Genomic DNA, 144179 nt, shown 5'->3' with positions numbered 1-144179 from the left:
CTCCACTGCCCTTATTCGCCCTGTTCATCGGGCGGGACAGAGCGGCAGAACAGGGAGGTCAAGACCCTACTGGGCAAACTCTGTCAGGAAACACACCTCTCATGGCCAAAAGTACTGCCCATTGCCCTGTTTTACATCAGGACAAGGCCACGGCGAGATATAGGGATCTCTCCCTTTGAGATACTTTTTGGACGCCCGCCAGACACCCTGAAGGGCCTGGACCCACAATCACTGAGCTTAGATAGGGGGGTATATGGTTCTCTCTTCTTATCTTACAGCCCTGCATAAGAGACTACAAGTCCTGTGGACACAGAGTGCCCTGACCCAGACACTGCCGCTGGAGGAGAACCTACATCCCTTCGAACTGGGCGATTTGGTGTGGATAAAACTCTTTACAAGAACCTCACCACTGCAACCCAGATGGACAGGACCCTACCAAATCTTACTGACTACACAAACAGCCATTAAAGTTGCAGAAAAAGACTGCTGGATCCACTGGACTCACGCCAAACCAGCAGTCGTAGACCTCAGCCCTGAGACTAAAGAAGAACCCGGAAACTCAACAGTGGACTTTGGAAGCATTTTTAACACCAAAGAACCTTGAAATCTAACAAGAGATTATTATTTTTTCCTGATTGGACTCTTCTCCCAAAATTTTCCTGATTACCTTTCCCCCTCCCCATCTCCCTCTCTTCCCTTGTCCCATCCTTGCTTTCAAAAAAAAAAAAAAAAAGGGGGGGGGAGGGAAGGAGGGGACTTAACTACACTATGGGAGGAAAGAAACCCATTGTAAAACTTTTATGTAACCTTTGTTGTATATTGTTAACTATAACCCAGGTAACAGCATTCCTGGAACCAAATCTCATCCCAGAGAAGGGTAACATCTGGGAATACCTAGCAAAAGAGGTACTCAACACTACTGATTTCTGTTTAGAAGGTGGGAGATCAGTGAAAGACATTGTCAAGACATATTTAATGGGAGTAGCAGTAGGACCTCAAGCCATCCACAACCACACCAGGCTTAGACACTTCCCCATCACACCATCATATTCAACCATTTATGACTGGGGAAACATCTCTAGAACTAAAGCTCTAGATATGTACACCCTTCACATAGCTGCTGTCACTACTTCATCATGGTGTTTTAGAATCGAAGGATGCAAAGCACAGGACGGCGAAAAGTGCATCAACCTAAACAACACAGACCTTATATGCCAGTGATGGCGAACTTATGGCACGCGTGCCACAAGTGGCATGCGGAGCCATTTGTCAGGGCACACGAGGTGCTGCCCTGTCAGCTGGCCAGCGTGCATGCGCGCGCTGGCCACCTTAGTTCACCTTTTTAAAAGCTATTTTTCGCCCCTGGAGCCTGGGGAGGGCGAAAAAAGCATGTAAAATGGGGGGGGGGGTCGTGCGTTGTGCGCGCATGCGCACTGGGGGGGGGTCATGCATTGCATTATGGGTGCGGCACGCCCGCACTCGACCTCCCTGCGCTCCCCCCACTTGTGGCACGCGAGCCAAAAAAGGTTCGCCATCACTGTTATATGCAATCACACTGAGCACATTTCCTACTCCTATAGCTATATGAGGCTACCTCATGGCTGGTTCATGCTGTGTGGTCTGTAGGCCTACTCATACTTACCTGCTAATTCCACAGGGGGACCATGCACCCTGGGCAAATTAACCATGTTAATGCCCGCCCTACAGAGGCAACACAGAAGAGCCTTTCACTCCTTAGACTCAGACTGCGACTCCAAAGTGTCCCTGCTAACAAAAGCTGAATACGTTTCATTGGCTGTATCACTAGTGGGAGTGCCAGGACTAGCAGTGCGGAATTCCAGAAATTTGAATAGCCTGGCATGTACCCTAGCGAAAAGTTTAAATTCGACTTCCCATGCTCTGGATGCCTTAAACCGAGAGCTAAGGCAAGTTAGAGAAGCCACCCTGGAGAATCGTGCAGCAATAGATTTCTTACTATTAAAACATAACCATGGCTGTGAGGAATTCAGAGGGTTGTGCTGTTTCAATTTAGACCAAAGCTTGGAGGTTGTAGAAAAGGACATCCATCACCTGAAGGAGCTGGCCCAAAATATTGGCCATAACCAATCATCCCTAGATTTTTCCTGTCTCTTTTCCTGGCTGCCAGACTTCCATTGGCTCAAAATTCTACTGACAGGAATTGTCGCTGTTTGTGTCATAGGGGCCCTCATGTGTTGCCTTTGTCATTGCATTCCTCCCTGTTTGGCCTGTTTAAGGACTTGTCGACCCGCTCCTCCCCTACCAGATACCACCAGGCACCAGGCAGCCCTCATGATGATTCAGATTGACCATGTGTACCAAGTATACTCAGACACTACGCTAGAAACAGAAAAGGTGGAAGAACACATAGTTGCTGTCAACTCAAAAAAAAGAGAGAGAGAGAGAAAAAGAAAAGGTAGGATTGTGGGAAGGGAACTTCACCAAGACAGTGTTGTATTAGGAAGACCAGTACAGCCCATAGCCAAACTAGAAGTCACTAGAATAACAAAACCAACATACATTCTAAAAGAAACATCCTGAGAATAATTACCAGGATATCAGGACAATTAGAAATAGCTGCAGAGTACAAATAATACAAAAGACCTAGGAAGTGCAGGAAGAAGCTACCTTTAAGAGAAGGAAAAGGTCAGAGTGACAACAAAGACTGGTTAGCTCGGGGGCGAAGATGGAAAAATAGGAAATACAGTAGAAGACACTAGGGCTCATCCCTGTCCCATGGGAAGCACTTTAGGGCAGAGGAATAACAAAACTCAGGACAGGATTAGAAGCATTAGCAAAGGCACACACAAAAAGGGATAAAACAATAGTACAAAGAAAACAAAAGGACTTCAAAGAGGAAAATGGTATAAAAAATGTACACTTTCTGTATGTCGGGGTCAGCTCACCCAGGAACGCTGATCCACATCACTGTTGGTCTTGCTTTCCTGAAATAATAAAGTCAACTTGCTTTCAAACGCAGCGTGCTTCGATCCTAAATTCATTCTCCCAGCCGGGAAATCCGAACCCGCAGAGGAAACCTTTTTCCATTTAACAATGTCAGCCCAACTAATTGTGGCATGTTTCACATCTGATGGTCATAAAAATCCATGGTTTCTGCCTTATGCAACCTGCCCAATGACTGATGGTCTCTTCAGGTGTGTTTCTTGTTTTCCAGAATGGAGGTCACGTGTGGAGAGTTGTTGGTCTGCATCCGTGTTTTTCAAACTTTAAGATGAATGGACTTCAACCCCCAGAATTCCCCACCCAACAAACCAGGATAGTCTCAAGTCCCAAGGAATGAGGGGTGGTGGGAGCTGCCCCAGATCCCCTCCTCCTTCCTGGCCCCCTTGGCCTTTTCTATGGGTCTGGGCTTTGCTTTCCAGAGTGCCTTTTGCATGGAAAGAGGTGGCAGTGGAACATGGGACTTGGGCTCCTCCCAGGACTCAGAAGATGGAACTTGGAGGGGGCTTCTGTAGATCGGCTTCCGTCCCCCAACACGATGCTCCCCAACTTTCTTCTGCCAAGAGGGGCTCCCCACTCAGCTGGGCAGAGTCCTGTCGGGCATCCCTACAAGAGCCCCCTTGCCTAGCCTCTGCACAGGAAAGTGAGGCAGGGGAACATGGGATATGGGCTCCCACATTCCCTGGTCTCAGAAGATGTAAGTTGAAAGGAAGATTTTGCATATATGCTTTCCATCTGCAACACGAGGCTCCTGAGCTCCCCTTTCTCCCCCCCCTTTCATTCCTCCCTTGGGGTGAGAGGCAGCCTTGATTTCTCCACCTCTCTTCACTTGGTTTCTTCTGACTTCTCCCTCTCTCTGTTTATTTGTGGGTGTGATTTTTTTCAACTAGACAAAGTTCTGAGAACTACTTTTCCATTCAAGTTGATTTTATTCTTGCAGTCTGGCCACACTGTTGCATCAGCCCTTTTGTTGAGCATTGACTTTCAAAAGAAAGCAGATGTTGGCGTAGACTCAGCAGGCAGCTACTTCAGATCCATGACATGCTGGGGAATTAACTGTCTCCCAGGGTTTTCTCTCTAACCATGATGCCTATAAATGTCACATTTCGATTTAGCTTCAGCCGCAGGCACCGTTTATTCCCTCTGGGGCCACTTTCAAGGATGGAGCTCCCAAACCTCTCAATTCTAGATGACGGATTTAATCCAATCTCTCTGTTCCTGTTATCATGAACCACATGGGGATTATTTCCCTTTCATTTCCCTCCAGAGAAATGCCCAACAAACTCTGAGTGCAAGATCTAGGTGAATCCCCCAGGGATCCTTCCTGACGGGGAGAATGATGATCCTCCGAGTTTCGGCTCTGCTTTGTGGCCGAATCCTCCAGGAAGACTCTGGGCAGAGAGCCAGGGAGTAGGGTGGGGGGCAGCTTCTCTCTTCTCCCACACTGTTCCTGCTGGAGATCTTGGCTTCAGGCTAAAAGGGTCCCTGGATCATTTCAGGCTCTGGACTCCCCCCCCCCCACCACTGAAGATCGGGGCTGCCTGGATCCCTCCCCATCAAAGGGGGAAAGAAGGGCTGGGTGCAAAGGGAGCCCCCTCCCCAAAACTCCTTTTCCATCTCTGCTTCCTTGCAATTCCAGGGATCACCTCCCCCCACAAAGCTCCTTTCTGCACAGGAGGGCTGGGGGGGGGGTCCTGGGCTGTGTCTGCGTTTCTCCCTTCTGCCCCCCCACCCCCCATTGGGGCAAGGGCTGGGAAAGAACCTCTGGGGCTCCTGCAGATGTGGAAGAGAGACGTCCTTTCGCTGGGCTGGGCTGGGCTGGGCTGGGCTGGGCGTGTGTGTGTGTGTGTGTGTGTGTGTGTGTGTGTGTGTGTGTGTGTATGTGTTGAGAGAAAGAGAAACACCAGCAGAACCCGTAACCATTGTGCCTACCGTCCCCATTTATTTCTATCCATTTCATTCATACGCATCTTTATTCTTACACCGATTGTCTTGTAAACGATTGGGGGAAAAAGCCCCACCAGCACCAGCGGTTCAAGGGAGGGGAAAGAGGGGGGGGGGCACGTCCCCCTGGCGCCGCCTCACTGCAGGGGGGAGGGGCAAGAGCGAAGCCCGATGGCCTCGCGCGACAACCCACCCCCCCCCCAGCTCGAGGGAAGCCTCTGAGCCTCGCACGCATAACTCCCGGAAGAATACGACTCAGCAGCTTCAGAGGAGAGATGGAGCATGTGCGAGAGAACATTGCCCGCAGTTGCTCCTAGATGGCGGGGAGAGAATTCCGGGGAGGAGGGTCTGTGGCAAGGAAGCCGCTTCTCCTTTCCGCTCTAGGACTTAACTTAACTCTGACTTAACTCTGGCCGCCTCTCTCTTGTCTCTGATTCGCAAAGGGAGCTGCCGTGGCCGGTGGCAACCACCAGGGGGCTCGCTCCGCAATTGTTGGCGAAGCCCTGGCAGCCTTCGAGCTTCAGAAGGCAACTGAGCATGCGCGTCTGCCTTTTGCCCATTTCTGCTTCTTTGGCTCCCCAACCTGATGAAAAGTCACAGAATGGGGGGGATGCTTCCTCAGCTTCGTCCCCGTTTGCACCTACACAGTGACAACCCCCCGCCACGCACCCCAGAACCAAGAAGCTGCAAGAGGGTCCGGCAGGGAGGGAGGGGCCTGGAGGAGCATCCCCAGGAAAGGGGGCTCACCACAAGGCAGGCTGCAGTGGGGGTCTTGCGAGGGTTAGGGGGTCGCTGAGGGGGGCTTCCTGTCCCTTCTGAGCCACAATTGGAGCCAGTGCAGGAATTCCTTTCCTTTTAGGCTTCTTTCCCACGTGATGCCAGGAAAGTTTGGATGCTCTTTGTGAGCCCCAGGAAGGAATCCCGCCTTTAGAGGGTCTCCCCAGCATTGCTAAGGAAAGGGTGGGTGGCCACTGCCCCCCCCCACGTCTCTCCCACAGACAACCCAGGATTTCCCTGCAGGAGAGCAGCTGCTGGCAGCATTGCTGGGGGTTCCCTGCAGGGGGCTGGGAGGGGGACGTTTTGGGACCCCTCCTGGGAGGGAGAGGGATGCAAGGCTCCCCCCTCTCATTGTGTGTCTGTGTCTCCCTGGGGGATCTCATTTGAGACTGAAGAAAGGCTCTGTCTGAAGGCAGCAAAGTCCCAGGAGTTCCCACCTGCCTCCATTCATCCCCTTTGTGCGCAGTTGTGTGTCTTTGTGTTGAATGTTGCTTCAACATTGGGAAGGAGGCTGCCAAATAATTCTATACACAGTCCTCGACATATGACTGTTGGGATCTTTTGCAATGGTCAAATAACTTTGCTTCACATTAAATGAAAGTCAACCTGACAAGGTAGCCTAACGACATTGAATACCACATTCTTTGTTGCGCTTGAACACCTGCTGTTTATGCAAGAAATGCTAACCACAGAGCCTGTCCAGAGAACTCCGGACAGGAGAGAAAAAACCACATCCTATGGAAAGCTTTAACCAATTATATGGCTGTATGCTAACCTGTTTAGTTCTGCCCTGCAACAAGCAGGTAACCAATCATGTAATCACACGCTGTATAACAGAAACTTTTTGAACGCCTTCTGGCTTAATAAAAGCAGGCTCCAGAACACATTTGGGGCTCATATCATCTCAAGGAAACTTTGCTGTCATTCTTTTATTTCATCCCATGATTGAGCCCACCCTAATGCAGCTGGCGACGCTGCATATGACCACAATGGAGCCCAAAATTTCTGTTGCTAAATAAGATAGTCATTAAGTGAATTTTGGCCCATTTTACAACCTTGCCACAGTTGTTAAGCGAATCTGGCTTCCCCACTGACTTTGCTCACCAGAAGGTCCCAAAAGGCCATCCCATGAGTCCAGGACTCTACGACCGTCATAAACATGAGACAGTTGCCAAGTGGCTGACTTTTAATCACCTGACCATGGGGACACTGCAATAATTGTAAGCATGAAAAACGGTCGTAAGTCCCTTTTTTCAGTGCTGTTGTTAACTTTGAACTAAAAGAACTGTTGTAAGTGGAGGCCCACCTGTTCTTTGTCCAGGGCTGTTTAAACAGAGACACAACTGTCCTCACAGCTGCCTTCTGCCTCAGCCGGAGTCCCCGGATGCTCTCCAAGGGCAGCCCCACGGAGAGAGCCCTGTGGTAGTCCATCCTGGGGGCGAGCAGGGCCTGAGTGGCCGTGAAGGGGGCCATGTGGCCCAGAAAAGGGAGGGACTGGGGGGGGGGGGCAAAAGCCCCTCCTGACCACTGCTGTCCCCTTGCTCCTCAGGCAGGAGTTGTGGACCCAGAAGGACCCCCAGATCAGGCCCTGGGGGGGGATCTGGACTGCTGCCCCCCCTATCCATCCACCCTCAGAGGAGATAAAGTCCCAGAACCAAAAGGGGGAAAGAACTCAGGCCCCACATTCACTCCTGCCAGGTTCAGCTGAAGGTTTTGCCCCCCTTCCAAAGCTCTGCGACCCTAACCCTAACCCAACATGAGTGACGTTGAGCTGGCCACACCCACCTTGGCCACGCCCACCCCAGCTCCCCTGATGCAGCCCTTAATGAAATTGAGTTTGACACCCCTAGTCTAGACTTGCACCATATCAGGTAGGCTACCACTTTTTGAACCAATTGAAACTTCCAGACACTTTTCAAGTGCAGCCTCATGAAGAGCACATTGCAGTAGTCAAGAGAGGAGTTGAGTAGGGTGTGATGACTGTGGGCAGAGATTGTTGGTCCAAGAAAGGGCGTATCTGATGAACAACCCACAGTTGCGAAAAGGCTCTCAAGCTGCAGCTATGAGTCCAGAGAACCCCCAGATTACATACTGGGTCTGTCTGGGGCAGTGGCGATCCAATTCAAGGACAGGGATGGTAATTCTCCATGGACCAAAAAGCCCCAAATCCAGAGCCATTCGGAGAGTGCTGACCTGATGGAGCACCCCAGCTGGGTCATCGGATGAAGGAAGGCTGAGGACCGGGAGGACCAGGAGCAACTGCTGCCCATTAGCAATGAGGAGGATGTGGAGTCCACACCTCCTCCTGATCCAAGGACACGTAGAGCAGACGGGAGGCAGGCACACAAGGCCAGTCAGCTGGGCTACTTGTGAGGATGCCACCTTCCCTCTCGTAAAGGGCTGCACCGGCATTGCCTGCTTCATCCCGCTCTGAAGACTTGAGCATTACTAGAGCAAAGTGCCCAGTTCTAGACTCCTGCCATCTATCCTGACCTGTTAGACTCATGGATGGTTTCCCTGGACTTCATGGGTTCCCATTGGACTCACTTACCCAGGGAATCTTGCCATGCTGAGCCTGGAATCCAGACCCAAGATGGGTGCTTTCTTTTTATATATACTGTATATAATTTTTATTATTATGTTTCAATTACAAAATAAACATTCCATCTTTCCTTATGCTGTGTGTCGTCTGAGTACAAACATCTCTGTGCAACATTGTTCCTCATTTGCCACATCTTTCACATTCATATTAACATTAACATCCCTAAGCTTAGTATTATAATATATTGAACATTTAAACATTATAAAACTCTCCATTTTCCTTAATATCTTCTAGTGATGATACCATATTAATATTAAACATCATTATTCTCATCATACACATACTAACAATTTTCATCTTCTTTATGTCTCTATCTTAATATATTTTCTACTTGTTTTTTAGCCTTCTCCATTTCCAAACTCCTTTTTTATTCTCCAACCATTGGTAAAATACTTCCCAAATCATGTAATGTCCAGTTTGCTCTTTCTCCTTCATTGCGAATGTTAATCTGTTCATTTCTGCACATTCAGATATTTTCCTTATCACCTTCTCATCAGCAGGAATCTCTACACTTTTCCAATGTTGTGCAAATACAATTCTAGCTGCGGTTAATACATGAATGATTAAGTATACATTCTCTTTATTATCAACAGGGGAGCTTTCTGTGGGCCTTTTTGGGGAGTTTAAATAAACACGTGTAGACTCTGGCGCACGTGTGTGTGTGTGTGTGTGTGTAAGAGGGCAGCATAGTTTGCTCCACACTCTACCTTCCCCTCCCCCCAGCCCTGCTTGCTCTGTGGGAGCAGGGAACAACTTCTAGTGGTCAACGTGCAGTTGCCCAGCCAATGGCCCAGCTCTCCTCCCAGTTGGCCCAAATGCAGGCAGCTGCTTCAGCAGACCCTCGAAGGAAATGCCCAGCATCGCTGCCTGAGACCTTTGACGGAACTTTGGAGCAGTTCCGGCGTTTCTGGGACAATGCCAGCTTTTCACGTGTTTGAGGTGGGTTGATTTCCAGACAGACTATGAAAAGGAGGGACTCATCATCTGTCTTTTGATCAGCAGCCCATTGGGTGACTCCACCGCTCATGCAGGCCATCCCACCCCTGGATGGTTAGCTTCTGCACCCAGGTGCACGCGATGTTTGGAGACCCAGTGAAAGCCCAAATGGATTTGGGGTTCAAGAATTGCTGTTGTGGATGTCAATGGGGGGAAATAAGAAGGGGGAGAGGCAGGAATCCCTGGCTGAGCAAAGAAAGGGGAGGGTCCCTGTTAGATTCAGGCAACGAGAGAACAGACTCCAGACGATAGTGACAACAACAGCTCTTTATTTATTAGTAGTAGTGATCCAGCTTCGCTGGGGGTCTAGTAGCTCCCCTTTTATAGGGATCAGGTACACCTCCCGTCCAATCAGAACAACCCCTTGTTCCCGCCCTAGTGGTGGACATGAGTGGAGACTTACAGCAGTTTATGCTAATATCTAACACCCCTCCCCTCTTAGATGGAGTGTTTCGGTTAGTGACAAAGTCCTGTAAGTATGCCGGTTTCTGCCTTACTCGGGTGGACCGTCGAAGTTCGGGTTGAGTTGGAGCGGGCGTGAGATCGGCGTGTTCCTCTTGTTCCGTTTCGCTGGCAGGGGATGGTAGGTTCCCCTCGCTCGGAAGCTGTTCCGCTCTATCGTTGATCTCAGGATCCACCCCAGGCTCCGTGGTGCTGTAGTCCTCTGCGCTCGGATATTCGGGTTGTTGCATTGGCTGACTTTCCGACGGAATGAAGTCTTCATTTGCTGATCATAGGTTGGAGTGCGTTAGGCGACCTCGGAGTTGGTCTATGTGCCTCTTCCTACCGTCCTCTAGTTCCAACAAGTATGATCGAGGACCCATGATACCAATTACCTTTGCCGGAATCCACAACGTCCCCCCTGCATAGTTGTGGGCGTATACTGAATCCCCTATGCTAAAGTTCCGAATTTTGCTTGTGGAGTCTGGGGGCGATGTGGCAGAGTAGTTTGGGTGAAGCCGGTCCAGGTGAGACCGTAAGCGGCGACCCATGAGGAGTTCAGCGGGGCTCCTTCCGGTCGTGGCACTAGGGGTAATATGTTGGATTAGTAAGTAATGGTAGATTCGTGTTTGCCAATCAACTGGGCCCATCCTAGCGAGGGCCTCTTTTGCAGATCGCACCATTCTCTCCGCCTGTCCGTTCGATGCCGGATGGAATGGCGCGACGAGGGCATGCCAAATTCCCTGACTCGCTAAGTATGTTTCGAATTGCATGGCTGTGAATTGGGGCCCGTTGTCGGAGACCAGGAGGTCAGGCAGGCCGTGAGTGGCGAAAAGCCGCTGTAGTACCTTAATGACTGCCTCTGCCGTGATTGAAGCCATCAGGACTACTTCCAACCATTTGGAGTATGCATCCACAACTATTAGAAACGTTTGCCCTTGGACTGGTCCTGCGAAATCAATGTGTATTCGCGACCAGGGTGCTTTCGGTTTGTCCCATTCCGTGGCGGGCGCTTCAGGGGGGGCTGGTCTGGACTCTTGGCATGGATCACAAGTGGCTACCCATTCCTCTATCTCCTTGTCCATGTTTGGCCACCAAACGTAACTCCTAGCTAACGCTTTCATCCTTACGATCCCTGGGTGCCCAACATGTAAAGCCTCTAATACAATCCTCCGCAGTGCGTATGGTAAAACAACTTGATCCCCCCACAATAAACAACCTTGTAAAACCGACAGTTCATCGCGCTTAGACCAAAACAGTTTGAATTCGGGTCCCACATTCCCTTTAGGCCACCCCCTCCATACCCAAGTTTGTACTTGTCTGATTACGTTGTCCGTAGCAGAAAACCTAGCAACGTCCACAGAAGAAACTGGTCCTGAGTCCAAACAGTCAATCAAGAGAACCGGTATTTCGGGAGTGGGGTCTGTTAACAGTTCTGGTAGTGGGCAACGGCGGAGTCCGTCTGCGTGCCCTAATGTGGAACCCGGTCGATGTATCAACTTGTAGGAATACGCAGCCAGGAAAACAGTCCACCTGGTCATGTGCGGGGAGAGTGAGACCGGTGTGGGGCGGTTTCCCACCAAAAGACCCAGCAATGGTTTGTGGTCTGTGATAAGTTTGAAATCGCAGCCGTAGAGATACTCGTGGAAACGTTTGACTCCAGCCACAGCGGCTAACGCTTCCCTGTCCATTTGTCTGTAGTTTCGTTCCGCCGATGACAAAGTTCTTGAGTAGAATGCGATGGGGCTTCATTTCCGTTTGGCATTCTGTGGCTGAGTACTGCGCCGACGCCGAAAGGTGATGCATCGCAGGTCAATACCAGTGGTAGAGTTTGGCTGTATTGGATGAGTAGGGAGTCGGTCGTGAGCAGACGCTTGATTGCGGCAAAGGCGGCCTCCTCGGAACATCCCCAGGTCCATTTCGCGTTTTTGGCTAGGAGTCGGTGTAGCGGCTCAGCGACGGTAGCTTTCTGTCTTAGAAAAACGCTGTAGAAGTTAAGAAGTCCGAGGAATGCCTGCAACTCGGTCTGATTTCGTGGTGTGGGGGCGTCCTGGACCGCCTTAATTTTCTTCGATGTTGGGTGTATACTCAGTCCATCGATTTTATACCCCAGGAATTCTACGCTAGGCACGTTAATTTGGCATTTTTCCTTTTTCAGGCGGAGACCCTTTTCTCTGATTCTGGCCAAAACAGTTCTAACAAGTTTTAATAGTTGCTCCTCGTTTGCAGCCGACACCAAGATATCATCAAAATATGAGACGACTCCTGGTATGCCCTGCAAAAGCCGTTCCATGACACTTTGGAACAGACCTGGAGCGATGCTTACGCCGAATTGCAACCGGTTGCATTTGAAAGCACCCCTGTGCGTCACTATATTTTGGGCCTCCGCCGTGGCGCTATCCACAGGCAGCTGCTGATACGCTTGTGCCATGTCTAACTTCGCAAATATTTTTCCTGGCCCCAACAAGTGCAATAGGTGTTGGACTACGGGCACAGGATACGCGCTCTGTTGTAGGGCGACATTAATTGTGCATTTATAGTCCGCGCAGATGCGGACTGACCCATCTGGTTTAACTGGGGTCACGATGGAGGTTTCCCAGCGCGCGTGATCCACCGGTTCAAGGATCCCTTGCTCTACGAGCTTATCGATTTCTTTGTCAATCTTGGGACGGAGTGCAAAAGGCACTCTTCTAGGTTTGAGTCGGATTGGCGCCACTTTTGGATCTAGATTGAATGATATTGGCTTTCCCACATACTTACCAAGGCCGGGGCTGAACACATCCTCGAACTCCTTAAAAATTTCCTCAGTGCTGTTGTTCTCCATGGCGTTGATTCCGGTGACTTCTAGCCCCAGGGCTTCGAACCAATCCAGTCCCAGGAGGCTCTGTAAAGGTGCGCTGGCGACGGTCACGGGCAGCTGGGCTATGATGTCTTTGAACTGGACCCGAAACATGCCTTGACCCACGATGGGGACCCTGTTCCCCTGGTAGTCTCGTAGCAGGATGTCTCGTGTTCGCAGTTGGCGCTTCTTATGGCTCGGAATTGCCTTTTTCATGGTTGACCACGAGATGATCGTCAGGGATGATCCCGTGTCGACTTCAAGCTCGCAAGGGGAGTCCTCCAGGAGGTCAATGAGTTTCAGCTTTTTAGGCTGCTTTGTGCGGACCTGACCTGTTGTTGTGAGATAGGTTCTCATGGATTCTCTCTGGGGATACTCTCTCTCGTTTTCCTGGGAATACTCTCTCTCGGCTCTCTGTGAATACGCCCTTTCAGCTCTTTGGGGATACTCTCTCTCGGCTGACTCCCTCGGTTCTCTCTCTGGGCGCCCTCTGTTTTTTCGCCAAGCCCCTGGGTTGGGCTTCTGTCGGCGGTACATAGGAGGCTGCCATTGCGTGGCAGGGACTTCGCTTCGGCACACTCATGTGATGTGCCCAAGTTTGTCGCAATGCGAGCAAACAACGTTTCTGAAACTGCAGGTAGACCGGGGGTGGTTCCCTCCGCAGCTTGCACAGGGTGGCAAACGGAATTCGGGTTTCCCCGCCGGTCTTGTGTGACTGCTCCGCATTCGATGACTGTCTTCGTATTCGCTGTCCTCGATCTCTTGATCGGTGGCCTCATAATGTACTCTGGCTTGTCTGGCTCCCGGCTGGATCGCGCTGTACCCGCGTTGTATTGTTTCGGAAGATTTGTCTGCTGATTCAGAAGCTCTTGCCTCGTCTAGCGCAATTTGGAGGCTTAGGTTGGGTTTGGCCAACAATCGTTTTTGTAACGAATTGTCTTTTAACCCGCATATAAGGCGATCCAGGATTTGTTCGTCCAGATCCCTGAACCCGCAATGCGTGGCTGCTTTCCGTAGAGCTGCAACGTGCTGGTTGATGGATTCTCCCGCCTTCTGGTTCCTCGTGTTGAATCCCTGGCGGCAAACGTGGCGGGAAGATTTTGGCACGTAATATGTTTGCAACGTCTGTTGCAGTGCTGTCCATGTTCCACCTGGATGGGGGTTGGCTCCGAGAGATCCCTGGCCATCTCGAAAACCTCTCGACCGCAGTAGCTCAGGAACATATTCTTTTTTCGGGAGTCCGGTACTCCCGTGAGATCATTTGCCTCGAGGAAACACTCGAATCTCAGCATGTAGGATTCCCAATGCTCAGCGATTGGGTTGTATGGAGTTGGAGGAGCGTGCATGGACATCTTGTCTGTGTTTGAATTTGCCGCGCTGAGATGGCTGCCGGAATTTCTGCCGAATTCCGGGGCTGGACCGGGTCCGTGGATTCTGGAGGTAGCTTCTTCGTCCTATCTGTCTCTCGATCCCACCTTCGTCGCCAATGTTAGATTCGGGCAACGAGAGAACAGACTCCAGACGATAGTGACAACAACAGCTCTTTTTTTAGTATTAGTAGTGATCCAGCTTTGCTGGGGGTCTAGTAGCTCCCCTTTTATAGGGATCGGGTACACCTCCCGTCCAATCAGAACAACCCCTTGTTCCCGCCCTAGTGGCGGACCTGAGTGGAGACTTACAGCGGTTTATGCTAATATCTAACAGTCCCGTCTAGGGCTGCCATGAACCCCCCTTGAGCTGTAGCCTCCCCCCCAATATCGGATTCCCCTTCCAATTTCTCCCCTTGTCTCTGCCATGAATCCTCCTCTTCAGGTGAAGCCACAAAGTACTCTTCCTGGAGACCGATGACACTCAAGCAGGGAGAATTCCCATTGGTGCTGCCGCTGGTTCTGGCCCCTCACACCTCCAAAGTCAAAGATCAAATCTTCCTTCCCCCCAATTGGTAGTTGCTGAATATTACATTCCTCTGAATGACTTTCACAGAGTTCTCTTTAGCAAGATTTATTGGGTTGAATAGGGAGATACAAGAAGTACAGCCATTCAATCATTTCCAAATTCTGAAACAAGTAGATTTGATTTTCTTTGGCTCCTGCCTATTATCTAAGTGGAAAGAATATCTCCTTTCAAATAAAAGAAACATTAACAATTCTTCCTATATCATAATGGTGTTATATCTCATGTTTTTACATTTATTTACCTTCAAATAAAAGCCAAAGGGGTGACTTGGAGCGAATCACCAGGGGACTCGAGTTCTAATCCTCCCTTAGGCATGAAAACTTCCTGGGGGACTTTGGGCCAATCACCAGGAGACTCCTGAGTTCCAGTCCCACCTTAGTTCTTATTGAATGGGGCTGTGAAAGTTGGAAATATTTTCTCAGATTAATTTGGGATACCAGAATTGGGGATTCCTAGAGTGTGAGATGTCCGAGTGTCCAATATTGTGGTGCGTGATGGAAGAAAGTGAAATTGTGCAAAAATGTCTGTTCCATGTTGAGCAAAGCCATAAGTCTCTGCCTTATTCTGCTTGTGGGAGAACCAGAGGCCTCTGTGTGGTCCCTGTGAATCTTAGACTGACCTTCTTCTGGTCCATCAGATCTTTTCTTACCTCCTTAAAATGAAATTGCAAAGGGATCGTGTTCCCAATTAGGAGCCATTCATAGACCTAAACATTGATTACCAACTGATCAGCAATCTGTGTGATGGGGAGCAGAAGAGCTTCCATGGGTGCCTCGTCCTAGAAACCTCAAAGTCCCCTACCCCCTAATTCAGCCCCTTCTTGGACCTGGATGGATATTATGCAGCATTGAAGGTTTGTGACCTGGTCAATGATGCGGCTGCCTTTAGACAGGATCCCTCCAACCTCCTCCTGGGGAGAATCTCAACGTCCCCTTTCTCTGGGCATCCTCTCCAGCCCTTTACAGATAAGACAAGCTTGGAAGAGGAGCAGAGAAAATGCTTTAGGTAGAAATTGTAGAATGGGAAATTAAAGGGTGTGAAAACCGCTGTTTTAATTCTCTGGTTGATCATAGAAAAAAAATACAGTGGAAATTTTATACATTTTTTTATTTACTTTGTTTTTATTATTTTGGTGTGAAGTTCATACCAAAATAAAAACAATCCCAAACTGAAATCCCAGACAGCTGTTCTGCTGAACACTTTTTGCAAATGAGGTTTTATCAGGAAATCAAGAAAGAATTCTATATTCGATTTCCCTCCCCAGCTGACAGCCAGTCAAACATGGCATTTCACATCATTCTGGCATCCTCAGGGAGAGGATCAGCCAACCATGCTGGTTCTTGGTTCCCACAGCTTCCTCCTGAACTCTTTTCCTTCTCTCTCTCTGTCTCTGTCTCTCTGTCTCTGTCTCTCTCTGTCTCTCTGTCTCTCTGTCTCTCTGTCTCTCTCTCTCTCTCTCTCTCTCTCTCTCTCTCTCTCTCTCACACACACACACACACACACACACACACACACACACACACACACCTTTAGCTGTAGGAACAAGTGCCTGAATTATTTTTAAAGATGTCAAATTCAGTAGGTGTTCCTTAACAGCAAATTCCACTGAATGACTTTTAGTAAGGTTTATTAAGTTGAAAGGGAAGGGAGCTAGAACAATTCAATAATTTCCTATTTTGAAACATATAAATATTTTCTTTGACTCCTGCATGCTATCAAAATGGAAAGATCTCCTTTCAAATAAAATAAACTTTAACCATTCTTCCAATATCATAATGGTATTATATCTCATGCTTTTACATTTGTTCTGGTTGTGAGATGCTCCTTTGTGTTCAGGTCTGGCCTCAGAAGGATAATGTAGCACTTGGGGATGAAGATGCAGCCCAGCAGACCAGCACTGGAGGCCAGGATGGAGAAGACCTGAACAGCCACCATGTATTTCCCTTTGGTGCTCAGGTAGGTGGGCACAAAACTCACCCAGACACTGCAGAAGACCAGCATGCTGAAGGTGATCAGCTTGGCTTCGTTGAAGGCCCCAGGCAGATTCCTGGCCAGGAAAGCCACCGTGAAACAGATGGCAGCCAGGAAGCCCATGTAGCTGAGGGTGACGTAGAACATGACAACAGCCCCTTCGTTGCATTGCAGGATGATCTCTCCAGGCTGGGAGTGGAGGTCAGAGTCAGGGAAGGGGGGAGAAACTCCTAGCCAGATGGAGCAGATGACAATTTGGACGGCAGAAGAAGACAGGATGATGGAGTTGGCCAAGCTCTTCCCCAACCATCTCTTCATCCGATTTCCTGGTTTTGTGGCCAGGAAAGCCAGCACCACCGTGATGGTTTTGGCCAAGAGAGAAGAAACAGCAACTGAGAAGATGATGCTGAAAACCGTTTGTCGGAGAAGGCAGGTGGCTTTCCTTGGTTGACCAATGAAGAGAGAAGGAGACAAGAAGCAAAGCAGGAGGGAGACCAGGAGGATGTAGGAGAGGTCCCGGTTGTTGGCTTTGACAAGGGGAGTTTCTCCACATTTAATGAAGACAATTAAAACAAGGCCTGTAGTTAGGAACAAGAGCAGGGCAAAAGAGACCAGGATGATGCCCAGATATTCTTCATAAGACAGGAAGGTTATAACTTTGGGGATACATTGGACTCTGTCCTCATTTGGATATTTGTCATTTGGACACTTGGTGCATTTTTCTGCATCTGAGAAACCAAAAATCAATTTTTTTAATATTTCGTTCCTTTTATTTTTCATTAAAAATGGCATAAGAAGGATGTAATTTTTTAAAAGTAGCTAGGTATATGAAGTTGAGGAAAGCCCTAGGGTGTTAATTATTTCTGGTGTAACGTGTAATGTAATTCATAGGAAGCTACATTATTACAGGTTAATAATGAATCATATAATCTTTTTATACAAATATTTAGTTTCCTGACACATGGCAATTAATATACTGGACTTAGAGGATACCTACAGTATCTTGTAACATCTGGAAGCTATATGGAATTCAGGAGAAATTTCCTAACAGTGACAACAATTAACCAGTGGAACAGCTGGCCTCCAGAAGTTGTGGGTGCTTCAACATTGGATGTTTTTAAGAAGAGACTGGACAGTCACTTGTCTGAAATGGTATCAGGTCTCCTGCTTGAGCAGGGGGTAGCACTAGAAGACCTCCAAGGTCCTTTCCAGCTCTGCTCTGATTGATTGATTGATTGATTGATTGATTGATTGATCTATCTACATGATTGGCAAAATATTTGTGTAATGAGTTCCCCCCATAACTATCCACAGTAACACATTATGGGCCAGTGACACCTTCTCAGTGATCCTCAAGGGGAGGATCCAATATACAATGAATTGCAAGGTCTTTCAGAAGGTGGGCCTCAAATAATTCATCAAGTTTGAAAGAACTCAGATCTTCCTAGAAAAGTGAATTTAGCAGCACATATCCAAACTAAAAATCAGGAGAGATGTTTCCTCTGCTATTAGTAAAGCTTGCTCAGTCTGCCACCCCCTCCTCCCATCTCCTCCCAGCCCCTCCTTCAAAGACTTTTTGATTTACTTCCTTTTAGATGAGAAATTGTGCATGTTAAAAAATTTAAAAGGTGAGCTTGTGTCTTTTAACTTGCACTTACATGAAAATGTTCTGGATGGATCCAGTTCCACAAAGCCTCCCATTTTCCTCAGGGTGACCCACCTTCCTGAGTGGAGAAGGTCCCCTCCGGACAAGGAATGCAGTCATAGCAGCAAACTGAGTCTCCTTCTTGAGCCCTCTTGACAAATCCAGGATGACAATTTTCCGCACAGTTGGACTGAGGCAGGGACTGAGAAGAAAAATGAGAAATGCCAAAGAAAATGTGTTAGTAGTTAACATTCATGGAAAATAGAGATAGACACTGACATTAGCCAAATAGCCTCTGGCCTTCATGTAAGTAAATATGAAATACCTGACTACTACTAAGAAGATGCAGGAGGTATAACTAGCTACTGGCAGATTCTTCATGCAGTTCCTCCCTTTTGCTTTTGGCATTTAACGTTACAATAAAGTTGTTTTCTACTTAATAAAGTCAGCAGAGATGGAATTGAAAAAAGATTTACATACGATGATATATTCATATTAAAACTGAGAATAAAATTTATTGTAAAAGATTTAGGAAATTTCTATTCCATTAGGTTTTTCAATAAAGAATAAAACTGTGATGAAGAAAGAAACCTCTGACCAGTAAGATCTTGAAAGATTTCCATAAAACATGGCAAAGCCCCTTCACTTAGGTCCCGTCTGTTGAAGAACTACAATTAGATGACAACAACTGGCATGGAAGGCCAACCACCCTGGAGACTATAGGCTTTGCCCACTTGAAGTGGGACCTCAGGCTTTGGAAAACAGAGAAAAGACACCAAAATTTATCTCACCTTATTGAGCAACTTTAGCTGTGAAAGATCATCTTGGTTGATAGAAAGTCTCTCTTTTTGAAAATATGCCAGAATCTCTCTCCTGGGATCCTCCTTGGGGAGAACCAGGTATATGCCAATGGTCAGATCTGCTGTTATCTCTCCATTTTGGTCCAAGTACAGTTTAAAGTGGGAAATATTCCAAAATTCATTCTTCTCCAGAAAGGGATGAAACTAGAATGGGAACATCCAGGAATTTGAAAAGCAGAAAACTTTATTTCTTATCCCAGTTTGAATCTTTCTTCTACAATTGTCTAATCTCCAAATATGGTTAAATAGGATAAAAATAGTGCCATTATCTTCATAGGTGAATGAAAAAGTTTGAGAAAAATTTGTCAATCATTTAGTGACAAAATATAAAGAAAATATAATCGACACAATTGGTCAATTATAGGGAACATTCTAGAGCAAATGGCAAATAAAATGAACAGAGGAAAAAAAGATGATGCATACCAGAAAGCATGGGTTGATCAAGAAGAAAGTTGTCAGGCTAATCTTCTCCCTGGTCATCCTGATGGAAAACATCTCTAAATGTGCTAATTCTACTTGATTGCAATACGACATTTTCTTTCTTTTTTTTGCAGATCTGAAAAATCAAATCTCCCACCAGCTCTTTTTTCAAGTCTGAAAAGTTAGTGAGGATCCTGAGTTTCTTTCTCTCCCATTATGCAGCTGCAGGATTCTCCCCTCTTATCTGATCCTTCCCTAGGCAGCCTCTCTTCCCCTCATCCCAAAAGTCATTCTCACCCATCATTACACTTCCTAAATAAATTATGGGAACTCTGGTGATAGAACTGGATTTCAGTAAAGGACCCACAAAGAATTTTGCGATAGGATTAGAAACCTGAGGGGTGGATGGTATGATAATTAAGTGGATAAAAACTGTCTTCAACATGATACTCAAATAATTTTTAACCCTTTTAAATCTTTCTTATGAAACCTAAAAGTGAGGGATACAAATTTGCCTTTGGTCATCAATTATTCTATGTTGTCATAAATATGGTCATTAATATGATCTTAAAATAAGCTAATTTGATGTGATTTAAATAATGTAAAGTCTTTCAACTTAGAAGCCTTATTTGAAACTTCATTTTAAAAGTTTGGTAAAATAACAATGGTTTTAAATCAAAAACGAAGCAAGCAACAATTGTTGAATAGGATGGATTGGATGGATGGACTGGAACTTAATTTGCTGCTGGCATCCCTGAAGGAGGAGTCTGGTTTGAAGGCAGGCTGCTTGGAGATGGCTGGAGAGGCCATGGACCCTGAAGACTCAAAGTGGACCGAACGGATGACTGATGAAATGGATTCTTTCAAGAAGATTGAGGGAGATTGGGGAATGGACGTCATATTTAACTGGAAAACAAGTCTTAAGAGTTGTGTTTGCATTTACAGGACATCCTATAACTTTGGGGAATGGAAAGCAGTTGTTGGGAAAGATTCTAATTAAAATTTTAAGGAAATGTATTTTTATTATAAAAATCAAACAAAGATGTTTAACCCTGGACAGATTATGCATGGATCAGAGGTAATGATTGTGTTGGTCTGTGGTAGAAATTTTCTGTGAATTAAATACAATAGCAGATAACAGACAATTTTGAAGTTTTGAAATTTAACTTTATTGTTGGATTGCCTGTTAACTATGTTTTTATATACAGCAGATAGATGCCAAGTCCAGAAGATATATAGTTTATAATTGTGGGCCTATTTTGCGAGTGGGAGAAACTATTATTGCTGTATTGTATTCAATTGGGGAGACAATATGCATGTCTTTCTCTGTTTTTAATGTTTTATCTAGTTTTTTTTTTTTGCCTTTGTAATAGTTTTATTTTCCAAAACTTGTATTTTACCTTTTTGAATAAAATAAAATTTTATAAGAGGAATATCAAGTTTCCAGAAACAATATTTATGATTAGCACACAGAGAAGGGTTCATAAGTAAAAAGCAGTAGAAAAGTATCTGATTTTTATCTACTAGAACTTGACTAACAATAGTCTCATATAAGAACATGAATGATGGACTGGAAAAAAGATGAGGGATAACAAACTTGATATGTATGTTTGCGAAAATGATCTCAAAATAGTAGTTAACTGGAAACAGAATCTGAGTCAGCTGGGAGATGTCCATGGAAAGAAGGCAAATGCAGCCATAAGAATCTGAGGAAGTGAACGTTCTGGTTTGGGGAGACCCCAACTCAAGGACCAGGTCCCCTTGCAGGCATCACACATGGAGGAGAATTTGTACAAAATCTATGTGAACTTCAGGGAAGGACAAGGAAGCCAAGGAAGAGATCAAAGGAGCTGCTCTTAGCCTTGAGGAAAGACAACAAGGAGAAGAGCTGAAGATCAAGAGGAGTCTGGGAGCCCCCTTTCCAACTGAAACAATCTCTCGGTTGGGGAAGGGAGGATAGAGCCAGTGGTGGGATTCAGATGGTCTGGCTCAGTTCGAATGAACCGATAGTAAAAATTCTGCCTGGCCACGTCTCTCCCCACCACTACCTGCCTCGCACGCCTTGGCTGGGGCCTTAGAGTCATAGCTGCAGCTGCTCTTTGGCTCCCTTGCCTCAACCACGTGGCCACGCAGCCCAGCCTGTTTGCCTGTCTTTGCCATGGCCTCCTGCTCGTCTTGGTCTGCTCCCGAATGCCCACCTCAGGTTGCTCCCGACCACTCCAGCAGCGGCCATTCTTCACCTTTTCCCTCTTTCCTTTCCTTTCTCTTTTCCTTTTTCCTTCCCTTCCCATTCCCTCCATTTTTCATCCTTTCCTTTCCCTCCCCCTCCCCTCCCCTCCCTCCCATCCTTCCTTCCTCCCTCCCTCCCTCCCTCCCTCCCTCCCTTCCTTCCTTCCTTCCTTCCTTCCTTCCTTGGGGTCTGAGGGAGAGTCAGGGGACCCCTTTCCTCCTTGACCCCCTCCCCAACATCTGCTCTGATGGCAATTATGGCTAAAAGGCCTTTGGAAGCTGGGGCTACCCCCTCCCCCTCCCCATTGCAAAACTCCTCTTGCTGCAGAATTGGGATCTTTCAGACCTTCTTCTCCTGCCCCCCTTCCTCCCCCCTGCACAGTCTCAGTTGCTACTTGGAGGGGGGGAGATTTCTGGTTTTGCAGGGCTGAGAGGAAAAGGGGAAGGGTGAACAGGCCCTCCAAGGCTGCCCACCCATTTGCGTTTCTGCAACCAAATTCTACCCCCAACAGAGGACCCCACACACACACTCGAATACTGCAGGGAAGAGCAATCTGGACCCATAACTGGGCAGCGTGTTGGGGGAGAGGCTCCAGCAGGTGACCGGAGGGAGGGAGGAAAGTTTGGCCAGGTCCAACCAGGAGGGGGAGGGGATTGACCAGCTCAGCCAACAGATTTTAATCGTCCCTCCTGGCTCACCCGAGCCACTCCAATTTTCCCCCTGGCCAGAGGCGCCTCCGGCTAAAAGCCCCTCAGTGGACACCCCACGCACACGCCCCCAACGCGGAGTTCAGAATGACGCTTCTCCCAAAGAAGTTCTGGGGAACCCAACCCCCCCCCCCGCTGCCCCTTCCAGATCCCCGAAAACTCCCAGGCAAAGCAGCACCGCCTCGCTCTCAGGAGAGAGAGAAAGAGAGAGACTAAAAAAAAGGAAAAAGAAAGAAAAGGAAAAAAAAGGAAAGGAGAGAGAGAGAAAAAGAGGGAGTAATGGAAGGAAGGGAAAGAAAGAGAGGGAGGGAGGAGGAAGTGAATGAGATATAGTTGGATGGATGGGTCAATAGATACATGGAGGGAGGGAGGGAAAGAGAGAAAATGAGAGGAAGGAAGAACACAAACCATGGCTTCAGAAGAATCTTTCAAACAGCACAACAATGTTTGAAAGGGCTGGAAGGGATCTTGGAGGTCATTTTCTACTCCAACCCCTGCTCTAGTAGGGTCAGAAGGGACCTTGGAAGCCATCTAGTCCAACCCCCTGCTCCAGCTGGAGACGTTATATCCTCTGGATTATTTTGGTGCCTCCAACAGAGAGGAAAATTGCCAGAAAAGGGAAGGAGTTTACTAGGACAAGGCTGCCATGCAGAGAAAGGCAGAGACAGTCCTTTTTTCCCCTGACATCCTTGACTTATGACAATTGAGCCCAACAATTGGGTTGCTATGCCAGAGTGTTGTTAAGTGAGCTTTGCCACATTTTACTCAATCCATGACATCTCCTGGCTCTAACAGTCATGTGCAGGCTAGGGAAGAACATCTGAAGGCCTGTGTAATGTTCTAATGTGCAGAAGTGATAGTAAAATGTGTGACAGAAAGTGAACTCTGGGTGTGTTTTTCCAAACGCAATAAGTGAGGTTGAATGTGTATAGTTTTTGAAGAGCTGTGTGTGTGTATGTGTGTGTGTGTGTACATACACATACAGTGTATAAAGTAGATAATGTATCTTTTTGTGTGCCTATACACACACTATACCTTGTAATATGTATGTACACATATGGCATATATACATAGGATTAAATTGTGTATTTTGGATGTTCATTAGTAGTAAATAAATAGACAGGGAAATTGTATCTTGTTGACGCAAGGAGAGGCCAGGCAAGGTACCCCTTGTCGTGAGTGATGTCAAGTTGGCTACACCCACTCAATCACATGACCACCAAGCCACACCCACCCAGTCACATGACCACCAAACCACACCCACCCAGTCACAAGACCACCAAGCCATGCCCACAGAACCAGTAGTAAAAAAAAAACAATTCCCACCACTGGATACAACCCTGTTCCAATAACTGACTCCTATTACACACGAGTGTAAGATCCGCTCACTCTTATTCCAGAGTGTCAGACATGGAAAAAGTGAATTCAGTTACAAGAGAGGAGATTTAAACTGAATGATAGAAAAAATATGATAAAAGGATGAGCTGTTTTAGAGCTGCGCCAATAAAGCAGAGAAGTTCAGTCTCCTCTTCATGGATCATCTGAGAGCAAAGACTGAGCAGCCTTTAGTCAGAGAAGCTTGAACTGGGATTCCTGCAGAGAGGAGGGTTTGGGCTAGATGGTCTCAGGGTCTCCTCCTAAGTTAAAAAGGTTATCATGCCACAACATGTATTTTTCGGAGTATAAGATGCACCGGAGTATAAGACGCACCAAGGTTTTGAAGAGGCACTTTTTAAAAAAAATGTAGGTAGGTAGGTAGAGGGAGAGAAAGAGAGAGAAATACAGTAGGTAGTTAGGGAGAGAGAGAGTGAGTAGTTAGGTAGGGAGGTAGGGAGGTAGATAAAGGGATAAATAGAGAGAGAAATGGAGAGGGATATAGAGATAGAGAAATACATTAGGTAGGTAGGTAGGTAGGTAGGTAGGTAGGTAGGTAGGTAGGTAGGTAGAGGGAGAGAAACAGAGAGAAATACAGTAGGTAGGTAGGTAGGTAGAGAGAGAGAGTAGTTAGGTAGGGAGGTAGATAAAGGGATATATAGAGAGAGAAATAGAGAGAGATATAGAGATAGAGAAATACATTAGGTAGGTAGGTAGAGAGAGGGGGGGTAGGTAGGTAGGTAGAGAGAGGGGGGGTAGGTAGGTAGAGGGATAGAGAGAGAGAAACGAAAAGCGATAGAGAGAGAAATACAGTAGGGAGGGAGGGAGAGAAAGAGAGTAGGTAGGTAGGTAGATGTTTCCAGGTGTATTTATCCATGTGCTGGAGAAGGAAATCCCTGACAATCTGCAGCACCTAAGACTTTTTTTCTGCTGGCACAGCACTTGATCAATGTAATTCTCATCAACCAGTTAAAGAGCTTTCCAAGAGGGGGAAAAAAGTTTGTAAACTTTGCAAACCTCCCCAAAACAGCCTGTTTTTGTGAAAACGCCCCCCCTTTTAAAGTTATGAATAGCCTTGGGGGGGCTTGCAGAGTGCTGGGGGGGATGAGCAATAAATGGCCCGTTTTTCGCAAAAACAACCCTGTTTTTTGTCAAAAAAAATGTGCATGCCTAGCCTTATGGAGGCTTATAGAGTGCTGCTGGGGGTTGGGGCCCCCCAAAATGGTCCATTTTTTGCTCATTACTGCCCTCCCCCAGCCCCCAGGAGCTCTCTGAAAGCCTCCATGCATCGCCATTTTGGTGAAGGGGCGGGGCTTCAGGGGGCAAAAAATGCTGTATTCGATGTATAAGATGCACCCAGATTTTCAGCCTCTTTTTTGAGGGAAAAAGGTGCGTCTTATATTCCGAAAAATATGGTAACTGTTGTGCTGTTGTTCCTCTAGCCCCACCTAGTGGCCGGGGGCAGATAAGCCTCACTATAAGGTCTGAAGCCAGACTCCATTTTCTGTCAGCCTTTGGAGAAGACGGAAGCAGCCGTTTTGACCGAGACCCCTGGTCATCCGAAGACGCCTCCGTCCCTCACACGGAGCATCGCTGGGGAGGTTCCAGCTGCTTCTTTGCTGGCTGTTAGTGAATGCTGCCTATCTCGTCTTTCTATTTGATTCCCACTCTTTGCATCTCCTCAGTTTCACCTGCCCTCTTCTCCCAATAAAGCATCCAGATCCACACCAGGCTCCCTTTCATTGGAGGAGAATAGGGGGGCTTAGCTGCCTGTCCAGCTGCACACAGACCCACGTGCAATGGGGACGGAAGAAAGGTGGAATTCCACCAGGCTAATCACATACCCACAAATATTTATTTTAAAAAGAATACAGCATTTTCCAACTAGCCGTGCTTAATATAAAAATGCCATGGTATCTACTCTTTGGAACCATTAATTCCCTGAGTAAATAAATTGGCCAGATCTGTTGAGATGGTTCACCTCCTTCTCCTCTGGATTCCTTCTCCAAAGGATCTAAGATTAATGGATCCATATCGGGACCCCCATACCTGCCATGGCTGCAGCCTTGGAGACCCCAAGATCTTTTCATCTTCCTTCCTTCCCGTCCTCGATCTGGAGGAATATGCAGCATTCATGGCCTGGGCCAGAGTCTTCATGAGACTGTAATAGTGGTAGTCATTTGGGGCCCTTAATCTGTCCCATTTCCATTGGGTCTCCAGTGGGGCTTTTTGGGTGCATCTTCTGCGGCCTTTGACAGAAAAGACATTTTTTGAAAAAGAACAATGAAAATAATGTTCTTGAAACTTTTCTTCCACAAAGAAATGGGGTTGAATGGCAGAATCTTTTGGCCTTTCTTTCAAAGCAAAGTTCCAAATACTATGGATGTATCTGACAAGTCTGCACTTGTTCATTTTGTACCCTACAAAATTTGTGAGGATCCAGACTTTCCCCTCAATGGGTCCTGGGAGACGCCTAAATGTTAAATGGAAAGGAAGAATTCTGTCCAAAATGGAATCATATTCCATGAAGTGAACAAAGACGTTGACTTGTCTCCACTTAGAGAGGGAATCCCTGAGGGCTGCTGTATGTCCAGTTGTTGAGAATAGTTGTGATATAACCACACAAATTCCATTCCTGACAAGCACAGGAGTAAAAGTCCTCATGAAATTCTCTCCCTTTTCTGTGTCTGAAGCAAAGAGGCCAATCAGGGTCCATCTGAAGTGGAAGAGCAGCTGGACAATTGCTGGGTACTGGATTTCCTCTTTGGGGAGCATCTGGTGGAAAAAGGGGAATCGACTTTTATCACTCAGAGCCTCTGAAGCTGTTGCAAGATTGATCTGGAAAAGGAATTGAAAGGATTAGAGCCATGATGGGGAACCTGTGGCATGCAGAGTGTCCTCTCCTGGCACGCCAGCCGCCCCAGCCCAGCTCCACTAGCATCCACATGCAGGCGCACCTCCTGCCAGCTAGCTGGTTTTCGGGCCTTTGGGGAGGGCCAGGGCAGGGGACGCGTGAGTATGCAGTGGGGGGGCGGGGCTCACATTGTGCAGGAAACTTCGGAGGGCTGAAAGTGAGTGTGAATGACCTCCCCCCCACCAGTGCTTCCTGGCTCAGTTGGAGGCTTCCTTCAGCCTTCAAACAGTTGCAGGGTTTGGGGGGGGGGGTTGCTCCCAGGTTGGTGCAGGAGGCTTTCCAGGGCCAAAATGGGGCGTGGAAAGCGCAGGGTTCCCCCCCCCCATTATTCCCGAATTGTGAGCTCTTAAGAAAGAATCCCCTCCTTGTGGGTTGCTAACAGTGGTGGGTTTCAAAAATTTTTAGAACCTCTTCTGGAGGTGTGGCCTGCTTTGTGGGAGTGGCTTGGCAGTCATGTGACCGGGTGGAAGTGGCTTGGCAGTTCATGTGACCGGGAGGGAGTGGCCAAGACGATGTCAGCATTCCCACTCAAGATAGAGGTATAAATTATACAGAAAAGAAAGAGGCATCCATACATCTGAATTTAACTTCAAAGCAGTGGCAACAACTTAAATTCATTAAATAATAATGTTTGTTAGGGCTATGCACTGTTTTTGAATATATAGGAATGTAAAGCCCACAGCATCTACTTGGTACTTTTTAAAGCAGCGGCACCTTTTTCCTGGATTCATGAAATATCTACTTTAAAGAGTTGTGGGTGGGTACTATATTTACAGTCTTGTATTCTCTTCAGTACTTTGTTTGGAACAGAATCCAAAGTACCATGCAGTCCCAGCATTTGTACTAAAGCTAGGCAGGTTATTTTACAGGGCTCTGAGCACTCCTCCAGATCTGGTCAATGAAGCAGATGCTCCAAAGTCCTCCCACAACTTTCCAATGCTTTGAAATCCCACCAAATGATTTAGACAGGCCTATTTCACACTTTCTTCTATATGGCAATCAGGGTGGTTTTACAGATGGTTCACAGGTGGTCTATTTCCCAAGTACTTAGAGGGCCAAGAACTGCCTTTCCTAAATTGCAGCTTTAGCTTCCTTGAATGTTAACACACCTTCAGGCCATTCAAATATAGACTAGCTCTGATCCTGGAACCATATCACATGCTTTATATATTAATATCATATTCAATGTAATCATTATTGCTAAAAAAACCAGGCAGCAGTTAAAGTTGTTTGTAACAAAACAAGGGCAATAAACAAGAAATTGATTCTCCTCCACCACCCCTATTTTAGCTTGTTTCTGTCTTATCTAATATTTTCCTGCAATTCTTCCATAATCCAGACTACTAAAAAGAGTTCTACATAATTAGCCTTTTAAAATAAGCTTGATGTCCAACAGATTTCCTACTTATTAATATGAACAAGTTCTGGCCTGTTGCTTAAAAAAATAAATTCATATCACAATCTACAGGGAAATGCAGTCTGTGAGTATAATTTCTTTTGTGCTACTACTAACACCACTACACATAAGCACCATACAAAAGGCTAGTAAGATTATTTGCAGAACAGTGTGCTCTCTCACACTTGCCTTTGTTGTTTAAACCACTTTGTAGAGTATAATATACAATATACTGTGTATGTAGAGGGGAAACTACTTGGATTGGCCACCCTCTTAAAATCTTGGGCTTGGAATTATGTGCACCAGAAACAATACCTATTTGTTTTAGAGTAGTTTCAGATTGACAGGCTGTCACGTGCTGAACTACCTGTTCTTTGCTTTGTATACACAAACATAAAGTACAATCTGTTAGATCAGGCAATGAGAAAGCAGACACAGGCTTAATGCAACAACAGCTCTTTATTATAGTTAGACAAGTATGTACAATCCAGCAACTGTTTGGTCTGACAGCAGCCCTTTTATAGGGAGCTGTCAGACCCCTTAGCCAATAGGATTAAACCTCTGTTCCCGCCGGAACAGAGGACCAGAGTGGAAACTCTGGTAGCTAGTGCTAATATCTAACACCCCTCCCCTCTTGGTTGGGATGTTCCTATTGGTCACATAGTCTTTGAGGTAGGCGGGTCTTTGTTTTGCTCTATCAGACCTGCGCAGATCATTTGGAACCAGTTTTTCAGGCATGTCGGACGGACCTGTCTGCTCTCCAGTTTCTCTCTGTGGAACCTGCTGGAACTTACCCCAGGCCGCGGCTGGAGCTTCTTGGATTTGCTCGCTTGGAGCTCGCTGTGGGCCTGCAATAAACTCATATAAGTTCCCCGGTACCCTCGGGTTTGAGCTGGCTGTAGAAGGAGTGAGCGTTTGCTTCTTTTGGGTAGGGCTTTGGCTGATTTGTTCAGATTTTCATCTGGTGTTCTAAGATTGGAGTGGGAGAGGTGACCACGGAGTTGCCTCCTCCAATTTCTACCATCCTCTATCTCTAACAGATAAGAGCGAGGCCCGGTGATGCCTATCACCATGGCAGGAATCCACAGAGTCCCCCCGGCGTAGTTGTGGGTGTATACGAAGTCCCCTACACTAAAGTTTCAAATCTTGCTTATGGAGTCAGGGGGCGATGTGGCAGAATAGTTTGGGTGTAGCCGGTCTAAGTGGGACTTTAGTCGGCGACCCATGAGAAGCTCAGAGGGGCTTCTAGGGTTCTGGTTCCGGCTGTTGAACGCGACGGGTGTGCTTCGCTCGCCCCGCGCGCTCTTGGTGGGCTCCCTCCTGATCGGGGGGGCACAGGGAGCCTCGTAGGGGCCCCTGCCGAGGGGGTGGCTAGCTGGGGGTCCTCTGCGTTGGCGGCAGTCACGGGGGGACTACCTGCATTGCCCTAGGCACCAGGAGGCAAAAGGCGAGGCGCGGGGACTCCTTGCACTTTCGCGTCGAGACAGCTGGTCGAAAAAGATGATTTCAAGGCTGCAGCTGCAATGTGGTGAGGTGGAAATTCCCCCCGTTCCCTTTCTTGACTGAAAAAAAAAGGACTGCGAGCTTTTTAAAACGTTCAATCCGCTGCTGGGAAGTATGATTGGAGGGAGGGGGATTTCCCCCCCTTAGATAAGCGGCTCTAAACTGCTCTCTTCCCCCGGAGGAGGAGGAGGGGGGAGAGCTCTGGAATGAAATCACACTCATAGCAAGCAGCAGATGTACTCTACTGCAATTGTGAAAATGAGGTGATGATCTGACTTTTTGAAAACTTTGAAAACTTTTGGTTTGTTGCCTTCTGATCCCAGTGCTGGCAAGGCAAGATGGCACACTTCCGTTGTCTTCATGTACTCTGAAATTTGACTCCACCCACAGAAACTGCTGGCATTTTGTCTTTGTCTCCGTGACACTCAGAGATATCTCTTGATACACTATACTCTGGACTTGGAACAATGGATTTTATTGCCTGGATTTGAACTTTAGGAAAGGTCTTTATTTGTCTGGACTGCCCGCCTCATGATCTCTCTCGGCTATCCACTTTTACAATCACTTTCTTTCTGCATTGACACAGACATTTCTGAGCTCTTTTTACCAAAATGGCACCAAAAAGACCACCACCTGGGAAATCAGGTTTTGGTGGTTCCCAACATCTTCAACGTCCAGCCCCAGCAGGCAACAGACACTAACATCGCTGTTGCAGCCCAAGCCCCCGGAGGAGGACCTAACCCAACAGATGCTCCAAAAGATTTTAAAGGGGCAGGAGGAACTGAAGAACCAACTAAAAGAAATGAACGAACAGCTCAGAGAAAATCAGAATCGAACGGCTCAAAATACGCAAAGATTGGAAGTTTTGGAGGAGGGGACAGCTGAGATGAGGGGGGAGGTGAGGGGGGTCCAGAGAGGAAACCAAGAACTTGAGAACCATCAGATAAAAATGGAGTTTGAAAGGATGGCTTTTTTCCTTAGATTTCAGAATGTAATTGAGGCTGATGATTTAATTTAATTTAATTTAATTAGCACTTCTAGACCGCCCCCTCTCCCAAAAGGGACTCGGGGCGGTGATGATGAAGACTTGAGGGAAATTATGACAAAATTATTGGCTGAATATATTAAAAAAGACAGACAACAGCTGGGATGGGATATTGACCTGGTCTATAGAGTTAATTCAGCTTACGCCAGAACACATAATGTTCCAAGGGAGGTCCACATTAAATTTCTTAGAAAGACTACAAGAGATGAGATTCTGAGTGCACAAAGGGGGCAAGTGTTAAAATACAAGGATAGAGAGATAGCCATCTTGAAACAAATCCCAAAGAAAATTGGAGATAAAAGAAAAAAATATTCGCTCTTAGCGAAGAAATTATACCAGAAAGGGGTTTGGTTTAGATGGCTTCTGCCAGAAGGTATGCTGATATTCTGGGAGGACACTAGAGTTAGAATTAATACAACTATGGAGGCTGAGGCCTTCATGGAAAAAAACAAAGTCCTCCTAGATAAAACTGATGATACCACAGGGACACACAGGACATGGGAGGTGCCGGAGCCTTGCTGGTGGGGGGAGAAGAGGCAACACCAAGAAAACTTAGATCACAAAAGTGAACTAGAAAAACAATGCAATTGCTAATACCGAGTACTTTTTCTGTTTGATATAAAATAGATTGAAATTACTTAAAGACAAAAGGTTAAAATATGCTGTCAAAATATTGCTAAATAGTAACTACTTAATGTATTAATAAGTGAAAGTTATGAGAATTGGGGGGATTGCCATTTCCTGCATAATGTAGCTGTCAAAATTTGTAACCTTATCCATTATCCCCTTTCCTGAAATTTTTTGTAAAACCAATAAAAAACTTTGTTTGCAAAAAGAAGAAGAAGAAGAAGAAGAAGAAGAAGAAGAAGAAGAAGAAGAAGAAGAAGAAGAAGAAGAAGAAGAAGAAGAAGAAGAAGAAGAAGAAGAAGAAGAAGAAGCAGCAGCAGCAGCTCTGAGGGGCTTCTCCCAGTGGTGGCACTTGGCGTGATATGTTGGATTAACAAATAGTGATCAATCCGTGTTTGCCAATCACTCGGGCCCACTCTAGCGAGGGCCTCTTTAGTAGATCGCACCATTCTCTCCGCCTGACCATTGGAAGCTGGATGGAATGGTGCGACCAGGGCATGCCTGATTCCCTGACTTGCTAAATAGGTCTCAAATTGCATGGCCGTGAATTGGGGCCCATTGTCCGAGACCAAGAAGTCAGGCAGGCCGTGCGTGGAGAAAAATCTCTGTAGCACTTTGATGACTGCCTCTGCCGTGGTGGAGGTCATCAGGGCTACCTCTAACCATTTCGAATATGCGTCCACAACTATGAGGAACGTTTGGCCATGAACCGGGCCAGCAAAGTCAATGTGCACCCTACACCAGGGTGCTTGAGGTCGCTCCCACTCCTTAGCCGGCACCTCTGGAGGAGCTGATCTGGATTCCTGGCACGGAATGAAGGTAGCCACCCATTCTTCTATCTCCCTGTCCATGTTAGGCCACCAAACATAGCTACTAGCCAAAGATTTCATCCTGACAATTCCAGGATGCCCCACATGTAATGCTTCCAATACTGCCCTGTGCAGTTTGTTTGGAACAACCACCATGTCCCCCCACAGTAAACAGCCTTTGATTACCAACAACTCATCGCGTTTAGTAAAAAACATTTTAAATTCGGCCCCAACAGGCCCCTTAGGCCACCCCCTCCACACCCAGTTCAAAATTTGCTTGATGGTGGAGTCCTTTGCAAAATGATGGGCAACGTCATTGGACGAGACCGGTCTAGTATCCAGGCAGTCAATAAGTAGGACTGATGTCTCGGGAGTGGGGTCAGTGAGCAGTTCAGGTAGGGGACAGCGGCTCAAAGTGTCTGCATGTCCCAACGTGGAACCAGTGTGGTGAATCAGTTTGTAGGAGTACGCAGCCAGGAAACAGTCCACCTGGTCATGCGAGGTGACAACGACACCAGGGTAGGTCGGTCCCCAGCCAGTAGCCCCAACAACGGCTTGTGGTCCATCACAAGTTCGAAATCAAGGCCATAAAGGTACTCATGGAACCTTTTAACTCCCGCTACTGCAGCCAAAGCCTCTCGGTCCATTTGGCTATAATTTCTTTCCGTGGAAGACAAGGTTCTCGAGTAGAAAGCAATAGGGGCTTCTGTGCCATTGGGCATGCAGTGGCTGAGGACAGCTCTGACGCCAAAAGGGGATGCGTCGCAGGTTAACACCAACGGCAGGGTCTGGCTGTACTGGACCAGCAGGGAGTTGGCAGTCAGAAGGCGCTTGACCGCGGCAAATGCAGTGGCCTTGACTCAGCCCCAGGACCACCTGGCATTCTTGGACAGGAGGCAATGCAAAGGCTCAGCGATGGTAGCTTTCTGTTTGAGAAAGATGCTGTAGAAATTAAGGAGCCCGAGGAATGCCTGCAGCTCGGCCTGCGTGAGGGGTGTGGGGGCTTCCTGGATAGCTTTTATTTTTTGTGATGTCTGCTGAATCCCAGAGCCATCGATCATATACCCCAGGAATTCTACCCTTGGTACATTTATTTTGCATTTTTCTTTTTTAAGCCGGAGGCCTTTTTCGCGAATTCTGGTCAAAACCATTCTTACTCTTTTAAAAGTTGTGCCTCATTTGCAGCTGATACCAAGATGTCGTTGAAATAGGGTATGACTCCTGGTATCCCCTGCAAAAGCCGTTCCACGACACTTTGGAACAGTCCAGGGGCGAAACTAACTCCGAATTGCAGGCAGTGGCATTTGAATGCACCCCTGTGCGTCACGATGGTTTGAGCCTCCGCTGTAGCGCCATCTACAGGCAACTGTTGGTATGCCTGCACCATGTCTAATTTTGCAAAAAAAATTCCTGGGCCTAGCGAATGTAGTAGGTGCTGTACAATGGGTACAGGATAGGCGCTTTGTTGTAGCATGTTGTTTATTGTGCATTTATAGTCTGCGCAGATGCGGACTGACCCATCTGGGTTAACCGGGGTCACTATGGGGGTCTCCCAGCGTGCATGGTCGACTGGCTCTAGGATCCCCTGGCTCACAAGGTTATCAATTTCCCTATCGATTTTAGGGCGGAGAGCGAAAGGTACTCTCCTGGGTTTAAGCCTGATATGCGCTATGTTGGGGTCCAAGCTAAAAGAAATTGGTGTCTCCACATACTTACCGAGACCGGAGCCGAAGACGTCCTCGAACTCCTTAAAAATTGCCTCGCCGCTGCTGTCCTTCACGGAGTTGATTCCGGTCACTTCCAACCCCAGGGCTTCAAACCAATCGAGCCCCAGGAGGTTCTGTAGGGGTGCGCTGGCCACGGTCACGGGAAGCTTGGCACTGATGTCCTTGAAACGCACCCGGAAAGTGCCTTGGCCCACGATGGGGTCTCAGTTCCCCTGGTAGTCATGCAAGCTGATGTCTGGGGTGCGAAGGTGCCGTTTTTTCAGGCTCGGGATGGCTTACTTCAGGGTCGAACAGGAGATGATTGTTAGAGATGATCCAGTGTCGATTTCTAGCTCACAGGGAGCATCCTCAATGAGGACTGTGACCTTCAGCTTCTTTGGCCGCCTAGTGCAGACTTGTCCTATCGTGGTTTGATAAGTCACCTTTGGTTCTCTCTCTGGGCGCCCTTGTGGTTTCTGCCAGGCCCCTGGGTTGGGCCTCTGTTGGCAGTTTGGAGTGGTTTTTGGCTGCCAAGCGGTGGCAGGGAATTCACTTCAGCACATTTTGGCAATGTGCCCCTTCTTATCGCAAGGCTGACAGGTCGCGTCTCGGAAACAACAGGTAGACCGGGCATGGTCTACTCTGCAGCTAGTGCAAGGTGGCAAATGTGAGTTGAATTTTTGCGCCAGTTTCATGCAGTTACTGCGCATGCGATAGCTGTCATCTTCTTCGCTGTCAGAGGGTTCTTGTTCTGCGGCCTCGTGATGTATGCACGTTTGCTTCTGCACGGTTTGTGGCACGTTATGTTGGCGCTGTAAGGCTTCCGTGGACTTGTCTGCAGATTCGGATGCCCTGGCCTCATCAAGTGCGATCTGCAGAATTCTAGAGAAATCCTTGGCCATTCCACTACTAGAAGTTATGAATGAAGTAATGATTGAAAGCAAAATACCTAACTCATGGTTGGAGGCATATATTGCATTGCTACCCAAAGAGGAGGCAGACCATACGCAAATTAAGAATTATAGACCTATCTCTTTGTTGAATTCAGACTACAAGCTATTTGCTTCTATACTGGCGGAGAGACTGAAAAAATACTTAAATGGGTTCATTCACCCGGACCAAAATGGCTTTTTACCAAAGAGGCAAATTAGAGACAACATAAGGACAATTTTGGATACCTTGGAATATTATCAGGTCCACTCTGGGAAGCAAATGGCTTTGATGTTTCTGGATGCGCAGAAAGCCTTCGATAATGTGAATTGAATGTTTATGATACAACAAATGGAACAAATGAACTTTGGTAAGAACTTTATTCAAGCCATACAAACGATTTACCACAAGCAAACAGCCAAGATAATGATAAATGGAGAACTGACGGATCCAATCGAAATTAAAAGAGGCACGAGACAAGGCTGTCCACTATCACCACTGCTTTTTGTTTTAACATTGGAAGTACTAAATAGAAAGATTAGAGAAGAGGAAGAAATATTAAAAAGGAAGAATACAAGCTGCAAGCTTTTGCTGATGATCTAGCCTTCATTCTTGAGGAGCCATTTCAATCTGCACCTAAATTGATAGGAGAAATTGAGGCGTATGGAGAAGTTGCAGGTTTGAAAATAAACAAAGACAAAACAAAGATCTTGACAAAAAATATACCCTGAAAACAAAAAGAAGAATTGGCGGAAATTTTGGAAATGCAAATTACAAATAAAGTTAAATATTTGGGGATTCACCTAACAGCCAAATGCAGCACTCTTAAAGAAGATAATTATCTTAGATTGAAGCAACGAATTGCAACAGATTTGGCAAAATGGGAAAATCTTCAATTATCAATGATTGGTAGAATCGCAACAATCAAAATGAATATCCTACCTAGACTGCTATATTTGTTCCAGACTATTCTAATTAAGCTGGGGAAAGGCTATTTTGAAGAATTAAATAAAATGGTGTTGAAATTCATATGGCAAGGGAAAAAAGCAAGAATAAAACGTAAATTGTTACAAGATGCCAAATCAAGGGGAGTGTGGGGCGATTGGGAGTTATATTACCAGGCAGCTAGTCTGATGTGGATTAAGGAATGGATAATGCTAAGAAATGCTAGGCTTTTGAATCTAGAGGGTCATGACCTGTTGTTGGGATGGCATGCATATTTATGGTATAAGGGAACTAAAACGCATGGTTATTTCAGAAGTCATTTTATAAGAGAGGCTCTGTTATCAAATTGGGAGAAGGTTAAGAGGTTGCACTACTTGAAAATTCCAGTCTGGATATCAACTATTGAAGCTTTTTCATATCCAATAGTCAGTGACGTGGGGTGAGGTTTATGACTGGTGAGGCACTGACACAGTGCTGGGTTTCAAATATTTTTAGACTTGTGGACTTCAACTCCCAGAATTCCACAGCCAGGCATGCTCAGTTCCAATTTAAAGTGACAGCATTTGTTTTTCTCCTTTGCTCCTTCTTTCTTTTTCTTTTTCTTCTCCTTCCCCTCCTTCCTCCCTCTCTCCCTTCCTCCCCCTCTCTCAAACACACACACACACACACAGAGAAGTTGGATTGGACTATCTCTCCTACCCCTTCCCTCTCTCTCTCACTCTCAAACAAACCCCCACACACACAAAAGTTGGATTGGATATCTTTTCCAGTGGCTTGAAAGCTGCTCCTCTGCCATCCCCCCCATTCCCCTGCTGCCTTTCCCAAACACCTCCACCATTGCAAATGCAGCCTTCTGTCTGGGTGGGAAATGCCTGCAAAACAATAAAGCCCACCCACCACCTCCTGCTGGCAGGCTGGGGTGAGAGGAGAGGCAGAGAAGCCGGAGGGGAGCCGATCCGAGCCTTCCAAAAGAAAGAGGCTGGGGAGGGGGAGTGTGTGTACTACAGCATGGCTCTTTGCCTGGCTTCCTGCCTCCTCCTGTGGTCTCCTCAGTGCTCGCTTGTGCTCTCCCTCCCCAAGTGTAGTTTGATTGCAGGTGGAGCCACGTTGCCTTTTCAAACTTGTAATCAGTGAAGCAGGGCTAGATTTTTATATAGTTTTATCCAGCTGTGTGTGTGAGAGAGAGAAATGAATGGGGGCCTGGGGAGGAAGTCATTACACTTGGGGAGGGAGAGCACCAGTGAGACCACCACAGGAGGAGGCAGGAAGCCAGGCAAAGAGCCATGCTGTAGCACACACACCGGCCCCACAACGTGGCTCTGCCTGCAATCAAACTACTCTTGGGGGGGGGGAGAGCACAAGCGAACCAGGGTCCTTCCCTCCAGCCTTTGCCCAAAGCCCTGCACAGCACCAGGAGGATGAAGTTTGAATTCCTCTCCCTTCCTCCAACCCACACATACTTTTTCCAGCTTTTTTTAACAGTTAAGCAGAGTCATCCACGGTGAGGCAGTAACTAGCTCAGCTTTTCCTTTTACTTTTTTTTTCCATGATGAGAGTGGTGAGGCTGTGCCTCACTTGCCTCACCTGACTGCACGTCACTGCCAATAGTATATAAAAGGGAAGAAACAGTTAGATATGCTGAATTATTGAATACAGAGGGTGAACTCAAATCCATACAAGAATTGAAACAGGAAGGTATTGAACTCAATTGATATTCATATGTGCAAATACATTCTAGATATAATGAAGATCGAAAAAATGAGGGCTTTTATGATAAAATGACTGAATTAGATAAAATCTTAACAGGTAATGATGAAAAAGTAATTCAAACATTTTATGCCTATCTATTAGAGGTGAAATTATATGAAGAACAAGTGAAAGGAACTATGTTAGCTTGGGGAAAAAACTTTGGACATGGGATTGACTTAGAAAAATGGCAAAAACTGTGGACTCAAAATTATAAAATGACAATGTCAACTGCATATAAAGAGAACTTGTATAAGATGTTTTATAGGTGGCACTTATCCCCATCGAGAATTGCAAGAATGTCCAAGAATAAGTCTGAAAAATGCTGGAAATGTCGACATACGCCGGGCACATTCTATCACATGTTCAGACTTGTTCTGAAGCTAAAAGATACTGGACTAAAATACACATGTGGTTGGAGAAAATGATACATAAACATATAGACTTGAAACCAGAACTTTTTTTATTGGGAATAATACCAGAAATATACAATAAGGACTTGAAATATTTGATCATAAATCTGTTAACAGCTGCTAGAATTGTATTTGCTAAAAACTGGAAAAATGAGAAATTACCAACAGAGGAAGAAATTGTTCAGAAAATAATGGACTGTGCTGAAATGAATAAACTTACATTTGAAATTAGAGAACTAGAGGATGAGCAATTCTATAAAGTATGGGATTTGTTTTATCAATGGCTGCATAAAAAAACCTGGAAATGAATCTTTTTTTCCCCTTTATCTTATCTTATATGTAATAATAATAGAAAGCTATACTTAATGTTTTGAAAAAATCTCTTTTTCTTTTTTCCCTTTCTATATATGTTAAGCGTTTACTATGAAACAGACTATTTACTTATACGATATAAGAATAATAATGCATTTAATGTATAAGAGTGAGATGATTTAAATTGTTAGGTATGATTGTAGCTGGTGACTATTTTATAATATAAAATAACGATGATATAATGAATAATGGATATAAATATAGATTGAAATATCACATGGATTGACAATTAATAATGGAAAATTATATTTGGAGTTGTGGATGACCGGAAATTCTATGGTTAACGGAAAGTAGAAATGTGCAATATGAATTAATGGGAATTCTTTCACTTAATCCTTATTCTTATCTCTTAGAGATTGGTGACACAATTTTATAAAGACTTATTGTTACCTAGTAGATAATTATGTATGTAAGGAAACAAGGGTTGTCACAAATGAAAGAATATTAATGGTAACTTGAACACACAATGCTTGATGAAATATTTAATTATGTTTAATGGATAATCAGTGACTTTATTCTTCATTGTAAAAACCGTTGCACAAAAACTTGTAACCAAACGACATGCTTGATGAAATTGTGTTTTTTTTCTTTTTCCTCCTTGCTCTTGTTCTGTATGTGTTGTTTTGTCCTTTTTAAAGAAAAATAAAATAAAATTTATTTTTTAAAAAAGTGTGATCTGCAGAGACATATTTGATCTGGCTAGCAAACGTCTCTGCAGATTAATGTCCCGCACACCGCAGATTATGCGGTCCAATATTAGGTTGTCCAGGTCACGGAATTCACAATACGTTGCTGCCTTTCGCAGGGCTGCTACATATTGGTTGTTGGATTCTCCCTCCTTTTGATTTCTCACATTGAATTCGTGGCGCCGAAGGTGCCTCGATGGTTTGGGCGCATAGTGGGTCTTCAGGGTCTGTTGTAATGCTGCCCAAGGAACCGCTTGGAGCGGAGTTGGCTCTGATAAGTCCTTTGCGGTTTCAAAGACCTCTCTGCCACAGTACCCCAGTACACCTTTTTTCGGGTGTCTGGGACACCCATAAGGTGCTTTGCCTCGAGGAAGCATTTGAATCATAACATGTATGATTCCCAGTGTTTGGCCACCAGGTCATACGGAGTTGGCGGGGTGTGCATGGCCATTCTTGGCTGAGGCGATTCGAGTTTGCCGCTCAAAATGGTAGCTTGATGCCGCACTGAACTCCGGGCTGGATTTACTTGCTGGATGTCTCGTTGTTCGTTCTTCGCCTATCTGCCTCTCAATCCCATCCTCGTGTTAGATCGGGCAATGAGAAGGCAGACACAGGCTTAACGCAACAACAGCTCTTTATTATAGTTAGACAAGTATGTACAATCCAGCAACTGTTTGGTCTGACAGCAGCCCTTTTATAGGGAGCTGTCAGACCTCTTAGCCAATAGCATTAAACCTCTGTTCCCACCGGAACAGAGGACCAGAGTGGAAACTCTGGTAGCTAGTGTTAATATCTAACAAAATTGGTGCAATTGTTAACACTTTATGCTGTATATAATCTCTGAAAATGTAAAAGAGAGAAAACAAAGGACATCTGAATTAGACCATAGCAGCGTCCCTACGGAAGAGCTCTTTAAGGATCATTATGTATTCATAGGAAAGCAACTAACTTAGCTCTGTTCTTAAATGCTAAAGCTGTTGCACATAAAAAACAGAGGAGCTGTGATCAACTACCAGAGCCATCATTTTGACAGTTTTGCTGTACTGTAGTCTGTCCCCATGAAATGCAAGCATGGAATAAACTGAGCCTAGTTTGTTCTCAGTCTTTTCAGTGGCCACAAACTACTAGCAAAAGTGGCATTTGATCATAAGGCAAGGAATGTTTCCCCTTTTGAATTGGAGCATCCAAGAATGGACAAGAAAGACCAAGAAAAAGAAAGAAAGAGTAGAAGAGAACAAGGCAGCAAAAAGAAGGAAAGAGGGGAAGGAAGAATGAAGAGGGAAGGAAAAAGAAGGGAAGGAAGGAGATTATGATGAGAGAGAGAGTGAGGATGTGAAGTAAATCCTGCCTTAGCACTTGATCATCAGCAGCCCTGCTGCCTTTTACCATCCTCTTGTCCCCTCCTCCTGACCTCTCCTGGTGGTCTCCCATCCTATCATTGAGGATGCTTTGGTTACAAAGCTAGGTCTCGTAAGGAGAGGGAGTGGGCCTCCCTCTGACCTACATACTTTGCCCTCTTGCACACACCATGGGCAACCAAGGAGAGTGAGCAAAGCAGCAGTGGAAGCTGGCCATGCCCACCATGGCCTCCAAAGTCAACCACAATGGGGCCCTCATTGAAATTGAGTTTGACACCCCTGGACTAACAGATGATCTGAGTGCTGTTTGTGTTGCTCTCAAACTTACAAAGTATGAGTCAAGGTTAGAACAATTATCAGTGTGCATGCAACAGCAAAAGTCACATTAATCAAAAGCCTGCCAAATGCAAATGTTTACCTTTCAATAAAAAGGTGTTTGTATCATTGAAAGTGCTTTTAGGGCTAGGGTTAGGGTTAAGGTTAACTCGGGCTAAGTGGCACATAGAGCCATGTCGCCTGGCACACGCAGCCTTCCCCTTTGCTCTTCCGGGTTTCTTATCTGCATGTGTGCATGCCGATCAGCTGGTCTTTGTGCACATGGCAGTGCCAGAAACTGGAAGAGCTGATCTTCAGGTTTGGGTGTGCTCATGCATGCCAGCCAGCTGATGGTCACATGCGTGCCAGAAACCAGAAGAGGAGCTGCCTGGTGTACATGTGCACACCAACATGCACACTGGGCAACTCCTCTTCCAGATCGCATCCCTGACAAGATCACTCGGTGCTGAAAAGTTTTGTCATCAATGCCCTATTCCAAGGGTGGTTTTACCAAGGCATTAGAAAGCGGTACCAATACTTCACATGATTTGGATTCTATCCTTCTGTTCATGCAGCCTAGGATTGCAATGGCTTTGTTTGGCTGCTGCCACACATTGCTGGCTCACTTTGAGAGATTGTCCACTAAGATTCCAAGATCCCTCCCACAGTTGCTGCTATTGAACCAGGTTTCACCTAATATGTACCTGTACATTTGGTTTTTCTAGCCTCAGTGTAAGACTTTACTTTTCTCTAGATTGAATTTCCTTTTGTTAGATAGGCCCAGGGTTCTTGTCTATCTAAATCCATCTGGATCTTGAGCCTATCTTCTGGGATGTTGGCTATTCCTGCCAGTTTAGTGTCATCTGTAAATGTTATGAGTTGCCCATCTATCCCTTATCCAAATCCTTCATGAAGATGTTGAAGAGTACTGGGCCTAAAATGGAACATTGGGATTCCCCACTGCTTGTTTCCCTCCATGTAGATCAGGGGTGGGTTTCTGCCGGATCGCACCAGATCGCGTGATCCGGTTGGTCAATGAACCCGGAAGTAATTTCCTGCCTTGCCCCCTTGGCGTTTTTTGCATCGGGGCTTGCTGCAAGAGAGAGGGAGTAAAGACCTTTCCGGATTGTTGGTGATGGAGGTGCGGGCCCATGCTCACTGAAGCAAGTCCGGGGAAGTCCTTTGCGCCAGCTGGAAAAGGTCTTCACTCCCCCAACCCCTGCAGCATGCCCCTGATGCAAAAAATGGCAAGATCGGCGCACTTGGGGCTGCTGCTGCGATGTCCAAGACGCGCGCCTCTCCCAGCCACTTTCGTAGCTTCCCGGAGCGCCAAGAACCTTCACGCTCTTCTCCGCGCTCCTCAGCTCCTCGCAATGGCGATCTGAGCAACCCACGATTCACCTCACTCACTGTCTCTCTGGTGATGGGACGGCGCTTGCCTGCGCTCCACCAGCTTGGGCGCGACCGGAGAAGTTTCTCTTCAAAGAAATATCTTCAGTGGAGTGGTGGCAGCCTGCGTCCCTTTCAGGAGCTCCAGTGAGGAAACTTCTCAGGTCGCGCCCGAGCTGGTGGAGCGCAGGCAAGCGCCGTCCCGTCGCCAGGGAGACAGTGAGTGAGGTGAATCGTGTGTTGCTCAGATCACACGGGCGCAGTCCGGTCGAGCACCGGGCAATGGGCAGTAGTTTGTTAGGGCAGCACAGAACGAAAGTAGATAGCCTAGCCGAAGGCAAAGGATCCTGCAACCTCCTTTATTCTTTCCTTCCCTCAGCGCCCCCCAAAGCGTTCCCCCTGCTCGGCTGCTGTTGTTACCGCCAGGCCGCCTCTGCGTGCCCACCCGTGCTCCGGCCTGAGTGGTAGTGAGCAATGGCACAGGGCAGCTACTGCTCCTGGGCTAGCTCTGGGTCGCGCTGCTCAGCGGGCAGCGTCCTGTCTCCACTCCACCACCGCTGCACTACCTCATGTTCCTTGTCTTCTGGCCGCGGCCCCACTCCGTGGAAAACATAGGCGCAATTACAGCCCGGAGCAGGACCAAAGCCCCTTTCCCAACTGGCCCTTCCTCCCTCAGAAGGCTTTGGAGGGAAGCTTCTGCAGAAGCCCTGGCGAGTGACAGCAAGTTCCCACCATTACGAAGTCCCGGAGGCTGTAATTTTACGAGCTGTGCATGCATGCCTATGTTTTCCACGGCGTGGAGCAGCAGCGAGGCTCTACGCGGCCAGCGATGATTCCGGAGGCCATCGGTGGGGTCATGGTCCCCCCTCGCGTTCCTCGTCTTCCCGGATCGCCTCCGGAGTCATTGCTGGCCACGCAGAACCTTGCCGCTGCTCCACGCCGTGGAAAACAGGCGTGTGCGCACAGCTCAGAAAATTACAGCCTCGGAGACTTTGTTGTCACTTGCCCTGACTTCTGCAGAAGCTTCCCTCCGAAGCCCTCCAAGCGAGGAAAGGCCAGTTGGAAAAGGGGCTTTGGTCCTGCTCCGGGCTGTAAGCTTCCCTCTGAAGTCTTGGGATGTTCTGAGGAGCTCCCCAAGGAAAAACACCGCTGCTAGGTACTTTTAACCATATATTTTGGTCCTATGACTGCAGAATGCTGCAAAATACCATAAATGCAGGCCAGTTGTTGAGTGTTTCAAATGTGATTGGAACACTCAACAAGGTGACCACAGTGTGTGTGTGTGTGTGTGTGAGTGAGACAGACAGACAGACAGAGGAACAGAGAGAGACAGAGAGAGGGAATCAAAGAGAGACTCACACACACAGAGAGAGAGAGAGAGAGAGAGAGAGAGAGAGAGACAGAGAGGGGGAGGGAGGGAGGGAGAGAAAGATAGACACAGAGAGACATACACACAGAGTGAGTGATTAAGTGAATGAGTGAGAGACAGACACACCCACATACACACACAGAGTGACAGAGAGAGGGAGGGAGGGAGATACAGACAGAGAGAGACACACAGAGAGGGACACACAGAGTGAGTGATTAAGTGAATGAGTGAGAGACACAAACACACATACACACACAGAGTGACAGAGAGAGAGGAAGGGAGGGGAGAGAGACAGAGAGAGGGAGAGACAGAGACAGACACAAACACAGAGTGAGTGAGAGACAGACACACACACACACACAGAGTGACAGAGATGGGGGAGGGAGGAGAGAGAGACAGAGATACAGAGAGAGAGAGATATAGACAGACAGATAGACACACAGAGAAAATGACAGAGGGAGACAGAGAGGGTGGGAGGAAGAGAGAGACAAAGAGCCAGAGAGAGAGAGAAAGAAAGAAAGAAAAAGAAAAAAAGAAGAAAGTGGGAGAGAGAGATGTAAGAAAGAAAGAAAAAGAAAGAGAACTTATGACCACAATTGAGCCCAAAATTTTGGTTGCTAAGCAAGAGCGTCATTAAGTGAGTTTCACCACATTTTCCAAGTTAGCCATGCCCACCTGGTCACATGACTGCCAAGCCACTCCCACCCGGTCACCTGGTCAGCAAGCCACTCCCACCCGGTCACATGGCCGGCAAGCCACTCCCACCCGGTCACATGGCCAGCAAGCCACTCCCACAAAGGAGGCCACATCCTCAGAGTAAGTTACAAAAAAATTTGAAACCCACCACTGATGTAGATGTAGTTCAGTTGAGGACCACAGGCTGAGCCCATCTGGTGCTGATGCTATCTATCCCACATATTTTTAGCTTACCAAGAAGTAGATGGTGGTTTACTTTGTCAAAGCCTTTTAAAATCCAAGTATACTACATGCACTGCATTTATCTTGTCTGCTAATTTAGTAATTTTTGTCAAGAAATGAAATAACATTTATTTATGATCTGTTTTTGGATCCTTCATAAGTCCTGGTAAGTCATTCCTATCTATACTGAATAACAAGGGTTCAAATATGCATCTTTCCCCTCCCCCTTGGTAAGCATAGATCCTTCTTCTCATGGCTCCATTGAGCCCAAACCTCCCTCTCAAACAAGGGCTTGGATCAGGGCAACAGTCTGAGCTCCATTTTGAGGGCAATCCATTGTCTCCTTGTTTCTCTGTTTATTGAGTCAAATGCTGCACTAACATCTAGAAAGCATGCAAACCTTGTTTTTCCTCACTAACATAGATTAGGTATTTCAAGACAAATTTGTTGCCAATATTAGATAATAATCTATGCATTATTTCTTATAAAATCTATATAGCATTTGTCAGAGTTTTGGCAGTATGACTAGTAGTATTTTATAAACCCAGGAACAATAACACAGCACACAGGGCCTTAAGACAATTAACAGTGGTTTATCTACAAACGATATACAGACATATACAAGCAGGAGATAAATTCCCTTTCCATTCACTACAGACACAAGGAGAGAACTGAATACAGGCTGAGAGAGAGAAACACCCTCTAATGACCACCTATATATAGACTCCTCTTAAAACAGTAAATGACTTGTGTGGACCCCACCAGAGTCTTAAAGAGGAGATACCACAGCTGCAATGAATCAGCCTCATTGCATCAGCCACATTGCATTAGCTTACTGATTACAGCTTACAACTTTACATCAGCTGGTAGCTATTAAATCCTCAGTAACTTGACACATTTAACTCTACCTAAAAATGCCTGGTTCTTCTGCAAGGAATGCATTTTTCTCAAGTTTAACTAAGAGGATCATGGCATAAAGTTTTAGCCTCAATATCTGCTAGTCTATTTAGTCTATAATTGCTAGAGTCCTTTTTATTCCACATTTTAGATAGATAAAATGCTACTATTGCCAACTTCAATCCGACTGGATAGGAAAAGCAAAATTTACAGTAAATGTGAAAATGAAGATGCCAATAGAGGCCCCAACAACCAGGGATATTTTTGATCAGTTAAATAGTTGGTAGAATGTCTTCTCCAGGGAATGTATTACTTGCACTTCCGGTCTTTTATGATTAATCTCAACATGAACATAAAGGGATAAAATATTGACATTTTTGCTAATATGGAGAAAAGCAGCTCTTGAATTCCATGGAGAAGACATGATTGGATCTATTGCTCACCCACCACCCCTCATTACGCCCTTTACAAGATGGAGAAAAACACACACAAACCTGTGGGGCTTTGTAGGTGCCTCCTAATGTTGACATCTGGATGGAGATCTCCCTGTCAGCTCCATCAAGAAGAGTCAGAAGGTTCTCCTTCCTTCCACAGCCGTAGTTGGGGACATTGGCTTCTCCAGTGGAGAGAATGTCCAGCAATGCATCTGAAGTGTGGAAAGTGCTCAAATGGTTGTCATGGAGGTTGTAGCCCAGTGTAACATTCTGCAGGAGCTGGGAATTCTTGTTGACCATTTGAATGTTGAAAATAAACCGTAGGCTGTTTCGACAACTATAAGCATCCCTATTGTAAAAAAAAAGTGTTATTATAATCAACAGCAACAACAAATACTTTAAAATATATATATAATCCTCCAGAAGCCTACTGAGCTGTAAGCCAACATTGATCCAAAACCAATGATCAGTTACCCAAATATGGAATTTGGCTGAGGTATGGAAACTACAACTGGTTCAACCACTACTTTAAATAAAATTCATTATTCAAGTGATAAATTAAGGATTGAAGTGAGAGAGGAAAATAATCTGCAGCCCTTTCAGCTATTTTTCAGACCCATTTTTGAGTCTCTTTCACAAAATCAGACAAAAGAGAGAAGCCATGGAAATCAAGATCATTCAGGAAATTAGACATATCCCCCAATATAGGAATAAATGAAAAATAAAAAAACAGAAAAGAAGGAGAGTGTTAGAATGGAGGGAGTGTAACTCCATCCACCCTGAATGACTTACCGATCATTGAACACAAACTGAAGAGAAGGAGCCACATTGAAAAGCAACTTTACATGCAATCTTTCACCTCCACTGAGGACTATACCAATGAGGTGGTCTCCTGGGCTGTAAAAGCTCTGTGGTTCTTTTCCATCCTGGTGCTCCAAACTCTGCGGGCATTTCATTCTCAGCTTCCCAGAGACTGGATGGGACAAAAGCAGCATCAGAAGCAGAAGCAGGAGGTCCATAATTCATGGGGTGAATCAAATAATCTCTTTTCTTTTTCTAAAGAAGAATTAGAAGAATCAAAGGATTCTCACAAGGTGGAATATGATCCAGTTGCTTTTTCTCAACACAGAGAAACACTCAGCTTCATCTGGAAAGGAAAGAGACGGACATTCAAGAGCTCAGACCCTGCCTGTCCCTAAACTCCCTATTTCTCTGCCCAAAGTCTCCCCTGGAGGATTCGGCCAAAGAGCAGAGCTGAAACTTTTATCATAATTCTCCCTCTCAGGAGGGATCCCTGGATAATTCAACCAGTTCTTGGACTCAAAGGTTGTTGGGAAATTCTCTGGAGGGAAATGAAAGGGAAATAATCCTCATGTGACTCATAATAACAGGGGAAGGGATTGGATTAAATCTGTCATCTAGAATTGAGAGGTTTGGGAGCTCCATGCTTGAAACTGGCCCCAGAGGGAATACACGGTGCCTGTGGCTGAAGCTAACTAGAAATGTGACATTTGTTGGCATCGTGGTTAGAGAGAAAACCCCAGGAGACAGTTAATGCCCCAGCATGCCACAGATCTGAAGCAGCTGCCTGCTGAGTCCAAGCCAACATTTGCTGTATTTTGAAAGTCAATGCTCAACAAAAGGGCTGATGCAACAGTGTGACCACACTACAAGAATAAAATATGTAATGAAAAAGTAGTTATCAGAACTTTGCCCAGTGGAAAAAAGTCACACCCACAAATAAACACACAGAGAGGGAGAAGTCAGAAGAAACCCAGTGAAAAGAGATGGAGAAATTAAGGCTGCCCCTCACCCAAAGGGAGGAATGAAGGGGGGAAGAGAAAGAGGAGCTAAAGAGCCTCGTGTTGCAGATGGAAAGCCCCCTCCAAGTTCTGTCTTCTGAGTCCTGGGAAGTGGGGAGCCCAAGTCCCATGTTCCACTGCCACCTCTTTCCATGCATAAGGCACTTGGGAATGCAAAGCCCAGACCCATAGAAAAGGGACAAAATGGCCAGGAAGGAGGAGGGGATCTGGGGCATTTCCCCCACCCCTCATTCCTTGGGACTTGAGACTATCCTGGATTGTTGGGTGGGGAATTCTGGGGGTTGAAGTCCATTCATCTTAAAGTTTGAAAAACACGGATGCATACCAACAACTCTCCACACGTGACCTCCATTTTGGAAAACAACAAACACACCTGAAGAGACCATCAGTCATTGGGCAGGTTGCATAAGGCAGAAACCATGGATTTTTATGGCCATCAGATGTGAATCATGCCACAATTAATTGGACTCACATATAACCTCAAGACCCTGATCGTGGTTTGGAAGCTATCCTGGTTGGTTCTTAGAAGTCTGTAAGCCAGGGATGGTGAACCTTTTCTGCATCGAGTGCCAAAAAGGTGTGGAAATGTTGCACGCCTACGGATTGCACATGGGCGTGCTTGTCGTGGCTGCGCTCCAGAAAAACCGAACTTTCAGATTCTGGGGCACATGTGTGAGCAAAGATGGGCTGGCTGGCTCACATGTGCACACTGGTTTTTGGCACTGCCACGCGGGAAGTGACTGCGCTCTGGAAAAGTTGAACCTCTGGGTCCTGGTGCCCATAAACACCTGACAATCAGCTGGCTGGCCCAAATGTGCACGCTGGTTTTCAGCACTGCCAGGTGGGTGAAGTACAGCTGATTGTCACACGTGTATGCGAGCCAGAGACCTGGAATATGAACAGGCAAGGCCGCATTTGTTGGGCAACATGGTTACACCATAGGCTCACTATCATGGCCCTGTACAAATCCTAAACTGGACGTGATTTTAAAACTCCTTGTGCCTGATAGTCAAATCTGCCTTGGTTCACCTTCCCAATAAGCGATCGAGTTGGAAGATCACTTAGAAGCCGTTTATGAGGGTCCCCTGATAAAGTGGGATCTCTCTATGAAAAGGGAGAACACAGAGACCCCTCTTACATTCCTTTTTATAGTTGGCACAGCAAAGAAAAATGAAAGAGGAAAGTTGATTGGACAGGATAAAAGCAACCTTTGCATAGGAAATCAGTTACTTGCATTCAAACGTGTTACATATTTGCATCCCATAATATCACACCTTCATTAAATTGAGGTCTGACATCAGAAGGGGCATAAATTGTAAGGAACACAGTTGCTTATAGTTCAAGAAAGAGATAAAGCAGACCCCGATTTGTGCGAACAAACTTTTTTCTTATACGGAGCTAGTCTCCAGCCAGTTTATCTTCCCAGGTTAGCAATGTTGATGGCTATTCCTACATTCCAGTCTGTAATGAGCCTGAACATCATTGTAAGAGAGAGAAAATAAGTCAAATTAAAATACAATCTAACTATGTTGGTTAACAAGTTACAAAATCCATGTCCTGTGCCCCTCTGCCTGAAGTGAAACTCCATTTCCCATCTGTTGTGGAAAGGAGAATGGTGGGATGAGAGCTGACTAGGAGTCAGGAAGGGCCTTTCAGCCATATTGCTGTGTAAGGAGGAAGAAAGTTACGTAGCAAATAGGAAGTTTTATTTCTTCCCCTTTACAGTCTGGGTGCTGCCTTTCAATTAAGCAGTGGATGGAGTCTCTTCCTTTCACCCTGTGTTGTTTTTATGTAGGACTCTGAGGTCTTTTCTGCTTTCTCAGTTCCTGGAGTAAGCAGAGGGCTGAGAGGCTGCAGCTGAGATCCTGGAGGTGCCCACAGAATGGGGGATGGCACAGCCTGAATTCTTGCCACACCTACCTAGAGGCCCATGTAGGAGGGCACGGTGGCCCCTCTTAGGGTTGTGTGGGTGTTATTTGGTGGGATGGGACCCCTCTGACCTTCCCATCTCCCAGGCCTTGAGTGAACCCCCACAAAAGACCTCCAAGTTGTAGGAAGGCCCCATTGGGACTCCTGGTTTATGTGGGCCTGTGGTTGAGGGATTGTGTTCCTTTCCTGGAGGGGGACATTGATGTGTCCACCTTGGCCCAGGAGGGGGAACTGGGGGAGGGGAGAGGGGAAGGGGAGGGGAGGGGAGAGGAAGCTCCATCCTTGGGAATGAGCTGCTTCCCTCGAAAGAACCAGCCATCAACCAGACCCTTTGGGCCCTTTCCCAGGTGGCCAGCTGGACCAGCCCAGGTGCCCCTTGGAGGGAGTTATGGACTTTAATTAAAAATGATGGCTGTTAAGATAAAATCAAATTAAATGATACAGTAATATAAAATATTAAATCTTATGGTGGGCAATAAACTGAAAAAAGCTCCCATAGTTTACTTTATTGTCATTGCATCTCGTACAACAAAATTAAATGCCATCTTCAGTGTACACCATACATAAGAAAACTATTAGAATAAAACAAAAACACACATCCTTCACATTCTATACAATTGAATTGAAAACCCCTGATACTGCATTAATATTGCACTAGAGGCTAGAATTCAACAGTTACTGTTCTGGGATAGAAGCTGTTTTTTCAGCCTATTTGTCCTTGCTTTTATTGTCCTGTACCGTCTGCCAGACGGTAATAGTTCAAAAAAAAGGATGCCCAGGATGAGATAGATCTTTAAGGATGTTTTGACCTTTCTTGAGGCAGCGAGAGCTATAAAGTTCTTCCAAAGAGGGGAGAGGGCAACCAATGACCCTCTGGGCAATGACGTTGACCCTCTGGAGTGCTGTCCTATCTGCCACTGTGCAATTGGCAAATCAAACACAGGTGCAGTAAGTTAAAATACTCTCTATAGTGCAGCAGTAGAAGGTCAACAGCAGTTTTCCATTCAGCTGTTGTTTCCTGAGACGTCTCAAATAGCATAATCTCTGCTGGGCCCTTTTGACCAGGGCTGCAATTTTAGTGCCCCAGGTCAGGTCCTCTTTTATGACAAAACCCAGAAACTTAAAACTGGCCACTTGCTCCACTCGGTCTCCATTGGTAAGCAAGGGCTGGATGTCTGATCAATTCCTTCTGTAGTCCACTATAAGCTCCTGGGTCTTATTGCTGTTAAGGGCTAAGTTATTGTCTCCATACCATGAAAGCAAGCGTTCCACCTCATCTCAATAGGCAGACTCACCCCCCCCCCCCCGGAGATGTCCCACCACTGTTGTATCATCTGCAAGTTTAGTAATAGTATTACTGGTGTGAGTGGAAATGCAGTCATGCACATAAAGGGTATAGAGCAGTGATGGCGAACCTATGGCACGCGTGCCACAGGTGGCATGCGGAGCCATTTGTCAGGGCACGAGAGGCGCTGCCCTGTCAGCTGGCCAGCGCTCATGTGCGCGCTGGCCAGCTGAGTTCACTCTTTTTAAAGCCATTTTTGCCCTCCCCAGGCTCCAGAGTCTTTATAGGAGCCTTGGGAGGGCGAAAAGAGCCTCCCCCGCTCCCCCCAGAGGCCTCCGGAGGCTTCATGAGCTTCCTTGATGCCTTCGGAACGCTTAAAACGACCCTCCGAGCAAACTGGAAGTGACTATCCGCCCGATTACAATGGAAGGGGGTTGGCCACAATCCAAGGCCACTAGGGGCAGACCAGAGGTCGTTAGAAGGTGATTACATATCCCAACTCTGAATAACCTTCCTATATGTTTGCACACTTCTGAGTTCCCGGGCCCAATTTCCATGCACATTATGGACATCTGCAAATCGAATCCTCTGGGGTCATCACATGGCTGGGGCCATCTCTCTTCCCAATATGCTGGGTCTAACCTAAGTACTTTGTTAGTTTCACTGTCCACCCTCCCTATTGATTCACTGAGAGCAATTCTATGGCTAGGACCCATTCCCCTAAGTTTTCAATATACACGTCACCATATCCCAACTGTAGTTTACATTCTAATACCATAATTAATAATATAAATCTTGGCTCCATTCTTTAGCCATGTGTAAAGGATCAGCTTCCGGTGTGATCCAGCAGGGCGTCTTCAACACTGTGCGCAGGGAACCTATTGCTGGTAAGGTTCCGCAGAGTGTCCTTTCAGGCGCAAATAAGAAAATCTACTACAGTTTTTCTTCTTCTTTTCTACTGCTACTGAAAGGCAAAGTCACTTGCGCTTAAGCCGGAGCACCAAGGGTTTATCAGTGGATTGTGTTTCCCACTGGACTGGGTCACTTTGAGCTGCTCCTTCAATCTGGTCCAATGGAGCCACGATTTGGATTCCAGAGTTTTTACTGCCAAGGGAGAACACATGACTACAGTATATGGTCCTTTCCATTTAGCTTTTAGAGGTTCAGTTTTCCAATGCTTTACCCATACTCTGCCCCCTGGCTTAAAGGGATGGCATTTGGTGGCAAGTAAAGTGGGTGTTTGTTCTCCTACATATTTCTTTATGACCTCTAGTTGTGTATTCAACCCCTGCAATTGTTTGATTAATTCCCTATTACCTATTCCCCCCTTATGGGATAATTCCCCACCTGTATATTAACCAAGGGCTTAGGGGGTGGGTCCTCTGAGCCCTCTCCCCTTCAGTCAGACCAATTCATCTCCGCTAATCCTATCATCTCTCCTGCCTCATGCGGTAGCATTCCTCTTCTGTCTGTCTCATATCATCCCCTTCCTCTGAATCCACGTCCTCTAAATCCTTGTCCCCTAGAGCCGTGGGGAGGCAATGCCCTGCCTCTTCCCCTGAACGTCCTGCGATTCTGGGATCCCAAACGCCATGGGCATTCCCGTTGCCAATGTCCCTCTTCTTTACAGAGAGCACATTGATTGGATCCAAGTGTGACCCCTCCCATGGCTGCCACTAAAAGTTCTGCTTTTTTTTTTTTTTCATGGAAAGGCATTGAGAGAGACAGCAGAAGGATTCCTTCAGTGGCTGCCAGAGAGCTTTCAACCATGAAGGTCTAGCAACCAGGGCACAATTTCTGGAAAGAAATTTACAGTATCCAATTTTCCATGCCAATTAATATCAGATATCACTTTCTGTGAGCTTCCAGACAGGTTTCAAGAAAGCAGAAGTCCCAAAATTCTTCACAGCCATGCTTTTCCTTTAAGTTACAGGCTACCCATTTCGAAGGGATGGTTCTTGAACCTGCCCTAGCTCTTATTTTAGTGAGGCCAAATTGAGTTTAGCTAGTGTGCAATCCAGGCTGTTTAGTTTTTTAAAAAAATTACACACAATGAGCACCACTAGTGTTCGTTCTCTCTCTCTCTCTCTCTCTCTCTCTCTCTCTCTCTCTCTCTCTCTCTCTCTCTCTCTCGTCAGTGAGGCTTGGTAGAGTCTGTCCCACGCTTGGCTAAGTTTTTTCCTCATGTCAGGTTTTATCAGGATGCAATCGCCAGCAGCCAATTGGAGAGTTATGGTTTGAGCTAGCAATCCTTTGTTTCTGAGGTAAAAAAAAGAGAGGCCAAGAATGCAGTTCTTTATAGACATATCTTTAGTCTCATGTTGTGGAATCTCACCCATTCTGTCCAAGTGTGGAAATCCAAACATTATTTCAGAAGGCAGACAATGTAAATTAATTAATTGAGAAATAGAGAAATAGACATAGTCAGGGCTACTGGGGGGGGGGGGATGAATTGACTTGGAATGGAGTGCAAAATCATCCAGACCAACCCTCTGCATTATGCAGGAAAACCACCCAATCCATCCATGAGAAGCCTCTGTCCCCTTCTTAGGGATCTCCGGGTGTGAAGAACCCACAACCTTCACAGGGGGACCATTCCATGCTGGCCCAGCTCTTCACCACCTGAAGGAAATGGACCGGCTGATCTTTTCTCTTGAAGGAACCTGGAGAAGTGGAGTCATCCCAGATTATTCAGGAGGGGAAGAGATCATTGCTAGATCACCCATCTAAGAAAGTCTTAGCACAGATATTCCAATCAGGTAACTCTCTTAGGATGGGTAGATACTCTATACGTAATAAACATTTAATGGAGGAATGCCAATGTTTTTATTAGCAAGGGTGGGATGAAAGACAAGATGCTGTAGTGATTGTCAAAATGGCTGAGAAAATGCCCCCAAGGAGGGTTCCTCCACCATTTGTCTGAAAATGACCGTCAACTATTCAATTTGGTCTTCTACTTCTACTCTGTGTTGGATTCACCATCATTTGAATCCATGACTTTGATGGACGGAGGGAGGGATGCATCTTAGAATTTGGGATGGATTTCTAATACCAGAGAAGACCAAAGGCTCCATTGAGACCTTGGATTTTGGGTGTGTCCATGAGGCTCTCTGAGTCAAGATGGATTAAAATAAGGATTTTTAAAGTGTGTGTCTGGAAAGGGACTAAAATGACTCTCGCTGGACTGATTTGTCACATTTTGAAATAAACCTCCCAACTGGGAAAGCAGCAGGAGAGCAGGAAGGCCAGAGTGTGCAGAGATCCACAAAGTCTACATCTCAGGCCAAGCCAGTTATTATTTACATTGAGGGCAGCAGTTTAACTTTGCATTGTATTTCCCATTCTCGAGGCTGTTTCCAAGGTGACAGAAAACTTCTTGGAGAGGAAAGAGGGAGGAAGAAATCCCCAGCGCTTCCATAATTATAGGTGGGACACCTGCCATGGCTCTTCTGCAGATCGAGAAGTGAGCCTGTAAACAAGAGCTCCCTTCCAAAGAGACTGAGAAACACTCCCCCTCTGTGCAAGTGTGATTTTTGTTTAACTACACAAAGTTCTGATGTCTAGTTTTTGATTGAGCTCAATATTGTTCTTGGAGAATGGCCACATTATTGCATCAGCTCTCTTGTGGTGGTGCCCTTGAGCATTAACTTTCCAAGTAAAGTACCATAAATTTTGCTTCTAACTCAGCAGCTACTTCAGAGCTCTGACATGCTTGGGCATTAAGTGACACAGGGGATTTTCCCTTTCATCACAATGCCAACTAGTCTCAATATTTTTTTTTTATCTTCAGCCACAGGTGCCGTGTATTTCCTCTGGGGCCAATTTCAAGGACTGAGATGCCAAACATCTCAATTCTTCATGACTGATTTAATTTGATCTCTGTCCCTGTCATTGTGAGCCACGTGGGGATTATTCCCCTTTCATTTCCCTCCAGAGAAACGCCCAACAATCTCAGAGTCCAAGAACTTGTTGAATCAGAAAACTTTTATCCTCAGAGTTTCAGCTCTGCTGTTTGACCGAATCCTCCAGGGAGACTCTGGGCAGAGACCCAGGGAGTCAGGGCAGGGGCAGCTCACTTCTCCCACTGATCCAGGAGGCCCCGGATGGAAATCGTTCCTGCTAGACAACTTGGCTTTAGGCAAAAAAGTTTCTCTGAACAATTTGAGACTCTGGACTTCCCTCCCCACTGAAGATCAGGGCTGGCTGGCTTCCTTCCCATCCAAGCGTCTCCAGGGCAATTACAGAGGATGAGGCCCAAAGAGACCCTGCTCCTCTCATTCGGCAATCTGTGGAAATCTGCCAATGCCTGAATGTCACGTTTGACTCAAAAGATGGCTTTCCTATTACCCAACTGTCCCTTTCCCCAGCTTTCCCCATCGCTCTGAGGAAATCAGTGAAAGGCTGTGATGACTTCTCAATAAAGTCTGTATGATTTAGAAGAGGAAAGGCCAATAAAATATTTTCTCTGCAGGTAGCTTTGTACCTGTCACCCCAAGTATGGAATGTCACAAGCATTTTACCTTCACTGATATGCAATAAATTAAATTGCATTCCTGAAAAACAAACCCAGAAGTGTCCGGTTTTTAAAATTTTATCTTTGTTATTAGATTTTCCATTGTGTTCAGATCCATTCTTAGTAAAACCATGCAAGATTTGGGGAGGAAGATGCAGGAAGATACAGCTCTGCCCTGGAGGCCCAGAGGGAGAAGACCTTCCCCAGATGACCTGCGTTGGGCAACCAAAGGGCCCCAAAACATAGGCCACAATTATTGCCTGGTTCAAAATTCTTACCAACCCCCCATTTTATTTACGGATAGTCCTCAAATTACGGGCAGAATTGGGATGACAATTTCCATTGTAACTTGAGGAAATCATAAATTGAACACCATTTATGACCATCTTCCTGAAGGTCATTATGCAAATCATGCCGTTATTAAGCAAACCCAGCATCCTAATGGGTGTTTTTCCCACTATGAGTCAGGAATCCATAAACCCATCACAACAAGATGATGTAAATTGATTTCAAGATTGCCAACAAGCACTAAAATATATTTGAAAAATCTCACCAAACTTTCCTTTGAGGATAAAAAGCAATGAAATTACCAATGGCAATTCCGTGATATTGACAGAATAACAAAGTTGGAAGGGACCTTGGAGGCCTTCTAGTCCAACCCCCTGCTCAAGCAGAGGCCCCATGGCATTCAGACAAATGGTTGTCCAGTCCCTTTTTGGAAAACCTCCACTGATGGAGCATCCACAATTTCTGAAGGGAAGTTGCTCCTCTGATGAATTGTTCTCACTGTTAGAAATTTCTCCTTAGTTCTAGGTTGCTTCTCTCCTTGATTAGTTTCCATCCATTGCTTCTTGTTCTGCCCTTAGGTGCTTTGGAGAATAGGAGGCCCCTCCTCCTGGTCTCTCTGGCAACCTCTCAAATATTGGAAGACTGCTATCATGTCACCCTTCTCAATAACCTATGGAGACCCAATTCCAGCAACCATTCTTCATGTCAGCCTCTACTTTGCTTGCTTGCTTTCGGCTGCCATAGTAACGAGGGATGGGGTGGGTGGTGGCTAATGGTATTTTTGGGGGGGATTACTAGGAACTGGAGGAGATATCGCTTAGGAAGGTTTGTTCTCACCATCTTTTGCACATGCTGATGGCTCGTGTTTGGACTTGGTCAAGGCCAACTGTCTCTGTATACCAACTGAATGAGGCCACTTGAAGATGCACCCCACAGGACATCATTGGGAGCGGGAGATTGGACATTGGGTTGGGGTAACTGGGGGGGGGGAACGTTTGATATGTACAAGTTCACACTTTTTTGCTTCAGATCCTGCTTCACTTTAGCTGTTTGCATTTCATGCCCAGTAAAAGTACCTTTATCTCTACTCAAATGGAGTTGAGGGTTTTCTTTCTTGGATACTGAATGAGGCATGCATGACACTTCATATGTGCCTCATATGCCTCCAGTCCCCTAATCATCTTAGCTGCTCTGCCCTGCACTTTTTCTTGAGTAGATTGCAGGTAGTCCTTGAGAGTTAGGACCATTGGTTCAGCAACTGTTGCTATGGTGCTGAAGGGAGAGGCTACGATGGTCCTTGATGTGAGATAAGACTTCCTGGTGAGAGGTTTTGGGTAAGGAAGGAAAACATTTGGAAGCATCTTCCTCTTTGCAACCAGGGAGTGTTCCTGGCAAGGGCAAGAGCACACAAGGACCACACTGAAGATTGTTGGGCCTCAGTGGGACACACACACACACACACCAGCTCCTCCCCACCTGGGGAAGACCCTCCACTCACTCTTAAAATTTGGATGCCTTTTGCAGGGCCTCCAGGATCTCCTGGGGCAGCTGGTCTGGTTTCTCCTGGGGCAAAGTCCACAAGACCTCCTTGTCTTTGACATGGTAGACATGGCCCATGTGATATAATGCTGCCCCCACACCCAGCAAAAAGGAAGAGGACCTCGGGTGGGAGGCCCCTCCAAGGATTGCCAAATTTCTCATCAGGGTGTGGCTGCTGATGCCAGGATGGGAAGGGGGTCTCCTCTCCACTCTTCCCCACCTGCTTCCACCGCTTTCCTGGACAGGGGCTGGAGGGTCCCCTTGCTCTGGCAACAAACCAAGGCTTCCTCAAAACAACCCAAGATTCTCAGCCTGTTGCCAAGATTGCGGCTGGCTTTGCCTTGGGAGAAGATCCTGGGAGTCTCTCTTGGAAAGAAGGGAGGAGGAAGGGAGGAAAGGCTGGGGAGAGGACAGCGTTTTCTGGATGGGCGTTACATTTCCTCCTTTGGGCTGCCCAGGGGCTGCGGGAGAGGCCTGGGGTCCTAGCAATGCCCTCCAAGGGAGCAGAACTGAAAATGTCGGCTTTTTCTCAGCAGCTCCACATTTTTAATGGGTAGGGGATGATTTTAAGGCACTCCTGTCACTTTCCTGCCTCCTGGTCAGCAGTCATTCAAACATTGATATTTCTAAAACAGATGGGCAATGAAATTTCACTTTAAGCTCAAGGAATTCTATGTTGAGTGCCAATTAAAGATTGGTAAATCTCATTTAAGAGATAATGTCAGGTGCAACTCAGCAAGAACAGGAGTACAGCTCAAAGCATTGGAAGTTTGTTACAAGCTACCTAAAGATAAGAATTTGATGTACTGACAGTCAAGCCAATGGAATTGGGGGGGGGGGAGGGTGGATTTGGGGCTTTTGTGGGAAGGTAAGGATTCCAAACTGATAGCACGTTTAACCCAGTAGTGGGATTCAGCCAGTTTGCCCCTATTTGGGAAAACCATTTGTTAACGCTCTGGGCAGTTTGGAGAACCGGTTGTTGGAAGAAATCTCTTTTTGTTTTTTTCCACTTTACAGGTCTAATCTTGTAAGGAAGGCAGGAAGGAAACATTCCGGTGTTCTTTTTAGCCTAATCTTTATTGCCCTGCTTACAGAAACTGACTCTCCAGCTAAACCTTATTGCATTGTAACAGCTAAAGGTTTATTATTTTATTAGGGGCTTGACTTTCTTAAAGGGGAAGGGTTGTTTTAAGCTTTTTACACTGCTGTTGGGAGGGAATACTTCCCTGTTGGAGTTCTTCCAGCTTGGATGCAACGATCAGCACTTTGAAGAAATAATTGACTAACGAAGCAGAGCTGCTGGAAAGAAGCTTTTAATGACAAGGAACCAAGATGAGTGACATTCAGCAAGGCTTCTTGGCTAGCTAGAAAAATTAACATTCAAACGTGAATTTATATACCCTTTCCGAGTTTTGGTCTAAAACTGGTTTTTGATGAAGTTTAATTCTGTGTTTCCTGATGTTTAATCTTGTGTTTATTGATGAGATAATTTTCCCTATTCCGCTTTGTTTGGACGGAAAAGAGTTAATCTCTGTTCTTGAAAAGAAGCAGGGTTGCGAAATCTCTCCTTCTTGTCTTTGAATGGGAGTTTCTCTATTTGTGTCTGGGAGTGGATGAGGATTAATCAGAGTCCAATCTTGGAAGGAGCTGGATGTAACCCGGGAGGAGATTCCCCTCCATCTCAATGGGGACCTCAAAGGTATTGGAGGAAAAGCAGCTGGAGAGCCAAGAGGAGAAGCCATTTCAACCATAGATGGGTGGAAAGAGTCCCAGGAAGAGGAGATCCCTCCCTTCCCCTCAAAGGATCCCCTCAGGGGGAAACCAGATCCATGCAGGGAGGGTGGAGAGGCCTTCAGAAGGAGCCGGAGGAGAGAGGAACCGTCGGAATGTGAGGACTGGTGAGAAGAGGCTTCCCAGAGGGAGAAGCCCTGAAGAGGAGATGCAGGGAGGGTGGAAGGAGCTTCAGAGACAGAGGATCTCTGGATTACCATAGAAAGATCCACTCAGTGCCTGGAGAAGGAGAAAATGCGACTGGAAGCATAAAAGTTCTTTCCCACAGAAGGAGGGAAACCTGGCAAAGGTGAACCCTGAGGTGTTCATCAGTAGATAGAATTGAGTTTGGGTTGTTTGTTGTTTATTTTTCATCCTTTATTAACTGTGTTCTGTGCATTAAACCTTATACTTTTTGCCACTTTAAATAAAGTCCATCTTGGTTTCAAACCTGGAGTTTCCTCCTGGCCTTCTTGCCCCCTGCTCAGCCAGACCTGGATGGGAAAGGGTCTCCCCTCCGATCCTCTCCTGGGTCCCCAGAGCGCTGGTTGGGGGGGGGGGGAGAAACTGGGAGGGGGTCACGAAGGGATGAAGGCTGATTGTGGGGTGGCAGAAGGAGGCCCAATGGGGCCACTGCTCCTCCCATCCCCGAATGGCTGGCAGCCAAGTGCACAGCCGGCGCTTTTCTCCTCGGCCTGATGCGTCGCAACCTGGAAGGGAGAGAAATCCGGGAGGCTCCCCGGAGCCCCCAGCTGGAGCCCTGCGAGGTCAACCCGCTTCCCCCGAGAAGGGCTTCCCCTCCGCCCTGCCTGGCTGCATCCCGCGAAGTGGTGCTGAGCTTAAGACCCGGGGCAACCCGCCCCTCTGCCTAGGCGCTTCTCCACACAGCTCCCGGGACAGGCTGCTGCCCTACCCGCCTCCAGGGCTCCACTGTGGCTCTTCTCGGTGGGGGCGTCCTCAGCCTTTGGGAGACGGAGCCCCAGCTCGGCCCAGGAGGGAAGCGGCGCAGAGCTCGCCATGGCCTCGATCCCCGCAGCCCGCCTGGCAGGAAGACCCTCCAGGCGCTCTGCCTCCTCTCTCACCCGCTGCGCTCCCACCAGCCCTGGGGGGGCATCCACAAACCAAGGCAGCGGGAGGGCAGGGGGCTCAGGCAGACCACCCACCGGGTGCAGACCTGCCTGACCTGGGCGTGAGGGAGCGGGGCAGGCGAGGGGCTTGAGAGACAGCTGTCTGTTTGGGCGAGGCGAGGAGGGAGCCGAGAGGTACAGCGGCTGAAAGAGCCTTAGGGGTCGGGGGAGGTGCAAGGAGTGTCCGGGGAGGGTGCAGGGATCAAAGCCAGTTGAAGGTCTTTGGCCCAATCGCTGGACTTTTAATGCCACCTTCAATACAAAAGTCACATGGGTGACCTGTGGCCAATCATCAGGGGACTGGGAGTTCTGGTCCTAGCTTAGGCATGAAAGCCAGCTGGCGAAGTTTGGGGCCAATATTCAGGAGGCTCTGAGTTTTAGTTCTGACTTAGAAGTGATTGCAGGTTGGTGACTTTGGACCAATGACCAATGGATGGTGAGTTCTAGTCCCATTTTAAGCCAGAAATCTGGCTGAGTTTCTTTGGACCCCCCCCTGCCCCCCCACACCAGGAGAGTCTGAGTTCCAGTCCTGCCTTAATACTTATTGATTGCGGGTGTGAAAATGCTTGCTATGAATCTTGGTCTGATCCATCAAAGCTTTTTTTTACCTGCTCAAAATAGGATTCACAAAGGGATTCATTTGTAATCAGAAGTCATTCTGGGACCTCAAATTCAGTGCTAATTGATCAGCAATCTCTGTGTTTGGAAAGCGGGATACTTTCTATGGAGTCCTAAAAACCTAGATGTTCCCACCCTTAACCTCACCTTCTTCTTACCCCTGGATCAATACACAGCATTGAACCCTCCTGCCAAAGTCCAGACCATTTGGTCAGTGATGCGGCTGCCTTTAGACAGGATCCCTTCAGCCTCCTCCTGGGGAGAGTCTCAAGGTCCCCTTTCTTTGGGCATCTTCTCCAGCCCTTCACAGACAAGACAAGCTTGGAAGAGGAGCAGAGAAAATGCTTTAGGTAGAAATTGTAGAGTGGACAATTAAAAGGCCTGGATGTCATTAGATGTTGCCATTTTAATTCTCTGGGTGAGAAAAGAAGAAAATAAAGTGAGGATTTCTTAAAGGTACACACCTAAACACCAACCCCTAACTGAAATCCTAGACAGCCGTTGTGATCAACACTTTCTGTACAATGGATTTCAATGGGCACATCAAGAAGGAACCATATAATAGTAATGAATATTTGTCTCCCCAGCTGAGGACCTGGAGGCCCCCACCCAGCTGCTTTGGTGGGAGGGACAATGGTCCCCATGGAGATAATCCTACACCGTGGTTGGGGCTTCCTTCCCACAGCCTCCTGCTCACTCACTCACGCAGAGACACTTTTAGATGCTGTCAGCAGGAATAATTGCTCAAAGGATTTCTTAAAAGGCGTCATGTTCATTGGTAGTTCCTGAATATTAAATTCCTGTGAATGACTTTCACGGAGTTCTATTTACCTAGATTTATTGGGATGAAAGGGGAATGAGTTACAAGAAGTACAGTCATTCAATCATTTCCCATTCTGAAAAAAGTAGATTTGATTTTCTTTGGCTCCTGCCAACTATCTAAGTGGAAAGAATTTATCCTTTCAAATAAAATAATCTTTAACAATTCTTCCAATATCACAATGCTGTTATATTTTATGTTTTTACATTTGTTCTGGCTGTGAGATGCTCCTTTGTGTTCAGGTCTGGCCTCAGAAGGATAATGTAGCACTTGGGGATGAAGATGCAGCCCAGCAGACCAGCACTGGAGGCCAGGATGGAGAAGACCTGCACAGCCACCATGTATTTCCCTTTGGTGCTCAGGTAGGTGGGCACAAAAGTCACCCAGACACTGCAGAAGACCAGCATGCTGAAGGTGATCAGCTTGGCTTCGTTGAAGGCCCCAGGCAGATTCCTGGCCAGGAAAGCCACCGTGAAGCAGATGGCAGCCAGGAAGCCCATGTAGCTGAGGGTGATGTAGAACATGACAACAGCCCCTTCGTTGCATTGCAGGATGATCTCTCCAGGCTGGGAGTGGAGGTCAGAGTCAGGGAATGGGGCAGAAACTCCCAGCCAGATGGAGCAGATGATAATTTGGAGAACAGAAGAAGAAAGGATGATGGAGTTGGCCAAGCTCTTCCCCAACCATCTCTTCACTTGGTTTCCTGGTTTTGTGGCCAGGAAAGCCAGCACCACCGTGATGGTTTTGGCCAAGAGAGAAGAAACAGCAACTGAGAAGATGATGCTGAAGACCGTCTGTCGGAGAAGGCAGGTGGCTTTCCTTGGTTGACCAATGAAGAGAGAAGGAGACAAGAAGCAAAGCAGGAGGGAGACCAGGAGGATGTAGGAGAGGTCCCGGTTGTTGACTTTGACAATGGGAGTTTCTTTGTATTTCATGAAGATGATTAAGACAAGGCCTGTGATTAGGAAGAAGAGTAGGGCAAAAGAGACCAGGATGGTTCCCAGATGTTCTTCATAAGACAGGTAGGTTATAACTTTGGGGATACATTGGACTCTTTTCCTATTTGGATATTTATCATCTGGACACTTGGTACATTTTTTTGTATCTGAGAAAGTCAAAAAGCAATATTTCTTTAATATTTTGAATTTTTTTTTGCCTTTCAAGCAATACCATTTTTGAACAACACCTGATTCCAGGAACATTTTCCAAGATGTGTTGCTCAACCATTCCACAGGGAATAAAAGGATAACATAATTTACTAATGCCTACATAGCTAAGGTATATGAAATTGGAGGATTTCTAGTGCATTTTGAATAAACAAAAAAAGGGTTGAGTTTCAATGCAAACTTTAATTTACACTTTCATCAAAATGCTGTGGATGAAACCAGTCCCACAAAGCCTTCCTTTCCTCTAATGTCACTCACCTTCTTGAGTGGAGATGGTCCCCTCCGGACAAGGAACGCAGTCATAGCAGCAAACTGGCTCTCCTTCTCGAGCCCTCTTGACAAATCCAGGATGACAACTTTCCACACATTTGGACTTAGGCAGGGACTGAGCAGAAAAACAAGGAATGCCAAAGAAAAGATGTTAGGACTCTCCGTCCACGGAAAATGGAGGGAGAAATGGACATTAGACAAGTAGATTCTGGGCTTCATGGAGATAAATAGTGAAATCTCTGACTCCTTCCAAATAGATGTAGGAGATGTGACCCTGGCAGGTTCTTTCTTTAGTTCTTCCCTTTTGCTTCTGGCATTTAACATTGCAATAATAAAGTCTTTTCTATTTAATAAAGTCTGGAGGGATGGAATTGAGTAAAGATTTTAGCATTAAGTGACAAACAAACAGTTCCTCCCCATGGCTGTATTAAAATGCATTCCTCCACTCTTCATCTATCCATGGTTAGGATGATCCCATATTAGATTTTTGAATAAATTCATAATCAAAGATTAGATTTCTTTAAGTAGAGTAAAAGATTAAAATGGAAACTTCTGACCAGAAGAATCTGGAAAGGTTTCTACTGGACTACAGAAAGCCTTGCAAAGCTGCTCCCCTTTGACACTAGTTCCAAAAAGTCTCCCAGTTAAGAGATAAAGGAAACATTCCTCATAAATTATAGCTGATGATGTTTCCTAGTTTGGGTAATAAAACATCTGCAAGAAAACAAGGAAGCTCAGAGAGCACCAAGGATCCCTCATGTCAACCTTGAGCTACAAATATTCTCCTTTGTTAAGACAAAAGGTTTCTGCATAGTTTCTGGAAGTGTAGTGAGACTGAATGAGATCATGAGAAGGTGTCCCTGAAAAAGATTCAGATCTTTGGCTGCAACAGATGGGAGATGAGTGTGAGTCCCAGGTCAGAAGGAGACATTTCTAAGGCCCATCCAGTTATCCAAGAAAAAAATGCTTTGTGGTGAAGAACTGCAATTAGGAGACTCCAACTGGCATGGAAAGACAGACCCACATTTAATATTAGTTACATTTTGGGACTCCTTTTCACCCAGAGGGACTGAAGGCTAACACTCAGGATAAACAAGGCCATTTAAGGGATTTTCAGATGAAGAGCCTCTGAAGAGTCAAAGGCCAAATCTAAGTAGTGTTTCCTGTCACAATCTCTCTCGTTACTTCTGATATCAGGAAGGGCTTTTTCTTGAATCAAAGTTGTGTTTAAGGTTTCTGGGTCAAGGGATTGTCTCAGTGGTCACTGTCACTTTATGTGAAATGAAAGTCTTGGACCTCCTTCCTAAGGGCAGATGGTCAATTGCTCCCCCCAGTTGGGAGAAAGACACATATGATTAACTTTGACCAGGCCTGGACTACTTAAAATTATCAGAGACCCTGGACATGTCCTTTCAGGGAGCCATTTCCCAATGGCCTTTCCCTAAGCAGGACAAGAGGAAGCTTCTCTCCCAAATGGGACCACCAGGAGCTCCATCCAGTCATGATCCTATTTATTTTATTTATTTTATTTTTTTCTTTAGTTTGTCAAAACTTGTACAGGTAACAGGTATAAACATGGACACGAGTGTATAAAAAGAGTATAGATAGATGATTACAAATAAGTATAAGCATGGACATGAGTACATGAAATGAATACAAATCAATGGGGAAAGTGGGACAGGGAGGGTAGGCACGCTGGTGCACTTATGCAAGCCCCCTTATAAACCTCTTAGGAAATGTGTGAGGTGCATGGTGGACAGTTTAAGGTTAAAGCTGTGGGGGTTTGAGGAACTAACAACAGAATCAGGTAGAGCATTCCAGGCATTGACCACTCTGTTGCTGGTCGTATTTTCTGCAATCAAGTTTGGAGTGGTTTACAGTTTGTATCTATTGTTTGCTTGTGTAATTATCTGTAGGATGTTGTAACGGATAATTTTGTGTACTATACTTAGGTCAGGATGTAGGCGGCATATTTCTAGGTTGTCCAAGCCCAAAATTTCGAGCCTGGTGGCATAAGGGATTCTGTTGTGAGCAGAGGAGTGGAGGATTCTTCTCGTGAAATACCTCTGGACCCTCTCGATTGTATTAATGTCCGATATACAGTGTGGATTCCAGGAAGACAAGCTGTATTCGGAAATTGGTCTGGCAAAGGTTTTATATGCCCTAGTTAGCAGTACAAAGTTACCGGAGAAGAAGTTACGCAGGATTAGATTAACAACTCTTAATGCCTTTTGGGCAATGCTGTTACAGTGAGCTCTGGTGTTTAGATCCTTTGAGATGAGTACTCCTAGGTCTTTGACTGAGTGAGAGTCGTCTGCGACGTCGTATCCGCCTAGCTCGTATTTGGTGTTCTGATTTTTGTGCCAATGTGTAGGACAGAGCATTTGTTAGATGAGATTTGGAGTTGCCAATTGTTTGATCATTCAGATACATAGTTAAGGTTGGCAAAGAGTCCAAATAGGACACAGCTGCTCACAATATGATCTCAAAGGTCGTGTATGTAAAGCAGAAAGAGTGGGAGTCCTAATATGCTGCCTTGGGGGACACCACTGTTAACGGTGCAGGGTTTGATAGAGCGCCTCCACTTTTGACTATTTGACAGGAACGCGGCTATCCACTTGTTTCGCCTCATTCAGTCCAAACTTCAATTCAGGGAATGTTCAACTGAATTCCCTTCTGCTTTGCTATTTGAGGACAAGGAACAAGCAAACCTGAGACTATTAACAACACAACCTCCAGCATGCTAATCAGCTAACTCATCTTAAAACAATCTCCAGCACTGCAGCATCTGAAGAACAGCTTGGTCAATAGAACTGAAGGTCTATAGAAAAAATAAAACCTATAAGGTTTGTACTCCCCATGTTCAATTCTCAGTGAAGGTCATGGGCCCTGGAAACTAGGCTTAGTCCACATGAAATGGGTCCTAAATCTTTCGAAAAAAGAGGAAAGAGAACCAAATTTCTCTCACCTTGTTGAGCAACTTTAGCCGGGAAAGAGCTCCTTGGTCGATGATAAGTCTCTGTCTTTTCCAAATCCCCATTGATGGTTGGATGGGATCCTTCTTGGGGAGAATCAAACAGCTCATAATTGTCAGATCTGCTGCTACATCTCCGTTTTGATCCAAGTACAGGACGTAAGCAGAAATATTGCAAAACTCATTCTTCTGCAGGGAAGGGTGGAACTACAAGGGGAACATGCAAGAATTTTAAAATCTGAAAGCTTTTTAAAAAAATATCATTTAGCCTTTACACTTTTGAATCTTTCTTCCACAGTTCTCTAACATCAAAATCTGCTTATTTAGAAAAACAGGTGTTACTGCTATCTTCATAAATAAAAAACAAAAGTTCAGCAAAATTTCCCCATCAAATGTTGGCAAAATGTACATTAACAAAATGTATTTGTTGCAATTGATAAGTTATAGTGGACACTCTGGAGCAGGTGACAAATAAAACGAATCATAAGAAAAAAGAGGTTATTCATACATGCCTTGAAAACATCAGGTTGATTATGAGAAACTGCTCATTTAGTGGCCATTCAGAGTTACAACGGCACTGAAAAAAGTGACATGATAGTTTTCCCCATGATCATGGCAGCATTCCCAGGGTTTCAAATTCTGAATTCTTGGCATCCACTTATGATGCTTAGAGAGTTTTAGGGTCATGTGATCTACTTTTGCGACTTCTGACAAGGAAAATCAACCGGGAAGTCAGATTCACTTAACAACTATGTTACTGACTTAACAACTGTGATGATTCACTTAACAAGAAAAGGCAAGAAAGACCATAAAATAGGGCAAAACAACCATCTTGCTTAGCAACAGAAATGCTGAGCTCAGTTGTGGTGGTAAATCTCCTCCTGCCTTGTGCAGCCCTCTTCCGATAACTGGAAGAAGTTGCCCAGAAGCTCCAGATCTTCTCAATGTTGTTCCAGAGGGAGGGAAATGGAAGAATGAGCTCAGTCAGAAGGGAGGAGATTCTGGCTGAAGGAGAGGAAAAACACCCTGAAAAGAGGAGCCATTTCAGAGCTGAGCCCTTAAAGCAGAGAGGTTCAGCCTTCCCTTCACTGGGGATGCAAAAGCTTGACTGGGATTCCTGCAGAGGAGGGTTGGGCTGGATGATCTCAGGATCTCTTTCAAAGTTATAAAGGCAAAAATTCTACTATGCTTATCAGAAAATCATAAAGACAATAATATATTACAAAATGCATTTTACAATTACTAGTAAACCCCAAATCTATCTGCTGTGGTGCCTGGTGCTTAGAAGATTATGTTTAAAGCAATTTGATTGGCCAAATCTGTTGACCTTCTGAAGCACAATATGTTTGAGAAGGTTCCCCTCCTTCTCCTCTGGGTTCCTTCTCTAAAGGATCTAAGATTAATGGACCCATATTGTTAGAAATAGGAAAGCAGCAATAAAGCAAGGAAGGCAATTTGGTACCAAAAAGCACCAAAAGTTTATCAAAGCATCTGCAGATCCATCAGGTGGAGCCAGATCAAAGCAAGCAAGAAGTTTTATGCCCTTCCTCCCATCACTCAACACTGTCCTGCTTCCCCATTGGCAGGGTACTAGCAAGCTCTCAACCAATCCAGAGCGCCTGTTTCACAATATAGCCTTATTTTCCCCAGCAACTCCCTGTCTCCATGGGCTGGTGTGATTCTGCATCATTAACTTTCCGTTTCTCTTTTGTGTAAATCAGTTATATTTTGAAATGTGTCCGTTAAGCTCTTGCTCAGAAAGCAACCCCTCCCTTTTCTTTCTAGACTTTTCTGAACCACATTGTTCACTGTTAGAACAAGACTGTTTTCACTAGTTTTTCAAAAAGTTCCTTAACTTTGTAGTTCCTTATTCTCTTTATTTATTATGCAGAAGCAAGAGCTGTAATGAAACATTATTTTAGAAGCAATTCTTCATATTCCACAAAATTGGGACCCCAGACCTGCCATGGACGCAGTCTTGGAGCCCCCAGCCTCTTTTCGCCCTTCCTTCCCCTCCTCGATCTGGAGGAATAGGCTGCATTCAAGGCCTGGGCCAGAGTCTGAATGATACTGTACCAAAAGGGAACATTTGGGATCCATCTTCTACGCCTTTTCCACTGGGTCTCCAGTGGGGCTTTCTGGGTGCATCTTCTGCGGCCTTTGACAGAAAAGACATTCTTTGATAGAGAACAGAGAAAATGATGATCTTGAAATGGATATTCAAAAAAGAAATGGGGTTCAAAGGCAGAATCTTTTGGCATTTCTCTTGCATGAAAACCAAAGGCCCAAACACTATGGACATATTTAAAAAGTCTGTGTTTTTTACATCCAAATATTCCCATAGTGGGCTTGATCCAGACTTTCCCTTCAATGGGTCCTGGGAGACGCATAAGTGTTAAATGGAAAGGAAGTATTCTGTCATTAATGGGGACAACTTCCATGAAGTGAACATAGACGTTGACTTGTCTCCACTTAGAGAGGGCTTCCCTGAGGGTTGCTGTATATCCAGTTGTTGAGAACAGTTGAGATATAACCACACAAATTCCATTCCTGACAAGCAAAGGAGTGAAAGTCCTCATGAAATTCTCTCCTTTTTCTGTGTCTGAAGCAAAGAGGCCAATCAGGGTCCATCTGAAGTGGAGGAGCAGCTGGACAATTGCTGGGTACTGGATTCCTTCTTTGGGGAGCAGCTGGTGGAAAAAGGGAAATTTGCTTTTATCGCTCAGCGCCTCTGAAGCAATTGCATCACTGATCTGAAAAAGCAATGAAGAAAACTGTGTTATATTGGGGGTCAGATAAAGTCCAAAACTTTAGTTTTTAATAAATTCAACTTGGTATTGATGAACAAATAAATTATTGTTGATTAGCAATTATATTACATCAAGAAACTGGATATTAAGCACAGATTTTTAACAACACTGTATATAAAAATGGAATACAAGAAACAAATTAGGAGAGGCAAGGCTGGCGTCGCGGCAGTATGACGCCCGATCTTGAAGTTCCAAGCTCGCCATTGATATCTCTGCCACTGGACGGTCCTTTTGGACCTAAACCGTACTGTAGAGAAAGTGATAGACAAGGCCACATCCTGCTGATCCCAGGGACACTGCGAAGTCCCTGGTAGATCCAGGAGAAGCCCTTTTTTCTGGCGGCAGAGAGGCGGCTATTAAAGCTACTGAAGTTGGGACAGCTACAGAATGGAAGAAAAGCTAGAGAGAAAGTGTGTCGATTTGGTGAGATAATTCATTATTATTTGAGAGAACACCCTAAAAGACTAAATGTAAAGTTAAATTTGAAGACAGAAGAGGTCAAGCAGCGAGATGAAGCCTGAGTCAAACTTAGTTGGTTTTTTAACCCTTTTTATTGCTGGAACTTTTACAAACGCTTTTTAAATTTTTAAACTGAACTGTTTTTTTCCTCTTTCAAATACTTACATAATAATTTTTATTGTTTAAGACTTTCTTTTTCTTTCTTCAATGTCTTATTGTATTTTTTTCTTTCTTCAACGCCTTATTGTATTTTTTTAATTCTTTTTTTTTCTTTTTGTTCTGAATATAAGGAGGGAAGTGAAAGTAGAGGAAATAAGTAAAATAAGCCACCCAGAGGTTTGGAAACATTGTTTTCTTTTTCTCATTTGAGTGTTTGAGTTTGTTGTGGAAAGTAAGAGCTGGTGTTATATTTTAAGAACTCTGAACCTATTTATTGATAATGATAGTGGGATGAGCATGGAAGAATGTTTATACAGGTGCTCCTCTGGGATTCTGTCAGTGGTTAGAGTCTGGAGTTGAAAGAAAGCTTGGAGTTGAAAGAAAGAAGATAGCAGTAACCTTGGAAAGAGAATTGTTAATTTTGCTTGGAACTTGATAAAAAAGCCTTGGACTGTATAGTGGCAGTGGGGTTTTTTTGGTTTTTTTTTACAGAAAGCTTGGTTTTTTTCCTTTTATTGTTTTTTCTTTGGTGTCACTTCTCTACTTTCCCCCTCACTTAGTTATTCTCAGCTGGACTGAGGCATTTTACAGATGAAGCCTGTTTTTTTTTTAAGGAAGGTGTATTTTTTTCTGTTTTCTCTTGGACACATTAACAGATATATACTTTTTTCTTTTTTTCTGCTGGAGCTTGTCATTCCACTCTACTTAATTAGATTAAGGCATACAAGAGCCTGAAGCTTTTCTTTTTTTCTTTTTATTGTTATTTGGGATTATATTTGCCCTCCATATAAGTGGATTAAGGTATAGAAGAACCTGAAGTCCTTGTATCTCTCAGCCATCATATAGTATATCAATTGTTTGGAAATGAGTAAAAAGATAATGGCCATTAGCTCTTCAATACCAACTTCTTCTTCTGCATCATCTGGAGGACAAAGATCAATACAGAAGATGTTGCAGCAGGAAAAAGAAATGGAAGTGACATTGCAGATGATTATGCAAGGAATTAAAAAAATACTAGTAAGAACAGAGAATAATGAAAGTAGAACAGAGAATATTGAACAAAGAACAGAAAAAACATGAAAAAATGGAGAATATCCACAAAATGATGATGAGATATGTGGACAAATTTCAAAAAATTGAAGAAAAAGATGAACAAAGAGACAAGAAAATTGGAGATATTGACAGGAGATTGAGCATGGTCGAAAAAGATAAGAGTGGAATATTGGGATGGGAGATCAACATATTGGAATTTTATCTCAGATTTCAAAATATAGAAGAAGAAAAGGGATGAAAGTTGGCAGAAATAATGATAGAAATTCTGGCAGAAGCATTAGAGATAATCAAAGAGAAGATGATGGATGGAATAGACGAGGTGTTTCGATTTTTTACAAGATATGCAGTGAGAAATAAACTGCTAAGAGAAGTCCATATAAGATTCACTAAGAAAGCAATCAAAACACAAATACTACAGATGGCAAGAGATAAAATATTGAAATATAAAGATAAGGAGATTGTGATTCTGAAACAAGTACCAAGAAGAGTGAGAGAGATGAGAAGAGAATATCAATTTTTGACTAAAAATTTATTTTAAAAAGGTGTTTATTACAGATGGCTGATACCAGAAGGTCTCATGTTTATATGGCAAGGACCAAGACAAAGAATAGATTCAATTGAAAAAGCAGAACTATTTTATGCAGAATATTTTAGAGGGAAAGAGGAGGTGACATGAAAAGAAGAATCATTAATTGAATTTCAAGAGGAATGTCTAACAGTGACTGAAAAAGAAGGTGTGGTAGATGGCATTGTGGAGCCTAGAGAACAACGAGGTCTACTAGAGCAGCAAACCCTTCTTATAAAGTATAAATATGGAAGAGAAAAAATGATTACAATTAATATAAATGGACTCAATTCAGCTATTAAAAGAAGGAAAACATTTTATAAATTAGAGAAATTAAAATTTGATATAATCTGTCTACAAGAAGTACATATTAAAAAGCAACATGAACAAATATTGATACAGCCAAAACTAGGGAAAATATTTACTGCATTGACAGGTTGTAAGAAAAGAGGAGTGGTTTTATATATTAAAGATACAATTCCAGCGGAACAAATTTATACAGATGCTGATGGAAGAATATTGATGGTGGAAATTATGGACAACAATATGAAAATACTTTTAATAGCAATTTACTCTCCAAATGACAATCAAGAGAATTTTATATAAAATTACACATGAAAATAATTGGATTGGACTATGTTAATATTTGCATGATAAGAGATTTTAATGGAATAGTAGATGAGAAATTGGACTATAAAACACAAAAAACAATAAAACAAAGTAGAAAGACTCTTTCAAAATCTTTTTTTTAAATGACAGATGAAATATTTAAAAGATGCATGGAGAGAAAGAAATGCTAAAAATAGACAATATACCTTTTATTCAAATAGACACTCATCATGGTGTAGAATAGATATGATATGGATGTCAACAGAATTGATTTTTAACATACTGGAAATTGATATAGAAACAAGTACTTGGGCAGACCACAATCCAATGACAATTAAATGGAAAGGACAAAGGAGAAGATCTAGATGGACTTTAAACAATACCATATTAAAAGAAAAGGACTTTGTACAGAAAATGGAGAAAGAATTGGCTTTCTTTTTTAAAGAAAACAGAAAAGAGGACACATCAATGCAGAATCTTTAGGATACAATGAAGGCCTATGCTTGAGGCTTGATAATAGACTATACAAGGAAAAGAAATACTAAGAAAAGACAAGCTTTTAAAACATTAGAGGATGATTACAAGAGACTTGAAAAAGAGTTACAGAAACTTCCACAAAAACGGACATTAAAATAAAAATGGACACAATTAAACATAAAATATGGGTTAATGGAAAAGGAGGAACTAGCACAAAAACTTAGAGGTGCTAAACAGAATTACTTTGAAGATGCAAATAAACCAGGTAGATGCTTAGCGTATAAACTGAAAAAAGAGAGAATCAAGAAAAATAATGCAACTAATAGATGATCAAGGGCAAATTTGCCATGGAAATAGAGAGAAGAAAAAAATTATGCAAGATTACTATGGAAAATTGCATGAACAAGAGAACATAGAGGAGGGAAGAGTCAAACAATACCTGCAGAAAGTGAATCTACCCCAGATATTTAAAGAAACTGAAATGATGCCAGAAGGGAATATAACGATGATGGAGTTAACTGAAGCACTAAAAAAAAAACAGAATAATGGAAAGGCTCCAAGTCCAGATGGACTGCCAGTGGAATTTTATAAGACATTACAGGAATCGCTGAATCTTCCATTGTTAGAAGTTATGAATGAAGTTATGTTATATATGTGAGGCTTTATTATTAACCCGGGAGAAGATTAAAAGGCATCATTATTTAAAACTTCCAGCCTGGTTATCAACTATTGAAGCATTTTCATATCCAATAACATATAAAAAGGAACAAACAGATATGGTGAAATATTAAATGCAAAGGGTGAACTTAAATCTATGCAAGAACTGGAAGGATGAATTGGTTTTCATATGTGCAAATACATTCTAGATATGATAAAGATCTTAAAATAGAAGCTTTTATGACAAATTGACTGATTTAGATAAAATCTTGACAGATACCGATGAAAAGGTGATTAAAAAACTATACGGATATTTATTAGGAGTTAAGCTAGAAGAAGAACAAGTTAAAGAAACAATGATTGCTTGGGGGGGGAGGATTTTGGATATGGGCTTGATTTAGAGAAATGGCAAAAATTGTGGTCTCAAAATTACAAAATGACAATGTAAACAGCATATAAAGAAAATTTGTATAAGATGTTTTACAGGTGGCACTTACCCCTGATGAGAATAGCATACATCCCTTTGGCGATTCGCTTACACAGAGAGGGACTCCTCCGGGTGTCGTCCACTAGGCTGTGCCAGCGGGCAACGCCCAGGGGAAGGGCCTTCTCTGTGATGGGCCCGACCCTCTGGAATGACCTTCCCCCTGATATTAGAACAACCACGGACCTCCGCTCCTTCCGTAAGAAGCTCAAAACCCACCTATTTAATCTAGCCGGCTTGGCCTAATTCCAGCTATCCCACCCCAGCCTATATTTTTAAATTTTGGTCTTAGGCTTAGTTTTTAACTTTTATAAATTTGTACAGGGGTTTAACGTTTAATTCGTTTTTAACTATATTTATGATTATTTGTAAGGTTTTTTAATTCGGTACCTGTACACCGCCCCGAGTCCCTTCGGGGAGAGGGGGCGGTCTAGAAATCAAATTAATTAATTAATTAATTAAAAGAATGTTTAAGAATAAATCTGAAAAATGTTGGAAATGTCATCAGATACCGGGTTCATATTACCATATGTGGTGGACATTGCAGAAGCTAAAAAATACTGGACTAAAATCCACACATGGTTGGAAAAAATGATAGAAAAACATATAGACTTTGAATCAGAGATATTTTTATTGGGGATTTTACTGGAAACATACAGTAGAGAATTGAAATATTTGATTGTAAATGTGTTAACAGCGGCTAGAATTGTATTTGCTAAAAATTGGAAAAATGAGAAAAAACCAACGCAGGAGGAAGTTATTCAGAAAATAATGGAATGTGCTGAAATGAGCAAATTGACATTTGAAATTAGAGAACAAGAAGATAAACAATTTTATAAGATATGGGATTTATTTTATCAATGGTTAGACAAAAAAAATATGGAAATGAAATATGATAAGAGAATTTTACAATGCAAAGGTAATGGAATGACACAGACTATAATATAAAGTTGTACTACTATTGGATGGATTTAGGAGGATGTAATGAATTGTTATAATATAAATTAATTCAAAATTTAGAATATCTCATATAAAATGAAGGAATAATAGTTATAGTCAAATAAATGATTAACAATGAAAATAATGCATACATATATATTAGATTGATAATATGAGATTTTATATAAATTGTAAGTGAGGACTATGGAGAGGATGCACAAAAGTTTCGTAACCAACCGACACGCTGGATGTAACTGGAAGATGTTTTTATGTTTTATGTTTTGTTTGTGTATATTTGTTTTAAAAATAAAAATTCCTTTAAAAAAAGAAACAAATTAAATAAAAAACAAGAATAAAAAACATAAATCATATTTCTGTGCCACTCCTACAATTTATTGCAATGAGACCCATCTGTCTATGGAGATTCTCAACCATACAGGTCATGGTTATCCCAAAGGTACTTTTTCACGAGGCAACTGGTCTTTCTGGTTTTACTTTGCAGATGTTTTGCCTCTCATCCAAGAAGCATCTTCAGCTCTTGAAAAAGTATCTTTGGGACAATCAGACCCACATATGCAGATGTTAAGTGAACATTTTGTTTTAAAATAAAGGGCCCTATTATATGTAAATGTTTCGTTCTGATTGACCAGCAATGGGACTCTGCCATGCTCCAGAGGTTTAATTGTACACTAAGAATTTCAGTTCTGTGGAAAAGGAAGGAGACCCTCTGTGAGTTCCATGGTTTCACATATCAGGACATGGTAAAAACATCTGGACTTAAGCAGTTCTTAAAAGTAGGTAGATACAACCTCAGATGAGCAGCCAGGATTGCTTTCACACAAAACTGGAAAAAAATCAATACACCCACAGATGAAACTATAATCAGGAAAATACTCGATTGCACAGAAATGGATAAAATGACAATAGAGCTAAAAGAAAGATAAGACTCGGACTTCTATAACGTTTGGAATAAAATGTATAAGTGGCTAGAAATCAGAAGCCAAAACAGAAAACAGAGAATATAAATACATGGTGATACAAATAATTATTATTATTATAAGTGTTAATACTACTGTGGTTATATTAGAGGACAAGGTTAAAGTAATAGGAAGGCAATGCAGGAGGGAGAATTATAAAAGCTAAGCAGGAAAGCTGATACAGAAGGCTGTAAAATTACTATATATTGTTATGTATGTTTTGTGTTTTGTTTTTTCTTGTTGTGACTTTTTTACTGTTTTTAAAGATTAAAACATTCAATAAAAATATTTTTTTTAAAAAAACAACCTCGGATGAAAAACAACACAGGACATATTATACCGTGTCCTCCTCTATCTTACAGAAAGAGAGCCGAAATGGAGAAGCCAGTTGTGAAAGACAAAGCACACCCTGACTGCTTCCATAGGTGTGAAGAGGCTAAGAGGGAGTCCAGTGCTGCTGATCAAGGGACCTGGATTAATTGATCATCAAGTTTCAGGAGTTTGCTGGTCTCCAGCATTGAGCTGTGTGTGTTAAGACAATGCCAAGGGATAAAGACACCAGCAATGACCTTAGAGAAGGAATTGTTGCTGCCTGTCAATCTGGGAAGGGTTACGAGGCCATTGCCAAACAATTTAAAGCCCATCATTCTATAGTGAAGATTATTTCAGAAGTGGAAAACATTCAAGGCAGCTGCCAACCTTCCCAGGAGGGACCATCCCAGCGTGTTCACCCAAGGTCGGACCCCGCAATGCTCAGAGACATGGGCAAAAAACCCAGGAGTTCCACCTCAGACTCTAAAAGCCTCAGTGAGCCTGTTAAATGTTCCAGTTCATGACAGCAGAATGAGAGAAAGACTGAATAATTATGGTTTCCTTGGAAGGGTTGCCAGGAGGAACCTTCTCTCTAAAAGGAACATGGCAGCACAGCTGAGGTTGGCCAGGTTGCATCTGAACAGACTACAAGACTTCTGGAACATTCTCCTTTGGACAGAAGAGACCAGAGTGGAGAAGTTTGGCCATAATGCACAGAGCCACGTTTGGTGAAAACCACACACAGCATATCAGAACCAACATGCCACACCAACTGCCAAGAACAGTGTGGAGGAGTGAGGATTTGGGCTTCTTTCGCAGCCAGAGGACCTGGGCACCCTGCGATCATTGACTCCGCCATGAACTCCTCTGTATACCAAAGTGTTCCAGAGTCCAAGGTGAGGCCCTCTGTCTGATGACTGAAGCCTGGTGGACTTTGGGTCATGCAAGAGGACGATGATCCCAAACACACCAGCAAGTGGCTGAAAAAGGAAAGAATCCAGGGGTTGCAATGGCCCAGTCAGTGTCCAGACCCCACCCCGATTGAAATGTGGTGGTGGGACACTCAAGAGAGCTCTGCAGAAACAAACCCCACAAACCTCAATGAACTGAAGCTGTGTTGTAGAGAAGAGGGGGCCAAAATTCCTCTCACAACGATGTCAGACGCTGATTAAGTCATACAGAAAACAATTACTTCAAGTTGTTGCTGCTGAAGGTGGTTCTACAAGCGATTTTATCATAAGGTGAATTTAGTTTTTCACACATGGCTTCTCCATTTTGGCTTTCTTTTTGTAAAATAAACAAGGACATGGTGTAATATGTCTTTTGTTGTTGTTGTTGTTCATCTGAGGTTGTATTTACCTACTTTTAAGAACTGCCAAAGACCAGGTGATTTTTATCAGATGTCCTGATAGATAAAATCATACAACTCAAAGAGGGTGGCCTTCCCTTTTCACATGACTGCATTTCCTCTGATTTTAGACAAAGATGAAATTGTGTAAATTCCCAATTCAGCTCTGAGTCAGCAGCTGAAATCCTTTCATGCACCCCCAAAATTCTCCTCAGGTGCTGTGATGGGGTTTGTTCCAGTAGAGGTAGATATTAAGCCCCAAACATCAGTTCAATAGAAGGGATTGGGGATAGCTTTGGCATGGTATATTCTAATAATTGGGAAGAAATCTGGATAGCTATGTTTTTCTTTTAAACTTTAAGCATTTAAACTTTAAATTCAATCCTACCATTGCTCTAAATGGGCTCCTTTGATGATGGCAGATCCAAGATTCAGTCTCAGAGAAAAGTAACGCTGGGTAAGGAAAGGTGTGACTTGCTGTATTGGCTACATTTGTTTTCCAAAGACTTTGATTTATGAATAATTAGAGAATTATTATATCAGTAGGAACCAAGTTTCCTCAAGAGTCTACACAATAGTACTGCATTATCAGTTTAAACCAAGTATATTTAGCAAGTAAGAGGCTCACAGACCGAAAGAGGCTGGAGATGGTTTCTGTTCCAGCAGTTTGAGTTCTGTCACTGCATGGCGGTGTGAGCTCCCATCACTTGCCTCAGCTTCTGCCCACCTAGCAGTTCTAAAGCATGTGACAACGCTAGTAGAAAAATTGATACCACTTTGGTGGAAAATATGGCATGTTTCGTGCAGATGGTTGGGCCCCTGCCAATGCTGGACTTGATCAGATGTGACACCCAACTGCAAGGCGACATCGGTGGTGAGAGAAGGCCTGGATGATGCCACAGGACACCTCTCGTTTTCTGGTGCAGAGCTACGGTAGTTCACCCCCTGTGGTGCACCCTGGAGAAGCTCATGAGCACAAACTAAATGGACTAGCATTCTTTGGTGAAGAAACAAATATTATATGCTAACATTGCAGCCTCCTGGCTAATTATACCTTTGCCACATAATAAATAAATAATTTATCACTTTAGACATGTACATGAGAATCCTTCCTTGTCAGGGGAAAAAACACCCTGTTAGAGATCGATGAACCGTGGCTGATTCCCTTCTGCATATTTTTTGAGATATTGAGAAAAATAAGTCTTTAAAAATATTCTAATTAATAAACAAACTTTAATAATAAAATAAAACAGAAAATAACTAATTGGTTACATTTTGATAATGAAAAGCTTCGTTAGCCAAAATTGGCTGCCGAACAAAGAAGAGAGGAATTTTGGAATGTGTAACGCGTGCGCAATAAATCACTTTCAGATAAGAACCCTTTTTGTTTTATGACCTGCGCAATAAAGCTTTCTTAGTTTAACTCTTGAGTGTCAATTCAGGCAGTTCAGGCCTAGCAAACTTTTTAACATCGTGACACCCCTTCTTTTGCTAGTCTGGGCTGACGTCATCAAATCATCAATTAAGGCACATCTTCTTTCGCAGATACTCGTGTTGATTTGCGGCAAGTGGTTTGTTAAGCATGTCTGCGATCTGATCATGTGTAGAAACATATTGCAATTTAACAAAACCTTGCTTAACTAATTGCTTTGTGTTTTGATAACGAATGTCAATGTGTCTGGACCTAGAACCTGTAAAATGTGACTCAGAAATATAGACAACAGATACATTATCTTCCATCACGGTGATTGGTCGAATCGGACGTGTCCAGATATCTGTGATCAAAGCATCAAACCACGTTAGAGAATTACAAGCATCTGAAACACAAGCATATTCAGCTTCAGTAGATGAACATGAAACAAAACTCTGTTTTCTCACTTGCCAGTAAACAGGACAACCATTTAGGAACATCATGTAACCAGAAGTGCTTTTGCGTGACTTCTTGTTGCTCGCCCAGTCGGCGTCGGCAAAACAAATCAGCTTTGGTTGATCAGTGTGTGTTGGTTCTAGCAATAACTTCATGTGCTTAGTGTGTTTTAGGTATTTCAACAACTTCTTAATGCATGACCAATGAAATTGTGTTGCCTTACCTACGTGTCGTGATAAAAGATTAACACTAAGTGCGATGTCAGGTCTGGTCCAACTACTAATGTATAATAGTGAACCAATGACTGAACGATAGAGTGTTTGATCCTCGAACTCAGGACTTGGTTCATGTGTTAAGTTGTGAAAATCTGTTTGCATGGGTGTCTTTGTTGTGCTAGCATCTTTCATGTTGCAATGATGTAGAATGTGGTCAATTTTCTCCTCTTGTGAAAGACTAAACCCCTTCTGTGTCTTTTCAATTTGAACACCTAAATAAGTGCTAATGTGTCCTAAAGATTTTAGTGTGAAGTATCTCTGCAAACTTTTGGCAAAAATCTCACTCATTTTCTTATTTGGACCAATATAAACAATATCATCAACATAAACAAGAATTATCTCATATGCATTGTTAGATCTTTTTGTGAACACGCATTCATCAGTTTCGGACTTAATAAAGCCCATTGAATTTAGTTTGTCAGTAAGACATAAATACCACATTAAACCTGACTGTTTCAGACCATAAAGACTTTTGTTCAGGAACCAGGTATCCCCTTCTTGCTTTCGGAATCCTGGAGGGCTTCTTACGTAGATCTCTTCATCTAGGTCTGCATGTAGATAAGCTGTGTCCACATCAAATTGGAAAACTTCTAAACCAAGAATAGTTGCAGTGGTTAAAGCAATTTTTACACTTTCAGTTCTGACTGTTGGTGAGTAAGTGTTTGTGTAGTCCTCAGGATAACGTTGAGCGAAACCCTGAGCTACCAGTCTGGCTTTGTATAAAGACTCACCATTCGGTTTCTTCTTGATTCTGTAGACCCATCGGGTGCCAATGACTTTCTTGTTTGCTGGAGGTTTTGCAGGTGTGAATACATTAAGTTTCTTTAAACTGTCCATTTCATCCTGCATTGCATCATACCACTTGTCTTGTTCTGAATCAGGAAGCTGTTTGATTTGTGTGAATGTCTCTGGAGGAAGAGTAACGTTGCAAATCAAAGGTAATGGTGATTTTGTCAGTTGCCATGAATAACGTTGTGGAGGGATTCCTTTTGTGGCCCTCTTGGAGCGTCTAGGAACAACAGACCAGTCTTCTTCTTCTTCATCATCATCCTCGTCCTCACGTTCGTCGCTAGCATCAGCATCCGCGGCTTGAGAAGACGGAACATCAGGTTGTGAAGAGCTGGTAGAAGGAACATCTGCCTGCGAATTGTCATCAGGCTGCGTGGCATCTGGAACACCATCTCTAGGAAAATAAACTTCAGGATCATTGGAATGAATCCTGGACCAGTCAATGTCTTCCTCAAAATTAGCAGATTGTGAAATGACAATCACATGTTTAGTATCAATGAATTTGTACCATTTTGAATTATCATCAATACCCATAAATCTCAGTCTCTTTGGTCCTTGAGTTATAGGAGTGTTCACCATAGCATATGAACCAAAAATGTGGAGGTTCTTGAGATCAGGCTTGTAGCCATACAGCATGTAGAAAGGAGTTTGATTGATTACACTGCTCCAAGTACGGTTGACAATGTAATTTGCATATTTGATTGCTTCACCCCAGTATGCGTTACTGAGATTGGCATCTTCTAGAAGACAACGCATCATGGTTTGTAGAACCCCTTGTCTTCTTTCTACGACTCCGTTATGAGCCGGTGTATATGGAGCAGATGTCTGATGAAGAATTCCATTCTTACGCATCCAGTCCTGGAAACGCTGAGACATGAATTCTGCACCACGGTCACTCTGGATTCTGGCGATGCGAACTTGGTATTGTGTAGAAACAAATGCTGCAAAGTCTTTAAAGATCTGAAAGGTCTCAGATTTCTCTCTCATAGGATATACAAATCCATATCTAGAATGATTATCTACAATTGTTAAAAAATACTTTCTGCCACCAAGGGTTGGTGGGAAAGGACCCACTATGTCAGTGTGTACCAAATCAAAAATGCGTGTTGACCGGCGTGTAGCGTGTTTTGGAACTGGAGCCGCCTTGGATTTAGCCTTTTTGCAAACGGCACAATCCAAAAACACCTTACACCCCTTTAGATCCAAACCTTTTGCGAACTCCGGCATCTTTCTAAGAACACGGAAACTGGCATGCCCCAATCTTCTGTGCCACTTGTGAATACACCTGGAATGCAAAGGTTTACCAGTTAGTGAATTCTCAACATTAACAGTTTCATGAGGACCCTCGGGCTTGCCCTGAACAATCTGTTTCTGTTTTCTTTGTTTGTTGGCTTTAGGAGCCTTTGGCACAGTAACGCTTTCTCTCTCTGGGACAACTCTCTCTGGGTTTGCGTTGTGCCTTTTTGGAGTTTGCATACTTGCCTGTGCTTGCCCTTTAGGCTTTGGCTTTAAGTAATAAACACCACCAATCAGCATGGTTTCAGCAACAATATCACCATCTTTAACTAAGTAACTTGCTTTTTCGAGGTGGTGAACCTGGAACTTTAACTCTCTAGACAAGTGACTTTGACTAAGCAAATTACTGGTTGCTGAAGGTATGTAATAAACATCAGGGATGTGTGTATCGAGCTCTTCAATGTAAACAGTTCCTTTTCCCATAACCTTGCAAGTGTGGTTGGTGAAGGAATACAGTTCTCGATACTCGGGCTCTGGTTCGCCCATCTCTGTGAAAAGTTCCCTTCTATGGGTAACGTGCACAGCTGCTCCACTATCTAAAGTCCACAAAAGACGTCTGTCGAACTTTGGATCAGGTTGTGGAACGTTGGTTATGGCCAGTGTTGCAAGCGGAGCTTGTGGATCACGCCTTGGACCACGACGACCTTGTCTTCCGCCTCTACCTCTGCCTCTGGAATCTGTTTCTCTGGGCTGGTACGTGACGGGAGCTGGAACTCGTTGGGGACAATCCCGGGTGTCATGTCCCACACGGTTGCAGGTGTAGCATTTTGGCATCCTTGGAGCGTAGCCTCTTCCTCGGAAGGGACGTCTGGCTGGAGCCTTTGACGTTGGAGGTCGTTGCAGATGTGGGGTAGCTAACCTGATAGCTTCGTCTTCCACTAAAAGTCTGCAAACGTGGTTAACTGTGCGTTGAGCAATAGGCACGTAGTTAATCTTTGCAACAGCATCTTTCCATTCATAATTCAATGAGTTAATGATGATGCTAATCATTTGGATATCATCGATTACATGGCCATTTTGTCTCAATTCACTTCTCATTCTTTTCAGTTTGGTCAAATGTCCACCAATTCGTTCACCAGGTTTCAACTTCGAACCATGGAACTCAGACATGAGCAAACATGAGGATTCAATTGAAACGGGCCTGTAGCAATCTTCCAAAATAGCCCATATTTCTTGGGCAGTTGCATCAGGTGGAAAGATACCTTGGATTTCAATTTCCATTGACATGAGTAAAGTCGTGATAGCTCTGTTTTCAAGGTTTCTTATTGCAGGTGTCCAGGGTTGACGGGGAGGATCAAAAACCATGGAATATGTGCCTTCTCTTCGAAGCAAGAGCGCAATTTCACTGACCCAGGCTTTATAATTCTCTCCTGACTCCTTTAATTTGGACTCACCAGTCAAGGGGGTGACTGTGAATACCTGCTGAGGAACAATTTGTTGCTCTGGTTGCAAATCTGGTTGTTGAACCAGGGGATGCTGGGGTTGCATCATTGGCCTTTGCGTGGCAACATCAAATTGGCTTCCTCGAATTCGCCTTTGGCTTTGCCTTATTCCATCTAGGGAGAATTCAACGCCGCCAGGGGGTATTGAAGACTTAACCTTTGGAGACAAAGTTTTGGCTTCTAAAAGACTCATAGACATATCTCTGAAAATCTGGTCCAATTTCTTAATCTTTTGCTGTAATAATTTTTCTCCGCCAGCAGATGGCAGTGCAGCTTCACTTTTTGGCTGCCTCTCCTTTTTATACGTATGCGGAAGCTCGGTTGACTCAAAGGGACCACGTGACCTCGGTGACGTGTACATGTCTCTTTGTTCTAATTGACCAATGAACTCTGTGGGGTGTGTCTTAGGCTGTTGTTTTGAAGAAGACAAGATGGCGTCCTCAGACATTTTGGGAGTGGGGGAGCTTCTTCTACTTCGCCTTATCTCTTCAAAACACACTCTCGCCTCCCTAGCATATTTTTCAAACAGTTCTATTTGATCTAGATAGCTTTGCATTTCTTGCTCACCATCTGGGGGAATTTCATAAACTTTGCTTTCTGCGTGGGAGGAATTTTTCTGTGCCGGCAGTTGCCATTCATCAGTCGTTTGATAATCTGCGAGGGTCTGGGAATGGAGTGGCTCTGGCAGAGTGGGAAGTTTTGGCTTGGCCCCCAAAAATTCATAATCTCCTGGAGATATTTTAGAAGGAGGAACCACTGACCTCGTTTCGTGGATGTCGCGTCCTGTAGCTCTTTCTCCCATATTTGGCTCGGCACCTGAAGGAATTTGTTGTTCCTGAAGCACGTTTTGATCTTGCTTCTCTGTGTCCGAGGGAGCCTCCTTGTCAGAGGAAGCTGATCCATCTGTGCTCGCCCCATCTTTCTTTTTCTTTTTTTTCTTTTTCTCCGACATTGCTAATTAGGCTTAGTCGGTTATCTTTAGATAGCATGAAGGGAAAATACAGCCATAAATTGTAACCATCTCAGCTGGTATCATCAAAAGCCAAAAACTCTGCTACCAAGGTGTCAACCATCCTCTGCTACCAAGTTGTCAGGGGAAAAAACACCCTGTTAGAGATCGATGAACCGTGGCTGATTCCCTTCTGCATATTTTTTGAGATATTGAGAAAAATAAGTCTTTAAAAATATTCTAATTAATAAACAAACTTTAATAATAAAATAAAACAGAAAATAACTAATTGGTTACATTTTGATAATGAAAAGCTTCGTTAGCCAAAATTGGCTGCCGAACAAAGAAGAGAGGAATTTTGGAATGTGTAACGCGTGCGCAATAAATCACTTTCAGATAAGAACCCTTTTTGTTTTATGACCTGCGCAATAAAGCTTTCTTAGTTTAACTCTTGAGTGTCAATTCAGGCAGTTCAGGCCTAGCAAACTTTTTAACATCGTGACATTCCTTAGTACTGGTAAGTCATTAATATCTAGAATGAATAACAAGGGTTCAAATATACCCCCTTCTATGCTACCTTTTGGTAAGTATCGATCTTTCTTCTCATTGAGCCCAAACCTCCCTCTCAAACAAGGGCTTGGAGAAAAGGGCTTGGATCAGGACCATTAGGCTGAGCTCCATTTTGAGGGAAACTGGTTTCCTCTATAACATTTCTCTCTCTTCTGTGTCAAATGCTGCACTAACATCTATACAGCCAGCAAACTGTGGTTGACTCGACTGACATATTATGTAATTAGATATTTCAAAACAAATCTATTGAAAATATTAGATTATTAATTATTATACAATTTTATGAAACTTTTTACTCTACATAAAACCTTCTTGTTCTTCTGCAAGGGAGGCACTTTTGTTCTACCCAACCTCAAGTTTACTTAAGAGGAGCATGGCATATATTTTAGCAACAATATATATTAGTCTAACTGGCCTATAATTGCTAAAGTCCGTTTTATTCCATATATAATTCACCCAAAACTAGGGATATTTTTTGAATAGCTGAATAGACAGGAGAAAATCCTCTCCAGGGACCTTATTGCTTTTCAGGCCTTTTATGAGGAATTTGAACATGAACATAATAGAAAAAGCCCAATTAACATGTTTGCTAATATGGAGAAAAGCAGTTCTTGAATTTCATGGAGAAGATATGGTTGCATCTGTTCCTCACCCACCAACATCCATCACTCACTTTGGCAGATAGAGAAAAAACACACAAACCTGTGGGACTTTGTAAAGTGCCGTTAATGCTGACAGCTGAATGGAAATGCCCCTGTGAGCTACATCAAAAAGAGCCAGGAGGTTCTCCTTCCTTCCACAGCCGTAATTGGGGACATTGGCTTCTCCAGTGGAGAGAATGTCCAGCAAGGCATCCGAAGTGCGTAAAGTGTTCAAATAGTTGTCTTGGATGTTGTAACCCAGAGTGAGGTTGTGCAGAAGCTGGGAATTCTTGTTGGCCAGTTGAATGTTGAAAATTAATTGTAGGGTGTTAAAAAAAGCAGAAGAACTCTTACTGTAAAAAAAGGTTCATGTTATTCTCATCAACAGTAACGAATAACTTTTTAAAAGAACTTAATCCTTTTTGTCTCCATAAGCCTACTGAGTCTTAAGCCAATATTGATCCAAAACCAATAATCAGTTATACAAACATTGGGAATGGGCTGGGCAGAGGCAACTGTAACTGTAACAATCAGAACTTTAAACAAAATGAAATCAAGTGATGAATTCAGGAGTGAATGGGGAGAGGAAAACAATATGAAAACAAAACTGAATTGCCTTCAGTTTTTTTAACCCTATCTTTGGATTTGAGTCTTTTCTACAAAATATGAAAAAGAGGCACATTATATAACCTCTCTACAGTATCTACATCAGGTATACAGAGGTTATATATAATATAGAAGTAAGTGACAAAAGAAGAAAAGAAGGAGAGTGTTAGAACTGCAAATGGAGGGGATGCAACTCCAATCACCCTGAATGACTTACAGAGATGGACTAGAAGGAGCACTGTGGAAAGGCAATGCTATAGGCGATACTCGTGTTTCAGTTGTGACTATAGCAATGAGATGGTCTCCTGGCCTGTAAAAGCTCCATGGATTGTTTCCATCCTGGTGCTCCAAACTCAGAGGGCATTTAATTCCAAGCTTCCCAGAGACTGGATGGCACAACAGGAGCATCAAAAGCAAAAGCAGGAGGTCCATAATTCATGGAGCTTTATTCCTCTTCCTTTTTTCTAACACTAACAGCAGGAATAGTTGGTAGAATTCAAAGCAATCTCACAAGATGGAAATGCCAGGGACTTTCCTGATATAAACAGAGAGACATTCAGCTTCACCTAGAAAGGAGAGAGAGGTACAATCAAGAGCAGAGCCCCTTCCTGTCCCAAAACATGTTCCCTCAGATCTTGACAGAACAATTTTATCCTTTTCAAGATCCTTTGCTTATGGCTTCAATCTGATGTCTCTATCACAGGCATGGAAATCTCAAAGGCCCAGATGGTCATAATTACAGGGAGAAGCAACTTCTTCTCTTGGGATCCTGAGCTTCTTCTGGGCTCCATGTGTGCAGAGGAGAAGCTGGAGAAAAGCTTGTTGGTGAAAAGCCTACAACTACACTCCTGGGGTCAATTTCTGTAGTAGTTGTGGTCCTTCCTGTCAGGACGTGTCCATAAAGTGATGCTGGAGAAAGATGGTTCAATAATAAGGGAATTGAGTTCTGCTGTCCTTCATCCGGGTCTCTTGTCTCCAGAGTCTGCTGGAGAAGGTCACCTAGAAGTATGGTGACCCTTAACTCTTGTGCTGCCTGTCTTCTAATGCCAAGGAAGCAATGAGTCCCCTTGGATTCTGCCTAATGTTAAGAGTGGGGCCTGTTTGGGATTTTCTTTTATATCAGAACTTCATATATGAATCCTAAATTGGAGCTGATTTTTAAAAGTGGGACACTTTTGACATTCCCAACTCTGAGGCTGTGGGGTGAACCCCTTCCCTAAAAAGCCTCCAAGTGCTTAGAAACTGCTGTTGGGACGCCTGCATCCCTGGTTTATTTGGATCCATTGTTGAGGGATTGTGTCTCTTATCTCACTGAAGTCTATCTCCCTTTGCTTAGAAGGGGGAACTGGGGAGGGGGCTGAGGGGGGGTATGAAGGAATAGGCAGGTCCCTCCTTATGGTGAGGAACAGAGGATGGCCCATATCCCAGGTCCTCCTCTCAGGGCCTGGCTGTAAGGTCCTTGGTGGCTCTGGATTCAAGCTGTGTCTTTTGAAGGGGCTTCTCTCCTCCATGAGGGTCTCTGCCATGTCTCTCTGAGGCCTGGATGGGCCAGAGGGGAGGAAGCTCCTTTTCAGTCAGAAATGAGCCCACCTGGATTCCTGGGTTCACCCCAGGAGGGACCCCAGGGGAGAGGGGGAAGAGCGACTGTGGCCATCAGGGGTTCCTTATTGGCTTTCAAGAGGCTGCAGCTAAACCTGGGTTTGTCTCAGGGTGGCTGTGAGAATGTTTCCCCATACTTGGTGACGTGTGTTGTGTAAGCAGGATCCTCGCAGGAAGAAAAATGTCTCCAGCTTATCTTCAGTTATAATCGATTGTCCAACCTGTCTCCCCTGAATTAATGTATTTTGGGGTTTCAGTAATTGAGCCCTCGGCCAACAGGCTCAGCCTCAGAAAACAAACCATGGGTGACAGTTACAAGTGTGAATGAAAGTTTCATGGGTGAAGGGACCAGACTAAGTGTGTCCTATGGATCTGATCAGAGGCAGTTTGTGTCTTCTCAGCTGACCTTCTGCCCTGCCCATTCCTGCCCATCCATTGTTCCTACTTGCTAGGAATAGAATTAAAACCACTCGGTTAGTGTGTGTGTGTGTGTGTCCTCTGCTGGATGATGGGAACTGAGAAATATCCTTTTGATGAAAGAGGGAAAAATCCCGGATTCCCTGCTGACCCTCCAGTCTCAAATGTCCCCCTCCGGCCCCCATGAAATTAGGGAAAGAATGACTTCCGCCTCCTTGGAGGCTCTTCACTTCAGAGACCCCCATCTGTGGGGGATGAGCCCCTGGCCCCTTGGGTCTCCCTCGGCTGCCCCCTCCCTTCATAAACCCCCCTCAGTTTCTCCCCCCTCCCTCAACCAGCCCTCTGGGGACCCAGGAGAGAATCCCCTCACCCATCCAGCTCCGGCTTTGGGAGTCAGAAGCTCAGCTGGCCCGAGGAGGAGGAAGGAGGCCCTGGGGAAACGCCAGGGTTTTAACCAAGATGGACTTTTATTCAAGGTGTCCAAAAAAGGGAGAAGGTTCCACACACAGAACATGGTTGAAAAAAGGAAAAAAACTCCACAATTCTCCACTTTTCTCCTTTGACAGCTTTCCTTCTTTCCCACCACAAAATGGGGGACCCTACGGGGCTTGTGCCAGCTTTAGCTGTCCCTCTCATTGCCTGTAGGGGGCAGTCTATAGACTGGCCTTTAAGTGATACCTGGCCTCCACAGGCAGTGAGTAGGACAGCTAAAGCTGCAAAGACCCCACATCCTCCATTTTGTTGCCCAAATCCCTTTTGGGAGAGGATTCGTTTGCCCTCCATAAAGACATAAGCAGTTAAAATAATGGATAAATGGAGTGAAAGAGACCTTAGAGATCATCTGTCCAAGTGCCCAGTGCAGGATCTACTAGAGCATGTTGCTCAAACTTAGCAACCTGAAGATGAGTGGACTTCAACTCCCAGAATTCCCCAGGCAGCACTCAGGGTCCTTCCTCTGCTGGGTCTTTCCATGATTTAGTTGTCCCTCTCACTGCCTGTGGGGGGGTGTGTGGCACTCTATGGTTTGGCCTTTAAGCCATACATGGCCTCTGCAGGCAGTGAGTTGGACACTAAAGCTGGCAAAGATCCAAGTGTTTCTTTAGGCACCTTCTCACAAGGCCTTTTGAATATGAATCATATCTGATCTTTTATGTGTATTTCCCTGTCATCATCTGGGCCTGGAGAGAGAAACCTGGATTCTCTGGAACTCTAATACCAGATTCCAGATCCAAGGGACAACATTTTAATTTCACCCCCAGAAAAGGGGTGGAATCTGGGACTCCCCAACCTCTCCAGGCGACCAAGGGTTCCCCATTCAGAGGGAGCCTCTCTGGCTGAAGCCAATTCGGGGCTCAAAGCCCCTTCAGGATTGACAATGGATAAGCCATACCCCTAGGTCAGTGATGGCGAACCTTTTTTGGCTCGCGTGCCACAAGTGGGGGGAGCGCAGGGGGGTCGAGTGCGGGCGTGCCGCACCCATAATGCAATGCGCGACCCCCCCAGTGCACATGCGCGCACAACGCGCGACCCCCCCCCCCATTTTTACATGTTTTTTTTGCCCTCCCCAGGCTCCAGGGGCTTTATAGGAGCCTGGGGAGGGCAAAAAGAGCCTCCCCCAACCCCCCGGAGGCCCTCCGGAGGCTTCAGGGACTGTCCAGAGCCTCCCTGAAGCCTTCGGAGCGCTTAAAACTTTTAAGTTCTGAGGTAATAACAGAACGACTACTGCAAACGGTTAACTGTTTATTAACACCAGTACAACAGAACAAGAACATACCGGGCTGACAGCTATTTATACCCACAGCTGTCAGACCGGCAACCAATAGGAACACTAGGATTGTCCCGCCTTGGAAATTGCTTGGTTGGGCCAATCAGGGGTGAGCTATTGGTCGAGCTATCGAGCGCCACCTGCTGGTGGACGCTCTTGGTACATAACAAAAACCACCCTCCGAGCAACCCGGAAGTCACTTCCGGTTTGCTCGGAGGGTGGTTTTAAGCGTTCCGAAGGCTTCAGGGACGGTCCCTGAAGCCTCCGGGGGAGCGGGGGGGGGCTCTTTTCACCCTCCCCAGGCTCCTATAAAGCCTCTGGATAGCTTTTAAAAAGGTGAACTCAGCTGCCCAGCGCGCGCATGCACGCTGGCCAGCTGACATGGCAGCGCCTCGCGTGCCCTGACAAATGGCTCTGCGTGCCACTTGTGGCACGCGTGTCATAGGTTCGCCATCACGGCCCTAGGTGAAGGCAGCTGGTTGGTGGATATTGTTCAAATCTCAGGTCCAGGCCAATCAGAGCCTTGGTTTGTGATGTCAGTGGCTCCTCCTGAGCTCATTGGCTGGAACTCGCCATGGCAACCTGCAGCATCCTTGGGGACTCTGGACCACATAATGGAGGCTCTGCTCAACATCCCTGGAAAGTGGCTGGATTGGATGGATGGCACTGGGGGCATCGCAGGGTCTCCCTCTCCTGGGCTTCTCAGGAGGGAGAGACCCTTCCATTTAAGGCAGAATTAAGGGGGAGACATTGGAAAAGTGGGACAGGCGTGTGATACTTGCTGTGTCTGCAGCCTCCATACCTGTCACCAAACTCCTCATCCAACATATCAAAGGTTCTTGTCTCCGGAAAGGGGCTGGTTGGCTGGCTGGCGGTGAAGTGCACTAGGAAAAACCTGCAAGGTTTAGAGGCCAAAAAATTGGCTTTAGGCTGTCCCAGTTGGACGGGCATTGCAACAACAATGCTAGAGATTGACCCGCTTAATGATTTGGGGAAATTAACCTAAACTGCAATTCCGTTGGCCAGAGAGTAGTTATTTCCCAATAACACACTTGGCCTAGTGACTGAAATATTCGTTTATTTTCACTTTTTATTGCTTGGATGTTTATACTGCCTTTATTATTTCTCTAAATAGCTCAAGGCAGTGAACATATCTAAGATTCCTTCATCCCCACAAGGACAACCTTGTGAAGGCTGAGAGAGGGACTGGCTCAAGGTCACCCACTGGGCTTTCGTGGCTGAGATGGGGCTCGTAAGTACTGTGTGGGAGGGGGTCTGTTTTAATTCCAATGGTCACCACCTTTTCCTGTTATCAGAAATCATAGCAATACAAAGATGGCAAAATTGATGGAGAGCCGATATTGATTCCTTTGGAGGTTTTTGAACAAAGAGATGCCTTGAGTTGGACTCGGAATCAAATGGGAAGTCAGGATAGTTTGAAGAGAGATCAGTACTGAGGGATTATGTTGGTGTTTCTCAAACTAGGCTCCTTTAAGATATTGGGGGGGGGGACTTTAATTCCCAGAATTCTCCAGCCAGCAAGCTCTGTAGATTGTCTATTGGTTCTTCTCTTCCACTGCATCCCATGCTAGAGAAAATGATGGACTCCAAAACTTTAGGAAAAAGCCAGAGTGGAGAAGGCAGGTTAGCAAAATTAGCCCTGAACTAAGAGAGGATGTGACTGTATCTCTTTGTTTTTCAAACAGGTCAGCAACAAGGAAGAAATGGTCATACAGTCAATATCATTGGACTATCTCTTAGCGACCACTGATGGTCCTAACCTCCAGGTTGATGAACTGAGATGCTCCTTTGACTTTCAGACCCAGGAATTCCAGAAAGACAATCAATGGATGAAAGAGCAGCACAGCTGTCTCCAGGAGAAAGTGGATCAACTTAAGACCACAATAGAAGACCTGCAGAGGATCATGCCATCAGTTAGAATTAGAAAACACATCTTTTGTGAAATATATTGAAGAACTCAACAAAGAACTTTGTGAGGTTACTAGCTAATTGTCCATCTCAACCAAGAGAAAGCTGATTCTGAGAATGACCTGGAAGAGGTGAGGAACCTTCTGCCAGAAGGTAAGAAATTCCTCCAGAGTCTACAGCATGAACTGACTGAGATGAACCACAGTTACCATGTGCAGAAAAGCCACTACGGCCAACTGAGAAAGTCACCCTCTTCAGAATATGAGGGAAAACAAGAAGCAGCATCTCAAAAGTCTGCAGCAGCCGCATCCGAGATCTCAGATCCTGCTGTGGCCAGACTCACCTGGCACACAAGGTAGCAAGTCCCCCCATCTTCTCCCAGGTACACCAGATGGGAAACATGATGTAACTCTACTTTATTGGAAGGATACATAAGAGAATCTTGCATGTCTGAAAGTACGAATCTCCCACCAGCTCTCTTGAAAGCCTGAAAAGTGAGGGAGGGTCTGAGGTTCTTTCTCTGCCAATTATGCACCAGGGGGCTCCCCCACCTTATCTGATTATTCCCTATGCAGCATCTTCTCCTTCTCTCCTCAAGGTCATTTATTTGTTATTACCCCACCTTATTTTTATAAATAACTCAAGGCAGTGAACATATCAAACACACCTTCCTTCTCCTATTTCCCCTCACAATAACAACCCAGTGAGGTTGGTAGGTAGAGCGACTGACCCAAAGTCACCCAGCTGGCTTTGATGACTAAGGTGGGACTAGAACTCATGATCTTCCACTTTCTAGCCTGGTGCCATATTTTATTTGCACATATCTTTACATTTCCTTAATAGTTTGCTTGAATGCTGATGATGTACCTTGACCCAGCAAAGTATTAACTACAGTACTTCCTCATAATTAAGTTAATTAATTAAGATAATGCTTCATAAAACTGAGGAGGTATGAATAGCAATTGGTCCTTGCTCATCTAGTCTTCTATATTATCATTAATGCAGGTGGGATAGTTGAAGAAATAGGATATTGTGATGCAACATGTATACCAATTCTTGGATAAAGCTACTTTTATCTTGTTTTAAAAATACCATTCAGCTTTTAGAACAATATCTACGATTTCCTAATAGAGTTCATAAGTAAAATCTAGTAGAAAAATAGATAATTTTTAGCAGTAGAACTTAACAAGCCCCTTTTATTTCATATAAGAACAAATGAATGGCAGCTACAATGTGAATCTTTCATTAAGATTTCATTTGTACTTTTTCTCATATCATTTCTTTTTTAATCAATTTTTTATTTTATTCAAAACCTCCAAAAAATGTAAAGAAAATTACAAACAAGCCCCAAAAGTTAAATAAAACTACATAAAAAGTACATAAAAAGAAAAACGAAAAGAACCAGTTCAGGTGTGGAAACCAGGAATCTCTCAGCAGGGGAAAAAAAAACACCTGCTGAGTCTGGATGCCATCTTGGGGAGAGTCAGAAAAACACTTTCCTTCCAGTTGTTCAGCAGCTGTTGGCCTGGATGCTCAGCCATCACCCCTGAGTCCTGCAGGTCATTTTTCACCAGATGTCCAGGAATTTGAACCCCTGGCATGGTCCTTCTTGACCTGGGCAACTAGAAAGCCAATCTGGGTTTCTGTCATGTGTGTTTTCCCCAATTGTTTATGGGAGAGACACTCTTTCTCCAGTTCCTCTCATGAGTCCTGTCCAGTATGCTTGAACCTCAGTTGTAGCCCTAATCTTCCTCGGAGCACACAAGCCCCACAGCCACATCAAGGTTCTGCCTCATAGGGGATCTTCACACAGTCAGCCAGATGTTCAGACTGGATGTCAGCTCTTCCAAGGAAGGCGGCCTTTGGCAGTTGACTGATGGTGAGGTTGTCAATGCCGATGGGGTCCAAATTGGGCTCCAGTTGTTTTGGGATTTTACCCACTGCAGCTATTTATCCTGGGGCAAAAGAAGCACCAATTTAATATTTTAATTAAAAAAAAATAAGTAAGCAAGAAATAATAAATAAAACTTAGCAACCAAATTAATACTTAAAACTACCAGGCTCCCACTCTTCTTTCTTTTTAGCTTCCAAGGCCAGCCATCCACACCCAAAAACCCAAAGCAGGCAATGCAAAGCAACCAAGGATCCCAGGTGACCTCAAGAGACCCCAAATCCTCTCCCTTCAGCTAGGACTCTGCTTTTGGACAAGTCCTCCGGCCACTCACTTCCTGCAGCCTCCAAGTTGCCCACTGACTGCAGTCAGCTGGGTTTTTCTGCCTCTTGAATAGAATCCATCTAAGAATTAAATAACAATAATATCATAATAATGAGAAAAAAACTGACAACCAGATTAGTTCAAACACTTACCTTCCATCACATTGTCATGCAAGGTAGAACGTCTGACATCCTTTGTTCATCAATGATGGGGATGTTGGGGTAGATGGGTTCCGGTATGTACGGTTCCACCGTGATTATGGTGGCCTCCACATCTTCATTTCGTTGTTCTGGCGACACTTGCAGACACCTTTTTCTGGGGATTGAAGAAGAAAAAAAGAATCAAATATAACTGACAGGTACATTGTTTTCTTAACAATGATAATAAAGATAATTCTTAATGGGGACTCCAGATTTTCAAGAAAAGATTGGGAGTTGGATTAGAAGACCTCCAAGGTCCCTTCCAGCCCTGAGGGAGTCTATACTTTCTCCTGTTAGTTCCACCAACATTTTGGGGGGCTTTCAGTGCCCCAGGGCTCCCCAGGTTGTGGGGATGCCACTCCCCTGATCAGGAGCAACTTAGTTGCACTGGTGGAAAAATATGCAGAGGTCAATGAAGATATAGACCCCAAGGACAAACAAAGTCGCCTTCCAGGGGTCTCCATAACTTCTCAGAAGGTGCAAAGAGGAAAAAACTGAAGAGGAAATGCTTTGTAAAGTTGATTTGATTCTTTTAAATTTATTTTGTAATGTAAATATATATCTGGATTTGAGATAACCTTCAAGATCTTTTTTTAATCCCTTCAATTCTGTTCAGAAATGGAAGAGACTGAACTCGTGTGGCCATCCAGTGAGAACCCTCAGAATTTCCTTGGAGACCCTGGAAAACAACTTTGGTCATCTTTGGAATCTGTGTGTTGTTTGGCTTCTGCGTTGAAGGTGTTGCAAGCGTCACCTGAACCACCAGCTGAAGATGAGGAGGAGGCCTCCATCACGGTGGAACCTCCATACTGGAATCCATCGATCCCAACATCACCATCATTGATGGAAGACAATGTCAGACATTCAGCCCTGGTCAATAATGTGATGGCTGGAATTTTACCCATGGCTGCGATTTGTGCTGGGGCAAAAGACGCACAGATTGAATATTTTACTCATAATGAAATAGTAAGCAACAAACAAAACAATAAAAAAACCCTGAGCAACCAAATTAAGGTTAAAGGCTCCTAATTTTCTTTCCTGTTAGCTTCCATAGTCCAACCACCCCCACCCAAAACCCCAAAGCAAGAAATGCAAAGAACAAAAGGCGTTAAGAATTAAATAACAACAACAATAACAAAATACCTTTAAAATAGAAAAATAAAGAAAAACTGACAAACACCAATCATCACATTGTCGTGCAAGGTAGAACGTCTGACATCCTTCGCTCATCAATTAAGATGATGTTGGGGTAGATGGGTTCCAGTATGTTCGGTTCCACCGTGATGATGTCAGCCTCACGTCTTCATTTCGTTGTTCTGGTAACATTTGCAGACACCTTTTTCTGTGGATTGAAGAAGAGGAAAAGAATCAAATATAATTGAGTGGTACACTGTTTTCTTAACAATGATAATGAAGCTTATTCTTAATGTGGGCTCCAGATTTTCAAGAAAAGATTGGGGGTTGGACTAGAAGACCTTCAAGGTCCCTTCCAGCCCTGAGGGATTCTATCCTTTCTCCTATTAGTTCCATCAACATTTGGGGGGGGGGGCTTTCAGTGCCCCAGGGCTCCCCAGGTTGTGGTGATGATGCTCCCTTTAACAGGAGCAACTTACTTGCATTGGTGGTAAAAAATGCAGAGGCCAACGAATAAATAGACCCCAACTATGAACAATGTGACTTTCCAAGGGTCTCCAAAGATGGTCTGGGGTCTTTCCTTGGATGGCTGCAACAGCTCGTTTGGGTCCATTTCTGAAAGAGAGAAGGGATGGAGGAAGAAGAGTCAATTTCTGGTTTTAATGGTTGGTGAAGGGGGCCCTGGCAGGCTGGCGGCTGGGAAGGGGCTCCAGAGATCTGGGCCATTGCCTGGCTCTCATTCGCTCAGCTGATCCACGAGCCATAATTAAGGGGCGGAGCCTCCATGAGGTGACCGGGGAAGGGAAAAGCTGCCTCCTGTGCTGGCCACGCCCACCCCTTCACTTATACTGTCCCACCCAAAAAAACTCAGGCTAGGGCTTATTTTCAGGGAAAGACGGTATTTCTGACCTGTCCCGTTGTTCCCTCAATGCTCGGTTCTCCCTGAGAAGCTCCTGGTCCTCCCCAGCTTGTTCCCGAACTCTGCAGTGGAGATGATGGCTTTCCTTGTTTACATCATTGAGTTTTTTCTCCAAACTATTGATTCTGTGTTGGTTGTTTTCTCTGAGGAGTTCCACCTTCTCCCCAGTTTGTTTTTGAACCCTGCAACTCAGATCTCGATTCTCTTTTCTGAGCTGGTCTTACCTGAAATATTTCTTCTGTAAAAGATCTAAACCAGAGTAAAATTAGCTTCCTTGGGTTTGTTACATGAGTCATCAGACTTGTTTAAAATGAAAACTAATTAAAATACCTGGTATTTTGTTTATTGGCTTACAATTCAATAGAATAGAATTGAATTCTTTATTGGCCAAGTGTGATTAGACACACAAGGAATTTGTCTCTGGTGCATGTGCTCTCAATGTACATAAAAAGACAAGATACTTTTGTCAAGAATCATAAGCTACAACACTTAATGATAGTCATAGGATACAAATAAGCAATCAGGAAACAATCAATATCAATATAAATCGTAAGGATGTAAGCCACAAAGCTACAGTCCTGCACTCATAAGTAGGAGGAGATGGGTGATAGGAACTATGAGATAACTAATAGTAATAGTAAAGCAGCCTTAGTGAATGGTTGTAGGCAGTGGTGGGTTCCTGCTGGATCGCACCGGATCGCGCACGCTCCCTTTCAGCGCTCCACCTGGCTCGCGCGCTCCCTTTCAGCGCTCCACCTGGCTCGCGCGCTCCCTTTCAGCGCTACACCTGGCTCACGCGCTCCCTTCCGGCGCTAAAACCGGAAGTACAGTCTTACCCCGCCCCTGGCGAAGCAACGACGCCTGCCTGCGCTCCACCAGCTCGGCTGGGAACGGAGATGTTTCCTCAGCGGAGCGGAGCGCCTGAAAAGACTTTTCAGGTGCCCCGCTCCGCTGAGGAAACATCTCCGTTCCCAGCCGAGCTGGTGGAGCGCAGGCAGGCGTCGTTGCTTCGCCAGGGCCGGGCAAAACTGTACTTCCGGCTTTAGCGCTGAAAGGGAGCGCGCGAGCCAGGTGGAGCGCTGGAAGGGAGCGCGCGAGCCAGGTGGAGCGCTGAAAGGGAGCGCGCGAGCCAGGTGGAGCGCTGAAAGGGAGCGTGCGCGATCCGGTGCGATCCGGCAGGAACCCACCACTGGTTGTAGGTCTATGTATAATTTTCTGTGTTTTGAAGAAGTTGAAAAGAGTCAGGTCTTATTTTTCCCAACCTTATTCCAGGCAATGTAATTCAACCTAGAACTATGGGTAATAGGGGAGAGAGAGAGACCTAAGGAGTATTTAAGATGAAATTCTGGAAGAAAAGTCAGGGCTGCTAGATAAACATTGCTCACTGCTCAGTTTCTCTTCAAAATCTTTGGAAAGCTCCTTCTTTTCTGTAATTGGTTGGATACTTTTCACCGAAAGCTCCTTGTTCTTCAACTGGAGCTCCTCTTTTTCTGACAAGAGCCTTGAAATTTCCATGGTCTTCCTGTAAATTATAAAGAACAGAGAGAAATTTGCCTCCTTACTTTTTTTCACTTGAAACATGATATTGTTTTGTAAATTAAAAAAATATTAAACACAACTTTGTGTGTTTTGTGTGTGTGTATAAAATTCAGTTTTTCTCTTTCTGCTATAACAACCAGCAGTTTCTCCTTACAGGAAACAAAGCTTCAGCCATTTATTGGGGTATATAAGAAATCAGTAGATTTTCAGGGGCTTCAGCTGTGCCTGAATGCTTCTGGAGCCACATTATTCTACTTTTTTTAATTCTCTTGTTTTCCCCCTAAAAGATTCCAGATCGCAGGATCTGATCTGGGTCGGTCACTGGGACCTCAGGTTGAGCCTCCTGAGCTTTCGGACTCATGCTGGGACCCTTCCTCAGGAACTCAGGGACTTGAGGAGGGTCAGCAGCCCCCAGGGGTCTCCAGGGAAGCCTCGGCTCTTTCCTGCCTCTTCCTCTTCCTCTTTGGGACTTTGAATTAAGGCATCAAACAGACAAGAGGCGGAGACTGTACAGGTGGTCCTCAATTTACGACAGTTCGTTTAGTGGCCATTCAAACTTACAATGTCACTGAAAAAGTGACTTATGACCATTTTTCTCACTTACGACCATTGCAGCTTCCCCATGGTCACATGATCAAAATTAAATGCTGTGCAATTGGTTCCTATTTATGACGGTCGCAGTGTCCGGGGGTCACGTGATCCCCTTTTGCGACCTTCTGACCAGCAAAGTCAAAGGGGAAGTCAGGTTCACTTAACAACTGCAGTAATTCACTTAACAACGGTAGCAAGAAAGGTTGTAAAATGGGGCAAAATTCACTTAACTGTCTTGCTTAGCAACAGAAGGTTTGGAGTCAATTGTGGTCATAAGTGGAGGGCTACCTGTTGTAGGAGATCTCGTAAAATCCAGAGGAGGGGGCTTGGGGCCTGGGGAAGGGGAAAGCAAATAGAAAAGGGAGAAAGAAAAACAGAAAATTTCATCTCCACTTTCTTGACTTAACGGTTCAGGTGGAATCCAACTGACGGGGAGACGTAGTTAGAGATTAATGTTCTGTCACATACATGCAATGGCATGATAGGATTTCTCTGGTTATGATTAGCTTTGAGGGCCTCAGATCACAGCCTTGCAAGGTAAAAGAAAGACAGAACTGGAAGGGATTCAGGAGACCCTCTACCCTCCCACTCAAATGGCTCTCCAATCTCTTCTCCAAAGCCTCCAGGGATGCTCCCCACAACTTCTGGGGAAAGGCCTTTCCACGGATTCATTGTTCTCCCTGTCAGGAAACGTCTCCTGAATTTGAGGTCGATTCTCTCCTGCAACAGTTTCGATCTCTCACTTCTTGTCCTGCCTTCAGGTGCTTTGGAGACTAGCTGGACCCCCTCTTCTCTATGAAGGCTGCTATCAGGACACCCCGAATCCTTCTCTTCATTGACCTAGCTCTGTGATGGGGAACATTTTTGGCACCAAGGGCCCAAACCAGAACACGTAGGCGCATATGTGCCCTGGAGCACAGGAAACCCAAAGACCAGCTGGCCAGCATGCAGGCACACACCAGAAACCATAAGAGCAGCTGGCGACGGTGCACACGCCCACAGAGAGGGCTCTACGTGCCACCGCTAACACGCCTGCCATAGGTTGGTCATCACGGCCCTAGATGGCCCCAGTTCCTGCCATTGTTCATCCTGCGATTCAGCCTCCAAGCCCCTCCTCCTCTTTCTTGCTCTTCTCTGCACACTTTCCAGACTCTCAAGATCTTTTTTTAAAATCATGGTGGGCAAAACTGGATGTAGGATTCCAAGTGTGGTCTTACCAAAGCAGTATAAAGCGTGTTTAGCATGGAGTATAAAGGGTATGTAACATATATCCTGCAAAGCATATAAATTATATGGCAGCAAATGAATTCCCAAAAGAAAACAGCTGTAGCTTTAAGGATTTTCAATTTCATTTTTACCACGAACCCACACGTGCTTTGAAGTCCTTTCAATGGAGGCTGTAAAATCCATCAGGAGATTCATCTTCCAGGAGTCCTAAGAGGGTTGATTTCGCTTCTTCTCCAAATTACAAAGAAAAAGCCTCCAGACTGTTAAAAATCGGCTGCTGAACTACAGGGAGAAATCTCACCCAAAAGTTCTGCACAACAATATTGGCTGAAACTCACCCAGCTGGCTTTCATGCCTAAGGCAGAACTAGAACTCGCAATCTCCTGGTGATTGTCTCAAAGTCGCCCATTTGGCTTTTATTGTGAAGTTGGGATTAAAACTTTAGTGATGGGCACAAAGTCCCTTGGCTGGCTTTGGATCCTTCTGCCGCTGCGCTTCCCGGCTCCCCTCTCCCCACTCGCCCGAACAGACAGCTGTCACTCAAGCCCCTTTCATGCCCCGCCCCCTCGCACCCAGATCAGGCCGTGCCACCGCCTCGTCCCCGCAGAAGCCGCGTCGGGGCTGGGCGGGAGCCCCGGCAAGGAGCCGGTCGGAGCGCGGCAAGAGAAGCCAAGGAGCGGACGAGCGCCTGGACGGGCTTCCTCCCAGCCGGGTTGCGGGGAAGCCGGGCGGGGATTCCCACGCGCCTTCCGAGCCATGTTGGGGCTCCGTCTCCGGGAGAGCGGCTGAAGGACCTGCGGGGAGCGAGCGTGGCCCCTGGATCTGAGAGCAGGAGAAGCCCCGGGGGGCAGGCGGCCTCTGGGGCTCGGATCCCCGGCGGGACTTGAGGCAGCTGGAGGGGGGGCGCAGTCTCTCTCGGCCCTCCCGCAGACTCTGCAAGGCGGGCGGGCGCTGCGGAGGGGGCGGCGGGGAAGCTGGTCTTGGGAGGAGCGGATGGACCACCGATGGGCTCTGAGGAGGTTTCTCTCCCTTTGAGACTGCAGCCGTCGGGCGGGGGAGAAACGGCGCCGGATCCCTCCCCCCCGATATGAAAAGATCTCCTGGCTTTCTTCACCTCCAACCCCCAACCCCTCTTCCCCGTTAACCCCTTCCCGGTCTTTGTCCGATCCAGCCCTCTCAGGGCGGATTCCCCTTCTTCCTGGCAGATGCCTGCTGAGAAGCCCCTGGAGGGGCAGCCGAGGGGCGCTGCCCCCTAAGGAGAGAAAAACCTCCTTTCTGCCTCTGCTTTTCCCAGCGGCAGTTGCACTGAAGCCCCCGGGCCCTCCAGCCCGATCTTCTGTTTCTTGGGAAGGTGCAGGTGGGGGCAGAGATTGAAACAGCTCGACCCGCCTTCACTCCCCCAACTCTAGGCAGCCACACCCGGGGAAGGAGGGGTCCCGTCTGACTTGGGGGAGAGATGAAAAGGACAGGAGACCTGATCCAGGTGAGCCAAAACTTCCCTTTTCTCGGGTTGAGGTGGAGCCGCTTCCTCCCCTCCAGACCTTCGCAGCCTCCGGGCAACGTGAAGGCTCCCGAGTGGCCCTGACTGACTGAGCGACCAGAATCCATTGGGGCTTCTTTTTAACACCGGCGGCAGATGAAACCTTTGGGTGAGGCTAACAAAAAAGAAGTAGGCAGACCCCAATGGCGGAAACTCCTCACACAGCCCTCCATTCCCAGGCCTGGTCGGTTAGGCGAGGCCATTCAGGCGACCACCCTGTGTCCGGAGGCTGGGAAGGTCCGGATGGAGGGGAAGCAGCTCCCTATCGCGTTCAACACGAGGGAGAGGAAGGGGCCAGGAGACCCCCCTCTCTCTCTGAGGGTCCCTGTCCATCACACCAAAGGGGGGGGGCTGTCTCCAGGCCTCTATTTCCAATATTGTCTTAGGTGAGATCCAGCCGCCTCCCCTTTTCCACAGCAGCCCCGCCTCTCCCCCCCATTATTCCCCCATGGGGTTCAGCAGCCCCCTCCCCCCATTCTTTAGAGGTCTCTGCCCTTCTCAATGCTGTTTGCGGTCTGAAGGGGAAGAAGAAGAGTAGTAGGAGAAAGGGAATGGAAGAAGGAAGGAGAGGAGGAAGGAAGGAAGTAGAGAAGGGAGGGAGGGAGAAAAGAAAGAGAAAACAAGGTCCTGTTACAACAGGAGGAAGGGATGGTAAATAAAGCAACCCAAACTGTATACTATAACCTATTAAATGAAATAATAAATGTATAAGAAGAATAAATGTAAAGAAGAATAACAACCATGTGAATGTATACTTAAAATGCTATGTAAGAGAATAAAAAAATAAAAAAATCTTTGATTAAAAAAATGCTGTTTTTTCGGTCTGGATGAGCTTATTAAAAGAAATCGTGTTTTTCTAAAGGTGAAGGTGGAAGTTGAGGAAGGGGGAGGGGGAGTTAATTGGCGGTGGAGCGTGGCGTGTCCTCCGCGGATGGGAGGTTGAAGGGGCGACGAGAGGCGAAGGTTGCGTGTCGCAGCTCCTCTATACAAGGAGCGGCCGGGCATTCTTGCAGCGCGGGGCAATGGCTTCAGGGTCGGGGGAGGGGGGCGCGTGGCTGGTGCGGGGTTGTTGCCGCTTGTTACTGCTGCCAGGGTGTGAGGGGGCAGGGAGGCGCAGCGGCAGAAGGAGCGTCGGGTGCTTGAGGCACAAGCGGGCGTGGCGGCGGCGCGCGGTGTTTGTTAGACAATGGGCTGTGATTGTGTGTTTGGGCTGGAAATTGGGCGTAGGAGGGCGGGTTTTGTTTTTGTGGGTGCGTGTTGTGTGTGGGCGAAGGAGAGCATTTGAGGAGGGGGCTTAAAGCGGGGAGAATACGAGAGGGAAAGCGAGAGCAGAGGGAGAGGATCGATCAAAGCGCCCAAGAAAGGCAGCAGAGGAGCCTCAAGAGAAGCGAGTTCAAGGGGCCAAAAAACCGCCATTCTCCCGCAGCGTCTCCGGGGCTCAGCAGGGATGCGGAGGGTCCCACCTGGAGGGGCGACCAGGGCGAGCGCTGTGGAAAAGCCGGCCAGCAGGAGGGGGGGGTGTGTGTCTTTTCCTGCCTCTTTCTTCCCCCAAAGGAAAGCGGCGCTCTCTGCATTCTCCCCCCTTTCTCAGACTCCCAGCCCCTCCTTTCCCTCCGCTCAGCCCAACAGTCCCAAAACTCGGAGCGCTCGGAAGCCTCTCGCTGCCCTGCTCTCTTCTCTTCTGTCGCTGCTATCCCACCAAAGGACTCCGGTCCCAGCCCCCTTTGGACTTCGGCCAAGCAGCCGGGCGGAGCTGAAGGGCCAGAAGGGCCGCTCTGGGATTTGGCAGAATTCCCCTTCGTGATGGCCACTCAAACATCGTCGCAGGAGCCTCTTCCTTCCTCCCGCCACACTTCTCCAACTGGCCGTCCCTCTGGATCACTTTCTCTCCGGCTGTGGCTAGGACTCGATCTTCCCGGGGCCGATGGAGACTCTCGGGGATTTTGGGTTGGTTATTCAGGAAGACTGGCTGGGTGGGTTTTGCTCTGCTGTGTAAGATCATGCGTAATTGGATGACGTCACAAATTAGGCTCCTCCAGGCACTTTGTGGCAGCTGATCAGGGAGGAAAGCTCCGTGGAAAAGACGGAGAGAAGGGAAGGGAGAAAGAGAAGCAGGGAGAGAGGGAAGGAGAAGGAGAGAGAGGGAGAAAGGGATAGGGAGAAAGAGACTGTGAGTCCCTTCTGAGGAGGCGCTCTCTGAAGTTGTGAGTGGGTCAGGCTGAGTCTTGTTCAGTTATTTGTAATTAAACAATAACCAAAAGGGAAAGAAAAGTGAAGGGATTTATTTCAGTTCCCATTTCCTTTCCCCCTCCTCTTTCTCTTCTTCTTTCAATTCCCTTCCTGCTTCCCTTCCCATTCCTGTCTTTGTTTACATTTTATTCTGTTTCCTTTCCTTTTTCTATTCCATTATCCTTCCCCTTCTTCCAATTTCCCTTCTCTTTCCTCTTTCCATTCAGCTGACACAGAGTTAATGCAAATTCCTCATTCATTAGGAAAACCTGGATTATCTACTTGGACGGAGACCACACAGAAATGACACCTTCACTTTATTTAACAGAGTAATACCCATCATCGGACAGTTATAAAAATATGTATCATATATAAAAAAGGAGCAGCAAGACCCCCACACGGGCCCCCAGGACTATTTCCACATCACTATGACTCCATGACTCCCATTCAGACGACCCCCCCCGCCCCCCGTGCCCAGAGGCTGGAAGGGTCCGGATGGAGAGGAACCAGCTCCGGGTCTCTTTGAAGGCTAAGAAAAGGCCAAGAACGGGATACTTGCCAGCCGCCACGGATGATCCCCACAAAGAGCCCTAAGACAGAGGACTCCCTCTGGGGAGGGCAGAGCATCCCTCTGGCTGAATGAGAGGGCGGGGGGGGGGGCAAGTGGGAGCAGTCCTGGTGGGAGACTTTCGGGACCGTTGGGCAGAGCGAAGGGGAAAAGGAGGAGCTGGGATTTTGGCAGAGTAGCGGGTAAGTAAGGGAGGGGCCTCTCTTATTCTTTGGGGGAACAAAAAGGCAGGAAAATCCTTCCTTGCTGGCCGGCTTTTCCGCAGCGCTCGCCCGGGTCGCCCATCCAGGTGACACCCTCGGCATCCCCGCTGAGCAACAGAGACGCTCCAGGCGCGCTGCCAGCCGAGCCCTTGAAGCCGCTCGGGGAGAATCGCGGATCTTTGGCCTCTTTAACTCGCTTCTCTCGCAGCTCCTCTGCCGCCTTTCTTCGGCGCTTGGCTACGGCCACCCCCGCCGAGGAGCGCAACACGGGGAACCTCAGCAGGCGGCCGGCCTCGACCTGATGCGAGACCCGTCTGGAGCTGGAAGGGGAGCCTCGCTCGACTTCTTCCTGCAGAACTCTTCAGCCCGGCTGAGGCGGCGCAGGAGGAAGTTTTGTCGGAGGCTGCGGATCGGCCGCCGCCTCAATCCACGAATCCTCGCAAATTTCTCTCCCTTCCAGCCTGCGCTGCGTCTGGCTGGGACAAAACCGCGTCCAGCTCTGCGCTTGACTCCCGGCAGTTCCGGGGGGGCGAGGAGCAGCAGTGACCGCGCAAAGCTACAGATGGCGGGAGGGAAACCTTCTCTTGCTGGTGGGGGGGGGATAAGGGGAGGAGCAACATTCTCCCCCCCCCACTTTTTACCTGTTTCCAGGCGAGGCCATAAAGAGCCTTAAGGCGGAGCTTTGACTGCAGCTACAGAGTTGAGCTCTCAACTTCCCTCTTCCAGGATCTCCACCCACAGCCCGGCTTTCTTGGCCCCCTTAGTCGCCCCCCCCCCCCAATCTTGGCTCGACCCCTCCGAGGGCGGCGCTGCTTCTGCCTGGCAGCTGCTTGTGGAGAAGAAGCCTGGCCGATCAGGCGATGCTACTCACGGGATACTAAAGCCTGTGAAGATGAGGATGGGGAGGAATCGGGCTCCACTTCGACCCTAACAAAAGGCAGGTTTTGGCTCCCTTCGATCTGGAGCGGTCGCGCAGGTTCTCTTTTTCAGGCCCCATGCTCCAAGGAGCTCCCTCCCCCGGGGGCCAAAAACAAACGGTGGGGGAATCACCTTTCAAGCCACCAATAGCCCAGAGCCAGGATATTTGCGGGACTTCCGCTATCAGGGGTGGGGTGGGTCCCTGCCCCTCTCTCCCCCTGAGCCAGGCAATGGGCTGTGATTGTGTGTTTGGGCGGGAGCCCAAGCCCTCTGGGTCAGACGTTGCCCTCCTAAGAGACGAGCGGGCACCCATTTCCCAGAGCTGTCCCTGCCAGGTGGAAGAGGCTGAAGCCCAGCCTCCCCCTGGCGTCCCCTTCCTTCTTGGGGGATGAGGACGTCCCAAACAGCTGGTTGTTGTCCCCAAATCCAGAGGGGAGGTTGAGACTGGAGTCCCAAAGATGTCAGGGGAAGGATGGTTCCGTGGGCACCGTAGAGTCCAGGCTTTGTGGTTGATGCCATTTTGTTGGGTTTTATCTTTTATTCTCCTGCACTGACCCTCCCAAGGATTTTGTCATTGGATGGGAGTCCAGCTCAGTCTCTGAAATAAATAAATAAAGGCAGGGGGTTGGACTAGAAGACCTCCAAGGTCCCTTCCAACTCTACTATTGTATTGTATTGTATTGTATTAAATAAAGAGGGGGTGGTCGCTTCTGGGTGGCCTCCTGTCCAGGTGATCCCAATGAAGGAGGAACCTGCATTCATTCTGGGTCAGCTGCCTGAAAAAAGGAGGGGGGTATAAACCCCCTCCCCTCTCTTTCCCTTTGGATGAGTTTGTAACTGCAAACAACCGAAGTGGACTCAGCCTGACCTGCTCAAAGCTTCAGAGATCAAAGCAGTGAGAACGTTTCCCTCTTCAGAAGGGACCCCAAGTCTTCTGGCCAGTCGTTGATCTCTCTCCCTCTCTTCCCCTCCATCCCATCTTTTCAGTCCATGGACTTTTCCTCCCTCCTCACCTGCCACCAGGTGTCTGGAACATGTTTGTGGCATTCCCTTACGCAGCTCTTACACAGCAGAGTGAACCCCACCCAGCCAGTCTAGCTCAAAACCAACCCAAAATATTGAGGAGGTGTCAATCAGCCGTGGCTAGATAGAGGTCCTTGTTACAGTTGAAGAGGAAGGGATCCAGCCAGTCGGAGAAGTTTGGCGGAGAAAAAGAGGGTCTCCAGGGACTGAATGGCCATTGTGAAGGGGTGTCTGCAGATCCCCAGAGCCAGAAGGTCTGAAGAGGAAGGAACTAGGTCTATCTGAACTCGAACAAAAGGTGGATTTTGGCCCCCTTGAATCTGGGCACCTGCCATCTTTTCTACCCTCCCTCAAGGCAAAGGAAGCCCCTCCTCCAGATGTTGCTGTCTACAGTTGTGGGAGTGAAGAAGAGCTGAGCTGCCATCTTTTCTATAAACCCCCCCCCCACCTGCAGCCTCTCAATAAACCCCACCACGAGATTGGGCTGGGGGGGGAGGGGACTTTCAGGAGCCCCCAGGGCTCAGTCCAGGCACCCGACAAAGGCAGAGGCGAAAGGGTGGAGGTGTTCTCCCCTCGCCCAGCCCTCCCCTCACTTTGCTTCTCAGAGAGCAGCTATTATTATCCCATGATTCTTTCTCTCCTGACTTCGAAGTGAATCTGCTTTTGCCTCACTGTGGCTTTTTTACCAGCACTTTGAGTTCTTTGGCTGAGTTGCCAGAGGCCTCCCAGAGTTGAAACCGGCTTGTCTTTTGCCACAGAATAGACAGAAACCTGCCTTTCTCTTCTGACCCCAGAGACGACCCTCGTGATGTGGGAATGAGTTTGAAAGTAGTCACCTAGCCTGGGTGGAGAGGAAGAGGATGGCTCTGGGAAGCTCCCCAGGATCTGCCTGGGGAAACATTCTCGAGGGGGCCAAAGCCCACCAGGGTCCCCTCTGCTCCTGAACCCCTCCCCCATCCAGATCTGAGCTCCTGGGGGTTCAGGGAGGAAACGGAAGGGGACGAAAGTCGGGGGGCAGAGGCTGTTCCCCTCTCTCCAGGCTCATGTCTAGCATTCCCCTCCCAGCTTAAGGGGTCCTTAGCCTGGTGGGGATGTTAGATCTGGGCAACGAGAGACAGACTACGGACACGAAGTAACTTAACAGCTCATTTATTAGTAGTAGTAGTGATCCAGCTTGCTCTGTGGTCGGAGGGTTCCCCTTTTATAGGGATGGGGCACGCCCCTCGACCAATCAGAGGAATACCTGTTTCCCGCTGTAGGAGCGGACCAGAGGGAAGACTTATCCCGATATATGTTAATATCTAACACCCCTCCCCTCCTAGATGGGACGTTGCGGTAGGTGACATAGTCCTTTAGGTAGGTGGGTGTTTGTCTTGCTCGGGAGGAACGTCGTAGTTCAGGTTGGGTTGAAGTGCTTGCAGGACTGGTTTCGTGTTGGTTCGAAGTAGTTGCAGGATCGGGTGCTTTTTCTATTTCCGGTTCTGGAGGTCTTGCGTTTTCGTTGCTCGTGCATTCGGGAGCTTGTTCGGCTGTGTTGACGGGGGGTTGCTCCGCTGCGTGCGCGTTGTCCTGTCCCCCGCTTAGCTCGCCGGTGTCGTTGTTTCCTGGGATGGAGTTTTCCTGCGGTTGGCTCTCTGTAGACAGGAAACTTTCGCCCTCATTCCTTAAGTTGGAGTGTGCTAGGCGACCTCGAAGTTGATCGATGTGCCTTCTCCAATTCCGCCCATCTTCTAGCTCCAACAAATACGATCGAGGACCCATGATGCCAATGACCTTTGCCGGCATCCACAATGTTCCCCCTGTGTAATTTTGAGCATATACTGCGTCTCCTACTCTAAAAGACCGGACCTTACTTGTAGAGTCTGGGGGAGCCGTGGCAGAGTAATTCGGGTGGAGCCGGTCCAGGTGAGACCGTAGGCGGCGACCCATGAGTAGTTCAGCGGGGCTCCTACCCGTCGTTGCGCTCGGGGTAATGTGTTGGATGAGGAGGTAATGGTCAATGCGTGTTTGCCAATCCCCTGGACCCATCCTAGCGAGGGCCTCTTTCGCGAATCTCACCATTCTTTCTGCCTGCCCGTTGGACGCTGGATGGAATGGCGCGATGAGGGCATGCCTGATTCCCAACCCCGCTAAAAATGTTTCAAACTGCATAGCCGTGAATTGGGGCCCGTTATCTGATACTAGGAGATCTGGTAGACCATGGGTGGTGAAAAGCCGCCGAAGAACCTTTATGACCGCTTCTGCCGTGGTTGACGTCATTAGGACTACATCTAGCCATTTAGAATAAGCATCTACAACTATGAGGAAGGTTTGACCCTGGAATGGCCCTGCAAAATCAATATGTATACGTGACCAGGGTGCCTTGGGTTTCTCCCATTCTGTGGCGGGCGCTTCCGGGGGTGCTGGTCTCGACTCCTGGCATGGGTCGCAAGTGGCCACCCACTCCTCTATTTCTTTGTCCATATTTGGCCACCACACATAACTTCTCGCTAACGCTTTCATTCTCACGATCCCCGGGTGACCCATATGCAAAGCATCTAGTACATTTCTTCGTAGAGCATAAGGAATAACAACTCGATCCCCCCACAACAAACATCCCTGTAATACGGAGAGTTCGTCCCGTTTTGACCAAAACATTTTGAATTCCGGGCCCACATTTCCCTTTGGCCACCCCCTCCATACCCAAGTTTGCACTTGCTTTATTAAATTGTCTTTAGAGGAGAACCTTGCAACATCGTAGGAAGAAACCGGTCCCGAATCCAAACAGTCAATGAGCAATACCGGTACTTCTGGAGTGGGGTCTGGCAAAATGTCTGGTAATGGGCAACGGCTGAGCGCGTCTGCGTGTCCTAGAGTGGAGCCCGGTCGATGAATTAACTTGTAGGAGTACGCAGCCAGGAAAACAGTCCACCTGGTCATGCGTGGAGAAAGGGAGACCGGAGTGGGGCGGTTTCCCGCCAAAAGTCCTAACAGCGGTTTGTGATCTGTGATGAGTTCAAAATCGCGGCCGTAGAGGTATTCATGGAAACGTTTCACACCTGCTACGGCAGCCAGCGCTTCTCTGTCCATTTGGCTGTAGTTCCTTTCGGCCGATGAAAGAGTTCTGGAGTAGAAAGCAATGGGTGCTTCTTTTCCGTCGGGCATCCTGTGGCTGAGGACTGCTCCAACCCCGAAAGGCGATGCGTCGCAGGTCAATACCAGCGGTAGGGTCTGACTGTATTGAACAAGCAGTGAGTCAGTGGTGAGTAGGCGCTTTACCCCGGCGAATGCTGCGGCTTCGGCTCGTTCCCATCTCCATGGTGCGTTCCTCTGGAGTAGACGGTGTAGTGGCTCAGCAACGGTCGCCTTCTGTCTCAGAAAAACGCTGTAGAAATTAAGTAGTCCGAGGAAGGCCTGCAACTCGGTTTGATTTCGTGGTGTGGGGGCGTCCTGGATCGCCTTAATTTTCTTTGCAGTGGGGTGAATTCCCTGACCATCAATTCTATAACCCAGGAATTCTACGCTAGGCACGTTAATTTGGCATTTTTCTTTTTTAAGGCGGAGGCCCTTCTCTCTGATTCTGGCCAAAACAGATCTGACTCTTTTGTTTAGTTGCTCCTCGTTTGCAGCGGACACCAAGATGTCGTCAAAATATGGGACGACTCCCGGTATCCCTTGCAACAGTCGTTCCATGACGCTCTGGAACAATCCTGGAGCAATACTTACGCCGAATTGTAGCCGGTTGCATTTAAACGCTCCTCTGTGCGTCACTATAGTCTGGGCCTCCGCTGTGGCGCTATCAACTGGCAGTTGCTGGTAAGCTTGTGCCATGTCTAACTTAGCGAAAACCTTTCCCGGCCCCAATGAGTGCAATAGGTGCTGTACTACGGGCACAGGATATGCGCTCTGTTGTAGCGCGACATTAATTGTGCATTTATAGTCGGCGCAGATGCGGACTGATCCGTCTGCCTTAACTGGGGTCACGATAGGTGTCTCCCAACGCGCGTGATCTACCGGCTCAAGGATTCCTTGTTCCACTAACTTATCTATCTCCTTATCTATTTTTGGGCGGAGTGCAAAAGGCACTCGTCTCGGTTTAAGTCGGATTGGCGCCACATTGGGGTCTAAATTGAACGATATTGGTTTACCCACATACTTACCAAGACCGGGGCTGAACACATCCTCGAACTCCTTAAAGATCTTTTCAGCGCTGCTGTTTCTCACGGCGTTGATTCCGGTGACTTCTAATCCCAGGGCTTCAAACCAATCAAGCCCCAGAAGGTTCTGCAATGGCGCGCTGGCGATGGTCACGGGCAGCTGGGCTTCGATGTCCTTGAACCGGATGTGGAATGTGCCTTGGCCCACGATGGGGACTTGGTTCCCCTGGTAGTCTCGTAGCAGGACGTCTGGAGCGCGCAGTTGGCTCTTTCTGAGGCTGGGAATGGCCTGTTTCATGGATGCCCATGAAATGATCGTCAGGGTTGATCCTGTGTCAACTTCCAGCTCGCAGGGTGAGCCCTCCAAGAGGACTGTGACTTTCAGCCTTTTGGGCCGCTTAGGGCGGACCTGATGTATCGTGGTGAGATACGTTCGCAACTCCTCTCTCTGGGTCAACTCTATCTCATCGTCAACATCCTGAAAATACTCTCGTTGAGCGTCTTGGTAGAACGCTCTTTCAGCTCTCTGTGTGAATTCTCTCTGGGGATACGCTCGCTCACTTCCTTGTGAGTAATCTCTCTGGGAATACGCTCGTTCAGCTCTTTGGGAATTTTCTCTCTGGGTAAACACTTGTGGATTTCTCTCTGGGCGCCCTTTTTGATTTCGCCAAGCCCCTGGGTTGGGCTTCTGTTGGCGGTACATGGGTGGCTGCCGTGAGGCAGGGACTCCGCTCCGGCACACTCGTGCGATGTGCCCAAGTTTGTTGCAGTGCGAACAAACAACGTTCCTGAACCTGCAAGTAGACCTGGGGTGATTCCCTCCGCAGCTTGCGCAGGGCGGCAAGCGGGATCCGGGTTTCCCCCCAGGCCTCCAGTGACTGCTCTGCATCAGGTGACTGTCCTCGAACTCGGGATCCTCGTAGTCGGGGCTTGTGTCCTCGTAGTGGACTCTGGTTTGTCTCGGTGCTGGCTGGGCTTCGCTGGCCCCTCGTTGTATGGTCACTGCTGATTTCTCCGCTGATTCGGACGCTCTTGCTTTGTTCAACGCTGATTGTAGGGTTAGATTCGGGTTGGCTAACAGCTTCTTTTGCAACGAAATGTCTCTTATCCCACAGATGAATTGCTCTAAGATATGCTCTTCCAAATCCCTGTATTCACAGTGGGCTGCTATTCTTCGTAGAGCTGCAACATATTGATTAATGGATTCTCCCGCCTTCTGAGTCCTCATGTTGAATTCTTTGCGGCAGACATGGCGGGAAGGTTTTGGCGCGTAATGCGTTTGCAAAGTCTGTTTCAGCGTCGCCCATGATACTGCTTGTATTGGAGTAGGCGCGGAGAGGTCTCTGGCCGTATTGAAGACTTCCTTTCCGCAGTAGCCGAGGAAGATGTTTTTCTTCCTTGCATCGGTGATCCCCGTGTACTCATTTGCTTCGAGGAAACACTCGAAGCGAATCATGAAGGCTTCCCATTCGTCGTTTGCTGGGTCGAAAGGAGCGGGGGGAGCATGCATCGCCATCTTCTCAGTTTGAATTTGCCGCGCTGCGGTGATCTGAGATGGCTGCCGGAATTTCTGCCGAATTCCTGGGCTGGATCAAATCCGGAGATTCTTGAGGTAGCGTTCTTCGTCCTATCTGTCTCTCAATCCCATCCTCATCGCCAATGTTAGATCTGGGCAACGAGAGACAGACTACGGACACGAAGTAACTTAACAGCTCATTTATTAGTAGTAGTAGTGATCCAGCTTGCTCTGTGGTCGGAGGGTTCCCCTTTTATAGGGATGGGGCACGCCCCTCGACCAATCAGAGGAATACCTGTTTCCCGCTGTAGGAGCGGACCAGAGGGAAGACTTATCCCGATATATGTTAATATCTAACAGGGGAGGAGCCATTCTTCCTCCAGAGGAACCTTAATGCTCACAATCTACAGGTTGGTTTCCTCCCCCAGGAATTGAACCACTGGGAGCTTCTTCTTGAGGCTGCAGAAGAAGGCCTCCTCTGCAGGAGTCTGGCCTTCCTCCTTCCGCTCCAGCCGAAGCCCCTCTGCCCCAGAGAGAAGCCCACCCTCGCTTAGGAAAGGCGGCTGGTCTATTGGGGAGGACGGTGGGGGTCTTTCAGGGGAAGGCTGGCCAAGGACCCACCTGGGCAGGGCTAGTAGCATGGAGGGATGTCTGAAGTGGGAGGAATCGGGGTCTTAGTGTGTTTTTAAAGCACTAGGAAGCGGAGTTAGGGGGTCGGGAGTCATGGAAGCTCCTCTTAATACAGAGGACTAGAAACTTTGTCCTCACCATAGCTCAAGCCAGTTTCTATCACCCCTTCCTGAGTTTTGCTTTCTGTCGCCCCCTGCAAAATTCTTGTGGTTGGGTGGGAGAGTTCTCCGTGTTGGGGGGCTTCATAACTGCAGAGGGCTTGGTTACCCTTAGATTCTGAGGAAATATACCCCATCTCGCATACAGGCTTACAACGATTCATTTAGTGACCATTGGGAGTTATAATGGCTCTGAAAAAAGTAAATTGTTACCATTTTTCACACCTATGACCGTCACATCATCCCCATGGGCAGGTATTCAAAATTCAGAGGCTTGGCAACTGGCATGTACTTATGACGGTTGCAGTGTCCCGGAGTCATTGATCCCCTTTTGCGAGTTTCTGACAAGCAAAATCAATGGGGAAGTCTGCTTCACTTAACAACTGTGTTACTAGCCTAAGAACTTTAATGAATCACTTAATGACTGTGGCAAGAAATGTCATAAAATGGGGGAAAACTCAACAACTGTCTCGCTTAGTAACAGAAATTTTGGGCTCGGCTGTGGTCGTAAGGCAAGGACTTCCTGCCTTTCAGTTCCGTGTCAGCTCTGCTTCCGAAGGGCAACCTGGAGATTAGACACAATGTGGAAACCTTCCAAATTTGTCAATTAATGCCGTTGATGGTCTTTAAAGTAGAGGCAGTCCGCAATTTACGATGGCAATTTGGCCCAGAATTCCCACAGCTAAGCAGAGTGGTTGTTAAAAAAGTCCGCACCACTCAGCAATGGCAATCCCTGCAGTCACGGTTGTTGTCATTAAGCGAATCCCACTGTCATTAGTTGAGGCAACTTGGTCAGTGGGGAAGCCAGTGGGAAGTCTCAGGACTGCAGGCAGGGAAGTGGGGGAGGGGAGAAGGCTCAGAAAAGTTCCTAAAAGCCCAGATGTTCCCACCCTTACTCAGCCCCTTCTTGGACCTGCATGAATGCTCCGGATTTAGCGCTCTTGCCACAGTCAACGATGCGGCTGCTTTCAAACAGGATCCCTTCAATCTCGTCCCAGGGGAGAGTCTCAAGGTGCCCTTTCTCTGAACATCACCCAAGCCTTCACAGACAAGACAAGCTTGGAAGAGGAGCAGAGAAAATGCTTTAGGCAGAAATTGTAGAGTGGAAAAATAACGCACCTGAATGTCATTAGATGTTGCTCTTTTATTTCTCTGGGCAATGAAAAAAAAATAACAGTGGGAATTTCTTAAAGGTGGGCATATAAACAACAACAACTTGAAATCCTAGAGTACTGTTGTGATCAACACTTTCTGTACAGAGGATTTTACCAGAAAATCAAGAAGGAACCATATAATAGTAATGGATATTTGCTTCCCAAGCTGAGAAGAGGGAACCATTTCAGGGGAATCTGCCATTCCAATGGTTTTCATGGAGATGATCAAACAAGCTGTTTGGAGTTTGGTTCCCACGGCATCCTTCTTATCTCTTTCCTATTCACTCTCTCATACATAGACTCATTTAGCCACTGTCAGTAGGAATAATTGCTCCAATGACTTCTTAAAACGTGTCACGTTCATTGGCAGTTGCTGAAAAGCAGATTCCTCTGAATGATTTTCACAGAGTTCTCTTTAGCAAGATTTATTGAGATGAAAGGGAAGGGAGTTACAAGAATTCAAGTCATTCTACCATTTTCTATTTGGAAACAAGTAGACATGATTATATTTTCTTTCAAATTAAAGGAAATCCTACAATTATTTAAATGTCATAATTGTCTTATGTCTGATGTTTTTAGATTTACTCTGGCTGTGAGATGCTCCTTTGTGTTCAGGTCTGGCCTCAGAAGGATAATGTAGCACTTGGGGATGAAGATGCAGCCCAGCAGACCAGCACTGGAGGCCAGGATGGAGAAGACCTGAACAGCCACCATGTATTTCCTTTTGGTGCTCAGGTAGGTGGGCACAAAAGTCACCCAGACACTGCAGAAGACCAGCATGCTGAAGGTGATCAGCTTGGCTTCGTTGAAGGCCCCAGGCAGATTCCTGGCCAGGAAAGCCACCGTGAAGCAGATGGCAGCCAGGAAGCCCATGTAGCTGAGGGTGACGTAGAACATGACAACAGCCCCTTCGTTGCATTGCAGGATGATCTCTCCAGGCTGGGAGTGGAGGTCAGAGTCAGGGAAGGGGAGAGAAACTCCCAGCCAGATGGAGCAGATGATAATTTGGACAGCAGAAGAAGAAAGGATGATGGAGTTGGCCAAGCTCTTCCCCAACCATCTCTTCACTTGGTTTCCTGGTTTTGTGGCCAGGAAAGCCAGTACCACTGTGATGGTTTTGGCCAAGAGAGAAGAAATGGCAACTGAGAAGATGATGCTGAAGACCGTTTGTCGGAGAAGGCAGGTGGCTTTCCTTGGTTGACCAATGAAGAGAGAAGAAGACAAGAAGCAAAGCAGGAGGGAGACCAGGAGGATGTAGGAGAGATCCCGGTTGTTGGCTTTGACAATGGGAGTTTCTCGGTATTTAGTGAAGATTATTAAAACAAGGCCTGTGGTTAGGAAGAAGAGTAGGTCAAAAGTGACCAGGATGATGCCCAGATGTTCTTCATAAGACAGGAAAGTTATAACTTTGGGGATACATTGGACTTTGTCCACATTTGGATATTTATCATCTGGACAATTGGTACATTTTACTGTATCTAAGAAAGCGAAAAGGCAATTTTTAAAATGTTTTGTCCTTTGCATTTCAAGAAACACCGTTTTTGGACAACACCTGATTCCAGGAAAATTTTCCAAGATATGTTTCTTAACCATTCCACAGAAAAAAAAAATGATAATATAATTTTCTAATACCTTTATAGCTAAGGTATATGAAATTAGAGGATTTCTAGTGCATTTTGAATAAACAAAAAAACGTGAGTTTCAATGCATGTCATAATTTGCACTTTCAACAAAATGCTGTGAATTAATCCATTTTCACAAAGACTGCACTTTCCTCCATTGTCACCCACCTTCCTGAGTGGAGAAGGTCCCCTCCGGACAAGGAACGCAGTCATAGCAGCAAACTGGCTCTCCTTCTCGAGCCCTCTTGACAAATCCAGGATGACAATTTTCCACACATCTGGACTGAGGCAGGGACTGAGGAGAAAAACAAGGAATGCCAAAAAAAAAAGTGTTAGGACTCTCTGTCCATGGAAAATGGAGGTAGACATGGATACTAGCCAAATAGCTTCTGGTCTTCACTGAGGTAAATATGACATCTCTGACTAGTTTCAAATGGTTGTAGAAGGTACAACTATGAGCAGATTCTTCGTTTAGTTTCTGCTTTTTGCTTTTTGCATGTCACATTGCAAAAAAAGGAACTTTCTACTTAATGAAGTCTAGAGGGATGGAATTGAAAAAATATATATTTAAACATCAAGTGACAACCAGTTGGTTTCTTCTCACGGCCCTATTAACAATCATTCCTCCACTCTTCACAGGCTCCTGGTTTTAAAGTAGGGGCATCTACCCCAAAGGCAACAGGGCTTTGTTTTTCCTTGAGGACATTTTGCGTCTAGTCCACTTGCAAAGACACCTTTGGGACAACCATGACCTGGATGACTGCGAATCTCCATAGATATGATGATCTATTCGTGTTAAATTATATAATACATTAAATTTAAAATAAATTGTAGATTTATTACATTTTTCTCAGATTTATTGAAATAGAGAACAACTGTGATGAAGAAAGAAATTCTGACCAGTAAGGTCTGCAAAGATTTCTTCTGGAGCATATGAAACATTGAAAACTTCCATCCCTTTGAAAGTAGTTCAAAATAGTCAGCCAGTTAAGGGAGAAAGGAAAAAATCCTTTCAAATTAGGGCTCTACACTTTAAGCCAGGCATTTTTTCTTTCTTCTATATGATTGTTCAGTTCATCATGTGGCTGCCGAGGTGTTGCTACAAGAATAAAACGGACTGCTTTCTTTCTAGAGTTCTTGTGAGGGGAGAGGGAGGGGCGGTCTTGAGAACAGGTCCCTCAAAATGGCACATGGGAAGGGAGCATGAGAAAGGGGTATTTCTAAAGCCTGCCTAACTATCCAGGACAAAGTCCTTTCTTTTGAAGAACTACAGTTAGGAGGCATCAACTGGCATGGGAAGGCAGGCCCATGTTTATTATTAATTAATTTTGGAACCTCCTTTTCGCCCAGAGAGACTGAAGGTAGCTGACACTCAAGATAAAGATTCACCTAATTGCTGCTTAATGTCAGGGGTGGGTTCGTGCCAGTTCTAACCTCTTCTATAGAAGAGGTTCCACAAATCTACAGTGCCATTTAGAACAGGTTCCATCTCCCTCCCCCCACCCGTCCGGACATCATCAAGATGAAGAGCGAGAGGAGGAATTCTGGGAGTTGAAGTCCACAAGTCTTAAAGCTGTCAAGTTTGAACACCCCTGGGGTTTTTTTTTTCTAAAGGGTTAGGGGTGCAAGGGTCTTGTAACTTGACAGCTTTAAGACTTGCGTGCTTCAAATGCCAGAGTTCCTGAGCCAACATTTTGGTTGCTAAGCAAGAGTGTTGTTAAGTTTTTGGATATACAAAAATTTTGGCAGCTCCATCGTGCTAAAGGTAGAAATCTCTCCAAATCTCACAACTTTTACCGAAAAGAAAAAAACAAAAGATAATTTTTTTTGTATATCCACTTACCCTTTCCCATAAATGTTTAAAAATAAATAAAATTCTTTTTAAAAAAATGAGTGTTGTTAAGTGAGTTTCACCACATTTTACAAGTTGACCACGCCCACCCAGTCACATGGCTGGCAAGCCACACCCACCCAGTCACATGGCTGGCAAGCCACTCCTACCCAGTCACATGGCCAGCAAGCCACTCCCACAAAGCAGGCCACACCTACAGAAGAGGTTCTAAAAAATTTTTGAAACCCACCACTGTTTAATGTCTATGCGTATTTAGCATGTAGTGTGCCTGTAGCATTATTTATCCTTCTTATTCTATTCTTTACTCCCCACTTTTATTGGGATAACTGTGATGATGATTACCGTTATTCTGTTGCTTTGCGTGTACACGGAGGGCTTCTGTATTGGAGACAAATTCCCTGTGTGTCTAATCACCTTTGGCCAAATAAAGTTCAATTCAATTCATTGAAGCATTTTCCAGATGAAGAGTCCCCTTAGAAGCCAAAGGTAAAATCTAAGCAGCATTTCTTTCAATTTCTCCCTCATTAAATTTGACCTCAGGAAGGGCTTTTCTTTGGCTCAAAGAAATCTTTCAGTGCGTCAGTTTTCTGGGTCAGGACATTATATAATATGAGACGTTATACAAACAATATACTATTCTAAGCTACCCAGAGTGATTCTGGACAGGGAGACGGGGGGTATATAAATGTGGAGAAGGTCCTGCGCATGCACGGAAGTGGGCACCCACCCACTTTGATACTGAACCGGTAGCAAAGGTACGTGGATTTCACCCCTGCACAGGACTTCCACTCAGTCTTGAATAAACTTCATTGGATTCAGTCCTAACTTGAACTCAGGAACCAGTCAACAGAATTGCCTTCTTCTTCCCTCCTATTTGAGGACAAGGAAGAAGAGAACTTGAGGCTATCAGCATCACAGTTCCCTGCACTTGATGGCCTCTCTCACCAAGTTTATGGAGACAGTAAACATCAGAGAAGTCACAAAACAGCCATCATGTATGTTCTACAGAATCATCACCCAGATCTCTATGATTCCTATGATTCCCCACATGCAATTCTCAGAAAAGGTCATCCATCATGGTGACTAGGCTTAGCCCCCTGAAGTGGGGCCACAGGCTCTGGAAAACAGGGAAAAGGCACCAATATTTCTCCCACCTTGTTGAGCAACTTTAGCTGTGAAAGAGCATCTTGGTTGATAATAAGTCTCCCTCTTTCAAAAGTCCCTGGGTGCCGATAAATGTGATCCATCTTGGGGAGAACCACCCAGGTCCTGATATTCAGATCTGCTGCAGCCTCTCCATTTTCGTCCAAGTGCAAAACAAAGATGGAAAGGTTGCAAAACTCATTCTTTGCCAGAAAGGGATGCAGCTAAAATGGAAAGATCCAGAAATGTGAAAAGCAGAAATTTTGGTTTCTTATCTCATGTGGTCTTTTTACTTTTGAACCTTTCTCCTACTATTATCTAACTTTCAAGTATTCTTAGTTGGGAGAACAAGTGTTACCACTGTGTTCAAAAGTGAAAAACAAAGATTTGACAAAAATTGTCAATTATAAATAACATTGTAGAGCAGTCATGGCACAATTGAATGAACAGACCAGTGGTGGGTTCCTCCCGGATCGCACCGGATCGCGCGCGCTCCCTTTCAGCGCTCCACCTGGCTTGCGCGCTCCCTTTCAGCGCTCCACCTGGCTTGCGCGCTCCCTTTCAGCGCTCCACCTGGCTTCGCGCTCCCTTCCGGCGCTGAAACCGGAAGTACAGTTTTGCCCGCCCCTGGCGAAGCAACGACGCCTGCCTGAGCTCCACCAGCTCGGCTGGGAACGGAGATGTTTCCTCAGCGGAGCGGAGCGCCTGAAAAGACTTTTCAATCTCTCATTAAAGTTTCTTTTATACTTTTTTGATACTATTGTATATGTATACTGGTCACTGATTACAATAAATTGTAGTACCCATGTTTCCCTGAAAATAAGACCCGGTCTTAATTTTCTTTAGTTCTTATTTGACAAACTTGAACATTGTGCACTATCTAATAAAATGAAATTCAATGGTGAAAAGAGTAAGGTTCTACATTTAGCCAAGAAAAACGGAATGCATAGGTACAGTATAGGTGGTACCTTGCTCAACAGTAGTAACTGTGAGAGGGATCTTGGAGTCCTAGGTGACAACCATTTAAATAGGAACCAGCTGTGTGCAGCAGCTGCCAAAAAAGCCAACACAGTTCTAGGCTGCATCAGCAGAGGGATAGAATCAAGAACATGTGAAGTGTTAATACCACTTTATAATGCCTTGGTAAGGCCACACTTGGAATACTGCACTCAGTTTTGGTCACCACGATGTAAAAAAGATGTGGAGACTAGAAAGAGTGCAGAGAAGAGCAACAAAGATGATTAGGGGACTGGAGACTAAAACATATGAAGAACGGTTGCAGGAACTGGGTATGTCTAGTTTAATAGAAAGAAGGACTAGGGGAGACATGATAGCAGTGTTCCAATATCTCAAGGGTTGCCACAAAGAAGAGGGAGTCAAACTATTCTCCAAGGCACCTGAGGGTAGAACAAGAAGCAATGGGTGGAAACTAATCAAGGAGAGAAACAGAACTGAGGAGAAACTTCCTGACAGTTAGAACAATTAATCAGTAGAACAGCTTGCCTCCAGAAGTTGTGAATGCCCCAACACTTTAAGAAGATGTTGGATAGCCATTTGTCTGAAACGTATAGGGTTTCCTGTCTAGGCAGGGGGTTGGACTAGAAGACCTCCAAGGTACCTTCCAACTCTGCTATTGTATTGTATTGTGTTGTATTATTTTCTGGGGAAGCCTTTTCTCCTGTCTCACCTTGTGGCTGTGGCAGTGACAGCCCCACCCAGCTAGATCCCGTGTGGCTAGTCCACTTCTTCTGCAGAAACACCTCTGATGGTAAAGTGGAGGCTGGGAGGCACCGGACATATCAATCCGGAGCTCATTTCTCAGCTGCAGAGGCCTTTCCTTTTCTGACCTCCCAGAGGCTTCCTCCCCTCCCCGGGGCTTCTCCCGCTCTCAGATCCGGGGCCAGCTCCCCCCTCCCCCTGCGGATCCTCTGGCTGCTCTCCTCTGCAACTTCTGCAGACGGAGCGTGAGTGGCAGCTGTCTGTTGGGGCTGGGGGAGGGGGGAGGGAGGAGGCGCAGCTGCAGGAGGAGCCTTTTGTGTTGGGGGAGGGGTGCCAGGTGAAGGTGTGGAAATCAAAGGCAGCTGAGGGACTTTGTGCCAATCCCTGGAAGTTCAAAGCTAAAGGAGGAACTTGGAGCCAATCATCAGGGCCCTGTGGGGTCTGGTCCTGCCTTAGGCATGAAAGCCTGCTGGAGGAGAACTTCTGCAGTGGGAGAACAAGAGGCCTCTGTGTGGTCCCTGTGAATCTTAGACTGACCTTGGTCTGATCCGTCAGAGCTTTTCTTTTCTCCTTAAAATAGAATTTTAAGAGGGATTCCATTCACAATTAGGAGCCATTCTCATACCTAACCATTGATTCCCAATTGATCAGCAATTTCTATGGCTGGAGAGGAGAATATCTCAAAGCACCGCAGGGGGCTGCAAGCACCGCAGCCTGGACTGGAGCCTCGAGTCTAGGGCAGTGAGTCATTCGATAGGAAACTTGCCTCTTGGAAGGAATGACTCAGCTTGGCTCCTGCTTTGTCTCTCCTGCCTCTTCGCTTCTCCGTTCGGTCGTTGGGCGGCAGATTAAAAGCGGGAGCCAAGCTGGGTCATTCCTCCCAAAAGGCAAGTTTCCCATCAAATGACTCACTGCCCTGATGATGAAAGGTTAGGCTGTGCCTCACTTGCCTCACCAAATTATTAAATAGATAAATTAATGAATTAATAAAACGTGAATTGTACTTACCTCTGTATTATTGAATATTCACTGAGAAAGAAATAATTACCGGGAGTCGTTCAATTGCCGATGTGCCGTGTCGTGTTTTGATAAACAAAGCCACTTGCACGCGGCGCTCTATCTCAAGATCTCTCGTGTGGAGCGCATGCGTCTCATAATCACTGGAAATATCGAAAAGGAGGACATGTAGGAGGACACTTTTCGAGGGAGGACAGAACTTACAAAAGAAGGACTGTCCTCCCTAAAGGAGGACAGTTGGTCACCTTATTTTTAATTATTATTTTGCTGTGAAGTAGATACCAAAATAAAAGCAACCCCAAACTGAACTAAAAAAAGAATTATATGAGGGACGAAGATTTTCCTCCCCAGCTGAGAGCCAGTCAAACATGGCATTTCACATCATTCCGGCATTCTCAGAGAGGTCATCAGGCAACCAGGCTGGTGCTTGGTTCCCACAGCTTCCTCCTGACAACCCCCCCCCCCTCTCTCTCTACACACACACACACACACACACACACTTTTAGCTGTAGGAACAAGTGCCAGAATTATTTTTTAAAGGTGTCTCATTCAGTAGCTGTTGCCGAACAGCAAATTCCTCTGAATGACTTTCACAGAGTTCTCTTTAGCAAAATTTATTAAGCTGAAAGGGAGCTCCAAGAATTCCAGTCATTCAACAATTTCCCAGTTTGAAATATATAGAAATGATTTTCATTGACTCCTGCATACTATCTAAACAGAAAGAAAATCTCCTTTCACTGCAATCTGGGGGGCTCTTGAATCTCCCGCAAGGCGGAGGAAGGTGGACCTGGCCCAGATGTTGCCCTCTGTAGTTTGGGGGGGGGGTGAAGACGGGCTGAGCTTTCACACACACAGAAGATCCGGGTATTCGGGGTGGGAGCTGGGGGGCTTCACTGGAGCCCTTGACAGAGGCAGAAAGCCTCCCCCCTGTTAGATATTAACATATATCGGGATAAGTCTTCCCTCTGGTCCGCTCCTACAGCGGGAAACAGATATTCCTCTGATTGGTCGAGGGGCGTGGCCAATCCCTATAAAAGGGGAACCCTCCGACCACAGAGCAAGCTGGATCACTATTATTACTAATAAAGAGCTGTTAAGTCACTTCGTGTCCGCAGTCTGTCTCTCGTTGCCCAGATCCAACATTGGCGACGAGGGTGGGATAGAGAGACAGATAGGACGAAGAACGCTACCTCCAGAATCTCCGGATTTGATCCAGCCCAGGAATTCGGCAGTAATTCCGACAGCCATCTCAGATCACCGCAGCGCGGCAAATTCAAACTGAGAAGATGGCGATGCATGCTCCCCCCGCTCCTTTCGACCCAGAAAACGACGAATGGGAAGCCTTCATGATTCGTTTCGAGTGTTTCCTCGAAGCGAACGAATACACGGGGATCACCGATGCGAGGAAGAAAAACATCTTCCTCGGCTACTGCGGAAAAGAAGTCTTCAATACGGCCAGAGACCTCACCGCGCCTACTCCAATACAAGCAGTATCGTGGACAACGTTGCAACAGACTCTGCAAACTCACTACGCGCCAAAACCTTCCCGCCATGTCTGCCGCAAAGAATTCAACATGAGGACTCAGAAGGCGGGAGAATCCGTTAATCAATATGTTGCAGCCCTACGAAAAGCAGCAGCTCACTGCGAATACAGGGATCTGGAAGAACACATTTTAGAGCGGCTCATCTGTGGGATAAGAGACATTTCGTTGCAAAAGAAGCTGTTGGCAAACCCGAGTTTAACCCTACAGACAGCGTTAAACGAAGCAAGAGCGTCAGAATCAGCGGAGAAATCATCGGTGACCATACAACGAGGGGCCAGCGTAAACCAGCCAGCACCGAGGCAAACCAGAGTTCACTACGAGGACACAAGCCCCGACTACGAGAATCCCGAGTTCGAGGACAGTCACTTAATGCAGAGCAGTCACGTGAGGCCTGGGGGGAGACCCGGATCCCGTTTGCCGCCCTGCGCAAGCTGCGGAGGGAATCACCCCAGGTCTACTTGCAGGTTCAGGAACGTTGTTTGTTCGCACTGCAACAAACTTGGGCACATCGCACGAGTGTGCCGGAGCGGAGTCCCTGCCTCACGGCAGCCACCCATGTACCGCCAACAGAAGCCCAACCCAGGGGCTTGGCGAAATCAAAAAGGGCGCCCAGAGAGAAATCCACAAGTGTTTACCCAGAGAGAAAATTTCCAAAGAGCTGAACGAGCGTATTCCCAGAGAGATTACTCACAAGGAAGTGAGCGAGCGTATCCCCAGAGAGAATACACACAGAGAGCTGAAAGAGCGTTCTATCAAGACGCTCAACAAGAGTATTTTCAGGATGTGGACGATGAGATAGAGTTGACCCAGAGAGAGGAGTTGCGAACGTATCTCACCACGATACATCAGGTCCGCCCTAAGCGGCCCAAAAGGCTGAAAGTCACAGTCCTCTTGGAGGGCTCACCCTGCGAGCTAGAAGTTGACACAGGATCAACCCTGACAATCATTTCATGGGCATCCATGAAACAGGCTATCCCCAGCCTCAGAAAGAGCCAACTGCGCGCTCCAGACGTCCTACTACGTGACTACCAGGGGAACCAAGTCCCCATCGTGGGCCAAGGCACATTCCGCATCCGTTTCAAGGACATCGAGGCCCAGCTGCCCGTGACCATCGCCAGCGCGCCATTGCAGAACCTTCTGGGGCTTGATTGGTTTGAAGCCCTGGGATTAGAAGTCACCGGAATCAACGCCGTGAGAAACAGCAGCGCTGAAAAGATTTTTAAGGAATTCGAGGATGTGTTCAGCCCCGGTCTTGGTAAGTATGTGGGCAAACCAATATCATTCAATTTAGACCCAAATGTGGCGCCAATCCGACTTAAACCGAGACGAGTGCCTTTTGCACTCCGCCCAAAAATAGATAAGGAGATAGATAAGTTAGTGGAGCAAGGGATCCTTGAGCCAGTAGATCACGCGCGCTGGGAAACGCCTATCGTGACCCCAGTCAAACCAGACGGATCAGTCCGCATCTGCGCGGACTATAAGTGCACAATTAATGTCGCGCTACAACAGAGCGCATATCCTGTGCCAGTAGTACAGCACTTATTGCACTCGTTGGGGCCAGGAAAGGTATTCGCAAAGTTAGACATGGCACAAGCTTACCAGCAACTGCCAGTAGATAGCGCCACAGCGGAGGCCCAAACGATAGTGACGCATAGAGGAGCATTCAAATGCAACCGGCTACAATTCGGCGTTAGCATTGCCCCAGGATTGTTCCAGAGCGTCATGGAACGATTGTTGCAAGGGATACCAGGAGTCGTCCCCTATTTTGACGACATCTTGGTGTCAGCTGCAAACGAGGAGCAATTAAACAAAAGAGTCAGGTCTGTTTTGGCCAGAATCAGAGAAAAGGGTCTCCGCCTTAAAAAAGAAAAATGCCAAATTAACGTGCCTAGCGTAGAATTCCTGGGTTATAGAATCGATGGTCAGGGAATACACCCCACTTCAAAGAAAATTAAGGCGATCCAGGACGCCCCCACACCACGGAATCAGACCGAGTTGCAGGCCTTCCTCGGATTACTTAACTTCTACAGCGTTTTTCTGAGACAGAAGGCGACCGTTGCTGAGCCTCTACACCGTCTACTCCAGAGGAACGCACCATGGAAATGGGGACGAGCCGAAGCTGCAGCTTTCGCCGGGGTAAAGCGCCTGCTCACCGCTGACTCACTACTTGTTCAATACAGTCAGACTCTACCGCTAGTATTGACCTGCGACGCATCGCCATTCGGAGTTGGAGCAGTCCACAGCCACAGGATGCCCGACGGAAAAGAAGCACCCATTGCTTTCTACTCCAGAACTCTTTCATCGGCCGAAAGGAACTACAGCCAAATGGACAGAGAAGCGCTGGCTGCCGTAGCTGGTGTAAAACGTTTCCATGAATACCTCTACGGCCGCGACTTTGAACTGATCACAGATCACAAACCGCTGTTGGGACTTTTGGCGGGAAACCGCCCCACTCCGGTCTCCCTTTCTCCACGCATGACCATGTGGACTGTTTTCCTGGCTGCGTACTCCTACAAGTTAATTCATCGACCGGGCTCCACTTTAGGACACGCAGACGCGCTCAGCCGTTGCCCATTACCAGACATTTTGCCAGACCCCACTCCAGAAGTACCGGTATTGCTCATTGACTGTTTGGATTCGGGACCGGTTTCTTCCTACGATGTTGCAAGGTTCTCCTCTAAAGACAATTTAATAAAGCAAGTGCAAACTTGGGTATGGAGGGGGTTAGGGTTAGGGTTAGGGTTAGGGTTAGGGTTAGGGTGGACCCGGAATTCAAAATGTTTTGGTCGAAACGGGACGAACTCTCAGTTTTACAGGGATGTTTGTTGTGGGGGGATCGAGTTGTTATTCCTTATGCTCTACGAAAAAATGTATTAGATGCTTTGCATATGGGTCACCCGGGGATCGTGAGAATGAAAGCGTTAGCGAGAAGTTACGTGTGGTGGCCAAACATGGACAAAGAAATAGAGGAGTGGGTGGCCACTTGCGACCCATGCCAGGAGTCGAGACCAGCACCCCCGGAAGCGCCCGCCACAGAATGGGAGAAACCCAAGGCACCCTGGTCACGTATACACATTGACTTTGCAGGGCCATTCCAGGGCCAAACCTTCCTCATAGTTGTAGATGCTTATTCTAAATGGCTAGATGTAGTCTTAATGACGTCAACCACGGCAGAGGCAGTCATAAAGGTTCTTCGGCGGCTTTTCGCCACCCATGGTCTACCAGATCTTTTAGTATCCGATAACGGGCCCCAATTCACGGCCATGCAGTTTGAAACATTTTTAGCAGGGTTGGGAATCAGGCATGCCCTCATCGCGCCATTCCATCCAGCATCCAACGGTCAGGCAGAGAGAATGGTGCGATTCGCGAAAGAGGCCCTCGCTAGGATGGGTCCAGGTGATTGGCAAACACGCATTGACCATTATCTCCTCATTCAACACATTACACCGAGCGCAACGACGGGGAGGAGCCCCGCTGAACTACTCATGGGTCGCCGCCTACGGTCTCACCTGGACCGGCTCCACCCGAATTACTCTGCCGCGGCTCCCCCAGACTCTACAAGTAAGGTCCGGTCTTTCAGAGTAGGGGACTCAGTATATGCTCACAACTACACAGGGGGGACATTGTGGATGCCGGCAAAGGTCATTGGCATCACGGGTCCTCGATCGTATTTGCTGGAGCTAGAAGATGGGCGAAATTGGAAAAGGCACATCGATCAACTTCGAGGTCGCATTGCACACTCCAACATAAGGGATGAAGACGAAAGTTTCCTGTCTACAGAGAGCCAACCGCAGGAAAACTCCATCGCAGGGAACAACGACACCGACGAGCTAAGCGTGGAACAGGACAACACACACGCAGCTGAACCCCCAGTCAACGCAGCCGAACTAGCTCCTGAATGCCCAAGCAACGAAAGCGAAAGACCTCCAGAACGGGAAAAAGGAAAAGCACCCGATCCTGCAACTACTTCGAACCAACATGCACCCGATCCTGAAAACACTTCAACCCAACCTGAACTACGACGTTCCTCCCGAGCAAGACAAACACCCACCTACCTAAAGGACTATGTCACCTACCGTAACGTCCCATCTAGGAGGGGAGGGGTGTTAGATATTAACATATATCGGGATAAGTCTTCCCTCTGGTCCGCTCCTACAGCGGGAAACAGATATTCCTCTGATTGGTCGAGGGGCGTGGCCAATCCCTATAAAAGGGGAACCCTCCGACCACAGAGCAAGCTGGATCACTATTATTACTAATAAAGAGCTGTTAAGTCACTTCGTGTCCGCAGTCTGTCTCTCGTTGCCCAGATCTAACACCCCCCTTCCAAGGGCATCCAACTTTAGAGCCACTGCTCCTGGCCTCTCCTGCCCCGGGAGTGGAGCCGGGCACAGTTTCTGCCCATCCACCCCCTGCAACCGGCAGTGCCCGATCCACTCCTCCCACGCCGCCCCCTCCACAGCGCCCGCCCGCCCGCCTTGCACAGTCTGCGGTGGGGAGGTGCTGATAGAGGCTCACCCTTATCCTCCTGGGGTCCCCTGTGGGCTCAGACACCCCTGGGCTTCTCCAGCTCTCAGGTCCGGGGGCCACCCCCGACCCCCGCAGATCCTCCAGCCACTCTCCTGGGCAAGGGCACAGGACCCTCTGGAGCCGGAGCCCCGACGTGGCTGGGAGGGAATAGGCGCAGGGAGCCCCTGCCCGCCATCCCCGAAGCCCCCCTGGGAGGAAGCCTGTCCGATCCCTCGCCCACCCTCAGCGCTCCGACCGGCTCCTTGGCAAGGCTCCCGGCCAGCCCTAAGGAGGCTTCTGCGGTGACAAGGCGGCAGGAGGGCAGGGGGCTCAGGCAGACTGCCAGCAGGGGGTGGCACTGCCCTACCAGGGCGCGAGGATGTGGCACTGCCCTTCCAGGGCACGAGGATGCGGGGCAGGGCAGGCAGAAAGAGACTTTTGTGTTGTGGGGGGCAAGGAGTGCCTGCTGGGTGGGGATCAAAGCCAGCTGAGGGACTTTCTGCCAATTGCAGGAGTTTTAATTCCACCTTCAAAATAAAAGCCAAATGGCTGACTTTGGGCCGATCATCAGGAGACACTTGAGTTCCAGTCCTTCAGGACTTTTTGATGGGGGGGAGGGTGGGGGGGTGGGGGGTGGGGGAGAGCTTGAAACCTGGAAATATTTTCTCAGATTAGTGTTGGATAACAGAATTGGGGATTCCTAGAGTGTGAGATGTCCATTATTGTTTGTTGGGATGGAGGAAAGTGAAATTGTAGGGAAATGCCTGTTCCACGTTAAGCAAAGCCATAAGTCTTTGCCTTCTTCTGCTTGTGGGAGAACCAGAGGCCTCTGTGTGGTCACTGAATCTGAGAATGATCTTGGTCTGATCCATCAGAGCTTCTCTTATCTCTTTAAAACAGAATTTTCAGAGGGATTCTATTCCCGATTAGGAGCCATTCAGAAAGCAAAACATTGATTCCCAATTGATCTGCAATCTCTGTGGTGGGAGAGCAGAAGAGTTTCCATGGGTGCCTCTTCCTAGAAACCTCGAAGTCCCTCCTCTCTTATACATACCCCCTTCTTGAACCTGGATGAATCTTATGAAGCATTGAAGGTTTGTGACCTGGTCAATGATGCGGCTGCCTTTAGACAGGATCCCTCCAACCTCCTCCTGGGGAGAGTCTCAAGGTCCCCTTTCTCTGGGCATCTTCTCCAGCCCTTCACAAACAAGACAAGCTTGGAAGAGGAGCAGAGAAAATTCTTTAGGTCGAAATTGTAGAGTGGGAAATTAAAGGGTCTGAAAGCTGCTATTTTATTTCTCTGGTTAAGCAAAGAAAAAATATACAGTGAAAATTTCTTTACACATTTTATTTTTTATTGAATTTATTATCATTTTGCTGTGAAATACATATAAAAAACCTCAAATACCAAACAGCTCTTCTGCTGAACACTTTCTGCAAAGGAGGTTTTATCAGGAAATCAAGAAAGAATTCTATAAGAGGGATGAAGATTTCCTTCCTCAGCTGAGAGCCTGTCAAACATAGCATTTCACATCATTCCAGCATTCTCAGGGAGAGGATCAGGCAACCATGCTGGTTCTTGGTTCCCACAGCTTCCTCCTGGACCCTTTTCCTGAACACTCTCTCTCTCTCTCTCTCTCTCTCTCTCTCTCTCTCTCTCACACACACACACACACACACACACAGTTTTAGCTGTAGGAACAAGTGCCAGAATTATTTTTAAAGGTGTCACATTCAGTAGCTGTTGCTCAACAGCAAATTCCTCTGAATGACTTTTAGCAATGTATATTGAGCTGAAAGGGAAGAGAGCTAGAACAATTCAATAATTTCCTATTTTGAAACATATAAATATTATTCTCTTTGACTCCTGCATACTATCAAAATGGAAAGAATATCTCCTTTCAAATAAAATAAACTTTAACAATCTTTCCAATATCACAATGGTGTTATATCTCATGTTTTTATATTTATTCTGGCTGTACGTTGCTCCTTTGTGTTCATGTCTGGCCTCAGAAGGATAATGTAGCACTTGGGGATGAAGATGCAGCCCAGCAGACCAGCACTGGAGGCCAGGATGGAGAAGACCTGAACAGCCACCATGTATTTCCCTTTGGTGCTCAGGTAGGTGGGCACAAAAGTCACCCAGACACTGCAGAAGACCAGCATGCTGAAGGTGATCAGCTTGGCTTCGTTGAAGGCCCCAGGCAGATTCCTGGCCAGGAAAGCCACCATGAAGCAGATGCCAGCCAGGAAGCCCATGTAGCTGAGGGATGACGTAGAACATGACAACAGCCCCTTCGTTGCATTGCAGGATGATCTCTCCAGGCTGGGAGTGGAGGTCAGAGTCAGGGAAGGGGGGAGAAACTCCCAGCCAGATGGAGCAAATGATAATTTGGACAGCAGAAGAAGAAAGGATGATGGAATTTGCCAAGCTCTTCCCCAACCATCTCTTCACTCGGTTTCCTGGTTTTGTGGCCAGGAAAGCCAGCACCACCGTGATGGTTTTGGCCAAGAGAGAAGAAACGGCAACTGAGAAGATGATGCTGAAGACTGTTTGTCGGAGAAGGCAGGTGGCTTTCCTTGTTTGACCAATGAAGAGAGGAGGAGACAAGAAGCAAAGCAGGAGGGAGACCAGGAGGATGTAGGAGAGGTCCCGGTTGTTGGCTTTGACAATGGGAGTTTCTCCGTATTTAATGAAGATAATTAAAACAAGGACTGTAGTTAGGAACAAGAGCAGGGCAAAAGAGACCAGGATGATGCCCAGATGTTCTTCATAAGACAGGAAGACTATAACCTTGGGGATACATTGGACTCTGGCCTCATTTGGATATTTGTCATCTGGACACTTGGTGCATTTTTCTGCATCTGAGAAGCCAAAAATCAAATTTCTTTAATATTTCGTTCCTTTTATTTTTCATTAAAAATAGCATAAGGATGTAATTTTAAAGTAGCTAGGTATATGAAGTTGAGGAAAGTCTTAGGGTCTTAAACATTTATGGTGTAATGTGTAATGTAATTCATAGGAAGCTACATTATTACAGGTTAATAATGAATCATATAACCTTTTTATACAAATATTTAGAGTCCTGCCACATGGCAATTAATATAATGGACTTATACCTACAGTATCTTGTAACATCTGGAAGCTAAATGGAATTCAGGAGAAATTTCCTAACAGTGACAACAATTAACCAGTGGAACAGCTGGCCTCCAGAAGTTGTGGGTGCTTCAACACTGGATGTTTTTAAGAAGAGACTGGACAGTCACTTGTCTGAAATGTTATCAGTTCTCCTGCTTGAGCAGGGGGTAGCACTAGAACACCTCTAAGGTCCTTTCCAGCTCTACTCTGATTGATTGATTGATTGATCTACATGACTGGCAGCATATTTGTGTAATGAGTCCCCCTCCCATAACTCTCCACAGCACCATATTATGGACCACTGACACCTTTTCAGTGATCCTCAAGGAGAGGATCCAATATACAGTGAATTGCAAGGTCTTTCAGAAGGTGGACCTAAAACAATTCATCAAGTTTCAAAGAACTCAGATCTTCGTAGAAAGGTGAACTTAGCAGCACATATCCAGTCTAGAAAGCAGGAGAGATGTTTCCTCTGCTATTAGTAAAGCTTGCTCAGTCTGCCACCCCCTCCTCCCATCTCCTCCCAGCCCCTCCTTCAAAGACTTTTTGATTTACTTCCTTTTAGATAAAAAATTGTGCATGTTAGAAATTTAAAAGGTGAGCTTGTGTCTTTTAACTTGTACTTTCATGAAAATGTTCTGGATGGATCCAGTTCCACAATGCCTCCATTTTCCTCAGTGTGACCCACCTTCATGAGTGGAGAAGGTCCCCTCCAGACAAGGAACACAGTCATAGCAGCAAACTGGCTCTCCTTCTCGAGCCCTCTTGACAAAACCAGGATGACAATTTTCCGCACAGCTGGACTGAGGCAGTGACTGAGCAGAAAAATGAGGAATGCCAAAGAAAATGTGTTAATAGTCAACATTCATGGAAAATAGAGATAAACATTGACATTAGCCAAATAGCCTCTGGTCTTCATGTAAGTAAATATGAAATACCTGACTACTACTAAGAAGATGCAGGAGGTATAACTAACTACTGGCAGATTCTTCATTCAGTTCCTCCCTTTTGCTTTTGGCATTTAACATTACAATAAAGTACTTTTCTACTTAATAAAGTCAGCAGAGATGGAATTGAAAAAAGATTTACATATGATGATATATTCATATTAAAACTGAGAATAACATTTATTGTAAAAGATTTCAGAAATTTCTATTCCATTAGATTTTTCAATAAAGAATAAAACTGTGATGAAGAAACCTCTGACCAGTAAGATCTTGAAAGATTTCCATAAAACATGTCAAAGCCCCTCCACTTAAGTCCCGTCTGTTGAAGAACTTCCATTATATGACACCAACTGGCATGGAAGGTCAACCACCCTGGAGACTATACGCTTTGCCCACTTGAAGTGGGACCTCAGACTTTGGAAAACAGAAAGACACCAAAATTTATCCCACCTTATTGAGCAACTTTAGCTGTGAAAGAGCATCTTCTTTGATAGAAAGTCTCTGTCTTTCAAAATACGCCAGAATCTCTTCCACAACATCCTTCTTGGGGAGAATCAAGAAGCCCAAAATGCGTAGATCGGCTCTTATCTCTCCATTTTGGTCAAAGTATAGTTCAAACTGGGAAATATTCCAAAATTCATTCTTCTCCAGAAAGGGATGAAACTAGAATGGGAACATCCAGGAATTTGAAAAGCGGAAAACTTTGTTTCTTATCCCACATTGAATCTTTCTTCTACAATTGTCTAATCTCCAAATATGGCTAAATAGGATACAAATACTGCCAATATCTTCATAAGTGAATGAAAAAGTTTGAGAAAAAATTGTCAATCATATACTGACAAAATATAAAGAAAATATAATTGACACAATTGTTCAATTACAGGGAACATTCTAGAGCAAATGGCAAATAAAATGAAGAGAGAAAAAAAAGATGAAAACAACATATTTCACAGAAAGCATGGGTTGATCAAGAAGAAAGTTTTCAGACTAATGTTCTCCCTGGTCATCCTGATGGAAAACATCTCTAAATGTGCTAATTCTATTTGATTGTAATACAACATTATAAAAATTTTTGCAGATCTGAAAGAACAAATCTCCCACCAGCTCTTTTCTCAGTCTGAAAAATTAGTGAGGATCCTGAGTTTCTTTCTCCCATTATGCAGCTGCAGGATTCTCCCCTCTTATCTGATCCTTCCCTAGGCAGCCTCTCTTCCTCTCATCCCAAAAATCATTCTCACACATCATTACACTTCCTAAATAGATTATGGGAACTCTGGTGATAGAACTGGTTTTTAGTAAAGGACTCAGAAATAATTTTGCAATAGGATTAGAAACCTGAGGGGTGGATGGTATGATAACTAAGTGGATAAAAACTGTCCCCAAAATGATACTCAAATAATTTTTTACCCTTTTTGATCTTTCTTATGAAACCTAAAAGTGATGGAAACAAATTTGCCTTTGGTCATCAATTATTCTATGTTGTTATTAATACTGTAATAAATTAATAGGATCTTAGAGTAAGCTAATTTGAAGTGATTTAAAGAATATAAAGTCTTTCAACTTACAAGCCTTATTTGAAACTTCATTTTAAAAGTTTGATAAAGTAACAATGGTTTTAAATCAACTTAAAGGTGATAATGAGAAGCAAGCAACAATTGTTGATCCACCATGCTGATTGGTGGTGTTTATTACTTAAAGCCAAAAGCACAGGCAAGTATGCAAACTCCAAAAAGGGAAAGCACAGGCCCAGAGAGAGTTGGTTCAGAGAGAGATCCTGTTGCTACTCCAAAGGCTACTAAAGCCAACAAACAGAGAAAACAGAAGCAGGTTGCTCAGAGCAAGCCTGAGGTTCCTCATGAAACTGTTAATGTTGAAAATTCACTAACTGGTAAACCTTTGCATTCCAGGTCTATCCACAAGTGGCATAGAAGATTGGGGCACACCAGTTTCCGTGTTCTTAGGAAAATGCCGGAGTTCGCAAAAGGTTTGAATCTAAAGGGGTGTAAGGTGTTTTTGGATTGTGCAGTTTGCAGAAAAGCTAAATCCAAGGCAGCTGCAATTCCCAAACACGCTACACGCCTGTCAACACGCATTTTTGATTTGGTACACACTGACATAGTAGGTCCTTTTCCACCAACAATTGGTGGTAAAAAGTATTTTCTAACAATTGTTGATAATTACTCTAGATATGGATTGGTATATCCTATGAGACAAAAATCTGAGACCTTTCAGATCTTTAAAGTCATTTGCAGCATTTCTTTCTACCCAACACCAAGTTCGCATCGTCAGAATCCAGAGTGACCGTGGTGTCGAATTCATGTCTCAGCTTTTCCAGGATTGGATGCGTAAGAATGGAATTCTTCATCAGACATCCACTCCATACACACCAGCTCATAACGGAGTCGCAGAATGAAGACAAGGGGTTCTACAAACCGTGATGCGTTGTCTCCTACAAGACACCAACCTCAGTGACATATACTGGGGTGAAGTTATCAAATATGCAAATTACATTGTCAACCGTACATGGAGCAGTGTAATAAATCAAACTCCTTTCTTCATGATGTATGGCTACAAGCCTGATCTCAAGAACCTCCATATTTTTGGTTCATATGCTATGGTAAATGTTCCCTTAGCTCAAAGAAGAAAAGGAGGTCCAGCAGCAAAGAGACTGAGATTTATGGGTATTGATGATAATTCAAAATGGAGCAAATTTATTGAACCTAAACATGTCATTGTAATTTCACAATCTGCTAATTTTGAGGAAGATATTGACTGGTCCAGGATTCATTCTAATGATCCTGGAGTTTATTTTCCTAGAGATGATGTTGCAGATGCCACGCAGCCTGATGACCAAGATTCACAGGCAGATATTCCTTCTATCAGTTCTTCACAACCTGATGTTCCGTCTTCACAAGCCAAAGATGCTGATGCTAGTGACGAATGTGAGGACGAGGATGAAGAAGCAGAAGAAGAATGGACTGTTGTTCCGAGATGTTCCAAGAGGGTCACAAAAGGAATCCCTCCACAACGATATCCGTGGCAACTGACAAAAACACCTTTGCCTTTGATTTGCAATGTTACACTTCCTCCTGATACATTCACACAAATCAAGCAGCTTCCTGATTCAGAGCAAGACAAATGGTATGAAGCAATGCAGGATGAAATGGATAGTTTAAAGAAACTTAATGCATTCACACCTGCAAAACCTCCAGCAAACAAAAAAGTCATTGGCACTCGATGGGTCTACAGAATCAAGGAGAAACCGAATGGTGAGTCATTGTACAAAGCCAGACTTGTAGCTCAGGGTTTCGCTCAACGTTATCCTGAGGACTACACAAACACTTACTCACCAACAGTCAGAACTGAAAGTGTAAAAATTGCTTTAACCACTGCAACTATTCTTGGTTTAGAAGTTTTCCAGTTTGATGTGGACACGGCTTATCTACATGCTGACCTAGATGAAGAGATCTACGTGAGAGGACCTCCAAGATTCCGAAAGCAAGAAGGGGATACCTGGTTCCTAAACAAAAGTCTTTATGGTCTGAAACAGTCAGGTTTAATGTGGTACTTATGTCTTACTGACAAACTACATTCAATGGGCTTTATTAAGTCCGAAAATGATGAATGCGTGTTCACAAAAAGATCTAACAACGCATATGAGATCATTCTTGTTTATGTTGGTGATATTGTTTATATTGGTCCAAATAAGAAAATGAGTGAGATTTTTGCTAAAAGTTTGCAGAGATACTTCACATTGAAATCTTTATGACACATTAACACTTATTTAGGTGTTCAGATTGACAAAACACAGAAAAGGTTTAGTCTTTCACAAGAGGAGAAAGTTGACCACATTCTGCATCATTGCAACATGAAAGATGCAAACACAACAAAGACACCCATGCAAACAGATTTTCACAACTTAACACATGAACCAAGTCCCGAGTTCGAAGATCAAACACTTTATCGTTCAGTCATTGGGTCACTGTTGTACATTAGTAGTTGGAACAGACCCGACATTGCACTTAGTGTTAATCTCTTATCACGACACATAGGTAAGGCAACACAATTTCATTGGACATGCGTTAAGAAGTTATTGAAGTTATTGAAACACACTAAACACATGAAGTTATTGCTAGAACCAACACATACTGATTGTGCAGAATTATGTTGTTATGCAGATTCTGATTGGGCATGTGATAATCACGCAAAAGTACTTCAGGTTACATGATGTTCCTGAATGGATGTCCTGTTTACTGGCAAGTGAGAAAACAGAATTTTGTTTCTTGTTCATCTACTGAAGCTGAATATGTTTGTGTTTCCGATGCATGTAATTCTCTAACATGGTTTGATGCTTTGATCCAGATATCTGGACATGTCTGATTCGACCAATCACCGTGATGGAAGATAATGAATCGGTGGTTTATATTTCTGTGTCACATTTCACAGGTTCTAGGTCCAGACACATTGACATTCATTATCAACACAAAGCAATTAGTTAAACAAGGTTTTGTTAAATTGCAATATGTATCTACACATGATCAAATAGCTGACATGCTCAACAAACCTCTTCCAGCAACTCAACACAAGTATCTGCGAAAGAAGATGTGCTTTATTTGATGATTTGATGACTTCAGCCCAACTAGCAAAAGAAGGGGTGTCACTGCATTAATTGGTTTGTTAGCTGTGCTGAAATTTATTGCGCAGGTCACAGTTATTATCTGCAAGTGATTTAGTAGGCATGCTCCTTCACATTCCTCTTTAACTTTCTCTTCTGATCTTCTGTTCGCTTGCCAGGAGGCAGGCACATAGCTCTTGCCAAAATGTAGTTAATTGAGTTAGTGCTTTTGTATTTTTATTTTCTTTTATATTAAAAATGTTTTTATTAGATCTTGCTTCGGGTTTATTTTCGCTTATTCAAAAGTATGCTACAAGGGATGCCAAGATCCACACCTCCTTAATTCAGGGTGGAATTCACACCCTAACACACGTGGCCACGCAGCCCAGCCTGCTTGCCTGTCTTTGCTGTGGCCTCCTGCTCGTCTTGGCCTGCTCCCGAATGCCCACCTCAGGCTGCTCCCGACCACTCCAGCAGCGGCCATTCTTCACCTTTTCCCTTTTTCCTTTCCTTTCTCTTTTCCTTTTTCCTTCCCTTCCCATTCCCTCCATTTTTCATCCTTTCCTTCTTTCCCATTTCCTTTCCTTTCCCTCCCTCCCTCCATCCCTTCCTTCCTTCCTTCCTCCCCTCCTGGGGGTCTGAGGGAGAGTCAGGGGACCCCTTTCCTCCTTGACCCACTCCCAACATCTGCTGTGATGGCAATTATGGCTGATAGGCCTTTGGAAGCTCCCCCTCCCCCTCCCCATTGCAGAAACTCCTCTTGCTGCAGAAATGGGATCTTTCAGATCTTCTTCTCCTGCCCCCCCTCCCCCCTGCACAGTCTCAGCTGCTGCTTGGAGGGGGGGAGATTTCTAGTTTTACAGGGCTGAGAGGAAAAGGGGAAGGGTGAACAGGCCCTCCAAGGCTGCCCACCACTTTGTGTTTCTGCAGCCAAATTCTACCCCCAAACAGAGCCCCCCCCCCCCGAATACTGCAGGGAAGGGCAGGCTGGGCCCATAACTGGGCAACATGTTGGGGGAGAGGCTGCAGCAGCTCCATGGTGACTGGAGGGAGAGAGGAAAGTTCGGCCAGCTCCAATTGGGAGGGGGGGGGATTGACCAGCTCAGCCAAAAGATTTCAGTCATCCCTCCTGGCTCACCTGAACCACTCCAGTTTCCCCCCTGGCCAGAGGCGCGTCTGGCTAAAAGCCCCTCAGTGGACACCCTACGCACATGCCCCCCCAACGCGGAGTTCAGAATGATGCTTCTCCCAAAGAAGTTCTGGGGAACCCAACCCTCCTCCCCTTCTGCCCCTTCCAGAGCCCAGAAAACTCCCAGGCAAAGCAGCGCCCCTCGCTCTCAGGAGTGGGGGAGAGAATGGATGGAAGGAAAGAAAAACTTGGGGAAGAGGGAGGGAGATTCAGAGGAAATGGGGAGAGGCCCTCACCCCATTTCTGCCTCCTCACAGGCGGCCCACAAGGTTGAAAAGCTTCTGATTCCTCACTCTCACTCTCTTTTTCTTTTTTCTTTCCCCCCCTCTCTTTCGCTCATACTCACTCTCTCTCTCTCTCTCTCTCTCACACACACACACACACACACACACACACACTTTTATCCCTGCAAGTCCCCCTTCTCTGCCTGCTCCAGAGAGAGAAGCTTGCCTGTGCAGAAGAGACACCGATCGAAGCGCATCCCAGCAAGTTAATCAGCTGGGCTTTCCTGGGATGTGAACGATGCTGCTGGGCACTTGGAAAGGACTTCGCCCACCAGCCCACCACTAAAATCAAACAATGTGGCAAGGCGCAGAGCTGGTTGGAAGAATGTGTGCATGTGTGTGTGGGTGTGTGTGAAATGGGCGGTTTCATCCAAAGGAGTTTTTGTTTCAGGTGGATCTCCTAACTTTGGAAGGAGGAAAGGAAGGGGTAGAAAGAGAGAGAAAGAGAGAGATGAAAGAAAAGGAAAAAGAGTGAAAAGGAAAAGAAAGGAAAGGAGAGAGAGAAAGAAAGAAAGAAAGAAAGAAAGAAAGAAAGAAAGAAAGAAAGAAAGAAAGAAAGAAAGAAAGTGAGTTATGGAAGGAAGGGAAAGAAAGAAAGAGAGGGAGGGAGGAGGAAGTGAATGAGATATAGTTGGATGGATGGGTCAATAGATACATGGAGGGAGGGAGGGAGGAAGGGAGGGAAAGAGAGAAAATGAGAGGAAGGAAGGACACAAACCATGACTTCAGAAGACTCTTTTAACTGAATGAGAGAAAAATATGATAAAAGGATGAGCTGTTTTAGAGCTGAGCCAGTAAAGCAGAGAAGTTCAGTCTCCTCTTCATGGATCATCTGAGAGCAAAGACTGAGCAGCCATCAGTCAGAGAAGCTTGAACTGGGATTCCCACAGAGAGGAGGAGTTGGGCTAGATGGTCTCAGGGTCTCCTCCTAATTTATAAAGGTTGTCATGCCACAACATGTACTGTATTTTTCGGAGTATAAGATGCACCGGAGTATAAGACACAGCAAGGTTTTGAAAAGGCAATTTTTTAAAAAAAGTAGGTAGGTAGGTAGAGAGAGAGAGTAGTTAGGTAGAGTGGTGGGAGGTAGATAAAGGGATAAAGAGAGAGAGAAATAAAAAGAGATAGAGAGAAAAATACAGTAGGGAGGGAGGGAGAGAGAGAGAGTAGGTAGGTAGGTAGATGTTTCCAGGTGTATTTATCCATGTGCTGGAGAAGGAAATCGCTGACAATCTACAGCACCTAAGACTTTGTTTCTGCTGGCAAAGCACTTGATCAATGTAATTCTCATCAACCAGTTAAAGAGCTTTCCAAGAGGGGGGGGAGTTTTTACACTCTGCAAACCTCCCCCAAAAAGCCAGTTTTTGTGAAAACGCCCCCCCTTTTTTAAAAAAAGTCATGAATAGCCTTGGGGGAGCTTGCAGAGGGCTCGGGGGGGGGAATGAGCAACAAATGGCCCGTTTTTCGCAAAAACAAGCCATTTTTTTGTCAAAGAATTGCCTGCCTAGCCTTATGGAGGCTTATAGAGTGCTGCTGGGGGTTGAGGGGGGGGGGCAAAAATGGTCCATTGTTTGCTCATTACTGCCCTCCCCAGCACCCAGGAGCTCTCTGAAAGCCTCCATAAGGGTATGCACAGCCATTTTGGTGAAGGGGGCGGGGCTTCGGTAGGCAAAATTGCTGTATTTGATGTATAAGATGCACCCAGATTTTCAGCCTCTTTTTTGAGGGAAAAAGGTGCGTCTTATATTCTGAAAAACACGGTAACTGTTGTGCTGTTGTTGCTCTAGCCCCACCTAGTGGCTGGGGGCAGATAAGCCTCACTATAAGGTCTGAAGCCAGACTCCATTTTCCGTCAGCCTTTGGAGAAGACGGAAGCAGCCGTTGTGACCGAGACCCCTGGTCATCCGGAGACGCCTCTGTCCCTCACACGGAGCATCGCTGGGGAGGTTCCAGCTGCTTCTTTGCTGGCTGTCAGTTAATGCTGCCTATCTCATCTTTCTATTTGATTCCCACTCTTTGTATCTCCTCAGTTTCACCTGCCCTCTTCTCCCAATAAAGCATCCAGATCCACGCCAGGCTCCCTTTCATTGGAGGAAAACAGGGGGGCTTAGCTGCCTGTCCAGCTGCACACAGACCCACCTGCAATGGGGACGGAAGGAAGGTGGAATTCCACCAGGCTCATCACAAACCCACAAATACAGGAATTTATTTTAAAAAGAATACAGCATTCTCCAATTAGCAGTGCTAAATATAAAAATGCCATGGTATATACTCTTTGGAACCATTAATTCCCTGAGTAATTAAATTGGCCAGATCTGTTGAGATGGTTCCCCTCCTTCTCCTCTGGATTCCTTCTCCAAAGGATCTAAGATTAATGGATCCATATCGGGACCCCCATACCTGCCACGGCTGCAGCCTTGGAGAACCCAACATCTTTTCATCCTCCTTCCTTCCCCTCCTTGATCTGGAGGAATATGCGGCATTCAAGGCCTGGGCCAGAGTCTTCATGAGACTGTAATCGTGGTAGTTATTTGGGGCCCTTTTTCTGTCCCTTTTCTCCTGGGTCTCCAGTGGGGCTTTCTGGGTGCATCTTCTGCGGCCTTTGACAGAAAAGACATTCTTTGAAAGAGAACAATGAAAATAATGACCTTGAAACTTTTCTTCCACAAAGAAATAGGGTTTAAAGGCAGAATCTATTGGCCTTCCTTTTCACAGATAACCAAAGTTCCAAATACTATGGATGTATTTGAGAAGTCTGTGCTTGTTTATTTGATATGCTGCAAAATTTGTGAGGATCCAGACTTTCCCCTCAATAGGTCCTGGCAGACGCATAAGTGTTAAATGGAAAGGAAGAATTCTGTCCCAAATGGAATCATGTTCTTTGAAGTGAACAAAGACGTTGACTTGTCTCCACTTAGAGAGGGAATCCCTGAGGGCTGCTGTATGTCCAGTCTTTGAGAACAGTTGTGATATAACCACACAAATTCCATTCCTGACAAGCACAGGAGGGAAAGTCCTCATGAAATTCTCTCCCTTTTCTGTGTCTGAAGCAAAGAGACCAATCAAGATCCATCTGAAGTGGAGGAGCAGCTGGACAATTGCTGGGTTCTGGAATCCTTCTTTGGGGAGCATCTGGTGGAAAAAGGGGAATCGACTTTTATCACTCAGAGCCTCTGAAGCTGTTACATAATTGATCTGAAAAAGCAATTGAAAGGATTATAGAGGTGATGGGGAACCTGTAGCATGCAGAGCGTCCTCTCCTGGCATGCCAGCCACCCCAGCGCAGCTCCACTAGCATCCACGTGTTTTTGAATATATAGGAATGTAAAGCCCACAACATCTACTTGGTACTTTTTAAAACAGCGGCATCTTTTTCCTGGATTCATGAAATATTTACTTTAAAGAGTTGTGGATGGGTACTGTTGTGTCCAGTGATTGGCTCCTGCGCCCATGCAGGCTCGAGGGGATCGTTAAACAAGCCTATTGGTTAACTGTCTGACAGCTCAGCTATAAAAGGGCTGTCAGACGGAGAGTCGTTAAGTTCATTACATTGTATCTTGTGCAGAATAAACCGTTACTGTTAACTAGGCTATTCAGTTACTGTTTCAGTAAAAGAGAAACATAAAACTGGCGACGAGGATGGGATACCCGGGGTTATTCCATACTTTGACGATGTTGTGATTGCGGCTAAAAGTCGGTCACAACTCGTTATCACACTCAGACAAGTGTTTAGGCATTTCAGAGAATCTGGCCTCAGATTAAAGAAAGAAAAATGCAAAATAGGAGTGCCAGCTGTAGAGTTTTTAGGATATCTAATTGACAGTCAGGGCATCCACCCCACACCAGCAAAGGTGGAGGCAATTAATGCAGCCCCAACACCAACAAATAGGGCAGAATTACAAGCATTTTTAGGACTCTTGAATTTTTATTCAAGCTTCATACCACATAAGGCTTCGGTGGCAGAACCTCTGCACCATTTGTTAGACACTTCAGCAAATTGGAGTTGGACTGACCGCGAGAAGAAAGCTTTTATGGAAGTTAAGAAGTTGCTAACAACAGCACCAATACTAGCCCAATACAATGAAAAATTGCCATTAATTCTGGCATGTGACGCCTCCCCATTTGGAGTCGGTGCTGTATTAAGCCACATATTTCCAAATGGACTAGAGGCTCCTATAGCGTTCTATTCACAAACACTGTCAAAAGCAGAACGCAACTATAGTCAGATAGATAAAGAGGCTTTGGCAGCCGTTGCAGGAGTTAAAAGATTCCATCATTATCTGTATGGACGTCCTTTTCAATTAGTAACAGATCATAAACCTTTGTTAGGGATTTTAGCTGGGGATCGTCCTGCTCCTCACATTATATCACCCCGAATGTCACGATGGGCAGAGTTTATGGCAGCTTATAATTATAAATTACAACATAGACCAGGTAAGGAAATGGGAAATGCAGACGGACTGAGTCGCTGTCCAATGCACACTTTAGTGTCTGACCCTGCTCCAGTACACAGCGTGTGCCTGCTAGATGAATTTAGACTACCTCTATCAGCAAATGATATTGCATATCACTCACGGAAAGCCTCCATTATAATGCAAGTAATGGATTGGGTACACCGTGGATGGCCAATGGACCCAGTGGGGTTAGAATTTATACCATTTTACCATCGCAGAGAAGAATTATCTGTGCTACAAGGGTGTCTGTTGTGGGGCTCTAGAGTTATAATTCCCAAAACCTTGAGACAGATTGTACTGGACAGACTCCATGAAGGGCACCCAGGAATAGTTAGAATGAAGGGACTGAGTAGAAGTTATGTATGGTGGCCATCCATTGATAATAACATCACGGAGTGGGTACAGAAATGCCAACCCTGTCAACAGGTCCGGCCAGCCCCTGCGGCCGCACCAGTAAGAGAATGGGACAAACCATCTGCAGCCTGGAGTAGAATACACGTAGATTTTCTAGGGCCATGGTTAGGACAAACTATCTTCATAGTGGTTGATGCACTGTGAAAATGGGTAGAGTTATTTCCGATGCGTAGCACAACTGCAGAAGCAACTATAGCAGTTTTAAACAAATTATTCGCCACACATGGGTTGCCTGATACATTGGTATCAGACAATGGACCACAATTCACAGCAGCTAGTTTCCAACTTTACCTAACATCATTGGGAATAAGGCACGCTCAAATAGCACCATATCACCCTGCTGGAAATGGATTAGCAGAACGGGCTGTTCGCTCAGCTAAAGAGACATTAAGCCGAATGGGAAATCTTCCATGGCCAGAGAAAATAGCTTCATACTTATTAACCCAACACACCACACCAAACCCCATAACAGGGAAAAGCCCTGCTGAGATTTTAATGGGACGAAGATTACGCACCACATTAGATAGGCTTCACCCAACATACCTCGGAATTCAGTACAGGAAGACCCTCCTAGAGTATTTAATAGGGGGGAGGGGGTGTTTGCACAAAATTTTATGGGGGAACCTAAGTGGTTGCCGGGTTGGATATCTGAGATAACAGGGCCCTGTTCTTACAGGGTCCAGCTGTGTGATGGTCGGGAATGGAGAAGACATATTAATCAATTACGCCGACGAATAACAGGGTCCGCAGCTGACACATTACCGCAGACAACAAGGAATAAACTACAAGACAGAGTTACCAGGGGTGTTCAAGTTCCGTTACCAGTTGTTGAGTTACCTGTTGAAGAAGAACCCAAGTTGCATGGACAAATATCTGTATTGTTAGCACCACCGGCACGGGGGCCAGAGAGAGGCGATGTTCCGTGCCCTGGGTCTCCTGAGGCTGGCTTGCGCCGATCTCAGAGAAGGCGGAGAAGACCAGCATATTTGCAGGATTATGCATGTGCAGTCCGGGGGGAAGGAGTGTTGTGTCCAGTGATTGGCTCCTGCGTCCGTGCAGGCTCGAGGGGATCGTTAAACAAGCCTATTGGTTAACTGTCTGACAGCTCAGCTATAAAAGGGCTATCAGACGGAGAGTCGTTAAGTTCATTACATTGTATCTTGAGCAGAATAAACCGTTACTGTTAACTCGGCTATTCAGTTACTGTTTCAGTAAAAGAGAAACATAAAAGGTACTATATTTACAGTCTTGTATTCTCTTCAGTACTTTGTTTGGAACAGAATCCAAAGTACCATGCAATCCTAGCATTTGTACTAAAGCTAGGCAAGTTATTTTACAGGGCTCTGAGCACTCCTCCAGATCTGGTCAATGAAGCAGATGTTCCAAAGTCCTCCCACAACTTTCCAATGCTTTGAAATCCCACCAAATGATTTAGACAGGCCTATTTCATACTTTCTTCTATACGGCAATCAGGGTGTTTTTACAGATGGTTCACAGGTGGTCTATTTTCCAAGTACTTAGAGGGCCAAGAACTGGCTTTCCTAGATTGCAGCTTTAGCTTCCTTGAATGTTAACACACCTTCAGGCCATTCAAATATAGACTAGCTCTGATCCTGGAACCATATCACATGCTTTATATGTTAATATCATATTCAAAGTAATCATTATTGCTCAAAAAACAGGCAGCAGTTAGAGTAGTTTGTAACAGAACATGGGCAATAAACAAGAAGTTGATTCACCACCACCACCCCTATTTTAGCTTGTTTCTGTCTTATCTAATATTTTCCTGCAATTCTTCCATAATCCAGACTACTAAAAAGAGTTCTACATAATGATACTTTAAAAATAAGTTTGATGTCCAACAGATTTCCTACTTATTAATATGAACAGGTTCTGGCCTGTTGCTTAAAAAAATAAATTCATACCATGATCTACAGGAAAACGCAGTCTGTAAGTATAATTTCTTTTGTGCTACTACTAACACCACTACACATAAACACCATACAAAAGGCTAGTAAGGTTATTTGCAGAACAGTGTGCTCTCTCACACTTGCCTTTGTTGTTTAAACCACTTTGTAGAGTATAATATACTATATACTGTGTAGAGGGGAAACTCCTTGGATTGGCCACCCTCTTAAGATCTTGGGTTTGGAATTATGTGCACCAGAAACAATACCTATTTCTTTCACAGTATTTTCAGATTGACAGGCTGTCATGTGCTGAACTACCTGTTCTTTGTTTTGTGTACAGAAACATAAAGTACAATCGGTGCAACTGTTAACTCTTTATACTGTATATAATCTCTGAAAATGTAAAAGAGAGAAAACATAGGACTCCCCAGTCTGTCCCAACCGCATTTCAGCTTCTGCAACTTCTCTCCACCCTCAAAATCCAGGGCCAATAAGTTATATTCTAATCTTACACAACAGAAACAATCCCAACACACACACACACACACACACACACTCTCACTCACACACTCACTGTTTCCATTTCTTTGAAGGATTTATCAGCACCTGTCCCTGCATAAAGAGGCTCAAGGAAAGATAATCAATTTCTTATTGGACTTGGAAGTACTTAGAAGTAGCAAAAGTTCCCACTGCTTTCCAGTGTCTCAAAAGCCCATCATAAAGGCAAGAGTCCATCCTTCTGCTTCTCAGTGCAGAAATCCCCAATATGTTCCGGTAGATTTCAAAAGCATCACTTGGAAGCAGAAACAGCCAATGTGGACCCTCAAGAGTAGTCACTGCTATATAAGGTTTCTTTAGTGCTGTGAGCTATACAATTTAAAGTTTCTGCACACTGCTATCAAGCAATTTAAGCAGGAATATACCTCTGAGTAAACAGGTATTTTGCTTATGGCATTTGTACTCTACTGCAACAAGTAAGCACTCGCCCTCTAAATAAGTTAGACAGTCATAATATTAAAACTTGATAACTGTTCTTAACAAGAAATTCACAATGGTAGCATCACACATATATTCCCAAAATACTTATGATATTTGCACAAGTACCTTCTTTGCAGTTCTTGTCTTCTTAACTGATGGGAGACTGAAACCCAATAAATACATCACCAATAAAAAAGAATAGTATGCCGGAGTACTGAAAAACTCAGCCACATGGGAAAATGCAAAGAAAAAATATTGGACTTCCTGCTAAGAAGTAGCAATTTATATATAGTATGCACAATCCTTTTAGTTAA

This window comes from Natrix helvetica (assembly GCF_964273705.1).
Source record: "Natrix helvetica genome assembly, chromosome: 5".
In the NCBI taxonomy this organism is placed as follows: domain Eukaryota; kingdom Metazoa; phylum Chordata; class Lepidosauria; order Squamata; family Natricidae; genus Natrix; species Natrix helvetica.
The sequence above is the reverse complement of the archived record's forward strand: the minus strand, read 5'-3'. Positions refer to the sequence as shown.